The sequence below is a fragment of the Sturnira hondurensis genome, unplaced genomic scaffold (assembly GCF_014824575.4).
Source record: "Sturnira hondurensis isolate 20B ecotype Veracruz unplaced genomic scaffold, ASM1482457v3 Scaffold0005563, whole genome shotgun sequence".
Taxonomy (NCBI): Eukaryota; Metazoa; Chordata; class Mammalia; order Chiroptera; family Phyllostomidae; genus Sturnira; species Sturnira hondurensis.
The window spans coordinates 321,109-465,287 of NW_028078194.1; the positions used below are offsets into that span (position 1 = coordinate 321,109).

Below are 144,179 nucleotides of genomic sequence, written 5' to 3' on the forward strand. Positions count from 1 at the left end.
TTTGGATATCCTTTGCGTGTACTAACAATACAGTTTTGGAGTTAGGTGTTAGAAACTATAATTAAAGCTCATTTGTCATATTCTATATAGTCTCCCTGAAGCTTTATATAATTCCCTCTTTGTTATATACAAGCTTCTGTTTCTCCCTAGGGTGTTCTGAATCCCAACGGGTAAAGAACTGAAGTGTTTGGAAACCAGTATGTATTGTGTTATCTGTACTGTCAAGCAAATATTTACCGTTGAATTTTAAAAATTATTTTTAAAACTTTCTATTCATTAGATAGGGTCCGCTATTTAGGGGTTTCAGTTCTACCACTTAGGTAAGGAGATTTTTGGGTAGAAGTAAAAAGTGAAGAAAAACAAAATTGAAAAAGGATACATCTCTATTTCCTTCAGGAATCTGCTTAACAGTGGAAAGAGGAGATTTTTATTCAGCAATTTCTAATAACTGTCTGATACTGTCTAATAACTGCCAAATATCTGCCTACTGATGATCCTTTCCTTCGTCACTAGAGAAAAGTGCAGGGACCTGATGTTTAGAGAAGCAGCAAAACTATTTCCCACTTTCTCCCTTTAGGTGATGGAAGTGCTTGTGGGCCAGCCTCATATTCCCACACTTTAGTGCTGGTGATGCATACTCTCTCTGCTCCACAGTAACTCTGTGTCATGGGAATTGAAAAGAATTCTCTCTCCTCATGCCTAACTCCAGCAGGGCAGAAATGAACGAATACATGTTTTTCCCAGGAGTGGATTTCAGAACTCAGATGCTGTAAGAGTAATTCTTACACAGGGTAGCCTTCAGGGACACTGGGACAAGCTCAGCAACCTGAGAAACAAACACGGGACATTTTACCCCTCTCCAATCTACTTCCCCTCTTTTAATTTCATCTTCACTTTGCCTTGCCCACTTCAAGCAATAGTTGATAATCATCCGAGCACAGCTCAGGTTCTTACCATGCAATCTAGTGGAACACCTAGAAATCAGCGACTCTTTGTCCTTTGTTATTTGTAGAATAAAGAAATCTCTAGCTCCCACTAGGCTGTGTGGACAGAACTTTCATCTTTGGAAACCAAAGTAGGAGCAGGCTTTTCTCCTACCCTTTCCAAGGTTACTCTTCATCGCCCTTTCCACATTGGCTCCTGTCTCCCCCAAGTTGGCCAGGACCATGTGCAAAATCACCTTCCAGTGATTTTCAGCAGGATGCTAACTCTTGTAGACCCATCTTAAAAGGGTGTTAAATATAAATGCAAGATTTATGCAGCATAAGAGATAGCTAAGAACACTGTAAGTATCCCTGGCTTAATTAGTAGTTTTGGAGTTAGGTAATGGGCCTGTGGCTTCCAAGCTAGGTCTCCTGGGCTATCTAGTCTTCAGGGGTTGCCTACAATTATAATGTGCTCACATACAATCTTCCTTTTCATATACAAAATAAGTCTTCTTTAGACCTGCCTAGGCAACTACTCCCAATTACTGCAATACTCATGCAAATTGATCTCTATTCTTCCAGTGCCTAACTCGATACAGTGCCTCTCAGCCTAGGTCTCAACACAGTCTACTTTTGGATTCCAATTGTCTCCTTGAGTCTTACTTCCCAGGGGAAAGAAAAGAAAGAAATTTCTAGATTGGTGTTGATTGATGCCTATTTTCTCCAAGCAGAAGGTGGATAACTCGCTTTGTAGCTGATCAACGTCCAGGTAAATGTGTTCCAGTTCTCAGCATTTCTGAACCAGCTGCCTCACAGGGATGGGTCAACTAATGGGGCTGTAAGCAGACTTGACAGGTTTGTTCTGGGCTGACGGCCATTGATTAGGTTCTCGGACCAGATAAGTCACTCGGCGGAGTTTACAGTAGGTGGGGCGCGCTCACCAGCTCAGGGTTAGTGATTTTGTGACTGCAAGTTTGTTGCAACATCGGTGTATTCAAGCAGCGGGCTGCGGCAAGAGATACCCTCTAGCTCCCAGAGCACAGCACCAGAAAGTTTTGCCCTCGGCAGTAGCGAGGGAGACACAGACCTCCATGGCACAGCCCCTTCTGCTGTAGGGAATACGCAGTGTTAGATGATCCAGGGGTAGGAGTCTCAAGTCTCGGCCATTTGGCTCACTCTGTGGATAGCAGGCGAAGGGTGGGACCAGCTTGGGAACTCTCGTTCCTAGGTCTGCAAGAAACAGCGGCGGCAGCAAACGGTGCGGAGAGGCAGAGGCACGTGCTTGGATGTGGGTGCTTGTGTAACCAGCTCCCAAGGCATCAGCCCCGACAGCACTCCGGTGGGTGCCTCTTCTGAGGCACCGTGTTTCCGCCGTGAACTGGAAGACTCTGGGGTCCCGCTGCGTGCATAAGGTAGGAGCACCCCGGGCGAAGGAAGCGAACCACTCGCCTCTCCAGCTATCATTGGCGAGTGGGAATTTGGAAAGTTCCCCAACTAGGAACACACGTGACCTCCTCCTGAAAGTAGTTCCGACTGTGGCCCGTGTATCCCTCCACCTCCTTTGAACCCTCCTAGGTCTTTTCGGCCCCGCCCACTCGAAGGGGTTGCAGCTTCCTACCGTCGCGTACTTTACTCACTGGCCCAGCAACCCCGGCCTTCCTCGTGCCCTTCCCTGCTAGGGGAGCGCGGAACCTGGCCCGAGGGCGATCCACCCGTCCGGGTTTTCGTAAGGGCCCAAAAGGGGCGGGGCGATATAGCCTCTGAGGACCGAGCTTGAGTTCGACCCCTTGAACCGAACCAGATCCCCAACTCGGGGAAACGCTCGGTCCTCCAGGGGGCAATGCAGGTGAAAGCATCCACCAGGGGGTCCCGCTTTCAGTCCACCTAGACAGTTGTCTTTTGGGTCTGAGAAATGCAGGAATGATGTTATCACGCTCAGCGTGTTTGACTTTCATTTTTACGGCAAAAGGGCCGAATTGCCGGGGATGCGGGAGGTGGGGCGGTGAAAAGGGGCCGAATGAAGTGATACACAATGGAGACAAATAGTGGGGGTGTTATTTGTGCTGAGACCGATACGTTGAGGACACGGGGGTAGGGGTGGGGGTGAGGTGAAATTTCCTGGCAAAGGCTGCTGCAGTCAAATCTCTGAGAATGATTGTGATCCGACAGTGATGTAAAAGACTGAGGCTGCAAGCCTTGGCTAGGGAAACTTAGAGCGGTGCAGAGGGCGGCATGTCCTCGCTGTAGGGCCCGTACTTGCATTTCCCTTTACACTGACCAACACGGTCACCTGGTCCTTTGCACCTGTGCACAGGTAGCCTCAGACCCGCGTCAGTGACATCACTCAACGCACACGCCTCAGCTTTCACTATTAGCACCCCGCAACAGCCTGCCCTACATCCGGCTGCGTTTCTGGGCACAGGCTGAGGCTTAGCTCGTACTCCCCGCCCTGCGTTGCTGCAGAAACAGCCGCGGCAAGTGCAGTTAGCTACTGGCCAGCGTCTCAGAACAAGCCCGAGCGAGCCTGGACGGCCACACTGGGCATGCTCAGTGGCGCTGGCAGGTTGGGACTCGGCGTTCGCACCTGGAGCTACCCCGCCCCTCCTACCACCCCTGCCCTACCCCGTCCTTCCCTCCTCCAGCGCACCCTCGAACACCTCCCGCCCTTCCTAGGACTCCCGAAGCTCTCGGGTTCCCGGCCGGGCGGCGGAGGGGGCGGGACGACCGGCGGACGGTGATGTGGCGGAACTCTTTGTGCACTGCGGCAGGGTACACGTTCGGGCACTGGGACGCGGCTGTGCTGCGGCTGCGCTTAGTTCTCTCCTCTCGGAAGCTGCAGCCATGATGGAAGTTTGAGAGTTGAGCCGCTGAGAGGCGAGGCCGGGCTCAGGCGAGGGAGATGAGACACGGCGGCGGCCGCGGCCCAGAGCCCCTCTCAGCGCCTGTGAGCAGCCGCGGGGGCAGCGCCCTCGGGGAGCCGGCCGACCAGCGGCGGCGGCGGCAGCGGCGGCGTTCCTCGCCTCCTCTTTTCTAACCGTGCAGCAGCAGCCTTGTCCTCGGCTTCTGAAAGGGAAGGTGGAAGCCTTGGGCTCGGGCCGGAGCCGGCTGAGGCGCGGCGGCGGTACCTCCCGCTCCTGGAGCGGGGGGGAGAAGCGGCGGCAGCCGCAGCGGCTACAGCTCCGAGAAGGGGGTCGGAGCCGCCTGTCACCATTTCCAGGGCTGGGAACGCCGGAGAGTTGGTCTCTCCCCTCCTACTGCCTCCAACACGGCGGCGGCGGCGGCGGCACGTCCAGGGACCCGGGCCGGTTTTAAACCTCCCCTCCGCCGCCGCCGCACCCCCTTTGGCCCGGACTCCGGAGGCCGCCGGAGGAGGCAGTGGTTCCGAGGATTATTCGTCTTTTCCCCATTCCGCTGCCGCCGCTTCCAGGCCTCTGGTTGCTGAGGAGAAGCAGGCCCAGTCGTTGCAACCTTCCAGCAGCCGCCGCAGCAGCCATTACCCGGCTGCGGTCCAGAGCCCAGCGGCAGCAGAGCGGGGGGCATCAGCGACCGCCAAGTCCAAAGCCATTTCCATCCTGCAGAAGAAGCCCCGCCACCAGCAGCTTCTGCCATCTCTCTCCTCCTTTTTCTTCAGCCACAGGCTCCCAGACATGACAGCCATCATCAAAGAGATCGTTAGCAGAAACAAAAGGAGATATCAAGAGGATGGATTCGACTTAGACTTGACCTGTATCCATTTCTGCGGCTGCTCTTCGTTGCCTTTTTCTGTCACTTTCTCTTAGAACGTGGGAGTAGACGGATGCGAAAAATTTCCATAGTTTGGGTGACTATAACATTTAACCCTGGTCGCATTTCTGGAGTGTGTGTGTGTGTGTCTCTTGAATTCATTCAGCCTAGGTAGGGTGTGTTCAGCTAGACGGAACTCTTGGCCTGGTTGCAAGTGTCAAGGCACCGATTGGTTTCTTAGTCTATCTATGGGGTTTCTTCCTGAAGGCTATTGTCCGTTAATACAGAATACAGTGCGCTATTAGAGATTAGTGAGTTTGGTAATCTGGTCTAGTAAAGGAACAGAAAAGTAGACGCTTTGAGGTTGAGCATATTTTGATTAAATCTTGGCTTTAGGCCCTAGATCAAGGGTATAGATCAGATTAAAATGAAAATTAGTGCTGCACGTACGCATATTGCATCAGAAATCTTGCAGTGATTGTTCTTAGTTTCCTGGGTTGCATCGATAGTCTTTTAAAATGTGAATTATGTGCTGGTTTGCATAATTTTAGAAGCACAGTCGTTTTCAGTATATATATAGGATGCTTATTTGAGGGCAAAAGTGAGGTTGGTATATTTAAGCTTAAGTTAATTACAACTTTGACTGGCATTTAGAAGTTTTGTCATTTGAGATCAATAGTGCCGTAATGTGCCTCATACGGCACTCTTACTACTAGATCTTTGTTAAATTTGCCTTTTTCTCTGCTGGTGGGGTGGCGTAGGATAGGGCATGAAATTTGCAGTTCCAGTAGCATTTAATATTCAGTGCTCTTGTTACACCTAATAGAATGGAGATGGAGTGGTTTTTGATCCCAGATAATAATGTTGTGTCGGTTCAGGGGATTGTGTGCAGCAAATGGTGATTGCAAAGATTAAACCTAAGTTCTCACTTGAAATTTAAGTATTGTGATGCTAGAGCTACTGAACCTTATTTAGGTTTCAGGACCTCTGACACCTCTAGGCATCCTTTAAATTCACTCTGGCTCGTGTAGCATGTCAAGTATAATTGACCAGCTAATAGCCAGAAATGCTGGTGAGAGTGGATTACTCCAGCTTCAGATGGTAGGTATGTTCGCTTTTTCATACAGAGTTAAATTTACTGAGTCAGCTTGTTGAATAAGACAGAAACCCAGAAAATTTTGTCGGTGCATAGTTTTGGTTGTCTAAAAGTTAGGCCTCTGTACTTCAAGAGATAGTGCTTATCAAAAGACATTAATCTTTGCAGTTTCAGATATAAGAAACTGGTTTTGATCGAGGATGGGGATAGAGCCCCTCCTTTTGCAGAATGGAAAGTATCACAGGAATTGCGAGTTATTGGTAGGCCAGTGTATAAAACATGAAAAACAGAATTAAATTACTGTTCCCAGGTGACTGCCCTAGTCTATTAAGGCCAAAAATGTGGTGGTGTGAATTGTAGCAGTGGGCAATATTTAGTTAAAATTATGTAATTGCAATAAGTGTTAATAGAGTATTCTTAGTAAAAATTATTCTGGCAAACATTAGTAAACATTTTGCTTAAAGGTAGAGTGACACTAATATGTATAGGTCCTGCTAAATATTGTGGGAAGGTTTTTTTTTTAAATAAAACATTTTCTATCTGAAGAGGTTATATTCCTTTGGATACGTAGCTTCACATAAATGTGCACAGCTAATTTTGTTTAAGTTTTGTTTTGAAATGATAGAAGTTCTTGCAGAAATAGCTTTACACCACACAAAATGTTAACAGTTTTTTAAGTTAAAAATAGTATTGAAGAAAAAGAATTGGAAAATTTGGAGATTGCATTAATTGAAAAATTTCAGTAGGCTGAACTTGACCTCCTTGCCTAGGAGATGATTAATTATGAAGAAAGTCTTCTGATTTGTAACATTTCAAAAGTAGTTGATAGTTGTCTAGGTATACAAGAACAAATTAAATGTTTATTTAACTCTTTTTTAAAAAGCCCCCATTCAAAAAAATTTTTAGAGTGACATTTGGTAAGCAGGTTACTCTCAGTAATCAAAATTTGTTTATGCTATTTTTACTTTACCTATTGAATTAAAATAATCAAAGTTAAAAAACTAAAATTATTCTGCCAATTGCTTATATATGAGAAATGAGGTGGGTGGACATTTCTTTTTTCATTTCAGAGTATGTGTGCCTTTATATGTGAAATGTGACTTAGAACTTTCTCTAAAACTCTTTTTAGTTATGGTATGCATAGAAAGCAGTGTCAAATATTGCATCAAATGACTAACAACACTTAATTTCTAGAGTTGTGGTTTTGTTGAGCCAAATATTGATATGAAAAAAATTAGGGAAAAGTCCGTGAAGAGCTTACTTTTTAATGATAGTTACACTTCCAATAATTTTGATATACTAAAGCACTTTGATTTGCTTGGTTTCACTTTAGTGTTTTGTTAGTGGTTTGTATTTATTGTGAGGGGGGTATTAAAATGGCCATTGAAGACTTTTCTCTGGCAGGTTGTATGAACTCTTTCAACAGTTAGCCTGTTGAAAGTTAAATTATTTTATGAAAGTAGTGACTGGAGTTTTCTGTATGATAAGGAAAGATTAATAATGAAGTGATTTCTCAAAGGAAAATTGAGGACCATAATCCAGTTGTAAAAGATTTTTGTAAAATTGAATTACTCTAAAAAGTAATTTGTTGGTAGTGCTGAACCTGAGTCTAAAATATTTAGTGTCTTTAGAGTTCATGGAAACTTTAGGCTTCTGTTGTATTTTTATTGTTTGATAAGTTTGTATCTTTTCAAATATTAATTCTTGTAGGGATTATTTTTAACTTTTACAGAGTACAGTGGTTATTGAAATCTCTTAAAATTAGTGATTACTGAAATGACCATATTGTGAGGTGTTTTTTTTAAGAGTTTAGTCTATTCATGGTTTTAATTTTACACTGTTATGTATCTGCTAAGTTATATTTCTTTCCTAAACAACATAACTAGGCCACCTAATTGCTATAAAATAATTTACAAACTTCATTTTCATAAAACTTATTCAAGAATAAAGCACATCTGAATGGAGAGTAATTTACAGGTTAGGACTCAATATAAGGAAAAAGGAATTTTATTGCTGTCCATTGTAAATGTTTGGACAGTAGTACAGTCATCAGTGCAGATTTACATTGCTTATAATATACTAAGATACAAAATTTATAAATGTCATGAAACATGGTGAGATATAATCACCTTGATTTTAAATTTAGTTTTAGAAAAATGGTAGGAAAAGATGCATTTGTATGTATTACCTTTTAGAATTTTATTTCAATGTCAGAATCATAGCTTGCAATATTATTTTAATTTTTGTGTGGAACAGTTTCTCTGCTTTTCCCTAATAACCATATATAACCCTCTTAATGTTACAAAACTTCTTACATGAAAGTGAAGCCTTAAATTCTTATTTTTAAGAGTTCTCATTTAGAGATTTGCCTCATTTGCTACTTGTTCATTTGATGATAGCTTAATACTTTTTTATAATTTTTAAGGCATTTAAGTAGTCACTTAAGGGACTTTAGATGGAGGAGTATTATGGGGAAATCAGTTCACAATGTTTCAACATTAATTGATACTCAGTAAACGTTCTGTTTTAAAATTTTCACCTCAGCCTTTTTAGTAAGACGAAAGTATAAGAAATAGTTTTATATTAGTATCATACTGGTGAAACAAAAGCATAGGAAATGTTTTTTATGTTAATATTGTATGTGAAATCAGAGTTTGTAAAAACAGAAGTGTGCATGCATATAACAGTTTTTGACTTACTTGAAATGTTAGGCCTCGGCTGTACTATATGTAAGGATTTACCTTCCAGAATATATGTTATTAAGGTAGTATAAGTAGTTTTAGTATCAGATTTTTACCTATAGAGGCCATTAGCTCTGAATTTTAATCCTCGGAGCTTGTTTGTATGTGTTAGATAAACTTAATTTTAAGTATTGTCAGTATTGGGGAGTTCTTTTTGTGGCCTGAATTCATTAAGAAAAGATATTAGGATTTGTTCTAAGGATAGTGATTTAAGGTGTTTGTATCAACTTGTGAGATTGGGGTCAGTAATGATTTCAATAATTATCCAGTTCTGTTTTACAGTTGCATCCTATCTGGTAGCTTAGAAATTAGTCCAGCTGCTATCAGAGGTATCAGCAATGTTACAGTTAAACTGAATAATCTTAGGTTGGTAAAGGTTTATTGAGCAAACTGATACCCTAATTCTTTTATATGGGCCATATGCTTCACAGGCATTCTTTGTTAGGTGGTCAGAAGTGTTTTGGTCTGTGAATAATGAGTCTCTTTGGAAGTATTGAGTATATGCACTTACTAATGTAAAATACTTTCATTTGTCAAGAAAGGTGAAATCCGTATATTGAGTTTGACTGTTCACCTATCCCCTAGTTTTTTGAATATTTTTCATTGGTTACAGATATTAGCAATTTGGTTCTTTTAATATAAGTTTCACTGGAATAAAAAATGGCTGTTGGAAAATATTAATGTAGAAAGAATAAACAATTTAGTGTTAAAATAATTTTGGATGGGAAATTTTAATTTAGTTCAAGTATAGTTAAAGCAGATAGTCTTCATTTTCTACTTTTGGCATTTAAGAGATGGGTGGATATCTTCAGATTATTAGTTCTGCACTTGGTGGTGGTGGTGGTGAGAATATTGACAGGTGGATATGTGGCTTAAACCTGTCAGCAAAAGAATATTCTTAACCTCTACATAGTGTGGAAAAGACAAGTGTAAATACGGAGTGTTCACACACTTACAAGTTAGATTCACTGTCCATAAGAATGAACAAAGAATCTGAATGGACAGTGAGTCTTATAAGTGTGTGAATGTTCCGTGTATCCAGGTAAAATGAATATAGTTAGAAAACTACCATAATTCTTAAAAGAGAACTTATTTTCTCTTTAAAGAAGAGATTGCCTTGGTGGATATTGTTTTAGAATTTTCAAACTAGGTTAAATCTGTTTTAAATTGCATCAAAATACTGAGTATTAGCTTTATTTATACGTTGTGTATGCATTGTGTCATTTGAGATTTTAGGGTGGCAGTGTACACTCTGGAGCCAGCCTGCCTTACGTTGGAATGAATCCTGGCTCTGCCCCTTAGTAGCCGGATGACTTGGAGTAGGTTACTTAACCCTCTTAACCGGTTTCGTCTGTAAAATGAGGATAATAGTAGCTTCCCACATAAGGTTTTTCTTGAAGAATAAATGAGATAATACAAATAATTCACTTAGCATAGTACCTGACACATTGTAAATACTTAAATGGTAGCTGCTTCTCTTAAAATCATAATTTCAGATTATTGATGTGTGAGAAGTTACTTGTCTTTTCATTTATGGAAGAAGCAGTGACTATGACTGAATTTCCTCAGTTTTGGATATGTTAGAATGTTAATTGTTTAAGCTCTGAGAACTTTTTAAAATATGAGATATTTCTTTTTTAAAAAATATTTTATTTATTTATCTTTAGAGAGGAAGGGAAGGAGAGAAATATCAATGTATGGTTGCTTCCCATGAGTCCCCTGCTGGGAACAGGCCCACAACCCAGGCATGTGCCCTGACTGGGAATCTAACCGTGATACTCTGGTTCGCAGGCCCGCACTCAATCCACTGAGCTATACCAGCCAGGGCGAGATATTTCTTTATGAGATATTTTATTTAGGAGCTCTGAGTATGTATGTAACATGTCTGTGATTTTGCTATTTCATCACAAATAGAATGTGAAGCCCTGCTTTGACCAAACATGTTAATTATTACATTAATCAAAAAGTATTTGCTTTGAAATATGAAGGTAAGATAAAAAGTTCCTATTATTATGGCATACTAAATAAAGTAGAAGTTTTAGGAAAAAGCTTGTTACATTAAATTTTCTTTAGTGTTAAAGATAGGTCAGCTTAAGTATATATATATTTTTTAAGTATATTTTTATTTATGAAGAGTAACTCTGCCTCAAATGAAAGAAAAGTTTTAATGTATGATACAAGAGTTGTGTAAACTGTTTATCAAAAAAGGCATTTTTCTTAGCATTTTGTGTGTGTGTGTGTGTATTAAGATTTTGGGTGAGTCTTGCAACTTTGCATGCCAGTTACATTTATCACAGTATAATTTATACTTAATCTGGCAGTACATAAATATAATATAGGATTTAAATTTAGTGCTAAACCATTGTGTTATTGTTCCCCATTTTCACATTTACTCAAGATTGTCAATGTAATTTTAGGCCCTAGAAGTGGGAAGAAAGAGCTGAAGGATTTTTTTCTTCATTTTTTTTTATCAGGTATGGAGAAGTATGGAGTCAGCTTGAGACCTGCATAGTAAAGACTGTTTTGTGTACATAGGGATCTTTTTTTGTCCCTTTGCCTATTCTGGTCTCCCATTGTACCCTCAGTATGAAGCACTTGATTTTCAGGTTTTTTTGCTAGCTTTTTTAGCATTGTAGAATGGTTTCCTGTTTAATGAAATATGTGACTATCTGATTATGTGATTTAAAAAAAAATCTTACTATATTCCAGAGAGTGGGGAAAGAAGGGAGAGGAACATTGATGTAGGAGATCAGTTGATTGCCTTTCACATGCCCCCAAATGGGCACGTGATCCACAACCCAGGCGGATGCCCTGACTAGGAATCGAACCAGCAACCTCTTGATTTGTAGGCAGGCACTCACCAGCCAGGGCTCATTATGTGATTTTAAACATATTTTAGGTGTTGTAAAACTGGCTATATTGTGGTCCAAATGTAGGTTGTAGAATGGAACTGTGCATTTTGACATCTGGAAAAATTGAGTTGTCTAAAGCACTTCCTTGCTTTCTCTCTCATGCTACGTGGATCTGTGGTTTGCTTTAATCTCTACCCAAAACTTAGTTGATTAACTATTATTGAATCCCTTTGGAATAGTTCTGAGTTTTATTTTCTTTGATTTTTATAGATTATCAGACTAAAATAAAATAGCAATAAAAATTGCTATTTTATATGTTTAATATTTCCAATCTTTTAAAGAGGATGTAATTATATAAGGTATTATAAAATGCATTGTGATTTGAATGAGGTACTCTTCCAATCAGATGTATTCTTTTTTTTTTTTTAAAGATTTTCTTTATTTATCTTAGGGGAAGGGAAGGAGAGAGAGAGAAATATCAATGTATGGTTGCCTTTCATGCGTCCCCTGCCAGGAACCGGGAACCGGGAACCGGCCTGCAACCCAGGCATGTGCCCTGACTGGGAATGGAACTGCGATCATGTGATTCGCAGGCCCACGCTCAATCCACTGAGCTACACCAGCCAGGGCTTCTTTTTTTTTTTTTTTTTTTTTTTTAAAGATTAATCAGATGTATTCTTAAAGTTATTCTTAAAGTAAATAAGCGTACATGTTCAAAGTTGCAAACAACTACTTTAAAATGTATGTCTTTTTTTTCCACTTATAATTTTGTTGCTCTCATGAATAAATGGAACTCTTCCTTTAGAGTGTTCTAATTACTATGAAATGATTAAAGATTTTAGAGAGTAAATAAGTAGAAATGAAAACTTTCTACTTTTAAAATGAAATTTGGGGGAGATATTACTAAGGTTAATTGTTAATGTATTTTTAAAAATGTATGTTTATGAGTTACATTATTCTGAGTCAGAAACACAGTGGATGCCTGGGCTTTTATTTTTTTCATAATGTGAAAACAGTACTTTGTCAAGCTTAATTTAGCCATGTTGTGAAATGCGTTTAACATTTTTATATAATATTTATGAAACATGAAAAAATGAAGACTTGAGTCAGAAGGGTTTTTTTTTAAAATTAATGTAGTAGAATTAGCTAGTATGTACCCTGACAGTCTTATATTTGTTTAGTATATATATTTTTTATTATTAACAAGGCCTTTTCTTAACCATTAGCTTTTTGATTTGGCAAGGAAAGGATTTACCTAAGATGTAGGGCCGCTTCGTGTCTTGGCGGTTATAAATAAGGTGGCAGTGAGCATGGGGGTGTTTATGTTCTTTTGAATTAGTATTTTGGGCAGACAACTGTGGGATATTTACACAATGGAATACTACTCAGATGTAAAAAAGATGACAATTTTACTCTTTGTAACAGTATGGATGGACCTGGACAATGTTATGCTAAGTGAAATAAGCTAATCAGAAAGACAAATCCCTTTTGATTTCACTCATAATGTGGAATCTGTGAACAAACAGAACTAACAAGCAAAATGCAGACAGATTTGATAGAGAGCAAGTTGGCATCTAAGGAGGGGTGGAGGGACTGAGCAAAAAGAAAGGAGGACTCATGGGCATGGAAAATAGTGTGGTGATTGCTGGTGGTGGGGAGGAGGTATAAGGGGACTAAATGGTAATGGACAAAAAATACAATAAAAAGTTTTAAAGAGATTTAAAAAACAGGGCCAGCATTACTTTCCTTTTTTTCTTCTGTAGTACAGGAATCATGGCTCCAGTAAAATCAGTAACTTCTTAAAAGTTGGTAGATTGCGTCCATAGAAGGACGCAGGGTTTTGGGGCATCTGGTGCAGTATTTTTCTGATTCTATTATATCACTGGTTCTCAAACTTTAAGGATATCAGGGTACTTGATACCCACAGACTCTTGCACCACCTCCAGAGTTTGTGATTCATTAGGTCTGGGTTGGGATCTGAGAATTTGTTTCTAACGAGTTCCTAAGTGATGCTGATGCTGGTGGTGTGGGGATCGAACTTTGTGAACCACTTTATTACATGATCTCCCATCAAGCAAATCCTTATACTGTGTTAATCTTCTGTAGGTTAATAGCATTTACACATACATTGTCTCATTAAATCTCTAAACCCAAATAATTCAGCATGGCAAATATCCTGTTTCGTAGATGAGGCAGTGAGTTTAAGAACAGCACTATAGTGTAATGGAAGAAAAATAGGTTTGGAAATCAGCTGCACTAAAATTTAGTTTAAACCCTTAGTTAGCCACTTCATCAGTTGTGTAATAACAGATACACTAAACCTTACTGAACCCTGGTTCCCACATCTCTAATGTGTTAGTAAAAATCCTTAGCGTGTGGGGTGGGTTTTTAGGTTTGTTGAAAGTGTAGTTTAGATGTGTTCAGAATATTGGTTGCCAAGTAGGGGTGATTCCTCCTGCCTTGTTTGGGCATTTGGCAATGTCCAGACATTTGTGGTGGTCATAGCTGAGGTGGGGTGAGGTGCCAGGGATGCAATTAGCATCTAATGAGTGGAGAGCGGGCATATTGCCTCAATGCATAGGACAGCCCCTCCCCCAACAAAGAATTATCTGGCCCCAAGTTGCTAGTACTGCTGTGGTTGAGAAACTCTGGTTTAAAGGTATAAAATGTCTGGTCTGTAATAAGTATAAGATTTAATAAAAGTGTGTACCCTTGCCTTAGATTGTGGTCTTTAAGGTCAAATTGCTAATAAATGATGAAGCCAGGCTTTCAATGTTGAGGTGTTCTTATGCCGCTACGCCAGTGTTCTTTATAATAACTTTATCCATATAAGATCCCGGCTAATATGTCTCTTAGGCTGATTGTGAATTTGTTACATTCAGATTGTTAGAAAAGGCTGACAGTGTTTTCAGTAAATGTGTAAGTATAATACACTGCATGAGGATTTTCTATAGAACTCCAATAGGATGGATATGCTTTATTAAAATAAAGCATTCAAATTTGTTTATATTGCCAGTAATTTTTAAAGTAATCTTAACTGTTTCCTTTAATTATGTATTTGTTGGGAGCTATTTTGCTCCCAATATACTTGTTTTTTGTTGTTTAATGCATTCTTTAATCTTAAACTTTTTTATTCTAAAATTGCTTTTGTTATAGACAGGTATGGTGAAGTTAAATGCATTGATGCAAAATGGCAAATTTCGATATGTTATAAAAACTTTTGAAATTTTTTTGAGTAAAGAAAGTAAGATGGGTTCTAAGGCTTTCTGATGCATGTATTACATTCTTTTGTAGATCCTAAATTGTAGTCTCAGCCTGTTGAATTTAAAGTGCTTTATCTAAATTAAGAACTTGAATTAATGTGAAGTTTTTGGAAAAGTTTAGAACAGAATCTTAGATTAGTTCAGATATGAGAAGATGCCAAGGGAGTAGCTTAGTGGGTTCAGAATTGTTTTGTTTTTAGGGTAGAAAAACAATTATGAAAGTGTTCTAGGAATAGATTGTTTCCTATGATTTTTTGTTTGCTTGATTTTACAATTTATTTTGCCTCTCACTTCACAAGCAGAGTAAAATGTTGAGGCATATTTTTAAAACTTTTTTGAAATTTAACTTTTAACCGAGTTATGATTCTTTTTGAAAGTATGAGATTTAGAGGTACTGATCAGTGTTTTATTTTTCAATTTCTATGATACTTAATGGTATATTGCATTATGTGTTCACCACTCAAAGTCATATCATCTTTCCTGACCACATATTTGTTCTCCTTTACCTTCTACTACCCTCTCTACCCCTTTTCCCTCCGGTAAGCACTGTAACTGTTGTCTGTGTCTATGAGTTTCAGTTTTATATCCCATATATGAGTGAAATTATATGGTTCTTAGCTTTTTCGGACTGACTTAAATTTAACTTTTATTAGCATAATATTCTCCAGGTCCACCCATGTTGTTGCAAATGGCAATGTTTTATCTCTTCATATGGCTGAGTAGTATTCCACTGTATATATGTATCATGTCATCTTTAATATTTTAAATATTAAACAATTTAAAAATATAAATATTTTAGAACCAGGACTGCTAATTATAGATAACTTTCAAAAGTCTTAGGAAAACGGCGCCCTGACTGGTGTGGCTCAGGTGAGTCCTGCAAAGTGAAAGGTTGTCATTTGCATCTCCATCAGGGCACATTGCTACCTTGCAAGTAGAGTCCCCAGTCACAGTACATGGAAGAGGAAACCTGTTGATGTTTCTGTCCCTCTCTTCCCCTCTCTTTAAAAATAAATAAACATCTTTTAAAAAATGTACCTAGTATAAATGAAAAACTAAGGAAAAAGAAGAAAACAGCATTTATTGCTATAATTTAATTTAATAAAGCTTATGGTGTTTTATTTCAGTATGTGAGTTAACTCCATTTGCTTTACTGTACTTTAAAACATTTCTTTAATAAAAATGTGACTATAAAGAATTAAAAAATTTACTTATTGTCCTACTTGTCTGAAAATTCTTGTTTCCATATTAGCTTCTTGTTTTGTTCATATGCATCTGTTTTTAAATGTAATTTATCGTCCTGGCTGGTGTAGCTTAGTGGGTGGAGCGCAGGCCTGTGAACCAGAGGATTGCGGTTCGATTCCCAGTCAGAGCACATGCCTGGGTTGCAGGCCAGTTCCCAGCAGGGGACACAGAAGAGGCAGCCATACATTGATATTTCTCTCCCTCTCTCCTTCCCTTCCCCTCTAAAGATAAATAAATAAAATCTTTAAAAAATGTAATTTATCATAGTGAACTTAAAGGGGTGTATGTGTGTTTGAACAATTTCCAAAGTACCTCATAATTGCCTAAAGTAATTATTTTTAAATACTGAAGTTATCAAAAATATTTATTTCCCTGTAGTTACACATTGTATCCAGTATTTGGTGCGTACACACACACACACACAATTCTCTGATTTTTTCTTGAGAGTGGATTTAAGATGGCCTAAATATAGGAAAGATTTTCATAATTTTAATTCACAAAATCATAATCTGTTAAAAAGTAGCCAAAGCATTTGAGTCTTGAAGCTTTCTTATTCTTATTTACTTACAGGGAAGCTATTGCATAGTAAGCATATTTTACTTAAGTGAGATGAAGTAAAATTTACTTACACGCTTTTGGTCTGTCAGATTTCTTTTTCCTGTTGTAGAATTACTGTGTTGAAATTAGAATGGATATAGAAGTGATTTGAATAAACTATCACGTCATTTTATACTAAAGTAGTATACTAAAATTCTGTTGCTTTCCTGTCTTTAATGAGAAAGGTATGGCTGGTCATGATGTTACTGTTCCCTGAGGCATCATATTTAGAGGGATATAATTTATATTTGCATAGTTGCCTCAGTAATTGGTGATGTTGTTGAAGATCTACTGTATATTTGTATTTGTGATCAGTATTAATTTTTGTGGTCAAAATTGCGTGTTAGTTTATGTCAGGTACTATTTTTAAGTGTCAGATACGAAAAAAGGGCAGTAATTTTAACCTTTTAGTTGAGTGATAATTCTCAATGAGTTAATTTATTTATGTAATTAGAATAAAAAATACTGACAAAAGAACAAATTCTCCTCTTTTTTCAACATAATTACTTGTTAAAGTAACACTTTTCCAAATGAGGAAAAGTTGTTCAATTCTTAGACAAGGAAATTTTGGTCAAAGTGTCGTACATACCTTCTTGGGTGCTAATGAAAACATTGTGAAGGCAAAAATATTTTATTGATGCATGTATATGCATGTATGTTTTTTTAAAACTGGAGAAGCAATCTAACATCTGAATAGTTTTCATAGATTAGTTATAGGAAATCTATATAAAAGGAATGATTACTACACTGAAAGTGTATAATTTTCCGTATCTAGGTTTTGTCCAAGATGATCAAGTTATATATAATACTGTAAAATAGCTAAGGTGTTCATTATTAAGGTACTTTGGATTCTTTTTAATACTGAAAAGATCACACAGATTGTGATTATTGTGTAGTATCTAAGGATTAAGGCTTGCCATCTGTTACTTAAATATAGGAAAAAGTTAAGAAAATTTAGGATATAATTGGTTTTGACCCTTATGTTTTGGGAATTGTCTATTAATTATGACTTTTAAAGCCAATTTCAACATTTTAAACTTTTACAAAAATGAAACTTAATAGTTATGCTGCTGTTTATATTGTGCAAAGATACCGATTGAGGACTAATGATCATGTAATGAAAGTCTGGCCTTTGTTCATTTACTTTTACAAGATTGTTTAGATATTTAAGTAGAAACATCATTTTTTTAACCTGATTATAAGTTATTCAAGATTTGGCTAGCTTTAAAATTTAGTTTTCTTAACTTGATATTTTAGGAATTCATTATAGTAAAACTTAATCAGGCAACTTACTTAAGAATTCCTTAAAAGATTTGCTTTAAATATTTTTCAGATTCTCTTTGTTCTCCTACAACTCAGTTCTTGTCCGCATGCTAGCAAATGAGTTTCCCCATTGAAAATTTTACTGTTGCATTTTGAGCCACTACAAAACTTGTTTCTTGCCAAGTTTCGTGAAATCTTTAAAATTGCATAATTTTAATAAGTCTTGATTAATTTTAATCTACTTTGTTATGTTAACATTTTTTTTATTGAGAAGTTTGTTTTCATGCCAAATGCTTACTATAATGAGATATAATATTTCAGTTTAGATATGGTTTTGAATTTATGGTCTCAAATGCAACTTTGTGTCTGGGGCCTCTTTTTTTAATAAGAGACACCTTGCCAATTTCAAATTAATGTCTGATGAAAGTAGATTGTTTTACTAACACCAGTTTATAGAATTTATTCAGGTCTGAATTGTAGGCTGGGAAAAGAATGATACCTTTTTGGACAGGCAGATAATGTGTACCTCTTAAATTAAGTGGGGCACACACATATAGCTGAGATTTTTATTTAAATATTAAAAGTTTAAAAGCCTTTACTTTTTTAAAACTTAATAGCACTTAAAGGGTGTGGTGTTAAAGATCTACTTTTCCTTGTTTTCATTTATGTCCCTCCCACCTACCTATTGGTATTGTTGTCTTTCTGTATGTTAAAGTTTGTTTTTCAAGTTTCTTTAGAGGTTGAGAAAGTTAACTCCTGAATTATTATTTTCTTTTACATTTCAGCTTAATTATTTTCCAAGACTTTTAGTATGTTCTTTGAATATGAAGATTCCACAACTACCTGTGATTAGTAATTATGGTTTTTCTCCCAGTTGCAATAATTGAATTGATACTAAAATGGTGTCTCTGCAGAAACAAGCATTTATAGGAGACTGACTAAAATTAAGAGTGTTCTCTCTTCAAACCAAGCAATGCAGAGACTTACTCTCATATATGTTAGTGTATTTTAATACTGCATATTATAATGTTTTTAATTAGGCATTTTAACTAGTATTTAGTATATAATTTTAAATATTTTTAAAAGAGTTTATTTATTTATTGTTTTCGAGAGTGTGGAAGGGAGGGAGAGAGGGAGAGAAACTTCCGATTGGTTGCCTCTTGCTCACTCCAGCCGGGGACCTGGCCTGCAATCCCTGCATGTGCCCTGTTTGGGAATTGAACCAGTGACCACTGCAGGGATGATGCCCAACCCACTGAGGCACACCGGTTAGGACTGATTTCGGATATTTTGATAAACCACTTATTCAAGTTACTGTAAAGTTGATACAGTGGTTACAACAGTTTCAGTGGGAATATGAATCATTTTTTGCAATATTTGAACAAGAGAGTTACAAAATCATTAATTTGATTTTACCAGCTTAGTGGTGGCATAATGCCATTGTGTGTGCATCACATGTATTTCTAGTTCATACTGTTCTTACACAGATTAAAATCATGCATTTAGGCAAGACTCTTTTCGCCAATTGGAAAAAAAAGTCCTTTCCAAATAATTTCCTGGCTTAAGATACAGAATAAAGAGACTTTATTTTATTTTATTAAAGCCATATATTAAAGGAGGTTGTGTAATACACACATATTTGGAAGTTTTCTCCTTTAAAATGATTCAAATTCACAGAGCTTTCTTTGAAACATAAATCTGATTGTTAGAATTAAATTAAAATTTTTTGCAGTTTTGGCTTACTAAGGAAAAGCAACTTGCCACAGACACACTTGTATTAGAACCTTGTTTTCTTAGTATCTCATGTGTATCATATTTTTTGAATATTAGGAAATTAGTTCATGATTGCATGTAAAAGATCAGTACAGTTGGAAGGAAGTCTTACAATTATTTTTTCCACAGAGCAGTTTGTTAATACTGACTGATTTGGCATTAAGTATTACTAGGCTTTTGTTGTTAAATTACTGACACATCCCTTAGCATCTTCTGCACCTTAACTGTTTGAATATCTTTTTTCTGTAAAAGTTAATTCTTTTGCATTTTGCATCACTATAAACTACGTAAGTGTTTTAGGTAGCCTCTTATGGTAAAATAAATCACAAGAGCATGGCTTTCATAATATAGTGATATTACAGAAGTAACAAATTTAATATTGAATATAAAGATTAGAATATGAAGATACATTACTGCATAGTAATGCTGGATCAATGTTATAATTTTAACTTATATTTCATATGCTTTATTCTGATTTTGCTGTAGAAAATTAGAATTAGCATTTAGCTTGGTTCAAGTACATAATGTTGAGAAGTATGTCTAATGCATGTTGTTGAACTGATAATCTTTTGGAAGTTGTTACGTAAGTTACAGCTATATTTTTGATTTGTTATTTGAAGTCATTCTTAGATGTTTTTTAGTGGGAGCGAAAGGGTAGAGAGGAATGTGTGTGTGTATTTTAACAGCGGCAGAGTTCTGAAACAGGAAATCAGTCTTATCGTATTCATCCAGAGACCTAGGAAGAAGGTGATTGTTTGGTATACTCGTTAAAACCAGTTAGTTGGGCAACCTAAATTTTTAGAGGTTCTCAGAGGAAGGCTTAACGAGTTCTGGATATACTTGCATTATTTCAGAATAAACAACTACTCTCAGGAAAAACTGATTAAATTAGTGGAGGTAGCTAATAGTGCCTCAGCTAATGCACTAAAAAATTGTACTTTTTTCAGTGGAAATTATTTTTTCCTGCTTGTTATTGTACACATATGCACATAATTACATTTGTAATCAGTGTTTTCATACTGTCTGAGCTCTTTTTTCACAAATTTTCATCTGTCCATGGGTATTTGTCATTTTTAAAGCTATGGGTAATAATACTTCATCAGGCTAATTACTATCCTTACTTAGGGCACTGTGTTAGGATTCTTTTCATTTTTTGTTTTGTGCATATCTTTGTCTAATTTTCTTTTTTCCATTGTTGTTTTAGATACTATTAGAGTGAGATTGGTAGGATAAAAGGTACAACATTTTTAAAGATCTTCGTTACTTGTTAACTGGTTGTAGGTTTCTTGCCTAATGAACCAATTTATAGTATTGCTAAATAGAATTACTAGAAATTCTTGATGTTACCTTTGATAAATGTGATGTTTTCATTAGAAAGTGAGATACAAACTTCTATTTCAAAGCAAAAGCATGTAAACTTTTTAGTGTTGGTACATAAAAATATGAAAGCCATGAGGTTCGAATTGTTTGGAGAAGTAGACAACTTCAGTAGAGTTCATAAATTATTTGACAGTCAGTTTTCCTTTCTGGTTTGGCACTGCTAGCAAATAATAAAAAGTGTTAAAAAGAAACTAAAATTTATGCTGAAGTGATTTTAAGTGAATATATTAGAATTCTTTTATAATTTGTTTATATGAATGCCGTATTGCATTGCCTTGTAATGAGACATTTAAAATAACAGGACATTTCTTACTCATGCAACCTCAAATAATAAGCCCTTATTTACAGTTTCAAATTTGAGCCTTTTCAAGTTTGTAGATTTAAACCTATTTCCAGATATCTCATTTGATTGATGAAACAGCCAGTGAAGCAGCAGGTGTTACTATCATTATTTTACACAAAACAAAAATATTTGAGGCCCGGAGATACTGAATTATTTAACCTGAAGTCATGGGCTTTTAAGTTACAAAGCTGAGAATGAAATTCTAGTTTTCTGTTTTGTTTTGTTTTTTTAACTTAAAAACTTAAAAAAAGTTTATTGATTTAAAACAGGAGAGAGTGAGGTGGGTGCAGGGAGAGAGACATCTATTTTGTTGTTCCACTTATTTATGCATTCATTGGTTGCTTCTTGTACTTGTCCTGACCAGAGATGGAACCTGCAACCTTGGTATAGTGGATGACATTCTAACCAATGAAGCTACCTGGCCAGGGCTCAAGTCTTCTTTTTTAATGACAATATGCATTAAGTGCTTAGTATAGGATCTGACACCTAGTAAATATTTAAATGTTCCTGTGTCATATTTGGGTATTCCTTTATTCTTAAAATCCCCATTTTTTGAAACATTCTTTCTCTTAATATTTTTGTAGTTAAAACTTTCAATTAGAAAATAAGATTTTAGGTTGCATTAATTTGGTATGTACAGGAGTGATTGTATGCCTTATATATTAGGATAAATTGTTCTTAAGTAATGAACAATTAGCGCTTTATTAACTGGGAAGTTAAAGGAACTCCTATTTCTGCTGTTCTCCTTATATGAATCTTCAAGTTAGAAATCAGATTCCAACATTTAGCACACTTAATAGGGAAAAATAAAATCTAGTAAGAAATAAAGTCTTTCATTAAATGAGAAAATTGTACAAGTCCCTGAGAGTAGCTAGTATTTAAAACATAATTTTAAAAAAGATTTTATTTATTTATCTTTAGAGGGGAAGGGAAGGAGAGAGGGAGAGAAATATCAAGTGCATCCCCTGCTGGGAACTGGCCTGCAACCCAGGCGTGTGCCCTGACTGGGAATCGAACTGCGATCCTTTAGTTTGGCAGGCCCACACTCAATCCACTGAGCTACACCAGCCAGGGCTTAAAGCATAATTTGATTAGAAGAGATAATATGGATGTAACTGTGACAGACTTGGAAAGTATTTGTTAAATTTAAACTTAGTAAAATTTTTTGAGAGAAATGTAAACCTGATGCAGCATATGAATTGGTGATTTTACTCCATTTCCTTTCACCTGACCTTCCGTCTCTGTTGGTTGAAAGCACTGACAGAAAGCAGGGGGGGAAGCTCCAGAAACTCCTAGAAAGTAGAATTAAATGGCAACGTTTGATATTTGCTAACTTACTTCAATTCCTGTTTTCTATTGGTACTCTGACTTTATTTCTTCACTCTTGTTACTGTTTTAGTTCAGTGTTCCTCTTGTGAACCAGGAAACTTCAAATTTGCTCTTGTTGCTTTTTGATTACTGCCTCTCTAAATCTGTTTATCACTTTCTATGTGGTCAGTCACATTCCATATATGTTATGGCTTCATGTTGTTACTATACCTTTCAGTTAACTAGAATTTTAGAAATAGCTTGTTACATGATCTGTGTGAATAATTTTCTTCAAAAAATTATGGCAGGGAAGAAAGTAGTTACTTGTTTGTATACTGGCATGGATTTTAGTTTACAACTTGTTTAGGGATAAGATATCCATATATAGAGTACGAAAACTTCAGAACTGCTTTCAGTAATCATACTTAAAATAAGATTCAGTCAGGAACTTATGTCAGGAACACATTAGTATAAAATAAGGTTAGGGAGCTATTTTTGGTTGTTATCCTCTATTTAAAAATTCTATTTAAATTTATATTATAAGTGCCCTTAATTTAAGCTCAAGTAACATTTTGAGATTAAACTCATTATACATCAACTCAAGTTTTTTTTCTCCCATCCAACTGGTTGGGAGAAAACAACTAACCAGGCCTGACCCTGCTTAGCTTCCAAGATCAGACAAGATCGAATGCATTCAGGGTGGTATGTTCGTTCATGGACTCAGGTGGTTTCCTAAAACATGTTTTGTTAATTAAATGTAATTTGGAACATATATTTAGTGCTTTATTTTATGATTAGTTGCTTAGAACAGCCAATAAAAATGAATTTAGCTCATGTGGTAGCCATGTTTTTTTATTTCTTTTTTAAGATTTTATTTTTTAGCAAGTGGGGAAGGTAGGGAGAGAGGGAGAGAAATACTGATGTGAGAGAGAAACGTACCTCTGGTACGTGCCCTGACCAGAGACCCAGCCTGCAATCCAGGCATGTGCCCTGAGCAGGAATCAAATTAGTGACCTTTCGCTTTGTGTATGATGCCCACCCAGCTGAGCCACACCAGACAGGGTGCCATGTTACTTTTTATCAGCCAGTTATTTTATGAGTTACATTGACTTCTCTTAGAAAAGTCTATATAACTACAGAATTTAAATATCATTTATTAATTTTTTTAGAGGGCCATGTTCAGGGATATGAGAAAGGATTTTGTGGCACTTGAATCCAGACCATCCAAATGATACATCACGAACAAAGCTCATCAACTAATCACTTAAGATCTGTGTATATTATTGTATATAAATTATACCTCAATTAAAACAAAACACATTGAATATTCTACTTTAAGCAAGATAGAAGATACCATGTATGCATTTCTTTCACCTCTCTTCTTGAATGTATAATAATCACTGAGATGAGGAAAGGTTGCCTTCCTCCCCACCTTTTGGAGTAATATTTTATATATGTTCTTAGGTTAAATACTTAAAATGCAAATTAAAATAGTAAAGATTTTAAAGAACTAAAGTTTCTATTAGGCTTTGATGCTGTTTAGGCAGATTAGGTTATTTAACAAGTCATTGTCATTGGAAAAAAGCTGAATAGTTATGGTAGACTCCTATGATCCAGGGCTGTACCATTTGTTCAATTGATAAACAGCTGTCACTATGTTCTAGGCATTGTTTATACATTAACATGTTTAATCCTTATAACAACTCTATATGGTAGGTACTTTTATTAGCCACATTTTACATAGAACACTGAAGCACAGAGTGCATAACTTACCCAAGGTTAAACAGTAAGTGAAGTTGGGGTTCAAGTACAGGCAGCTTGGCTCTATAGTATATGTTCTTTTTTTTTTTAATTTTTATTTATTTATTTATCTTTAGAGGGGAAGGGGAGAGGGAGAGAAACATCAATGTATGGTTGCCTTTTGTGTGTCCCCTGCTGGTAGTTAGCATGCAAGGAACTGGCCTGCAACCCAGGCATGTGCCCTGACTGGGAATCGAACTGCGATCGTCTGGTTCGCAGGCCCGCGCTCAATCCACTGAGCTATGCCAGCCAGGGCCTCTTTTTTTATTCTTAATCTTCACCCAAGAATTATTGAATTTAGAGAGAAAATGGGGTGGGTGGAGACAGAAGCATTAATGTGAAAGAGAGACATTGATCAGCTGCCTCCCATTTGTGCTCTGATGGGGGATGGAACCTGCAGCCTAGGTGTGTGCCTTGACTGGAAATCAAACCTGCAGACTTGGTTCATGGGATGATGCTCCAGCCAGCTGAGCTATCTGGCCAGGGCTAGACCATATGTTCTTAACCGTGGTGCCACATAGTCTACAAGTAGTTATTCAGCTTCCTTCAGTGACTTAGTATAATTAAGCTTAGTACTTATAAGTCATTAGATGAAAATTTCATGTTAAACATTCTACTTACTCAAAAGTATACCCAGTAAGTGCAAGTTAAGAGTGTTCTGTATTAGAAATTGTATATGTGTGTGTGTGTGTTTTCTCTCAGTCTTACTTGGTTTAAAATGTAAAAGTTTTAATGAGTGAGGAAGCAAAACAGTTATATTATAGATTTTATTTATTAGTATAATACTTGGTATAAGAAATATTCACCTCAAAAATTTTGATTCAAATTAATACTAAATTAAAAAAAGAAATATTCGCCTCAAAATTTAGCACTCTTTAGTTGCTGATATTAGTTTTAGAAATACTGGTAGATTTTTGTATTGCTTTTAAAGATTTTAAGTTTTAACATTTGATTAGTAGATCACTCTCATTTGGACCTGCTTTCTTGAAAATTTTATTTTTTCATTAATGACTTGGAGATATAAAAAATAATCTTTTGTGAGGCAGCATGGCCTAAAAAGTTTGGGCTTTGGAGTTACATGCATGCTGCATTTGATCATAACTTACTACTTACTGGCTTTGGGACTCTGGGCAAATTACCCAGTCTTTTTGACCCTCAGTTTTGCCATCTCTAAAATGGTAATATTACTTTGTAGGATTGTTAGAATTAAAAGAGAATGTATTTTCCATAGTCTCTGGCGCATGGTCTTTTTAATATGTGATGGATGCCAAAGTCTTGAGTAAAATCTTAAACTGGAAATAAGGAAGGTGAGAATCTGAGGGAAATGAAACCTTAATTAAGAAGCCTGAATTCCTAGATTCTATTTAAAGGAAAGATTTCATAGTTGCTCTGCAAGAGGTTATAGAGCAATGGATTGCTTCTCTGCAAGAGATTCCCATGTTGGTCCCAGCCTTTGACTCCTTATTTGCCTGATTAAATTGAACTCTGCCATGGCATCCTTAAAACTAGACCTAATGTTCTGCCAGTCCTACTGCGTTCTCCATAAAACTTTGTGTGTGAGCTGCATTAGACTGCTCTCTCTTTTTTTTCTTTTTTGAGAATTTTACGCATTTCCATGTCTGCACTAAGCTCTGCTTGGAATGTTGTGATTGCTCTTGTTTCTTTTGTCTACTTAATATCTGTCTTCTTAAGGATTATTTAAAATGTTACCTACTTTGTGAAGTTTTGTCTCTGCCCTACAGAATTAATTCTTTTTTTAAAAATATATTTTACTGATTATACCATTACAGTTGTTCTATTTCCCCCTTCATTCCCCTCCACCCTGCACACCCACTCCCCCACCATTCCCCCCTTTAGTTTATGACCACATGTCTCAAGTTCTTTAGATTCTATATTTCCCCTACTATTCCTGCCCTCCCCCCTATCTATTTTCTACCTACTGTCTATGCTACTTATTTTCTGTACCTTCTCCCCCCTTCTCTTCCCAATCCCCTGTTGCTAACCCTGCATGTGATCTTCATTTCTATGATTCCGCTCCTGATCTAGCTGTCCTCTTGGTTTGCTTTTGTTTTAGGTGTGGTTGTTGATAACTGTGAGTTTGCTGTCCTTTCACTGTTCATATTTTTATCTTTTTCTTAGATTAGTCCCTTTCACATTTCATATAATAAGGGCTTGGTGATGATGAACTTGAATTTGACCTTATCTGAGAAGCACTTTATCTCTCCTTCCATTCTAAATGAAAGCTTTGCTGGATAAAGCAATCTTGGATATAGGTCCTTGCCTTTCATGACTTGGAATACTTCTTTCCAGCCCCTTCTTGCCTGTAAGGTCTCTTGAGAAATCCGCTGACAGTCTTATGGGAACTACTTTGTAGGTGACTGTCCCCTTATCCCTTGCTGCTTCTAGGATTCTCTCCTTCATTTTAGTCTTGGTTAATGTAATTATGATGTGCCTTGGTGTGTTCCTTCTTGGGTCCAACTTTGGGACTCTCTGAGCTTCCTGGATTTCCTGGAAGTCTATTTCCTTTGCCAGACTGGGGAAATTTTCCTTTATTATTTGTTCAAATACGTTTTCCACTCGTGGCTGTTCCTTTTCCCCTTCTGGTACCCCTATAATTCGGATGTTGGGATGTTTAAAGATGTCCTGGGTATTCCTAAGCCTCTCCTCATTTTTTTGAATTCTTGTTTCTTCATTGTTTTTTGTTTGGTCATTTCTTCCTTCCTTCTGGTCCACTCCCTTGATTTGAGTCCCAGTTTCCTTTCCATCACTATTGGTTTCCTGTGCATTTCCGTTCATTTTCAATTAGTTTAGCCTTCATTTGTTCCTCTAATTTGTGACTAAAAGCAACCAGTTTTGTGAGCATCCTGATCACCAGTGTTTTGAACTGTGCATCTGGGAGGTTCGCTATTTCTTTGTCGCTTAGAGTTATTGGCTCTGGGGCTTTTAGTTCTTCTTGAGCCATGTTTTGGACTGTTGATGCCTATTATGTATGAGGAGCGGAGGCCTAGGTGTTCACCAGGGCGGGGCAACTCAGTGGCTGGGTTGTGATGCTGTATGTGGGGGTGGGGTCAAAGGGGAGCAATGGCAGTCCCCTCTGCTGCTTCCCACTGCTAGGGCCTGTGCGGTCTGTCTCACTGGGTGCGAATGTGTGACCGCAGTCAGCCTGCCACCTTGTGCCCTCACTGGGTCCGCCCAATGTTACCCTGGCTGCCTGGGGTCAGGGGATCCTTCCTGCCCAACCCCGCTCCTCTGCTGGCTCCACCCCTCTTACCGGTCCGGTTGAAGGGTTCGTTGTTGTCGGACTTCTGTATAGTTCGATTTTCTGTTCTTTGGCTGCGTCTTTGTTTACTAAACCTTTGTTGTGTTCAGACTTGGTTGTGGAAGAAGGCACAGTGTTTCCACCTATGCCTCCATCTTGGCAGAAGTCCTAATTCTTTTTTCTCTAGCTCTTAAAACATCTTGATATATTCTCAGTAGAGCCTTTGGCGCAGTTGTAGGTCTGTGTGTCTGTCTTCCCTGATAGAATAAGTAATTCCTTGAGTGCTCAAACTTACTTTATTAGTGTTCCTAATGCAACAATAGGTTTGAGTTTCGTCTTGGTTTAAATTATTTCATTTAAAGGGGTTTTATACAGTACTTCTGCACTTTTTTATAAAGCTAAAAATCTTACTAGTATTCTCACTGAAATTAAAGATTATGTTAGGTGAGTTTGTTAGTGGTAATAATTATTATTTAATAAAAAGTATTTTTCTTGCATTGCTCAGGAAAAGTTGGATGATTTGAATAGTACTTTTCACTAAAATGTATTTACAGCTTTTTAGCTAGGAATTCCAGACTGGTGGTAGCTGCCACTGCTTTGTGTTCTCTAGTGCTGCCTCATTTTTTCCTCACTGTTGATACCACATTTTCTTATGCTTGTGTTGCAAGACAGAGTTAAAAAGTAAACATTATTAATTTTCAGGAATTGTACTGCTGGAGGTTTGATTTAAACCTCTGTTGCCTTCTTTTTTTTTTTTTTTAATCCTCACCCAAGGACATGTTTATTGATTTTTAGAGGGGAAGAGGAGAAGGAGAGAGAGAGAGAAAGAGAAACATTAACATGACAGAAAGGTAGCAACCCCTTGCCTTCTGTACGCACCCTGACTGGGGATTGAACCCTTGGCCTGGGTATGTGTCCTGACCTGGGATTGATCCCGCAACGTTCCAACCAATTGAGCCACCCAGCCAGTGCTATTCTACTTTTTCCCCCCTCATGAATGGACATAATACCCTAAAACATTTCAATAATTGACCAAGAGCTACATTTTTTGGTGGGCCTACTTTCTTATAGATGATAGCTGATACTTGTGATGTTTGCTAATAATAGATGATAGCTAATATTTGTGATCTTAAAAACGATCATCCTAATAGTTTTCTTTTGGAATCTTTATAGTAAAAGAACCCTTTGAGATTTGGGTGAATTTATGCATCTTAAAGTGACAAAAACTGTTCCTGGCACATAGTAAATGCTACTTATTTATGCCTTAGACACTGTTATAATGATTTTGAGTGGCATAAATTCAGCATTTTAAAAAACTCACATAGAGTAGATTCCGAGTGTTCGGAACAGGACAGGGCACTATTTTCTCATGATCCTTGGTAAATAGACTTGGAGATAATTAGAAAACAAACATAATTTTAAAAATCTGTTGTAGAAACAGTACAGGTGCATTGTGCCCAAAACAAAAGACAAAATGAGAAAAAATGTTTCTACCACGTAGAGATTATTACTTAGTTTGTACCTTAGTTTGTAATCTTTTTATCTGCATGTGACTCTTTGGAGATACATATATATTTTTTTTCTTTTACCAGAATGGTATCATACTGTACATTCTCTTTTGCAGCCTTCTTTATTCATCAATTTCAGTACTTTTTCATTTTGTCCAATACCCAGATCATATTAAAATTTATTTAGTTGGCTCAAAAATGTCCTTAATGGCTGGTTTGTCTAAAACAGTATTCAGAACAGTATTTGTGCCTGTGAACTTTGCTGCTAGACTCCTTAAGTCTTTTTTAGATATGTATGTAGATATTATTTCTTTTATCCAAAATAAAGTGTTATTTTTTAATGAAATACTTCTTTTATCCAAAAAGTAGCATGATGTATGTACACTATTGTGCCTATCTTTTTTCTTAAAATATCCTGTAAATCTGTCCAATCAGTACATAGTAATCTTATGAATAGATTATACAATAGCCCTTTCTTAAATTATCAAAATAAAAGCTTTCAGTAATTTAATTATTTTTAGATTGAAAATAATAGTGAAGTTAGCTCACTAATGTGAATATAGCAGAAAGTAAAGAAAAAGATCTAGGAAAGGGCACTAGGTTTGGTGAATTTTGAATTGTATTTTGGAAAATGAATATGTCCAGAAGTAGTGGGTGGGTAACTTTAGAGATGATCTTGAGGGGAGGTTTTAGGCAGATTAGCTTGGCTCATCTGAAAGATTCCAGTAAGAAAACCATGAGATTAGAGAAGATTGATGGAGCTCAAGAAGAAATGAGAGCTGGTATGATGGACCTAATACACTGAAATGTAGATTATTGGTTAATTTGATATGGATTCTTATAAACGTAGAAGTTTGTTTTTATGCCAACTGTAGCATGTAACAAGGGAATAGAATCGGTATGTTAAGTATTGACTACCTTGATAAGAAATGAAAGTAAGTTTCTGCCCTAGTTTGTTATTATCAAGTCATAAATACTAAGGATTAGTAGAGATCTTAATGGTTGTATCAATGTAGTAATTATGTGGAATAGGAAATTAAAATCTAAGTGTCTTGTCCAAATTGGTACAGGTGGTTAGAGGCACATCCAGCCCTTAAATTTGATATCCTAATTTTTAATGTATCTACTTTTCTCTATCCCATGGTGCCTTCTATAATCAGGAAAATTAGAAGATACAAAGCTTTTGTTTTTAGTTTGATTTTTGGTTTTTGTCCTAAGATACTTAGTATTTGTGATTTATAAAGTCTGAGGTTTTTATTTGTCATATATACCTAAATACTATAAATATGGAAGCTACTTTTTACCTTAGGTACATTTTTAATGTACTTAGTAGAGGGATTTTAAAATCATTTTGCCAAGTAATCATTTTGTGAATTTTTTATAAAAGAATGAATGTGTTCGCCTGTATTTCCTAATTACACATGATGGTTTATAAGTAAATTTAACAGTTTTTAGTAGCATAGCTGTAGTGGGGAAAGCTTTTTAAAAATAATGTTTTAAAATGTTTGTATGTAGTTTGCATTGTTGCATATTTCAGATGTTTTCTTAACTTAGATACTCAGATATTTATCCCAACATTATTGCTATGGGGTTTCCAGCAGAAAGACTTGAAGGTGTATACAGGAACAATATTGATGATGTAGTAAGGTAAGAACTCTTAATTTTCTTTTTTGAGTATTGATATAATAATGCTGTATTTTAATTCAGAAAAGATTTCTAAACCACTGAAAAAGATGTATTTTGTCATGTAAATTTGATTTTTTTAATTGGTGCTCTATAACTGCTTTTTTTCTGTCTGGTGTTCCTAATGGGCCTCAATAGGATACAACTCATTTGATAAAAACAAACTTTTTACATAATTAGGTGTGTGCGATGTGCTTTCATGGGCTCCGTGATCCTCAGTAGGTTAATGCCTAGTTTTTGTTACAGTATGAGTTTTGTTTTTTATTTCACAATTGGGGATTAGGCATAAATCCTTGAGTGCATTTATTCACTTATATGTATTTATCCTATGATATAGATAACTGATACCATGTATTTTTACATAGAGAAATTTAGAATAGGTCATAAATGTACCAAGCACCTAAGAAAGTAGTTGGTACAAGGGATCTAGAAAGACATTGCTGGGCATGCCAAAGCCTAATTTTGTGCATTTTATACTTTTGCATAATTTTTAATAGTAATTATTCATGTCTGAAGAAGACCCATTGAAAAGGCCCATTTCAATAATTGTTAATGTATTTATGACCCAACTGTACATGATATATGTTTTGAGATAAGGAATTTGTGTTTGCTGTGTAATAGTCTTAATATATTTTATTATTTCAGAGCAAAAATATATATGTAGGATTAAATTAACTGTAAAATATCATTAGGAACTTTAATGGCTTTTAAAACTTACAATTTTGGATAATTTTTTCTTGAAGAGTTTCAGTTTAAGTGTTTCCTGGTTATGAGAATTAAATGTTATAATGAGTGGTAAAGCTTTTAAAGCATTATGCAATGTATAATATTTTTATAATAGTTATCTAACTATATAAACCTATATATACCCTTATATGAGCTAGCCATAAGTTGTTAATATTTAGCAATTTGCTTCGAACCAAAGTATATTTACAGTTTTGTAGCACTGAATTGTGTCCAATTGGATTTTTGTAGCATTCATGTTGTATTCAGAATTAAATTTCAGTTTCTGCAAAAACTACAAAAGAACCCCAAACTACTTCTTTATGGTCTCTAGTATAGGTAGTACACATGAGGCAGTACTATTTAAGAAACTGAAAACAGGGAAATGGATTTTCCCTTGTCATAGGCAGAACACGGTGGAAGGAAGCTTAACATTGAAGATCCATGGGAGTAACAGTTTGTTATGGCTTAATCAGTGAGAATATCAACAGGAAATGCAATGGGTGGTAGAAAAGAGAGAGATGAGCAAAGTTGTCTTTGAAGGGAAAGATGAAGAATCTGGGAAATGAGCAGTGCAGTCACCAGACATGTATTCTTCTATGTGGTACAGGAGCATTTCTCAGGCCTCTTATGGCCTAAGTGAACTATCTCATAAGATGATTTCCTTCACATCACTGTAATTCTGTATTCAACCAAGTACTGATTTAACCAAGTCAGATTAATACTCATACTGAGAAAGAGTAAGGATAAATTTCATGATCACTGTAATTATATTTACTGCTAAATTAATCTGGTGTGCTAGTTTTTTCATTGTTCTCTTCTGAGTGCAAATTAATCTCTTGACTGTGAGTTAGTCACTGAGGCTGAATGATCATCTTTTAGGTTACTGATGAGGTCCAGTTTCTGGAGTTACACATTTGATTATCAGATCTTAAATTGTAATAACTTCACCAAAAAAGTACTTTGCTGGGAAGTATTATTTTTATGTGTCATCTTCTGACTTCATAACCACTGCTTTTATGCTTCTGAATTGATTCACACATTTAGTTTGTAATCAGTAACCGAAGTTGAAGTTAGTCTGTCTGCTTTAATGTATGTAGTATATTTTATCTAGCTTTTAAGTTTTCCAAATCTGTTATTCCTAAAAATGTTTTATGTGTATGATTTGTTCTGTAGCTAGTTGCTTTAGCTGACTCATCTTGTCACCTTATAGTAATGGTAACGGTAATAGCATATAAAAATGTATTATCAGCTGACTATAATAGCTTTGCTTGTTTTTGTTTATCCTCTTTCATGAGTGGTCAGTAAAGCTTTATTGGCTTCAGTTGCTTACTTCATTCCCCCACCTTTTTAGAAAAATATGTATTTTATTGATTATGCCATTGCAGTTGTCCCATTTCCCTCTCTTTCATTCCCTTCCACCTTGCACACTCCCTCCCCCACCATTCCCCCCCTTTAGTTTATGACCACGTGTCTCAAGTTCTTTAGATTCTATATTTCCCCTACTATTCTTGCCCTCCCCCCTATCTATTTTCTACCTACCGTCTATGCTACTTATTTTCTGTACCTTCTCTCCCTTCTCCTCTTCCCACTCCCCTGTTGCTAACCCTCCATGTGATCTCTACAGCTCCTGATCTAGCTTGTCCTCTTGGTTTGCTTTTGTTTTAGGTGTGGTTGTTAATAACTGTGAGTTTGCTGTCCAGAACTGTTCATATTATTTATCTTCTTTTTCTTAGATAAGTCCCTTTAACATTTCATATAGTGAGGGCTTGGTGATGATGAACTCCTTGAACTTGACCTTATCTGAGAAGCACTTTATCTGTCCTTCCATTCTAAATGAAAGCTTTGCTGGATAAAGCAATCTTGGATATAGGTCCTTGCCTCTCATGATTTGGAATAGTTCTTTCCAGCCTCTTCTTGCCTGTAAGGTCTCTTTTGAGAAATCAGCTGACAGTCTGATGGGAACTCCTTTGTAGGTGACTGACTATCCCCTTATCTCTTGCTGCTTCTAGAATTCTCTTCTTCATTTTAATCTTGGCTAATGTAATGATGATGTGCTTTGGTGTGTTCCTCCTTGGGCCCACCATCTTTGGGGCTCTCTGAGCTTCCTGGACTTCCTGGAAGTCTATTTCCTTTGCCAAATTGGTGAAGTTCTCTTTTATTATTTGTTCAAATAAGTTTTCCACTTGTGGCTGTTTCTTTTCCCCTTCTGGTACCCCTATAATTCGGATGTTGGAACATTTAAAGATGTCTTGGAGGTTCTTCTTATTTTTTTGAATTCTTGTTTCTTCATTGTTTTCTGTTTGGTTGTTTCTTTCTTCCTTCTGGTCCACTCCATTGATTTGAGTCCCGGTTTTCTTTCCATCACTATTGGTTCCTTTTGCATTTTTCTTCATTTCACTTAGTGTAGCCTTTATTTTTTAATCTAATTTGCAACTAAAATCAGCCAGTTCTGTGAGAATCCAGATCACCAGTGTTTTGAACTGTGCATCTGATAGGTTAGCTATCTCTTGGTTGCTTAAAAGTGTTGGCTCTGGGGCTTGGATCTGTTCTGTTTGAGCCATAATCTTTTGGTGTGTTTGCGACTGTTACGTATAAGGGACAGAGCCTTAGGTGTTCGCCAGGGTAGGGTGACCCAGTTGCTGGGTTGTGATGCTATATGTAGGGGCGGGGTCAGAGAGGGAACAATGGCACTTGCTCTGCTCTTTCCTTGATTTCAGTTCCTTCTGCCACTTCCCAGAAGCAAATTGGGCCCTTCTGGTGCCGGTTCCTCAGGTGGGTGGGTTTGTGTACATTCTGGGACCCTGTGGGTCTCTCCAACAAACTCCTGTGAGGCTGGGAGCCTCTCCCGGCACCTCAACCCCCAAAAGTTTTTCCAGTCAGTGCTTTTAGGCTTTATTTCCTGTTGCTGGGGCCCTGGGTTGCACAGTCTGTCTCACTGCCCGTTATTTGCCTGGTTTATCTGCACGTGAATGTGTGTCTGTGGTCAGCCAGCCTCCTTGCTCGTCTCACTGGGTTTGCTTGCTTGCCGGGACCCCTTTCTTCTGGCCATCGACTTTGCCCCTCTTTCTGGTCTGGATGAATGGTTCCTTGTTTTCACACTTTGGTACAGTTCAATTTTCTGTCTGTTTTGGTTGTGTTTTTGTTTCTAAATCTTTGTTTTTAAATTTGGTTGTGTGAGGAGGTACAGTGTTTCCACCTACACCTCCATCTTGGCCGGAAGTCCTTTTTTTTTTTTTTGAGAAAGACTGAACAGAGACAGGGAATGGAGATACAGTTTTTCCTGTGAGCTAAAATGAAAATAAATAATTCCTAATTGTCTTTGGGATTTACCTTGATTAGTTCACACTATATTGGAGTCAGTAGTTATAATCGGTAGTGGGTTTTTTTGTTCCAAAGATAACATCTCAATAAAAAATGTCTTTATTTTCTCATTACCTTTTCTGTTAATGAAACTATTTTCAGTTGGGGATTGTCCTTAACCCTCTGCATTGGGATGTCTAAAGAATATTATCTTTTTTCAAAATCCATATTTTTCCTATTATTTTTCTCCAAACAGGAAATATGCAGAGTTCAGACTTTGTTGTTGTATATCAGTGCCTTGGGTAAAAGAAGGTATGGTTGTGAATACCTTCATGCTTAAATTATCCAGTATTTAACTGTTTTGGAATATGATGTAGCAATGTGAATTTTATACTTAAGACATTCAGAGTACATTTGTGACAAATATTTAACTTCCTTTGTTAGGTTACCTCCTATGATCAGTAATAAATGTAAAAAAGTAAAAGGGAGAGAATGGGAAAAATGAACCAAAGTTAAATTTTTTTACTATCCTAATTGCAAATGTTTTGTTAATAAGCAATCAGAATTGACAGGGCAGAAAAAGGGCCCCTCATAGAAATAATAATGTTGAAGAGCTAACTAACCAGATTGTCTTTCATCTTTTTGTCTTATCCTTTTTCTCCTCCTTCTTTCTTATCACTACACTCTTGCTCTTACTAGCTGGTAATGAAACAATGTTTTATTGGGATAATTGATTATTGATTATTTTTTGATATGTGTGTTAGTCTTATTCCTCAGGCTAATATTTAAGTTATCTAATGTACATATTATCTGGTATAAATCTAAGCAGTCTTTAACAAATTGATACTTCATGAGTTTAACAGACATAGCCTGAGAACTGTTTGTACCTAATAAATCAGGACAATGTTGGTTTAATAGGGGTGAACTGGCTTTCTTACTGCTGCTATGCCCTGAAATCTCCCAAGAGTAAAATTATAATATGCTGCTTTTTCTTTTAACCCCTTTCTCTTTCCCTCTCTTGCTTTTCTTTTGTATGTTAAATAACATGTTTCTAAACAGTGTTTTATGGAGCACAATTGGGAAATGTTGAAAATGAAAAAAGATGCATGTAACAGTATTTTCCCGTAGTCTGAATTAGTGGGACATAATTTACTTCTTCCTCTTCCACTGGAAAGATTTCAGATGTGGGAAGAGTCCCATATTTTTTGTAAGGATATGCTTAGAGTTTACTCTTCTGATAAATAGTGATTTTTTTAAAAAAGATAGTATACATTATCTTGTATACTATCACTTTTTTACCCATATATAAGCAGCTATATTACATATTAAAGAGTCCTTTTTTTCTGTTTTGTGAATTTTCTTATTGAAGAAATTTTCCAGATATTTTTCTTAATTATATGTTGATCTTTTAGTCAACTATTAAATTATATGTTAATTTTCAGTAAAAAAGAAGTGTTATTCTAACATTATTGTAATTGGCTATTCAGTTAAAAAGAATTGAAAGGGGATTATTTATTTAGAAGTTTTAATGTCTAGAGATTATTCAAAATAATTTTGAGGCTAGTATCAGTTCCAGTCTCCATTTCCAAAAGTTTTTGACCTCTTTCTTCATATTGCCTGTTTCCTGCTTTTTTTCTTTATTGAGGTGGAAATCACATAACACAAATTAAGTATTAAAAAAAATTTTTTTCTCTGGCAAATACCGCAGCTGGCAACTAATAAATTTGAGGGTTGAGACCAGGTCTGTCAGATTCCAAAGCTCATTTTCCTAATAACCATATAATCCTGTGTATTAGAGGACAAAAATGGAAACAATTAGGCTAACCTAGCCTGTTGTCATCCTTTGTTTGCCCCAACACAGCATTGGTCCACACAGCGTGGGAAGTCATCAAGGAAGGTCTTTGGTGGTATTATACCAGACAACTTCTTTATGATTTGAGTCTCCAGATTGAAAAGACCTATGTAGTGCAGAGCATAATAAATGCAAAAATGCCAATACCAGGCAAATTATTATGAAATTTCTCTGAGAACACCAGAAATAATGATAGTATTTCAAAAGTTTTCAGGATCAATTAGGAAGAATTAGGAATATAAACAGAATCTCAATTTTCAGCAGTACAATTACAGATAGAAGATGGAGAAAAGGCGTGTCAAAAGTTGTATGTTCAGTCTAGAATTCTGTATCTACCCAAACTGTCAATTAAGTACAAAAGTAGGAAAAAAGGTACTTGGACTAAAAAAATATGTCCATGTAATATTCCTTAGGAATAAAAACAAAGGAATAAACCATGAAAGAAAAGCGCTTCAGTAAAGAGAATGCACTTCAAGTGGAAAAGCAGCCCCAGGACCACAACAGCGGTGCTACAAGCTGAAGAGCAACGGTTCTGAGTGGAGCAGTAGGACAGAAGGGTCAGAGCACAGAAACAAAAACTGATAGGTGTATGTTGAAAAATTTGGGGGGAAAGATGCAATACAGTCTTAGAAAAATAGGTGAATTAGAAACAGGAAGCAATTATTATCTGGTGATGGATTTAACCCAGTATTGTGATATAATGTTTAAGGAGAATAAGGGACGTGAAACAGTGTGTGAGTGTACTACTGGTTTTGTAAGCCTCCTCTACCATAGCAGAAACTGTGTAGGTAATTAATAAATCTATGAGGAGCCATATTATAGTATATTATATAGAAATGCTGAATTAAATAACAGGAAAAATAATCCAAGTAGGGGAGTGCAGTTGCTTTTAGGAGAGAAGCAGAAATGTGGGTTTGAGGATGAATAGAGCTGGTGATGAGTATTTTTTATTGTGTTTATATATACATATCAAAATTTACCATTTTAGCCCTGGCTGGTGTAGCTCAGTGGATTGAGCGCGGGCCTGCAAACCACACGATCGCGGTTCGATTCCCAGTCAGGGCACATGCCTGGGTTGCAGGCCAGTTCCCGGTTCCTGGCGGGGGACACACAAGAGGCAATCATACATTGATATTTCTCTCTCTCTCTCTCTCTCTCAATCTCTCTCTCTCTCTCTCCTTCCCTTCCGCTCTAAGATAAATAAATAAAATCTTTAAAAAAATTTTTTAAAAAATTTACCATTTTAATCATTTTTGACACTTCAGTGCTGTAAGCATATTCATACTGTTGTACAACCATCACCACTATCCCATCTATAAAACTTTTTTTATCATTTTGTACTGAAATGTTGTATTCATTAAATGTTTGTATTCATAAAGTTATTGTTTAGTAACTTCCCTTTCCCCTAGTCCCAGCCCCTAGTAACCACTGTTCTGTTTTCTGTCACTATGTATTTGACTATTTTAGGTACTGTATATAAGTAGAATCATACATATTTCTCTTTTTGAGACTGACTTACTTTACTTGATATATGTCTTAAAGGTTTTTAAGTGCTGTTGTATGTGTCAGAATTTCCTTCCACTTTATGTGTATACCACATTCTGTTTATACATTCATATGTCAATGGACACTTGGATTGCTTCCATTTTTAAGACTGTCATAAGTGATGCTGGTATGAACATGGGTGTAGCAGTATCTGTTCGAGTCCCTGCTTTCAATTTCTTTCAGTGTACCTGTAGCAGTGGGTTTGCTGGATCAACTCTGTTTAGTTTTTTGAGGAACTACCATATTGTTTTCTGTAGTGGCTATACCATTCCTGCCAGCAATACACAAGTGTTATAGTTTCTCCACATGCTCATCAATACTTGTTACTATCTGAGCTTTTTGTTTTTTTAGTAGCTTTCCTAATTAGTATGAAATGGTACCTCATTATGGTTTTGATTTACATTTCCTTAATGATAAATAATATTGAGCATCTTTTTCATGTGCTTGACCGTTTGTATATCTTTGAAGAAATGTTTGTTGAAGTCCCTTGCTTCTTTAAGAACTGGATGGGTTTTTTTGTTCTTGTTGAATTTTAGTTCTTTCTGTATTTTGGATATAAATACTTTTTCAGATATGCAATTTGCGAATATTTTTTTCATTTTTATAGGTTGCCTTTATACTTTATTGGTAGTATAGTTTGGTGCAAAAAAGCTTTAAATTTTGATGCCGTCCAATTTATCTGTTTTCCCACTTCCTGTGCCTTTGCTGTCACATCATTGCTAAATGCAGTGTCATGAAGCTTTCCCTCTGTATTTCCTTTTAAAAGTTTTATAATTTTAGGTCTTTGAGCCACTTTGAGTTAATTTTTGTATGTGGTATAAAGTGAGGGTTCAACTTAATGCTTTGTGTGTGGATATCCACTTTTCCCAGCATCATTAAAGACTGTCCTTTTCCCATTGAATGGTTTTGGCTCATTGGTCAAAAATGATTTGACTGTGTATATAAGGGTTTATTTCTGGGCTCTCTATTCTGTTCTATTGGTCTATATCTGTCTGTATGCCAGTACCACACTTTGTAGCTGTGTAGCATATTTTGAAATCAGGAATTGTGAGCTCTGCAACTTTGTTCTTCTATTTCAAGATTTTTTTGACATTTAGGGTCCTTTGAGAGTTCATATTAATTTTAAGATGGAATTTTTATTTCTGCCAAAAACTTTTGGGGGGATTTTTATTGTATTAATCTGAGTGGTATTGAAATCTTAACAATAGCAAGTTTTCCAGTCTATGAACCTGGAATGTTTCCATTTATTTAGGTCTTCTTTAATTTTTTTTCCCCAACAGTGTTTTGTAGTTTTCTGTGTACAAGTATTTCACCTCCTTGGTTAACTCCTAGATATTTTATTCTTTTTGATGCTATTCTAAATATAATTGTTTTCTTAAAATTTTTTGGTTGTTCTTTGTTAGTGTATAAAAAGGTGATTTTGCATGTTAGTGATTTTGCATGTTAATATTGTATGTTGGTATGTTGTTTATTCTGACACATTTTTGTGTGCATGTAAGCTTTAAAAATAGATTATTTTAAAAGCCATTTTGCAATCACAACTATATTAAGCAGAAGGTACAGAGATTTCCCATATACCTCCTGCCCCACCCCATGCATAGCCTCCCGCTATTACCAGTGTACTCCACCTGAATAGTATATTTGTTATACACCTGGGTTCACATTATACATTCTGTGGGTTTTGGACAAATTTATAATCACATGTATCCACCATTATAGTATCATACACAGTTGTTTCTCTGCCCTAAAAGTGCTGTAAGCTTCATCTATTCATCTTTCTCTCTAGCCTCTGGCAGCTACTGACACTTTCCCTACCTCTATAATTTTGACTTTTGTAAAGAGTGCCATATAGGTGGAATCATCCACTGTATAGCATACAGAAATTCTCCTCCTATATATTATATCAGTACATAAAAAAACCATAGTATGTAAAATGTTATAGCCACCTTGGTAGATAGTTGGTGGTTTCTTACAAAACTAAACAGACTTCATACAGTCAAGAAATTGCATCCCTTTGGCTACTTACCCAAAGGAGTTGAAAACTTATGTTCTAACAAACACCTGTATGTGGACATTATACTTCTTACGGTAAGTGTCTATCTCCCGAAAGGAGAAGGAAAAGGGTTAAGAAAAAAATAGGCTATGGATCTAAAATCCACTGGAAGCTGTTTTAGTCCATGGGGATTGCCATAATGATAGTCTGCTTCTGTGTGTGCACTTCTTTAATCAGAAGCAGAAGGTCAAGGATAGGAACGCATATTCCTGGTATTTGGGGAACAAGGTTCCACAAGCTGGTACAAGCCGCTCTAGGAATATGGTATGGTTACCTGCCAGGTGGGGGAGATGGTTAGAAGGGGGTGTTCTGGTGGGGAGCTGCTACCATACTAAGATTTGAAATTGATCAAAATGAACTGATTTACTGTCCAAGCTTTCCCTTGGAAGCTGCAAGCTTTGAAATAGACTTCAGAGTTCTAAAATAGTTAATCAGCTACATTATGCCAGAACAGTTTTTGTCTAGGTGAGAAGATGGATTCCTAGTGCTTCCTCCTATGTCATTTCCCTTGACTAATTTTCTATTGCAGACTTTTTATATCTTTTGAAATATGTTTATGTATTATTTTGACAATAGGCAGCTTCTTTAGAACTGTATCATAAAAATTCTTTGAGGAAAGTAAAGGCTAGAAAATAGGAAAGCAGTGTTTATTCTCACAACTGTCCTTTTTTCCCCCCAATTTTTTTATTTAATTATTTTTCAAGTACAGTTTTCTGTCTATTACTCCCATCCCATCCCACCCCCCATCCTCCCCCACAACTGTCCTTAATGAATCAGGATTTTACTACGTTGAATTTTGTAAGGTATAGTTGTATTAGAAAGATTTGTATTCTTGATTTTCCAAGTTTTGTGGAAATTAACCTATCTGCTCTTATCTAAGTTTTTGTCTACTTTCCAAATATCTACAGTGAATTTTCCCATTTCCCTTTGGAAATGCGGTTTTCTTGCTTTTTTCCGCCTTTCTATTGTATCATACTTCTAAGGCAGTGAGCCAGATGTGAGCATGAAATCCTTGGGAGGAGAAAGGAGGAAGTGGGAGGGGCAGCCATAGTGAATGTTTTCCTAAGCAATGTTCAAGTTCTTTGAGAGAACTTACCCCTCCTTCCTTTTTTAAAATGCTGTGATATTTTCTTTTAAATAGATTGTTCTTCTGCTAGTCTCACTGTTGCCGAAAGTGCTAGATAAGAAATCATAAAGTTTAAATATTAAAGGGAGCAGACGAAAAAGTATGATTTCACCAACACTCACTTAAAAAAACCTGTAGGAAAATACTGTAAAAGAAGTCAGAGTTCTTGTTTGCATAAGACTGAAAGTAATTCTAAATCAGAAAAAAATCTTTTGAAAAATATTAGATAGCTTATAGCCTGTAATTAGCGAACCAGACTTTGAAGGCTGCAGAAGCTAAGGGAAGCAAGACATAGTCAGGAGGTTACAGTAAGAGTAGTTTCTGCTTAGGACATTACTGCTTGGATTCTTGCTGTCCCTGGTACTGCTGTCATGACTGGATATTGGCGATAGCTATAAAGTTTCAGCTCCTCTGGAGAACTCTGAGTTATCTCTGACTCCTCTGCACCTCATTCTCAGTACCTAAAATTCAGTGTCTAGAATAGGAAGACCTAATTGTTCTAAGCCTCTACACTTGAAAGATGGGGAAAAGAGTATTTGCTTCTCACTTCTTTAAATTAGAATTGTTTGGAATGCTTAGCAGCCCAAAGATGACAGTATCCCTTACAAATTTCTCATACTTTACTCTTCCTATCCTGAGACCCTCTTCCCAAAGATGTCTGTAGTTAAAAGCTTCATATATTCCTTATTTTTTAAAAAAGATTTTATTTATTTATTTTTAGAGAGGGGAAGGAAGGGAGAAAGAGAGGGAAAGAAACACCAGTCAGTGTGTGGTTGCCTTTCACGTGCCCCCAATTGGGGACCCAGCCTGCAACCCAGGCACTTGCCCTAAACTGGGACTTGACCTGATCCCTCTTAGGTTTGCAGGCTGGCACTCAGTTCACTGAGCCCCAGCAGCCAGGGCTTGTATATTCTTTAAAAAGTTGTTTTCATCGTATACCCACTCTTTAAGAAAAACAAATGGGAATGAACATACTGCATACTCTTCTGCATCTTGCTTTTTTTTTTTTTTCATTTAACATACTTAGGAAAGGAGATATAATTGATTCTTTTATTGGCTGTTTTTTATTCCATTTTATGATGATACTATAATAAACAGTTCTCTTTGATATATTTAAGTTGTTTCCAGTTTATGGCTATTAAAAGCAGTGATTTAATAAACATTTTACCTGTGCATCTTGGTGTCCTTTTTGCAAATTTACCTTTAAGGTAAATGCTTAGCGGTGGAGTTGCTGGGACCAGTGGATCCAGGGTTTAAACTTTTGCCCTAAAAAAAATGTTACTATTTTATATTCTCACCAGCATATAACAGTATATTGTTCCCCTCTTACAACCTGGGAAAACTGAATTCTTAGACTTAAACTTTGCAGTTTGTTGTACTTCGATTTTTGATTACATTTCTTTAATTGAGGGATAAGCAACTTTGTGATGTTTATTGGTGTGACCTATTTTTTTCCTTTGGTTTGTAGGTGTGTCCTGACCCTGTCTTCAATGATTTATTTAAGGTTTTTTTTCTTTAATTATTTTTATGAACTCTTTGAAAAATAATTAGTGGTACTCTTTCTTCAAACAATTTTATATTGCCTTGCCTCTCTTGCCATTTTCATTTTATGAGATTTCAGATGAAGCAGAGATACAGAATGTGGAGGATTATCTCTGTTTTGAGTTATTGACTGCTTACTATATGCCTACAAATAAGTAAAATCATGGAATATCAAAGATTTTTCCGTTGATAAATATTTTTAAGAAATAATGTTGCTGAAGTAGCAAATTAGAAAATACTTTTAACCTACAGAAATGTTGTGCACTCACCGCTCTTCAGTAACTGAACAGCATTATCCTGGACTGTGAAGATGGAAGTGAAAGGGAATTTAGGAGTTCCTGCTTTTTTCCCCCCACCTCTAGCATTATACAGCTGTTTAACTTGTGGAATTCTGCCTTATTTATTGTTCTTTTATTTGTTACAAACATTTACCCCACTCTAAGCCCTTTCTTTTGTATTTACAATTTTTATGTGATTATTTACACCTGGTTGTTATATATGCCTTTTAAAATCTGAACTTAAAGGCTAAGTTCTTATTTTAGATAATTTTTGTTTTGCCTCCTTTGTGGATCATTTTGTAATTGTTTACATAGTCTTAGTCTTTCCTTTTTGTTTTTTGAGTTATGAATTCATAGCCTGTTATTTAAATGAAGCTTTTGAAATTTGTTTTACTGATCTGTATCATATCTAACTACTCCAGTATTTCCTCCTTGTTCTGACGTGAACTCTAAAATTATATGAGCACTTTCTCTGTTTCCTGGCATTTCCACTCAAACTTGTTCTTTATTCTTAGTTAGCAAAAGAGTTGTAGTTGGACAGCACAGATATACAACATTTTTATTATTGTGGAAGGTTATATTGGACAGTGGTATTCTAGATAATACTGTTTTTCTTTTCATTCTAAAAAGTTAATAATTTCCAAAGATGATGTGCTCTTTCTGCTGTGCCTGGTATTAATCAAAAGAAATTTGAGGTGTTTTTGAGGTGTTTTTGAGTTGCATTTTACACATTGATAGTTATAATCAAATTGTTCTTAAACTTGACTGAGTTATAATTTATATGCAATAAAGTGGACCCATTTCAAATGTACAGTTCAGGGAGTTTTATCATACAGAGGGTCCAGTATAACAAATAACACCCTTTTTTTATTACAGAATCTGTTATTACAAAATCGGAAGCATGTAATTCTGTAACATAACAATATCACACTTAAGTACACTTTAGGTGAAATGTTCAAATTAAAACTAAAAGTTATTAAACCCATGTTATTACCCCACTAACCACACTCTAGCAGGCCTTACTTCTGCCAGACCCTGTATGTTCACCCCATGTGAACATTACCGCAATCAAGATTTTGAAAACTTCTGTTATGGTAAAAAGTTTCCTCTTGTCCCTTTGTTATTAGACACCGACTCTAGTTCCAGGCAATATCTACATTTTTTTCTCTCTCACTGTAGATAAGTTTTTCCTATAGTAGAATTCTTATGTAAATGCAATTATACAGTGTGGACTCTTTTGTGTCTGGCTTCTTTCTCTTGGCATAATAATTTTGTAATTCATCCCTATTGTTTGTATCAATAATTTTTTTTATTGCTGAGGTGTATTCCATTGCATGGATATGATATAATTTATTCATTCACCTCTGATGGACATTTGGGCTGTTTTCAGTTTGGATCTTTTTGGAACAAAGCTGTTATAAGCATACACATACAAGATTTTTGTGGACATACATTTTTATTTCTGTAGGCTAAATACCTATGAGTAGAATTGCTGGATCATATGATACAGATTAGTGGAACAGAATAGAGGTTCTAGAAAAGCTCACATATATAGTTTTTGATGAGGGTGATAATTTACTGGGGAAGGAATATTCTTATTAACACATTATGCTGACACAACTGGATGTCACTATGAAAAATTAAACGAACCTTCTCATAATAGACAAAAACTAACTTAAAATAGATAATATAAATATATAAATAAAATGTAAAACCAAAAAATTTTTGGATAAAAACAGGAAAATCTTCATGACCTTTGATTTAGTAAAAGATTTCTTAGGCAATCCATACAAAATTTAGCATATAAGAAAAAATAGACAAATTAGACTTCATCAACATATAGAACTTTTCTTTGAGGGACGCCATTAGTAAAATAAAAAGGTAATTCACAATGCATTTGGCAAAGGACTTGAATTTCATACAGTATAAAGATGCTCTTACAGATTTGTGGGAACAATCCAATAAAGCAGAGGTGTCCAACCTTTGAGCATCTCTGGGCAACACTGGAAGAAGAAGAGTTGTCTTGGGTCACATTAAATATATTGTGACACATAATTAGAAAAAAAGTCTCATACCGTTTTAAGTAAATTTACAATTTTATGTTGGCTAACATTCATAGCCATCCTAGGACAGGCCGCAGGTTGAACACTACTGCAGAGAAAAGGGCAAAATGTGAACAGAAGTGTTAAAAAGAAGATCTCTGAATGATCGATAAGCATATGAAAATATATTCAAAATGCGTCATCAAAGAAACTAAAATTAAAACTGTCTTAATGAGATGAGATGCTGTCTTCATGATGACTAAATGTCTGGTGGATTGGCAAAAATGAGGATCAATTGGAACTCTCATTTACATTGGTAAAAGTCCAAAATGATAAAACTTCTTTGGAGAAATGTTTGGCAATTTCATATTCATACTATTTTTAATAGCCTTCTCATTTTTTCAGTGAGTCATAGGTCACTTACTTTACTGTTTATTTCTTTTCCCTCTAGTTTTATGCCTCTTTAAAGGGAGTAGATTTTCTTTAGGACTGAGGATCATTATCTTTGAGCAGAATTTAATACACAACTCTTAGTTTTGCTTTTCTGTTTAACTCAGGGTAGTGTAGGAGAAAGCAAGCAACACCGTGTAGGCAAGAGTTAAAAGTCATTTTTTAAGCAATATAGTTACTTTCCTTGTATTTAATATATAATTAATTTTAATTTTTAAATTAAATTAATTTATCTTTAGAGGGGAAGGGAAGAAGAAAGGGAGAGAAATATCAATGTATGTTTGCCTCTCGTGCATCCCCTGCTGGTAATTGGCCTGCAACCTGAGCATGTGCCCTGACTGGGAATCAAACCACAGACCTTTGGTTTGCAGGCCCGTGCTCAATCCACTGAGCTACACCAGCCAGGGCTAATTAATTTTAATTTTGAAACCTGAAGATAACTGAGAAAAAATAGTTAAGGTCTAGAATGTTTGGAGTTTATCTGTATTAATGGGATTAAGGTAGAGATTATTTGAGTTTTGAAAAGAAAAATAACAATTCAATTTTATGTTTTAGTAGTAGCAGTAGTAACTATAGGTATATTAGGGTTCTGAGAGCAAATGCTGATTTAACATGAATACACCCGAGGAAATAAATATGGTTACTAAATAGTGAGTTAGCTATAGAAAAAGGTAGCGAATAAGTAACTATTCTGCTTTTTTTTTTTTCAGATGCTTATTTTCCTTTAAATTTATTTTTGGATTTGTGGGAGCTGTCCAATGTTCGTAGGCTGTTTTCTGAACTGGATTCCTTGAAAAGGGGGCTTTGCACCAGGGTTTCTCTCTAGCTGCTAGGAGTATTTGTTGATAGGATGTGGTTGTCAGCGCTTGGATTTTTGTTACCACTGTGTTTACAGTAGTGCTTGTCACATAGCAGGTACTCAATAAATTTTTGTTAGATGAATTTTGTACTAGTTACTCCTGTACTTGAAAATTATATATTGCTCTAATTATGTAAAGTTTAATATCAATGTGTATTGTTGCCAAACAAAGATAAACCAATCGACTTTTAAGAAACAGAGTAACTCTTGGGCCTTACGGAAACACTTGAATTTAATCCAGTGAAATATATCTAGTTTGTCTACTAAAGCCTTTTGTTGGAAAGAAGGATTGATTAGCTATTATTGAGCATGAGAAAAGCATGGCCAAGGGAAAGGAAGCCTTGGCCAGTGAATTTCAGATATTTTTGGCAAGAGCATTACTGTTGTGGGTATGGAAACATCAGAATGTCTCAGTCTGTTAAAAATTGCTTCATTTAACTAACTACTCTTATTTGAATCCACATTTATAACTACCATTGTGATTTCATTTCTCAAAGGTGAAAGGTAATGAGATATTGGGCTGGTCATAAAGATAGGAATAATTTAGTTCTTTTGGAAGTTGGGTTTTTAAATTAATATATTTCCCTTATAGTCATATGATACTAATAAATCAGTCATAGCATGAGCTTGAATTTGCCCCAGATAAAAAGTGCCACTCTGTATGCGATGACAGGGTTAGATCTGAGAGGTGGATCAGACCCGGAACAACCAGAGTAACTTCACTAAAGTAATAACTGAATTTCTGAAGCCTTTTCAGAGTCAGTATAAAGCTTATCTTTGCAACCCAGACTCCTTTCTTTCTATCAGTGTGAATTCAGAAGTGTGGTATTACAGAAAGCCAGCATTTGATTTATGTAATCTTCTCAGTTGAATACTGCATAGTATATTAACTTGCCTGGAGCATGCTCCAACTTATATAGCGCGTAATGTAAACATATGTAGTACATTTCATAAAGAAGTATTATGAAGATCAATTTTTAAGTTGTTCCATAATCACTGACTTTCTTAATTGGAGTGTGTGGTCCATTTATATTTTAATATAATTATTGATATGTTTTGTTTACATCTACCATCTTTCTATTTGTGTTTAGTTTGTTTGATATTCACTCTCATTCTCTCACATTTCTCTTTTCTTTTCCTCTTCGTAGTTAATAGCGTAATTTTAGGTATTGCATTTTAACTCTTCTGTTGAATTTTTAGCTGTACCTCTTTGTATGTGTGTATTTTATTTTATTTTTTTAAGTATATTTTATTCATTATGCTACTACAGTTGTCCCATTTTTTTTCTCCCCTTTACCCCCTCCACCCTGCATACACTCTGCCTCCAGCATCTCCCCTGCCATAGTTAGTTCATCTCCATGGGTTGTAGTTTGGCTTCTCCATTTCCCATACTGTTCTTAACTTATCCCTGTCTATGTTGTATCTACCAGTTATGTTTCTTATTCCATGTACCTTTTCCTCCATTCTTCCCCTTCCCCCTCCCCACTGATAACCCTCTATGTGATCTCCATATCTATGATTTTGTTCCTGTCCTAGTTGTTTGCTTAGTTTGTTTAGTTTGTTTTTGTTTTCTAGGTTCAGTTGTTGATAGTTGTGAATTTGTTGTCATTGTACTGTTCATAGTTTTTGATTTTCTTCTTTTTCCTAGATAAGTCCCTTTAATATTTCATGCAATAAGGGCTTGGAGATGATGAACTCCTTGAACTTGATCTTATCTGGGAAGCATTTTATCTGCACTTCCATTCTAAATGATAGCTTTGCTGGATGGAGTAATATTGAATGTAGGTTCTTGCCTTTCATGACTTCAAATATTTCTATCCAGCCTCTTCTAGCCTGAAAAGTTTCTTTTGAGAATCAGCTTATACTCTTATGGGCACTCCTTTTTAGGTAACTGTCTCCTTTCCTCTTGCTGCTTTCATGATTCTCTCCTTATCTTTAAACTTGGGTAACTTAACTATGATGTGTCTTGGTGTATTTCTTCTTGGATCCAACTTTGAAACACTCCGAACATTCAGGAGAGAGCTGCATGTCTTGTTCCTTCACAAGATTGGGGAAGTTTTTCTTCATTTATGTGTTCAAATAAGTTTTCAGTTTCTTGCTCTTTCTCTCTTCCTTCTGGCACCCCTGTGATTTGGTTTTTGGAGGTTGTTCTGGAGGTTCCTAAGCCTCTCCTCATGAATTCTTTTATGAATTCTTGTTTTCTTCATTCTGTTCTGGTTGAATGTTTATTTCTTCCTTCTGGTCCAAATTATTGATTTGAGTCCCTGTTTCCTTCCCTTCATTGTTGGTCTCCTGTATATTTTTTTTTTTATTTCACTTTGTATAGCTTTCACTTTTTTCTTCATTTTGTGACCTGAGCTCAATCATTTCTTTGAGCATCCTGATTACTGGTGTTTAGAACTCTGCACCTGATAGGTTGGCTATCTCCTTGTCACTTACCCGTATTTTTCGGGCCATAAGACTTACCTAGGTTTTAGAGGAGGAAAATAGGAAAAATAGTTTTGAAATAAAAGATGTAAAATATTTAGTAACATAAAAAACATAATATTTCACCAATGTAAATGTAAACAGAACTCAACAGCAGCATTAACAATCATTATTCCTCCCAAATTTGCTGGGGTTTGAGGGGGGTAGAAAAGTGTGTCTTATAGTTCAAAAAATACAATATATGAAATTCAAGACCAGATTAATCTATGGTAATATTGGTAGCTGCCTGGGAGCTTAGTGCAGTTTGAGTGCAAGTGGTCATGAAGGAAGTTTTCTTGGGTTCTGAAAGTGTACTTTATCTTAATTGAGGTGGTGGTAAACAAAACTCATAGAATTGTACACTTTACATATGTGTATTTACTGTATGTAAATTTTGCCTTAGTTTAAAGAAAAATTCAAAAGTACAATTTGGAAAGCTACAGGAATGTAGAAAATAGGGTAAAAGAGACTGAAAGGATGTGTAACATACCATTTTCACTATAGTATATTATAGTTCAGTATAAGTCTTCTTAACATAATCTAGCATCAGTGCTTCCTTGGTTGTGGTTGAAGTAGTGGGTTAAAACAAAGAATTATAACTTTTAGTCAAGATGGAGGAGTAGGTAAACGCTGTGTGCTCTTCCTCCCACGACCACATCAAAATCACAACTAAACTGTAGAACGACCATCATTGAGAACCTCCCAAAGACTGGCTGAACAGAAGTTCTATAGCTAAGGATATATAGTAGATGCCGTGTTGGACTGGTAGGAGGAATAGAGATATGGACTGGAGAGGTGTGGTGGTTAAAGAAACAGGAGGGATGTCTCATCTGGGGATGTCCCCCCGGAGGAGTTAGGAGTCGTAACCCCACACTGGGCTCCTCAGCCCAGGGTTTCAGTGCCAGGAAGAGGAATTTCCATAATTTCTGGCTGTGAAAACCAAAGGTGATTGTTGCTGAGTGAGCTGGAGGCCTGTTTGAATCCCATGCATTGCTCTGTATTTTTCCTTTTTTAATTTTATTTATTTATTTAGTTTTAGAGAGAGGGGAAGGGAAGGAGAAAGAGAGAGAGAGAGAGAGAGGGAAAAAAAACATCAATGTGTAGTTGCTCTCACTTGGCCCCCACTTGGGACCTGGCCTGCAACCCAGGCATGTGCCCTGACTGGGAATTGAACCTGTGACCCTTTTGTTTGCAGCCCATGCTCAATCCACTGTGCTAGGCCAGCCAGGGCTATATTTTTCCTTTAAAAAAGAATTTATGTATTTATTTTTAGAGAGAGGGGAAGGGAGAAAGAAAGGGAGAGAGACAGCAATGTGTGGGTGTCTCTTGTGTGCCCTGTACTGGGGACCTGGCCCATAACCCAGGCATGTGCCCTGTTTGGAAATCAAACCATCATCCCTTTGGTTTGCAGGCTGACACTCAATCCACTGAACCACATCATGCATTGCTTTTAAAGTGCCAGAACCCATATTTACTTGTTTCCAGACTCACTCGCTCTGAACTCCACTGCTGGGGCAGCACCCAGAGGCACATGAAGAGGAACCTACTTATATTCAGCTTTCGGGCCAGGACTGGAGGGACAGCTTTTTTTCCAGGCAGAAATGCTGGTAGACACAGTTCCCTTATTGAGCCTTTCTTCTAGTCTTGCGTATAGGCACTGGATGCACCAAGTCTGAATCTCCATTACCCTGGCTAACAACCTGGCCTCACACTGCTGTTTCCTTGGAACCTCACCTTAACAAACTTGCACGCCCACCCAAGCCACTTCACGCAGCTTTTCTGTAAAAATGGCCTGTCTCAGCTCTTGCTTAGGGACTTTCCTAAAGTCTCTCAAAGGTTCACAATCCCCAAACAAGCAGTAGCTGTCCTTGGCATGCCGAGTTCTCTTGCTTAGCAGTCCCAAAACTTGCACTAGTGGCATCTGGCCTTGGTTCACAGTTTAGTCTCTTCCAGTTACCTCCAAGCCCAGCACAAGTGGCAAGCATCTGCAGATTATTTTTTTAGCTCATACCAGGCGGCCCTAGACCAGGCACAGGCAGCAAGGGATGTTGCCCTGAACCAGAGGCATTTCTAAGAGGCCCCAGAACTAGCATGTATTGGCCAGCTTCCGACCACACCAGAGCACCACCCAAACACATGCACAGAAGATACACCCAAAGGGCGAACTCAGCAGACACTAGAGCACTGCTAAAGCAAATTCTGCTTCATGGGGTCAGCCCCTTCACAACAGCTCCTCTGATGTAATCATGTCCATTCTTCACAGCCAGTCAGTCTGAGGGTCAGTCCCTCCCATTGAAATGCCAGCAGCAATCAATGCTCAACTACCACAGGAAGACACACAAAACCAACACAAGGGACACACCTGAAGCACTTGGCTCAGGTGACCAGGGAGATTTCATCACTAGGTCCCCATATGACTCCTACTGCATAGGGCCACTGTACCAAGACCAGGAGATGTAGTGCCTCAACCTAATACATAGAAACAAACACAGGGAAACAGCCAACATGAGGAGACAAGGAAACGTCCCAAATGAAAGAACAGAAAAAACTTTCAGAAAAAGAATCAACAGTATGGTGATTGTGGTGAGGCAGGGGATATACAGGGGATAAATGGTAATGGGAAAAAAATACAGTAAGTCTGTATTATCAAACACAAAAAAGAAATAAAAAATAATTTTTTTATTTCTTTTTGAAACAAGTTTCAAAAAGACAAGATGGAGACAAGCAATCTGTTAGATGCAGAGTTTAAAACACTGATTATAAGGATGCTTAATTAGGGGAATAGTAGATGAGCTCAGTGAGAACTTGAAGAAAGGGATAGGAAACATAAAAATGAAGATAGAAAACATAAAGAACCAGTCAGAAATGAATAGTATAATTGAAATGAAGAATACATTTAGAGGGAAGCAAGAGATTAGATGAAGCATTGGATTGAATTAGCAAATTAGAAGACAAGGTAGCAGAAAACATCCAATCAGAAGAGCATAAAGAAAAGATTTCTAAAATTTATGCTAGTTCAAGGGGTCTCTGGGACACCATTAAATGTACTAACCTTCACATCACAGGGGAACCAGGAGAAGAGAGAGAGCAAAGAATTGAAAACCCATTTGAAAAAAATAATGAAAGAAAACTTCCCTAACCTGGTGAAGGAAATAGACATACAAGCCCAGGAAGTGCAGAGAGTCCCAAACAAGATGAATCCACAGAGGCCCACACCAAAACACAGCATAATTAAAATGGCAAAGGTCAAAGACAGAGAATCTTAAAAGCAGCAATAGAAAATTACCTGCAAGGGAACTCTCATCAAACTATATAAAGGCTGATTTCTCAACAGAAACTTGCAGGCCAGAAGGGATTGACATAAAATATTCAAAGTGGTAAAAAAAATAGGGACCTACAACCAAGAATACTTTACCCAGTAAGGCTATCATTTAGAATCAAAGGACAGATAAAGAGCTTCCCAGACAAAAAAGTAGCTAGAGTTTATCACCACCAAACTAGTATTCTGAGACATGTTGAAGGGTCTCCCTTTTGAAGAAGAAGTAAGATAAACATATGAATAGCCCTGGCTGGTGTGGCTCAGTTGGTTGGAGCATCATCCTGTGAACCAAAGGGTTCTGGGTTCAATTCCCAGATGGGGTACATGCCTAGGTTGCAGACTTGGTCTCCAGTCAAGGTGCAAACAAGAGGCAGTCAGTGTTTCTCTATTGCATGGATGTTTCTCTCCTTCCTGCTCCCTTCCACCCTCTCTAAAATCAGTAAGTATGGCATCCCGTGAGGATTTTTAAAAAGCACAAATAATAAAATGGCAATAACTATGTCCCTAGCAGCAGTTAATTTAAATGTAAATGAAGTAAATTCTTTAATTAAAAGACAGGTTCACATGGGTCTTATTTCTACAAGAGACCCACTTCAGAATGAAAGACACAAAGAGACTAAGAGTAGAGGGTGGAAGAAGATATTTAATGCAAATGGAAACAAAAGAAAGTTTGGTTAGCAGTATGTACATCAGACAAAATAGACTTTAAAAACAAAGGCTATAGCAAGAGACAAAGGACCCAGCAATTTTACTTCTGAGTAGTTATCTGAAGAAACTCAAAACACTAATTCAAAAAGACATAATTTGTTTTTATGTTCACTGTAGCGTTATTTATAGTAGCCAAGACAGGGAAGTAACCTAAGTGTTCATCTGAGGGGGTGACTTTTCCCACACATTCCACCACCACCACCACCACCACCACAGATGAAAGGAGAGGTGATGTGATCTGCTTGGGGAGGAGAGGTAGCCAGTTTCCCAGAGGAAAAAGGCCGTGAGCAGTGGCCAGTTTCTCAGGGGGAAAAGGCATTGAGCCTCTTTCTCCAAGGGTTTTTATTAGGTTGTAATACACTGGAATACAGGGCAGCAAGCATCAAAGAAATCTAAGAGCTTAGTCTGAGTCAGAGTCTGGCAGGAACAGAGTTTTAGGGTTTCCTCTTAGAACCCTTAACATATGAATGAAAGCTCTCCTAGCAGAGCAGATTTCACAGGTTTAACAGGATGTCTTTGTGATGCCAGATTTTTCCCCAGGGCAAGACAAGGAGCTGCACCTCTCCCCATTAGGTACTCAGGCTTAAGGGGATTAGAGCCAGGAAGCGCTTCTCCCAGAAGACCTGGGGACTCGGACTATCTCAAAGACAGGGCAGGGGTGGGTGTGTGAACATCCATTGCTCTTTGTTGCAGCCTCCCCCCCCCCACCCCACCCCCGCCGCCGCCCCAAATCCTTCCATGATGGCCTCTCAAGTGGTCGCGTCTGGCCTAGGTTGCCCCTCCTCTGAGGGGTCCTTACTCGTCAAGGACTTCCAACCATGCTTTGGGGGCAGGGAGGAAACTGAGGCTGCATTTGCTGCCAGAGACAAGCTTTATCTCCTGCAGCTCACATTCCTGGGTCATAGCTCGCCCTTAGCCACAGGGGGTTGAGTTACAATTCCTAGAACCAGGCAGAGTGGTCCACAACATTCATCGATAGATGAATGGATAAAGTGGTATGTATATATAATGGAATATTACTTGGCCATAAAAAAGAATGAAATCTTGCCATTTGTGACAACATGGAGGGACCCAGAGCACATTATGCTAAGTGAAATAAGTCATACAGGAAAGACAAATACCATATAATTTTACTTATATGTGGGATCTAAAAAACAAAGGAATAAAACTCATGAGTACAGAGGACATTTTGATGGTTGCCAGATGGAAGGGGAGCTTGGGGAGATGGGTGAAAAATGGGAGGTGATTAAGATGTGCAAATTGGCCCTGGGTGGATAGCTCAGTCGGTGAGAGTGTTCTCCCAACATGCCAAGGTCATGAGTTCCATTTCTGGTCTGGGCACATATAATAATCAACCAATGAAAGCGTCAATAAGTGGAACAACAAATCTCAATCTCTCTCTCTGTCTCTCTTTCAAATCAGTAAGTTAAAAAAAAATACTCAAATTCCTAGTTACAAAAATAGGGGGATGTATAGTGTAATATAGGGAACAAAGTCAGTAGTGTAGTAACTATATATGGTGTCAGATGTGCACTAGATTTATTTGGGTGATCACTTTGAAAGTTACGAATGCAGAATCACTATGTTGTACACCTGAAACTAATACTGTATGCCAACTATAACTGAAAATAAATATTATTTTAAAAAATAATCACAAAAAGTGACACATACCTGAAATATTTACCTTAAAAGAGAGTTGTATACATGAAGTATTAGAACCAAATATTTTTACAGGGTTTATTAACAATCACCGCCACAGCCAAGAAAATGGTTACTTGTCTTTGTTTCTTCTTACCCTTTGATATCTTTTTGGCAGTCTGGTAAGGCTTATGGACCCCTTCTTAGAGTCACTTTAAATTCATAAAATTCACGGTGTTGCAAATAACAATTATTAGTTTGGATTATAGTAGTTATGAAAATATTTAAAAGCCAATTATCTGATATAATTATTAATGCATTAAGCGACTTTACTGCTGGGATTATACCCTAAGAGTTCTGAAACACCACCTCAAAAGAATTTATGCACTATGTTCATAGTGCAATGTTACTTACAATGGCCACGTTCAGCAAACAGCTTAAGTGCCTGTCAGTAAATGAGTAGATCAAAAAACTGTGGTACATTTACACAATGGAACATTACACAGTAGAAAGAAAAATGGAGCCCTTAACCTTTTGCTATAGCATGGATAGAACTGGAGAATATTACACTAAGTGAAATAAGACAGATAGTGAAAGGCAAATACCATATAATCTCACCTATAAGAGGAACCTAATGAACAAAACAAATGAGCAAAATAGAAACAAGGAACAGACTGACAGTGACCATAGAGGAGGCGAGACGGGGATAAGGGTGGAAAGAAGGGGAAGGGTCTACTTAAGGAACATGTATGGACAACAGGGTAGGGGCTGACTTTGGGGGCAGGGCTGGGTGGAGGAGAGAGAGAGAGCAAAGGGGGAAAATTGGGATAACTATACTAGAACAACAATAAAATATTAAAAATAAAAATATTGGCATGTCTAGTGACTGTTAATTTTGAATTGTTGATTGTAGATATTTTGATACCTGCAACAACTAGTGTGACATGAAAAATAGCATTTCAATTCCTGACAAAGTAATACTGCTTTTATTACTGCTGTAGCATAATTGTTCACATCCAAGTTTATGGTCACTTTTTTTCCCTCCTATAACAACAGCACACATATTTTCAGACTTTCTCTCCATTCTCCTTCCTTCCAATAGTTATATTGTAATTTTTTTGTTACATCAGTTTTTGGTTTTTCGATGTGAATATGACCAAATACCAGCCACAATAAGTGATATAATAGTCTATTATAACCATTTTTTCCCGCATATTTGTTTTTCCCTGGAATTAAAACTAATTTTCCTCCTTCCCTCTTTTTTAACTTTAATTTCTGTGTTCTTAACTTTAATTCACCCTAAATTTGCCCTTCCCCCACGTTGTGTAAATTTCACAGTGTGTTTGAGCACATTTGGTATTATATTGCTTTTATTTTTTCTAAGAGTCTTTTGGTCTGCCCTACCTAATCTGAATTAGTTGTTCTCAAGGCTTGTTGTAGTGCTGTGTGCTTGGAATGTTCTGTCACTGTCATTCTTTTTTCTTCTCATGAGTTTGACTCTTCAGGTCCTGGAACATCATCTTTTATGGTTTCCTACCCATTTTGGTGGAATGCATCCTCTAGTAACTACCTGAAAGAGAATATATGGGAAGCAAAATTATTTTACTTTGCTTATTTAAAAATGCCCTTTTAATATATTCACACTTGATTTATAGTCTCTCTTTTCAGACTTTCAGATTCTGAAAGTTTTACCTTATTTTTTTCTAGCTGCTAATGTTGACATTAAAAAGGGTGATGTCATTGTGATTCCACATTCTTTTTATGAAATCTGTTTCCTCTTAGGCGGCTTCTAGGGTCTGTTTATCTCTTCAATACTCAGAAATTTAACTGAGATATGCATGCCTTTATTTGGGTATATTTTCATGATATTTTGCTGGGTACTCTGTTTTTCAGTAGGAAACTCGTATCCTTAAGCTTTGTCTATTTTTCTTGAATTTTCTTCTGTGTTTTCTATTCTTTGGAACTCTTATTCCTGTGTTGAACCTCTTGGACTCTCAATCTTCCCTTCTGTTTTCTATTTTTTTCTTCCCTTTATTCTGATATTTCTCTAGCCTTATACTTTGGTAATTCCTCATAGGATTAAATGAATTTATATACATAAAGTACTTAATTTACCTAGTGTCTGGCATATATATAGTAAGTTATTGTGTTTGGTGTAATTGTTGTTAGTTTCTTAAGTAATTGTTTAGAGGGAGGGGGATCTTTGGTCTTAATTTTTTTGACTTATTAGCTGTATGACCTTGGGTGAGTCCTGCAATTTCTTTGATAACCTACTTCCCTCGTTGGTAAAATGCGAATAAGCGTTGTTTTGCCTGTGAAAATCAAATGAGAATATATATGTGAAAGTTCTTAATAAAGTTTGTACAGAGTTAATAGTTACTACTTACATCTTTTAGATATCAGAAGTTTTTAGTTAGAAAAAAAATTATGGCTTTTAGGGTCATTTTTAAGATTTGATTTGATTGCATGTGACTATTTCTCCCAAATCTACATGAGCTAGGTAATGTAAGTTAAATGTTAGTGCTACCCTTTAAAGAAATTATTTCATAATACTCAACCTATGTTAGGTTGAAGAGAGAAGATTATGAAAATATCCTATGAAAAGTTCTAACTTTACTTCAGATTGTATAAATTTGTGTAATGTAATAATTATTTTAAGAATGCTCTGGTTACTAGTTTTAACCCATGTTGGAATATTTATTGGAGTTTATTTATTTATTTTTCTATAATGGTATTTGAGATTAGGGAAAGAGAAAAAATACAATCTGTCTTGGTTTTTCTAACAGTAATGTAATTTCAAATGTTAGCTCATTTTTGTTAATGGTGGCATTTTGTTTGTTTTGTTTTAAGGTTTTTGGATTCAAAGCATAAAAACCATTACAAGATATACAATCTGTAAGTATATTTTCATATTCGTATGCTTCCAAATACTTCTAAAATAACTGTTAAATGAAAGTTATTTCCTTGTTAGAATAAGGTCAAGTGAAAGATATATTTGAATAGAACTGTATTCCTAAAACACTTAGTTCAAGAAGTCTGTTTGAGAGCATTGTCAGGTCATTTAGAAAGTGTAGTGATGAGGTAAAACAGTGTTGGCACAGATTTATGTTACTTGATCTGCTGTAAACAACTTGGCGTCTAGCCCATCTTTGAGCCCATAACCATGTAGTAACTTGAAGTGTAAAATATAGCAGAGCTTCTGTTAAAGCATTAGTGACATCTTCCATCAAAGTGTGCTCCACAGTGAATATAATTTTGCTTATTCAAGTGTCTCTAGGTCACTCGGTTGAGGCAGCTCTTTGGGTATTCTCTAACTGCGTTTACCATTGAAGTTACCTAAAATTGTTGTTTTCTTTGTTTGGGGCAGGGATGGAAGGATTGCCCAATTGATATGGCTAGCTGACCTTATCTTTGACCTTTTTTTTCCCCTCTTGATTTTGTAACTGAGATGTAAAAAGGAAAGAAGAAACAGAAGTGGGCATGGGATAAAAGGGGGACTAAATGATAATGGAAAAAAACACAATTAAAATAATATAAAATAAAATTCACCTGGAAAAAAGAAATGTCATTAATATTAAAAAGAAGAAGAAAGAAACAAAAGTAGATGTTTAGCCGTTTCTGCTCTGGAAAACTATTTTTCTTTCCCAAAATAGTGAACATTTTTTATTTTTTAAACAAGGGTATATAAAAATAAAATACTTTTCTCCCTGGATTTTATTTTTCCTGTGAGATGTGTATATATATCACCAGGACATTTTTTATCTAAATTTATTTATACTAATTCACTGTTTTTGTAGTTTATTTGTCAAATGTAAGAACAAGATTCTTTTCTATATTCAATGGACATTTGTATCTTCACCAACAAGTATCTTCTGTGTCTTACTGGCTTTCGAAACACTGCTTTCTTATCTTTAATTTAGTGATTGTTCTGATAAGAGTTGAGAGTGAAATAGACTCCCATATTGTTTCTTTAGTGAGTTTTCACTAATTTCCTCAGATTCACAAAAAAGCAAACATTGTAGACTGCCATTATGAAATGGCATTATAAAATAGATTGATAGACATCATTAAATATGTTGTCGGTCCAGAGGTAAGATGTAGTTCTAGTCCTCAGGTAATTTGTAATATAATGTGAAAGGTAAATAAAGTATTATAGAAGAGATAACTTTTGTATGGAAGAAAACCAAAAGAAAAGATGTTTGAGTGGGGATGAAGAGCATCAGTAGAGATGGACCCACAGGCCTAGTAGGAGGGGAAGTGGCACTGTAGGCAGAGAGAATTGCACGTAAGAAACCTGTTGGCATACTGTGGCAGATAATTCATTCTGGTCAGATTATGGTGCGTGTAGTGGGGAGCTGGCTATGGTAGAAATAGATGACAAGGTAAAAGAAAGTAAAAGGCACTATAGAAACAAGTTTAGGGTGGGCCCCAGCTTACAAATGGTCTGTGTGGGTGTTACCCTCTTTTCCTGATTACCTTCTACAAAGCCTTGTTTCAGATGCTAGAGAGTTTCTGTGGAGGAATATAAAAACCATGAAGCTTTGCACTTTTTGAACAACTGGATTTAGAAGTTAAGTGAAAAAAGAAAGAAAAAACAAGACAACTGTCAAAAGTTGGAGTCTATTAAATAAGTTACTTTAGGCTTAGATTCTCAGGATTGTGCATTTAGAGTCCCAGAAGGAAGGTAGAGAGATACTAAAGAAAGATTCTGCCTTTTTCAAAATTTTATTCAAGTTTAGCATTATATTCAAGGATAGGGAAGGAAATTCTTTTCATTCCTGTATGCAGTGGCTTCCTGCTTCCAGAATTTAGGACCTAGGCTTGAACTGTCAGCATCGTGGGTTACTTACGTTATTATGATTAAAGTTGGCAATGGGATCTCCCTGGGAACTGGACTGCCTGTTTGTTTTTGTATTTCCAAACTGTGGACTCCCAAATTAATGAAATGTCTTGTTAGTTGAGAATAGTTTTTGGTGCTTATATTTTAACTCCTTTTCTCCACTCCATTTAATGGAATCACAGACTTTCAGAACTGGAAAGTACCTGAAAGAGATCATTTAGTCCAACCTTCTCATTTTACAGATGGGGATTCTGAGGCCTAGAGAAGTTAAGTGAGTTGAACAAGGTCACACAGGTACACGTGGTAGCAGACCATCCACTGTTTATGCCATACTCCCTTCCTGGGATTTTTTGTTTGTTTATTCCTTTTTTAACCTCCCCAGATTTTACTTACTTGAGAAGTTTTTAGAACCACTAGTTATAGCATGTTTTGATTTCTGATGTCAGTGTTCAATCTTCTTCACTTTCCTCTTACCCGTTTATATTTCTGGCTCTGGGTAAGTGAGTCTGGCAAGTAGCAGATGTTTCTAATTTATTTCTTTTATATTTAGGGTATTGATTATATGTGATGTATATCTTTGCAAACAAATAGAAATATTGAAATATTTGTATTAGACATATCTGCACTTATTAGTATATTGAACTTCATGGCACTTACAACATACATGGATGAAAGAGAGTTCTTAATGTAGAATTGAGTTCTTAATATATAAACAGACTTTATATCTCTTAGGCATTCATTAAGTTATTCTAAGAAAGGACAAAATTAACCTGTCATTAACAAAGTTGGGTATACTAATACTTAGTAAATTAGCTTTTTTTTGTGCAAGTGTTTTTTATTTTTGTGTGTTCCTCTGTATAACCTGTACTCTGGTGGGAGTAAGGGGAGCAGTAGGAGAGATAGGTAATAAAGGCATAATATAGTTCTTACCTTTGAGGAACCTAAATATTCACTGGATACTGTGTTTTATCATATTGGGTTGGCCCAAAAATCTGTTTAGCTTTTTCTGTAAAATAGGCACGTTTTTCATTTTCAACAAAACTTTATTGATTTGGGTATTTTGAGTATGTCAGCTGTATCTTACATGGTAGAATATTGATTATTCTCAGTGTCTCGATTTGATTTTTATCAACCTCAACTGGTCTTCCTGAACATGGAACATTGTCCAGTGAGAAATCTCCAACATGAAACTTTGCAAGCCACTTTAATTTTTTAAGCTTTTATTTATTTATTTTTAGAGAGGGTGGAGGGGAGAGAAACATCCCCCAGCTGGGAACCTGTCCCACAACCCAGGCATATGTCCTGACCCAGAACTGAACCAGCAACCTTTCAGTCTGTAGGCTGGTGCTTAATCCACTGAGCCACACCAACAAGGGCTGCAAACCACTTTTAACACATTCAGTCAGTGACAGCACCTTCTTCATACACTGCACAAATTATTTTTGCATTTCAGTTGCATTTTTTACTTTCTTGAAGTAATAAAGCGTGATATGCCAGAAATGTTATTTATTTTCTTCCATCTTCAGTATTAAAATGGGTACATAAAAATTCACCAATTTTAATAAGATTTTTTAAATGTATGCTGATAAAACAGATGTCATAATACAGTCTAACAAAATTGCTTTTAATGAAGTTAAAGAGAACTAAGTGCTACTAGAGCCATCTTATGGGAAAAAAAACAAATGAATTTTTCAGCCATCTCAATATATTTGACATTGAACTGTGTATTATTTTGTTGAAAACATTTAGCTTTTATTAATGTTTATCAATTTTCTTCTGTAAGATAGGGATAACTTCATTAAAGGGAGGAAAGAAGACGCCCTAACTTGTGGCTCAGTGGATTGAGTAATGGCCAGTGAACCAAAAGGTCACCAGTTCGATTCCCAGTGTGGGCACATTCTGGGATTGCAGGCGAGATCCCCAGTTGAGGGTGTGTGAGAGGCAGCTGATCCATGAATCTCTCACACACATCAATACGTCAGTGTTTCTTTCCCTCTCTTTCTCTCTCCCTTTCCATCTTTCTAAAAATAAATAATGTATTTTTCTGGACACATTCCCCAAATTTGGGAGGAAAGGAGGGGTACGGTATGTCTTATATTCCGAATGTAGCTTACCTGGCTTGCTGTGTGTGAGAGGGGTGTAAGGGGTGGTGGTGGAGTGGGGTCACAGGTTATTAAATATTTTACCACATTTTTTGCTTCAAAAATTTTTTCCCTATTTTCCTCCTTTAAGATCTAGGTGTGTCTTATGGTCTGGTACGTCTTCTAGTCCTAAAAATACGGTAAATGAAATCTTAAAAAAAGAATTAAGAGGAGATGTACATGCCTAGCTGATTCCATGGCAAATCTCACTTCATGGAAGCTTTTCCTATTAATTAATCTTATCACCTTTTTTACTTTTTGTCTACTACTTCATAAAAACTCTTTCTTCTTCAATGCCCCTTTGTTTTTCTTGTCTCATGTAAGTCAATATGAGGTGATGATAAGAAAATGTCTTTTGAATTTTGATTATAAAGAAGTACAAATGATTAATTCTAACAGTCAAATTCTATTTGCTTTATTGCTTTATTTATGTATCTTCAATTTAAGTTTGTTGAGAGACTTAATAACATTAAAAAATTTTACAAGAAACTTTGAGTTTTTGTGTAAGTGTGCATGAAGTTATGACAGAAGGTTTTAATTAAGAAGAAAGTCTCTATTCTTCTCCTAGCAACTTCTCCACAGATAACTTTAATCACGCCCAGTCCTGGTATGCATTCTTACACACTCCCTGTCCTTACCTATAGAGATTTTCGTAGTGTTTTCGTTATCACTGTTTGTTGGTTCTTTTGTTCCAAATACGGCTCTTGTTGGAAGATTGTCTTTGACAAAATTTTGTTACTGCATTTTTTTTAAAACCTGTTTTCATTTTTTTAAATTATAAGTAGTAGTATGGAGCAGAACTGGAAAAAGTTTGGTTTTTATACTCAGAGGTACTGAGCTTGAGTCCTGCCTCTTCCATTTACATAGTGTGGTTTGAGGCAAGTTTTTTTAGTATGCTCTAAATCTTACCTTTTTCATGTATAAAATGGAGATAATATTAACTGTTATCATATGGTTGGGAGGATTAATAAAAGAACATGGAAACTCCTTTGTAGGTTTTGTGTATCTAGTAGACATTTAGTAGCTCAGTATTTCCACTTTCTCTTCATTGCTTCCTCTTAATAGTAATATTTGAGAGTCAGTTTATGAAGTTAGTTTTATATACTGTTTGTCAAAGCAAATATTTTGAGTTCTTGAGAAAGCATGGGAATTTTAGAGAACTGAATCTGCACGAAACTCAAAATGTTTATTTTTTGTCGTGCTGCCATGAGACCAACTTCTTAGAGTTGTTTTCTAGCTTATACCTCCCACCTTACTTCCCAAGCCCTGTGATTTTTCACTGTTGGCCAGGTGACTGTTTTCAGGGTCAGTCCTCTTCTTTCTACCTGTCATGTTTTTTAATGTGTGTGAGTATGAAATTATTTAACAAGGATGCATATGTGTGCACATGCCATCACTGAATTAATTTTCTTTCTAGCAAAACTCAACATACTAAATTATAATATGCTAAAATGGAAAAGCTTTGTTTTGAGTAGTACTATGACAGTTTATTTCTGGTCTGATCAGTTAGAAATTTGTGAATTGTAGTTTCTTCTAATCAGTTCAACCGTCGTGTGGATTTAGGTTTAAAGCTGTTTAAAGTAGAGGGAACTGCACAGATACTTTAAGGATTTCTAAATGTAAAATATAGGTCTACAATTGCTTATTTGAAACTCTTAGGGCCAAAAACTCTTGTGTTTCAGTATTCAAACTTTTTTCAATTTTCAGAAATGTAATAGACTTGGAAACATACAGTTTCTTGTATCACCCCCAGTGGGATTTGAAATGATACCTAGAATGAAAATGTTTGCCTCTTCACTATAATTATATTAAGGACTACATACAGCCTCATAAATTAATATTAGGTACTATAGCATTTGAGTTTGTCATAAAATTTTTAAAAAGCTAGGTATTTCAAACTTTGGAGACTTTGAAATTGTGGATTAAAGGTGTATGGACCTTTATTTGTTTTAAAATGCTGTTTTTATTTTAAATAATTTTTAAAAAATCTTATTTGGTTAGTAGTTGAAGTTACCAGGATGCTGCTGACCAAAAACTAATATATGGAATCCCTTTCTGAGCCTATTGACCTATAAATATGTCTTATTAATCACAAGTAAGCCAGTGCATGATAAACATGTCACTACTATTGAGAAGACAAATTTTAGCATGCTCCAAGGTAGTGCTAAGTCAACATTTTACTATTCTGTATTGATTTTACTTATTACTATAAGACTTTAATTAAAATTTGTAACTTCAGAGGGTTATTAAAAAGATGATGGATTATCTAAAGAGAGAAAGGTCTGGTTTAGTAACTTGTGTCTGAGTAGATCAGCATCATTTAGTTTCTTTACTTACTTTTCCTTTGCAAAGTAACAAAGGAAAAGTTTGTTACTTACAGTTACAGTTTCACTGTTTAACATATATTTTTTAAAAGTTTTACAAAACTGTGCTCAACTGTGAAGTAAAGATGTTATGAAACTAGTTATTTAAAAAACTCCATTAGCACAAAATTTTCATAGGAAATTTGAAGGTATAGATGCAGCTGAATTTACATTGTTGTTTATTAGTGACATAACAGGTTTTATAAGCAGATGTATAAGCTCTAATTGCATATATTTAATATTTGAGTCTTGGTTTCCCTAATTATAAAATGGGGATAATAACAGAACCTACTTCAGGATTAAAAGAAATAGTTAATATAAAATATTTATCATACCCTGGTTGGTGCGGCTCAATGGATTGAATGCCAGCCTGGGAATCAAGGGGTTGCTGGTTCCACTCCCAGTCTAGGACATATGCCTGGGTTGTGAGCCAGGTCCCCAGTGCGGGGCATGGGACAGGTAACCACACACTGATGTTTTTCTCCCTTGTTCTCCCTCCCTTCCCCTATCTAAAAATAAATAAGTCTTTTAAAAAATACCTAATATAATGCCTGGTACCTTATAAAAGTTCAGAAAATGTTTGTTTTACTTTTTTCTTAATTGTAAAAGATAACTTTATATCACATTTAAACTTCTCTTTTAGATGTGCTGAAAGACATTATGATACCGCCAAATTTAACTGCAGAGGTAAGTATAAATGTACTTTATTATGTTAAATAACTTAAAACCAATAGACTAAGTCTTACTGTCATAGCAATAATAAATAATCTCAATTATTAAGTGAGATAAATACTTGCCTTAAAAATGGTCTTAGAAAATTTGAAAATTATAATTTTGCTGTTGTGTTTTAGGAAACAAATACCATATAAATATGCCAGAAATATTAGAAAACCGAATTACAGAATGGACTACAAATTAGAAGAAATTTCTAGACTAATAATAAAATAAGGAGGAGGTTATATCTGCTTTGTGAGGCGTTTGGTGTCATAGTAAGATGTTATGTGGAGAAAGTGGAACAACTTAACCTCTGTCAAGGAGCATGGCCTAAAAGGTGGAAAAGGGTACTAACGAATATGGGTAAGGTGGAGGGTTGAGAAGCTTGGCAGATACTGTTAAGAGAAAGTGAGTACGGTGAGCTACAAATTGATGTATTTGCCATTGATGCCTCCTGAAAATCTAGAATGGTATTGCAAACAGTTGGTTTGAGGATTCAAAAGCACTAATGGTGAGAGTCAGTATAATCACTAAGAATGTTTCTTTTTTGGTGAATTTAGGTTACTGCTTAGTAGGCATAGCCTGTTCTGGTTGAGGTTTATCTGCCTTTAAATAGATGTTTAACAGGTTTTCCTCGATGTTTTTGTTTGCTGCAGGGGAAATGAAGATAGAATGATAGTAGTTTAGGCAGATGACTAAGTGAAAGCTCTCCCGATAACTCCCTGTAATGGTAGTTGCCGTCTACCAGAGAGCTGCCCCTCACAACAAAGAACTTAATTGATTTTATCCTGTGCCACACTATGCCTTGGTTGACAATATAAGACATACTTTTCTAAAGAGTATATTTTATTGATTATGCCATTACGGTTGTTCTATTTCCCCCTTCATTCCCTTCCACCCTGCGCAACCCCCCCCACACCATTCCCCCCCTTTAGTTTATGTCCATGTGTCTCAAGTTCTTTAGATTCTACATTTCCCATACTATTCTTGCCCTCCCCACTATCTATTTTCTACCTACCGTCTATGCTACTTATTCTCTGTACCTTCTCCCCCCTTCTCCTCCTCTCAGTCCCCTGTTGCTAACCCTCCATGTGATCTCCATTTCTATGGTTCTGCTCCTGATCTAGCTGTCCTCTTAGTTTGCTTTTGTTTTAGGTGTGGTTGTTGATAACTGTGAGTTTGCTGTCCTTTCACTGTTCATATTTTTCATCTTCTTTTTCTTAGATAAGTCCCTTTAACATTTCATATAATAAGGGCTTGGTGATGATGGACTCCTTGAATTTGATCTTATCTGAGAAGCACTTTATCTGTCCTTCCATTCTAAATGAAAGCTTTGCTGGATAGAGCACTCTTGGATATAGGTCTTTGGATTTCATGACTTGGAATACTTCTTCCCAGCCCCTTCTTGCCTGCAAGGTCTCTTTTGAGAAATCTGCTGACAATCTGATGGGCACTCCTTTGTAGGTGACTGTCCCCTTATCTCTTGCTGCTTCTAGAATTTTCTCCTTCATTTTCATCTTGGCTAATGTAATTACGATGTGCCTTGGTGTGTTCCTCCTTGGGTCTAACTTCTTTGGGACTCTCTGAGCTTCTTGGACTTCCTGGAAGTCTATTTCCTTTGCCAGATTGGGGAAGTTCTTCTTTATTATTTGGTCGAATAAGTTTTCCACTTGTTGCTCTTCCTCTTCCCCTTCTGGTACCCCTATAATTCGGATGTTGAAACGTTTAAAGGTGTCCCGAAGGTTCCTAAGCCTCTCCTCATTTTTTTGAATTCTTGTTTCTTCATTGTTTTCTGTTTGGTTGTTTCTTTCTTCCTTCTGGTCTGCTCCCTTGATTTGAGTCCCAGTTTCCTTTCCATCACCATTGGTTTCCTGTGCATTTCCGTTCATTTCAATTAGTTTAACCTTCATTTGTTCCTCTAATTTGTGACTAAAATCAACTAGTTCTGTGAGCATCCTGATTACCAGTGTTTTGAACTGTGCATCTGATAGGTTGGCTATTTCTTGGTGGCTTACAGTTATTGGCTGTGGGGCTTTGAGTTCTTCTTGAGCCATAATGTTTTTGTGTGTTCACACCTGTTATGTATGAGGGGTGGAGCCCTAGGTGTTCACCAGGGCGGGGCAACTCTGTGGCTGGGTTGTGATGCTGTATGTGGGGGCAGGCTCCAAGAGGGGCAGTGGCATTCTCCTCTGCTGCTTCCTGCCTCTGGGGCCTGGGAGGTCCGTCTCATGGCTCACTCCTTCCTCTGGTTTATCTGCTAGCAAATATGTGACCTTGGTCAGCCTGCTACCTTGTGCCCTCACTGGGTCTGCCTGTTGCAACCCCATGCCTGGCATCTGCCAACTGTGACCCATGCCCCTGGGTCAGTCTGGCTGAGTTTTCCTGCGGAGCACCGCCCTGCAACCAGTCTGGCTGAATGGTTCGTTGTTGTCAGACTTCCATATAGTTCAGTTTTCCGTGTTTTGGTCGCATTTTTATTACTAAAACTTTGTTTAAACTAAGTCTTTAAACTTAGCTGTGTGAGGAGGCACAATGTTTCCACCTATGCCTCCATCTTGGCCTGGAGTATAAGACATACTTTTGACATATTTAGATGACACAGGATAATTAGGTACATTAGATGTCAGAATTTTTAAGAGTCTTTTAAGGGGAGCCAAGACAGATAACAAAGTAAGATGAAATTTAGTAGTGATATATTTAAAATCCTATTTGTAGACAAATTTAAAAAACACTCTACTCTGTAGGGTACAGAGAGTTTTGGGTTCTTCATAAGCTGTGTGAAAAGACTCTGAAACTATTTTATAAAGCTTACTACAACTGTATAATTTTTATAAGTACAGTTTTCATTTTCTTTTGTAAATGCCTTTGAAGTCAGTGTATATAACTAACATTTGCAAGAAATAACACACTTAACATTTTTATTATGAAGTTTAAAATGTACTCCTTTATGCAGTCCTTTCTATTATTGATTTATTAATAGTTTTTCTTTTGAATATGTTTTGTGGTGATGCAATATTACAAATATTACTACTCTTTTTATTAGAAAATTTATTCAGAGTGTGGACAAGATGCTTAGGTGACACTTTATTTTGAGTTTACCTCCACCTCTGATAATGTTGTGACCTGTGTTACCTTTTCATAGCAAAATTTCCTTCTTCATCAAATGGGGAAAATAATGTTTGGCCTCCCTGTCTATAGTGGATAAGTTTAATAGTTAACACGAGACTATTTCTATTCAAAAATTAGAAAATTATCAGACAATAAATTCTTGTTCTTTGGAGTTAAATTTTTATTTTAAACATCTCTCGAGCTTATATGCAGCATTTCTAAACTTAACGTACTTTTAATAAACAATTCAGAAGAGATTTTTCTCTCAGTCTGAGGTTGTCTTTCTTTTTATCACAGTTGCACAATATCCCTTTGAAGACCATAACCCACCACAGCTAGAACTTATCAAACCCTTTTGTGAAGATCTTGACCAATGGCTAAGTGAAGATGACAATCATGTTGCAGCAATTCACTGTAAAGCTGGAAAGGGACGAACTGGTGTAATGATTTGTGCATATTTGTTACATCGGGGCAAATTTTTAAAGGCACAAGAGGCCCTAGATTTCTATGGGGAAGTAAGGACCAGAGACAAAAAGGTAAGTTATTTTCATGTTTTTCTTTCCTCTTCTTAGATATAAAAATTTATTTGAAAACAGATTTTTAAAAGGAAAGTTGGTAACCTCATGTTTTTCTCCTAAACATTTCAATCAGTTAGTACCTTAAGGTTTTTTTTAATCCTCACCTGAGGATATGTCCATTAATTCATTAATTTGAGATAGAAAGAAACAGAGACAGGGGGAGAGAGAGAAAGACAGAGAAACACCCGACTGTGGTTGCCTCCCATACACACGCCTTGACTGAGGATCAAGTCTGCAACCTTTTGGTGCACAGGACAACACTAACCGACTGAGCCACCCAGCCAGGGCCTACCTTAACTTTTATATGAGCAAATGACTGACTTCAATTTCCTGTGTATGCTAGCATTTTTGTGTCATGCTAGCAAATCTTAACCATCAACTGTAGTGCATATTTAGTCTCGCAGTACTTAAGAAGCATTTTAAAGAGCAGCATCATGATAAAAAATAAGCTTGATATTTCTGAAGCTTGATTCAGAATAAAATGTGTTTGGATAATAGCTTGAATGCCATTACCTAGTAAAGTATGATCTTTACTCTTAAAATATGTAAAGATTTTTCTTTAAATACATATTAATGTAAGTAGTTAAGAATACTCAAAAGTTCTTCTCTTATTCAGAAGAATAAAGTGTGTACCTTGGGTTGATAACACTGGAATTAATTCCAGAGCAGACAGCCTAAGTTGTTTACCTCAGTTTATCCTTTCGTCTAGCAGGGGTGTCCAGCCTGTGCCCCAGGATGGCTGTGAATGTGGCCCAACACAAAATCATAAATTTACTTAAAACATTATGAGACTTTTTTGGTGATTATGTGTCGCAGTGTATTTGAAATGTGCCCCAAGACAACTCCTCTTCTTCCAGTGTGGCGCAGAGACACCAAAAGTTTAGACACGCCTGAGAGAGAAACAGTTGCTTTTGCCGATTAAAACTATAGAAGGTAAATTGTTTTTACTGAAGTAAATAAATTCAGGACTCAGGAAAGAGACTAAATTGGAAGAAAACCATATAGAAATGGATCAAATTAAAATAACAGTTACAGAAGCAATGGTAGAAATTTAAAACAGGGTTGATGAGCAGCAAACATTTTGGTAGTTGAAAAGAAATCAGGTAAAAATGTTTTAAAATAAAAAATAGAAAAGTTGTATTATGTGGAACCAGAGCATCAGATTTAAGCCAAGGGCTCTTAAACTACTTACGTATGTTATATATCTTTTTTAAAAGATTTTATTTATTTATGTATTTTTAGAGGGGAAGGGAAGGAGAGAGGGAGAGAAGTATCAATGTATGGCTGCCTCTCATGCGTCCCCCGCTGGGAACTGGCCCGCAACCCAGGCATGTGCCCTGACTGGGAATCGAACTGCGATACTCTGGTTTGCCAGCCCATGCTCAGTTCACTGAGCTACACCAGCCAGGGCTATATATCTTTTAAAAATATGGTAAAGCTATAAATGGTCTTTCCAAAAATGTACATGGTGTACGTGAACATAAAATTGTTCCTAGCAGTTTTTAATTGCACTGAACAACACTATTTTTAAACAAAGAATTTAAAAGAAATCTTCATAACAATTATGTCTCTTTTTTGTCATGCAAAAATCAGTGGCCACTTTTTGAGAATGACTAAATATAAGTGGAGCAAATGAACCAAAATTAAGCTTTAGTTCTGCTCAATAGTAAATTTTAATGAAAAGGCTTCTATTACATAGCTTTTAAATAACACATTCAAACTATTCCATTGTCTTTGACTTTCTTTTTGGTCAAAATGAGTGCTGAAAATCCTATCTCATGAAAGAATGAGAGAGCAAGTGGAGGCAGTAGGTTCTTTTGCCAGATGAGAAAGTAGTATTGTGTCAAGAAATAAGAATTCACCCTGAATTCTTAGTTAGGGAATTATTTAGTCAGTTGGGCATTGTCCCTTAAAGGGAAAGGTCTTTGGTTCGTTTTTCGGTCAGGGTAAGTGCCTGGGTTGTGGGCCCCATCCCAGGTAGGTTAGGGCCTGTGCAAGAGTCAACCAGTCGATATTTCTCTTTTCTCCCTGCCTTCTCCACTCTCTAAGAATAAATAAATAAAATCTAAAAAGTAAAAATTAAAAAGAAAAAGAATTTTCTAAGGTTCTTCAGATAAATTCATATCAAATCATTTTCTTTGTCTTCTAGTTAATAAGATCATTTTTGACAGACCCTGACATAATGCTGTGTTGGAACTGTAAATGAGTTCATACTGTATTTTACCCAGTTAATGGCAGTTAAAATTCTGGCTGTAGATTTGTCTTCTGAAAGCCAGTGTTATGGGTAGCAGAGAATTTCATACTTGCTCCCACTTCTTGACAAACCTCTTGAGAATCCCTTGATTGAAAGTCTTGGCTTTATGACTTTGGCAACTTTCACAACAGTAGATTTTTCATGACAAATCCTCTTGCATAGACTAGGCTATGATTCAAAGCTTGGCATTCATGAGGCAGTGGAATACTTTGACAGCAATAGATAAGATTTCTCTTAGAATTGATGGTGAACTCTTTTACCCCAGTGCATAGTGATGAACAAAGTGGTGAGCGAGTCACAGTGACATGCAGAACCCCTCTACCAAAGCAGCAAAACCAGGTTTTTTGCCAGGTGTTAAGGTGTACTGTCTATCTAAAGAATACTGAGATTTCTTCAGGAGAAAGTATTTTTTTGTTTCTGTTTTTGTTTGTTTAGCAAAGAAACTTCACCATTTTGAAATTGTTTATGTCCCTTGAAGTTTCCAAAAAGGAAATTAGCCAACTTAGCCAACTCTAAAATAAGAATTATTCTTTGTGTTACCATGAATTTATTTGATGAAAATTGGTAGCTGGCTAAGCTGAGAAATCATATGGTGAGGGAAAGTGATATTTCCAATCCTTTCATGACCTGCTTAATAGTTTTAGGGGAAAAATGTTTTTTGTTTTGAAATGGACGAAAATTGTTTAATACAGAAACTGCAACAGTCTTAGTGTTCTATTGCAAGATACAAATATTTTTGACCATTTCTGAGATATTTGTCTGCACCGCATCAGATGTGTGACTTTTTTTGTTTGTTTGGTATTGTAGCTAACAGCCTGGTAGAGGATGCTCAAGGATTTTGAGTTGGGAGCAAATAAAAATTTTTGTAATGGTCTGGCCTTTTCTAACTGAGCTGTGCTCTCACATTTTCAGTCTTTATTGCTCTCTTCCCTTCCTCTTACTCTGCCCACCCCCCAACACACATATGAGTATACATGCTTTCCCATGTAGGTGCTTCAAGTAGATGACTGCATGCTTCTAATAGTGAGAGATAACCATAGAAAAGGCACGTGGAGTATTCCATTCATGTCCATGAATAAAAGTAAACCTCAAGTATACTTCAACTTTATTATACTTTATTTTCTCGGAATCCAGTGTAACTTGGATCTAAGAGAAGTCTCCATAATGAAAAAATGAGGACATATTTTAATTTGTCGGTTGGAAGATATTTTAGTTATCCCAATATGGTAATATTGGCAATTCTGTTACTCCATAGAGGTCAGGAGAGACTTGATATGGCAAGCCCTGTGGGACATTGTTATGAAGTTAGGGGCAAAAGTGAAAAAAGATAGTAGAGAAATATTTATGAAAAGAAAATGTAAAGTTTTTGTAGTATTATGTGGAAAAATGTAATGGTACCTACATCAGTAGCAGAACTGCTGTAGGTATAGCATATTCTTATAGGTTGTACTTTCCCTATAGTGTAAGGTGTTACACTTAGAAATGAGGTTTGTACACACTGTTAAGAATATATGCAATAAAATTGTTATGTTTAGCTATTATGTGATATTAGGACTCAGTTGAGTAATTTAGCCAAAATTAATCAGTTTTAGCATCTTGTAATCAAATCATCAAGATCTGCTGTGCTTTGCTCGTGGTTAATTAATATACCTAGACCATTTTTTAAATGAATTATTCATGTGCTCTAAAGGAATATCCTAATGTGCTCCTACCTTTATCCCTGTGTATATTATAAAAGGTGAAGTGAAATGTATAAGTAGACATTGTTTTCAAAGCTATATTTTTCTAAAGAGTGCCCTTTGCATTTTAGGTTGAAACAGCATTAGAAAATTAGTTATAGTGGATAAAAGTCATAGGTTTTGTGGGGAGTGGTTTGTGTGTTGTTTTTTGGGGGGGGGTTGCAGGAATGTTTCTTATTGTATAGATGATAAAACTGAGGTCCAGGAAGATGAAGTGCTTTAAGATTATCCAGTTAAAGATAGCATTTAGAGTGAAATTTGAGTTCCCTGGCACACTGTTGATCCTCTTTCCACACTATTAAGTCCACAAATCCTGGAACTGCAAAAGGATATTGAGACTGTTCAGAATTAATCTCTGTACAGGGTCAAGCTCTCCTGAGAGGTCGTGTAATGCTGATGAAATTGTCCAGTTTTGAAAGGTTTCTCAGTTTATACATTTCTTTTTTAGATGCTAGGGCATTTAATCCATTATTTAAGTAATTATAGTTAAAAACATTTAGATATATTACATGTTTACCTAATGGTTGGAATACTAATGAAATACTATATTTTTAAACTTTGAAGACTAACTAATTTCATTGTAAGAAAACTTAGCTGAGCATAAACTGTTATACAACTGTGGAGTTACTCCAGAGAAGTGTCTTATAATTAATATAATTGATTATCCCAAGTCCTTTTATTCTCGAAACATCTGCTAGTAGATGTATCCTCTTGCCAGTATTTCCTTTTAGGTTGAGTCTTTAAGTTTGCATTTTTGTAATAGTGAACCACGGTTACAGGAGACACATACATTTTACAAATTTTTAGTTTATGTTTGATTAGTTTTATTAGAACTGTTTTTGAAGTTGTTTTGCTTATATCCTTAATTTTAATTATAGAGAAACATTAGGAAGCTGGAATGATTGTGTTCTGACATTTATATAGGAGCACAGTGTTTCTTCTTCTCTTCCTCCTCCTCTCCCTCCTGCCTCTACTCTGTCCCCCCACCATCTCTATTTTCTCTCTTCCCCATCTTCCCTCTTCCTCTCCCCCTCCCCCTTGTTTTAAGGAAAGAGAATTCAGTTTTCATGTTTTGGTGAAGGATTTGTAGACTGCTCAGAGACTTTCCCCAAAATAATGTGGTGCAGAGTTTTAACATTTCCTCAGCACACAGAATGCAAATTAGATGGCGGAGTGGTAGGTGCCAGGTTACCTACTATAAAATGTGTCGTGTTGGTAATGCCCAAATAATATTTCAGGTTTTGAATGTTTGGTAGAAGTAAAAGTACAACTGATACCTCCTATAAAAAATGTTTTCTGAAAGTAGGATAACTTCTCGAGGAAAGGAAGACTCATCTTTCATTCAATACTTTAGATAAAGACAGTTATATTATACTTCCATAAGGTAATTCCTATGGTTGTTTCCAATCTAATCCTAAGCCTCACACTGCCTGCATTTGCACTAATGTTTCAGAATTGTAATCAGTAACTCACAATATTTGTTGTAAGCTATGAATAGAGTTAAGACATCCTACAAGTAGTGGTTAAGTATGTATTTTGGAAGATTTCCAAATTTTCTGAATTTAAAGAGATAAACTTGTAAACTATGACAGATGACCCAGAATCTCTGCTACACTCTTTTCCCCTTGCCTTCTGCCTTTCGGATGGTAGAAGTATTGGAGCTTTTGATGTTTCCCCAAAGCAATTATTAGAATAGAATTCCTATGTGTTATGATCTCTGTAAGAGAGCTTGTTGACTTATCGGTGATGAAGGCTTAAATATTCTATTAATAATAAATGCTAACTTTATTCTAAGTGATACCAAGAAGATGGTATTTTCTCATTTCTCTGAAGAATGAATTTTTATGTCCTATGACATTTAATCGTTACTTTTTTCTAGTCTATTTATTAAATTTCCCCATATAATAACTTAATGAAATTTTTATTTTCATTTAAAACAAAATAAGCTATAATTATCCTCTTTTTTGGCTCTTGAAAAACTCACTATAACATTTTTATTTTTTCTAATATGTTTTTCTGGGCTAAAGTGTGTTCTTATGATACACACTGTATAAACCTGTTATCTATTCTGTATATTCATAAAATTGTAAGGTTTAAAAAAATTAAAACAAAATTTCTCACCTAAGGACATGCTCAATGATTTTTAGAGAGAGGGGTAGGGAGGAAGAGAGAGGGAGAGAAACATTGATGTAAGAGAAAAACATGGATCAGTTGCTTTTCTTACGTGCCCTTAGTGAGGACTGAACCCTAAACTTAGGCATGTGCCCTGACTAGGAATTAAATCTGTAACCCTTTGGTTTATGAGATGGCACTCCAACCAACTGAGCCACACTGGCCAGGGCTAAAATTGTAAGATTTTTATACCTTGAAGAACCTCAGTAATTATTTAATTCAGTCTTATTCTAATGTAATTGATAAAACAGATCTGCAAATATCAATCTGTCTTGGGTTGTTTAATCTCTCTGCATAATAATTCAAAACCACACCTACCTTCTAAACTCAAATCCAGTATTTTTCTACTGAACTATGTTCTCTTGTTTAAATTATTTTTCTTTATTATTTTGATTCCAAAAAAGACATACAGACTGAAAAAGGGGGGGAAAGCAGTTGTATTGTGATGTGTTAAAACTCTTATCAATTTCAAGTCAACTAAAAATAGCTTAAATAAAAGGAGATGCTTATTGGCTTGTATTACCCTAAAAATACTTTGGCCGGGATCTAGGTGCTTAACAGAGGTCAGGAATCTCTCTCACTTCTCTCCTTTCCTCTCTATATACTTTCTTTTTAGGCAGGCTCTCTGTAATATAATGGCAGGGTATGGCTCCCAGTGGCTCCAGCTTTACAATCTGCCTGCTTTAGCAACTACAATGGGAAGAGAGCTACAATTTGAGTAGAAATTCATAGATCAGGTTCTAATTCAACTGGAATAGGGCATGCATCAGTTCCTTCCCCAAACATTTTGCCCACAGGCCTGGAACATATATATGAAGCTGAAGAATAGTGTTCACCTCTGATGCCCCCAGATCACAGGGAGAATGATAGCTTCCCAAAGGGGAAAGGATGCTGTGCAGAGAGGAAAATGACAGTTGTCTGCTTCATATTAATCTCAAGGATTCTGTGGTTCATGCACCACTATTTAATACATTATACTTAAATCAGTTGCATACAATTGAAGCACTATGATACTCTAAACTTTGGATGTTCTTCATAGATAGGAAAAATAAGAGCTCAAAGAGGGTGCTCCTTTTTATCACATAGTTAGTAGGCATACTGTCAGTAAAACCCAGGACACAGGAATAAAAAGTTTGAGAATCAGATTCACATTTAGGTTCAGATGCAGGTTTTGAACCAGACCATTAATGTGTGCTGGGAAACAAGAGGTGATAGAATCTCTCTTACAAATTTGTAGTAGGATTAGAGATACATGTAAGATATTTGACATGAAGTTTAATATATAGTAAGTACTATTCTACATTGTCACATTTCTTTGTTGAATTACTTTCCTATAATAGTCTTATTGTGATCATTCTGAGCTACAAGCAAATACTATATATTAAATATCTACATTATTTTTGAATTTAGAAGTACCAGTGAAAAGTTTACTGAAGTAGAAAATTACTTTTTTAACTGAGGAATGTAGATTGTGAATTCATCATAGAAAAGATGATCTGAGAGTATTGATACACAGAATATAAACAAAACATACATCTTGTGATGTCTGGGTGGTATTCTGGTCTGGTAGTATTCTAGGTTTGAAAGATATATATAACCTGTACTTTTAAGTTTCTGTTTCTTAGGAGATTAATCATACATAGATTTACATAAAACAACTCAGGTTAAAAATAGTTTGTTAAAGATAAATCAAGCAAATGTAAATTTTAAACGCAGATGATAGAATATCAGTATCAGTGCATTTACACCTAAAATGCATAAAACTGGATCAAGAATGTCATTTTATATCAACACAGGGTACACTCCACAATGAAGACTTAGAAGTTAAAGACTCATGTTAAACATAACATCAAAATATATTAAGTAAAAGCTAGAAGAAGAAAAGAAAAAAATTATAGAAAAGCAACTATAGTAGGAATCTTCAATATACTTCAAGATCAAGAAGGTACAAAGCAAGATATGTAAATAGGTTGATTATGTTAATCAACCTACCCCATAAAATGTGTTTTTGTGATCTTTTAAACAGTTACCAAGATTAATAATTTATTATGCCAACTACAAAGAAAATCTCACCTCCAAGTAGAAATACATAAATCCCAGTCCTTGATTACAGTTCAGTAGGATTAGAGATTTATTAAAAAGTTTAATCCAACTAAATCAATCACTGGAAATTTAAAACCACTTAAATAATTTTTAGTCAGTGAGGAAATACAAATTCATATTAGAGATTACTATAACAGGTAGGAAAGAGGAATTAATACATATGAAAGTATAAATGTGTGAGTTAGTAAACAAACCAAGTCAACCCTCTCAAATAATAAATCTAAACTCATATGAAAATGCCATAAATAACTATATTTTTTATAGTTAAAGGAAAAAGTAAAGAGGAAGAAAACAAAAATTAGATGTTAAATTTGAGAAAGGAAATATTACTACAATGTAAAGGTGAAAATGAAAATTTATATTAAAGCCTATGCAAATGAATTTGAAGTTTTCCATGGAAAACAAGCAATTTTTAGTGAAAACATTAATCACAAATCCTTCATGATAAAATACAAAAAGTCTAAACAGATCAATGAAAGTGTCCAGGAGCCTTCAAGTCTGAATTGCATTTCAGGTGCCTGCTATCTAACCTGGAAGCTTCAAATAATTACTTGGTCAAGGGTATTAGAAAATATATAAAAATTCCCAGTGACTGCTTGCGTAGTCCTTAATCTGATAGAGTTAGCATATTACAAAGTCCAGAAAGTACAATATGAGGACATTAAATATTTTGCCCAAAAGTAAGAGTACATGCACGAGGGTGGCGAGAGGTATTCTCTTTTTTTAAAAGATTTTTTATTTATTTATCTTTAGAGGGGAAGGGAAGGAGAGAAGGAGAGAAACATCAATGTATGGTTGCCTCTCGTGCATCCCCTACTGGGAACTGGCCTGCAACCCAGGCATGTGCCCTGACTGGGAATCGAACTGCGATCATGTGGTTTGCAGGTCTGCCCTCAATCCACTAAGCTACACCAGCCAGGGCGGCGAGAGGTATTCTTACTGAATAGTTTCCTCTTGCTCTCATCACTTTCTACACAACTGTACCTAAAATACAGCTAAAGCCTCCAGTAGTGTTAGTGACACCCTGGTAATTTGTTTTGTTTTTTTTTAAGTCACATTGTGTAATAGGAAAGGAAACAACATAAAAGCTGTAATATCATTTATTCAGCAGCATTAGTGAATGCATTGCTGCGCACATAAGATATTTTATAACACAAATTATATATTTTTTAGCCTTTGTAATACTTAAATTTCCTAAAACATTACATATTTTCTGGTTTCTTCAACAAAGAGAGAGATGTAGATCAGGAACATCTCTACGTACCTGTGTTACCAGATTATTGTACACATGTGTCAGTTACACACTCCTATTTTTTGAGGGGCTTTAAGGCCAGCATCACTTTTTGCTGCTGCTATTTTTGCCACCTAAAGGCTGTCTGCCTGCATGTAGTTTGTTGATTCTGATATGGTTTTGCTTGGAAAATAAGTAACCAAGTTGGTGAGGAATTTCGTGTTTTAATAAGAGTCCATAAATTCTTGTGGGGGAGCCCTGTGTATAAAGAGCACAGCTGTATGCAGAGGCCTTTGACAGTTATTTTGGATATTTAGTTACCTTCACTTACTGAGCTCACAGGTCAGAGCATTGTTGTGACCATTGAGTAAATGGGGGTGTTGTGGTGTTACGGTAATTGTCCTTTAAGGGAGAAAAGTATTCTGATACATTCTTTTGTATGGATGTTGCCCTGATTTACTCTATTATTGGCTGGGATTTAAATATTAATCAGGTCAAATTTCTAATGTATATATGTTCTTCAGTGGGTACAACCCAGTTACCACAACAACTTAAATGAAATAACTATAATGGAACTTTTCTTTTGAATTTGGCTTTTTTCTTTTTCTGTCCACAGGGAGTAACTATTCCCAGTCAAAGGCGCTATGTGTATTATTATAGCTACCTGTTAAAGAATCACCTGGATTATAGACCAGTGGCACTGTTATTTCACAAGATGATGTTTGAAACTATTCCAATGTTCAGTGGTGGAACTTGCAGTAAGTGCTTTAGATTTTCATTCTTCCATGTATTGAAATAGTTTTCTTAACATTTATAGAAGTTAATATAAAAATCTAGAAAGAAATTTATCATACTGAAAATTTTTGCAGTAGTGTATATATTTTTAAGTATCCAAACTTACTAATTTGTTCAGTTGTTTAGTGCCTGGGGCTAAGGAAAACAAGTGCAATGTGTTTTAGTGTCTTTGAAGCTGAATTGTATTTATGAAAGAAGTATTCTGAGATGCAACTACCAAATGCAGCCTAAATTCTGATTAGATGGTTAAAAAATCTGTCCCATCACATCAGCATGAGAGTCATAGTTTATTGGGGTTGAAGCAGGGACTGATCTCTTTATGTCTTAGGGAAGACTAGATATTGATAGTAATGGTGACAGGGACAATAAAGAGGAAAAGAAAAAGTGGTAAGACATGAAAAGTATATTGACTGAGTAGGGTTGAATCAGAGTGTGTGGAATATTAGAGAAAACCTGGATTTAGAATGCATTTTATAGTTTCTAGATAAAATACTACCACATTATTTCTTTTAATACTTCTAATTTCAGTGATGTTTTGCAGTTCATTAGTGGTTTTAGATTTCAGCTTTAAGTTTTGCTTGTTGAAAATATTTATGTAATTTAAAACAATTTCTATCTCAAAATTAATTTATATCTAGAAAATTAATTTCTTGATGTTATTTATTTTTGTCATTAGGTATGATCAGATATTTTCTTATTCTTAGAGCAAGGCAACTCTACCAAAGACTACAGGTTTGGTAATATAGCATGTTAAGGTTTCTAAGGGACCCCTCTCATGCTTTTGTCATCTCAGTACAATTTTTAAAAACTACTGAGTGCAAAGCACTGAACTGTCAGGTGATTGAAATAGGAACTTAACATAGAGTAGAAAGAAAAACGAAGAAAAAAAATCTCATGATTTTCCTATAGTATAAATATCAGTAAAAGAGCCAACAGAAAAGGATAAACTGTTAGAAAAATAATAAGGGAAAGAGAACATTCAGTTCAGTAATCTTACCTTGTGTATATTTTCACATTGGCCTTTCTTAAAAATCTCATCAGTTCTGTTCTGCTTGCCTATGTTCAAATACTGTTTTGTGTTGTTTTATTTTTTGTTTTGGTCTCAGTATTACATTTATACTGATTCCTGAAATCTTTTTAATCTTTATTAATTTTGTATGCACTTTGATTTAATACTATGTGGTAAAGCTGTATATAAATAATATGTAGTTAAATAGGAGGTTGTATGTATAAATTACAAATGGCATATTGACAAAAAGAAAATGTTTTGGGGGGCTTGTCAGATAGTTTGGTGAAGGAAGTCCAGCTCCTCATTGAGCACTGTTGGCAAGTGAACAGTTCAGATTGGCATTAAAACTGAAGGAAATGATATAGGCAATAGGAAATAGCTTGAATTGAAGCACAGCAGAAGGAAAGGAACTGGACAAGAAATGTAGAGACAGAAAATAAAATAGAAACGGAATGTGTAACTGATTGTTAGAGGTCCCTGAATGGGGATATGGGACTTGGTTTGGCAAATGCTACAGTGTCAGTGATAATACTGGAGGCTTAAACTGTGTTTTAAGTACACTTGCATAGAAAATGATCATAGCAAGAGGGAAAAAAATGGTGGAAAGGAAACCAGTTATGTGACTTGCCGTAAACCAGATGTGCTTTGCTAGGGAAATCAAGTGGAATTAATTTTTTTTAATCGTTAACCCGAGAATATGTTTCTATTGACTTCAGAGAGAGAGGAAGGGAAAGAGAGACATTGATGTGAGAAAGAAACATCAATAGATTGCCTCCTGTCCATGCCCTGACCAGGGATCAAACCCACAACCTTTTGATACACAGGATGATGCTCCAACCAACTGAGCCACTCTGGCAAGGCAGATTAGTTTTTCTTTTTGCCATTTATATTTGGAGATTTTGTCAGAGTTTTGATCCTGATCAGGTGAATAGTTCACTTAGGAGAAGTGAATCTGAGACTTGGAGACATGAATGCTGATATGGTTTTAAACATGTTTTAATTCAGGTGAAGGTGAGCTGTTTACAGGAAGGTAGATACTCAGTGAGTACTTGAAAGTATTGCTTTGAATCTTTACATGAGAGAGTTGTCAGATGTTTTGGGAAGCATCAGGAAAGTTGAGCATTTCATGTAGAGGTGGCGTGGGGCTATGGAAGATGGGAATGGTTAGGGGAGTGGTGAGGACTGACAGAAACGAGGGGAGTTGCAACGATTTGTTTTCAAGAGGAATCAGTGAAGAAAACACAACTTGTGAAAATGAAGTGTCTTCTGCAAAATTGTCAGGGATTAACAACTTTTTAAAAATTTTATTTTTGTCTTAATGTTTCTAAATAAAGGAAAATTTACTATATTCTGTGTATCTTAAATGGTTAAAATGTTAATGAAATATCATCACTCTGATTTTTCTCTCAATCCTGTTCTCACTGTGTATATATCTGAGAAAATTAAATTCTGGAGTTTTTTACTAGGTACCAATCTTTAGAACACAGTCATACAAAGGATATATCTGAACTGTGTCTTAGAAGTCAACAGAACCATACTAATGTTGGACTTGTATTTAAAATGTGAAATTTGTATTATAAAGAAAATTCGTTTCTTTAGTGATTTGAACAAATACTTTCTACTTTTATTACAACATTTTCGCTTAGGTTTTGAGGAAATTTCTTTTTAAAAAATATATTTTATTGATTGTGCTATTACAGTTGTCTCATTTTTTCCCTCTCTTTTATTCTCCTCCACCCTGTACCTCCCTTCCCACTAGCATTCCCTCGCCTAGTTCATGTCCATGGGTGGGGCATATAAGTTCTTTAGCTTCTCCATTTCCTATGTTATTCTTAATGTCCCCTTTTCTATTTTGTACCTACCATTTATGCTTCTTATTTCCTGTACCTTTTCCCCCATTCTTCCCCTCGCCCCCTCCCTCCTGATAACCCTTCATGTGATCTCCATTTCTGTGATTCTGTTCCTCTTCTAATTAAAGGAGTTCATCATCACCAAGCCCTTATTATATGAAATGTTAAAGGGACTTATCTAAGAAAAAGAAGGTGATAAAAAATATGAACAGTAAAATGACGGCAAACTCATCAAAAACTGAACCTAAAAAACAAACAAACAAGCAAACAAAAAAGCAAACTAAGCAAACAATTAGATGAGGGAATTTCTAAGTAACACATTTTAGATGCAATATGACTTAAATAGTTAATTTGCTTTTTAAAGTTCTGAAATCGGGATTATTAAATTCTGAATTACTGGAGTTTGAATTAATATTGAATTAATAAGGTTACAAGGCATTTTCAGTCTTGCTGCTTTTCATTCACAGCTTTGAAATCTTACTTGGTTGGTTGTTTCTTCAAGCTAGACTTCCCAGTAAAACTTATCATGTAAAATGGCTTATTGTACTTTGAATTGTTAGTCAAGGAAGTGAAAATTATTAACTATTTGTGTAATGTTTCTCCTTTTTAGAGATCCTTTTTCTCATGATAAATATCTTACAAATATGCATATATCTGGGAAAATTTAATCCACAATCCAAATTAGAATAACCCCATACGCTTTGATCAATCCTGTTTATTATGTGATTGCCTATATTGCTTTAGATACTGTATAGATGAGCTTGTAGATATTTATTAAATGGGAACATTCATTTAGTTGGGATAAGGTTTTTACCTTGTTCTTAGTTGTTGGGCACATTGATAAAGAATGTGATACTTTTTTTTTCATCTTTGAGTGTAATGCCTTTTGGTGCTGAGAATTTTGTGTCTCTGTATGTATATACATACATATATTTCTCATGTACTGTATACAGGCTTTATTTTGTTTCTTGATCATCTTGCCATGTTTCCTTCCAAACCGATTTCTAATCCTTGTAAGGTTAATCACTTTCTTTTTAACGGGCTTGTTTTTGAACTTGGTGTACTACAAATTAATTATATGCTTTGTCAAATTACTTAGATAATTTAAAATTTTTATAAAGTCCTAGGATTTTAACATTCATATCTTTATAATTTCCATCATTAATGTCATTAGGTATATTTATGAGATTTAAAAATATAAAACATGATTCTTCACTTTTTGACACCTTAATTCCCTTTTTGTTGCATTGCTAATACATAAGCATGATACATTTTGAGAGGCCATGTTTTATCATTTTTTTTAAAAACAGATGTAGGCCAAAACCAAAATAATTGTTACCGAATCTCGTGTGTGTTTAAGAGGGAGGGGGATGCCCTAAAATTTGTACTTGGTGTCTGTTACAGTTTTTTGCAGACATTTCAAATCCTTTCTGTTTCTCATCATGGTTGCTTTATATACCTTTAAAAATAAAATGTGGCTTGTAGGTAAAATTAATGATGTTTAATATTTTCATAAGTACTGAGAATTGTCTTTACAGAATTTAGTATACACTTTTTATAGATTATACTTTGTGGATTTTGTTACATGGTAGAGACTTTAAAATAATTTTTAAAAGCTACCTTTTATGCAGTTCATAGATGTGCCAGAAAATTATTTTAGCATTTTTAGTGCTCCGAATCATTTATATTATATTTTAACATCATTTTAATATTAAAGTTCTTATGTTACTATAGTGCTAGAAATCTAATGTTTGGATTTGAAATTTATTAAATAAATTAACTTTCATGCCAATAATAGAACCTTATATTGAAGGTCGAGATTAGGGAAAATCTTGTATTGATTATATTTTTTTACCTAATTTATTTTCATTGATTTGTTTTAGATCAAGTTATAAAAGCCACGTTACTATGATTGCTAATATTAATCATTAAGATAGTTTTTGACAATTTGATAGTTAAAGTTAAAGGCATTTTCTGTGAAATGATACTTATATGTATTTAACCGTGCAGATCCTCATTTTGTGGTCTGCCAGCTAAAGGTGAAGATATATTCCTCCAATTCAGGACCCACACGGCGGGAAGACAAGTTCATGTATTTTGAGTTCCCTCAGCCATTGCCCGTGTGTGGTGACATCAAAGTAGAGTTCTTCCACAAACAGAACAAGCTAAAAAAGGTTTGTACTTTACTTTTCTTGGGGAAAATATTCAAAATAACCGTATCTTAAATAGCAACCTTAGATCTTTTGCTTAAACTATTTGCTTAGGCAGAAGTCAGTCTGTGGCCCTGACTGGTGTGGCTCATTTGGTTAGGTGTTCTCCCACACAGCAAAGGGCCACCAGTTCAATTCCCGATCAGGGCACTTGCCTTGGTTGCAGTTTGGTCCCACAAATGGGAGGCAACCCAATCCATGTTTCACATCAATGTGTCTCTCCCTGTCATTTTCCCTCCCTTTCCCTCTGCCTAAAAATAGATAAACAAAGTCTTACCAAAAAAGAAACCTGTAAGAGATTAAAAGATGTATTTTATTTTCTGACTAATATCTAATGAATTATAATACGTTTTCTATTAGGTTCGTATATGTATTGCTTACTATGGTATTGATTAGCCATTATAATGGCAAATAATCCTGTTAGAAGTAAAAGGCCATGTGGTCTTTTAAGACTTAAGTACTTTGAGATTAATTTTCTTTAATTTGGGTTATATAAAGAAATTTTTAAAAATATTAAAAATTGTATATATACCCCATGAAATCCATTATAATTTTATTAGACTTGAGAAGTTAGCATATGATCATGAATTTCAAAAAATTTTGCATATATATATAAATAAGATCTGTTTCATGGTCTTGTGTAATGACACAAACCACATTTCCCAGTTTGTGTTTCTTACAGTTAGATCATTGTATCTTTAGCTTCTTCAGATTTACTGAATATTTCGATTTGTAGCTGGGAGAGAAATAGGTATGAAGAGGAAGTAATAAAGAATGAAAAATGAGGCATTATTTAAATACACGGTTTTAGAACAGCAAGGTTTGTATCTTATTGAGCTATATTTAGAAAATATGAGTGTCTATTTTAAAACAATTTATCTTGTTTTAAAATAGTATAAGTGAATATTTAAAATGAAGATAAGATACAAAATTTTCAGGTGGTAATGAACAAAAATTCTAGCTTTGTATATTATTAATACTTCATTAGACACATACTAGGTAACATATAGCCAATTTTTAGATATTCTCAGTAATAGGATTGATTTAGCTTTCCTGATCTTTAGCTTTTTTTTTTTAAAGAAAATAAGAGGAAGTTGTATTTACTACCAAAATTTTAAACTCTACTTTGACTTACTAGAATAAATATAATTTCCTTTACTTAGAATCCAACTAGTTAGAAAAATCACAAAATGCTAAACTGATTCTTTTCATCAGAAACTCATTTCTTGCTTGTTCTGTATAAATATACCTCAGTAACTTTGAATAATTGTTTTTTAATAATCCAAGGTGTGATAGTAAATGTTCTAAAATTAAGGTAGTTTTTTTCTGTTATGTTCATTGTAATACAAGTACACTTAGAAGTTTATATTTTGCTTTAAAAAACAGGCACTTAAATCACTATTTTTCATTTCTTAATCATTTCAGTTATTACCACCTATGGGTTATATTAACACATGTAAAATGTGTGAAGATTGAACATTTATAATATATTTGTATCTTGGATTATCTTACATGTATTTACATTTTATATGATTTACCCTTCCTGTTATAAATGCTTGCAGTAATTTAAACAAAAATGAGTATAGTATAATAATGTGTATATATATAGAATCCACATTTCTGAAAATTTATTATTTTTTTTTTTAATTTTCTTTTTTATTTAAATTTTTATTTATTTATCTTTAGAGGGGAAGGGAAGGAGAGAGAAGGAGAGAAATATCAATGTATGGTTGCCTCTCGTGAGTCCCCTGCTGGGAACTGGCCTGCAACCCAGGCATGTGCCCTGACTGGGAATCGAACTGCGATTGTGTGGTTCGCAGGCCTGCGTTCAATCCACTGAGCTATACCATCCAGAGCTGAAAATTTAATTATTACTAGCTTATTTTCTTCTGACTTTAAGTAAAATTATATGTGTACTTTCTAATTCAGAGACTTTGCAAAAATAATTAAAATTAACAAATATTTTTTAAAAGACATAATATTGCTTTGCTAGATACTGTTAAAAGATACAAAGACCTTTAAGATATAAGATACTTAAGGGCATAACATTTTCCTGGTGGGAAGAATAACTTGAAGATAAATTAGGGGGGGAAATGTAAATGTTATCAGATAAGGTGTCATAAGGCCATTCATCATTGTCAGATGATCCATGCAGACCAAATTTTAGTAATTAGGAAAGAGAGCATTCGAGAAAGGTTTGAAGTGATGAGCTTCTGATGTTGTTTTTGATTAACAAGGCCTCAGGTTATTAGTAAGAAGTGATTCCTTAAAAATAGGCATTTTAGAGATCATCCGGTACCCTCAGCCAGGGAGTGTGGATCAGGGCACTGCTTCAGGACACCATGCCTTTCTTTGATATACAGAAAAGGCTCAGCATTGACTTAAATCACTGGGTGACAACCCAGAGTGCTGAGCAGCCTCACACAATTCCATCTTGGTGCCATCCTTTTGAAAAAGAAGGGTTAGAATGTGCACATGGAATTGTCAGTATTTGTGCAAAGAAAGAGTGCAAGGTAGAATAAGATGATTTCATAGAATATCTGATTCGGCAGAAGAGAAGTGACTTAGTACCATCATAAGACAGCAGGATAAGCTAGTAAAGGAGAGGAAGTACACACCTCCACCCCATCACTTGGGTAAAGACGATCCTAGGCCTTGAGGAGAGCAGCTGCCCATGGCTGGAGGCTGATTTTCGTGTTTGTTCTCTACTGGAAAGTAGAACTGACAACCTCTTTATAAAAGTGTCTAAAAAGAAAAGATCACTCCATTAAAAAACAAAACAAAATGTGTTTTATAACATAAAAAATTCAAAAGTACTTAACCTCTTTTCCCCCACTCCAATTTTATTATGAATTTTTTCAAACATTTGTTGTCAGTTAAGAAACTAGAGCCACTTAATGTTTGTATTGTTGTATCAGTAAAAATATATCTGCCTTGCTTCTCTGGGAGGTTATACTGGCATTTCAAGAAACTTTTGTTAAAATAAATTTTGTAAAAGATAACTTGTTGAAACAATATTAAATCCATTTCTGAATTTTTAAATGCATGCATATAAGCTCAAAATAGTTATAAAGCTAATATTAGACTAGAAAGGAGATATTTTACTTAAGGTTTTAAAGTAAAAGTAAGTTATCTTAGAACTTGTGGACTACATTGGCAATTTAAAATTTGAGTAAAAGAAAAAAAAATCTTAGGTGAATTAGATGCAACAGATAACCCACAGGTTGCCAAGGATTAATATTTGTGTTTACCATTATTCAAAATATCAAATGACAAATGGCTTATTTTTTTTAATTTCTTGTGGCAAAGACTGAAAATGAATATAGGTAACATTTTCTTTTTAAAAGTATTAAAAATGACATATTTTTATTTTTTAGGACAAAATGTTTCATTTTTGGGTAAATACATTCTTCATACCAGGACCAGAGGAAACCTCAGAAAAAGTAGAAAATGGAAGTCTATGTGATCAAGAAATTGATAGTATTTGCAGTATAGAGCGGGCAGATAATGACAAGGAATATTTAGTACTCACTTTAACAAAAAATGATCTCGACAAAGCAAATAAAGACAAGGCCAACCGATACTTTTCTCCAAATTTTAAGGTTAGTTAAAATCATTTTGAGTTGATGGGTGGCTTTGTGTGTGTGTTTGTTTCATTCTAGGTGTATAGCTAGTGAAGAACTTGTTTGACTGATTTTTAATTTAATTATGATTTAGAAGTAATATTTATGGAGAAGCAGTCTGAAATCCAGGATGTGTAAAGAGCCATGAGTGCTGCCCTCCCCTTCCTTTATTGTTTGGTGAAATTTGGGCCAGACTTTGGGGAGGGGAGTTAAGTAAGTAGGATATGAAGGAGAAATGGGGAAAGAAAGGTAGGAGAGAACTCGAAATCATTTGAGAATGATTTGTATGGATTGTTCTCACTGGTTTGATTCTTATACCCCTCCAATTTATTTTCAGTGCCCTCAGAGTAATCTTAAAAATAATAGACTCGATTGTGTCACTCTTATTTACACTTCTTGAAGATACTGTGGTTTTTGACTACCTCCTGCATCAAGTCGAGACACATTCTTGTTCCCTGAGATTCACCCATACTGGTCTGTCTTCATTTCTTCAAAATGCGAAGCTCTTTTGCTTCTGGTCTTTCCAGTTCTTTTCTTTCTCCCTGTACCTCTCCACTGTCAGCCTTTCCCTTACCCTTCACATGAGTGCCTTTCTCATATTGTAGTCCTAGCCTCAATTTCATGTGGCCTGAAAGTTACACTCTTTATCCTTTCCTGTTTTTGCCTTTCTAAAACGGTTTTCTATTTTTATGGAATTGTTTGGTTTGTTTTAATTTCATGTGGCATGTGTATGCGTTTCTGTTTCCATTTCTACATATAGGTAAGTATTCTCCAGGTTCCCAGATGGAGATTTGCCATTTTTCTCTTTCCTTTTCCCACTTTGGACTCTACTTGACTTCTTCCCCTTGCTTTCACCATACCCTCCCTCCTCCTTTTTCTTTTTAAAAATTCTCTTTTTTGCTTCGTTCCATTTTATAATATAACAAAACCAACCAAAGCTTTGTAATTATAAGAATATTGCTAGTACTATAAAAAGGAAGGGTAACTACATGTTTTAAATGAAAATAGATCCAATATTAGTTTTCTTTAGATCTTTATTTCTTTTAAGTGTTTAGAAGTGCCTTTTAGAATCAACAGGTTTCCGTTTTCTTTCTTTTCTTGAATTCTGTGTTTTCCTCAATCACTAGCTTTTAAAGTATGATCTCCTCCAGTTTTATTATTTTCTGTTTTAATATTATAAGATATTTTATATTTATGATTATGCATAAAATTATTTTAATTATCAGTAAACAAATATATAATGGTAAGTGCTCTGAAAAAAATGAAGCAGAGATGGGCTAGAGAATGATGTTGGTGTGTTTTTGAGCAGGACGGTAGAGAAGGCCTCCCCAAGCAGGTGACATTTAATTAGAGGCCTGCATGAAATGAGTGAGCCATCTAAGTATCTGAGAAAAGAGGAAAATGCAGGTGCAGAAGCCCTGTCACAGGAGTGAGCTTGGTGTATTTGAGGATGGATTGATAAATAATTTTCACTAAATCACGCTAGTCCAAGTGTGAAGACATTAGAGTGTTTTCAGCACAAGAAAGATGAGTGTCTTCTTTAAAAGGTCACTCTGTCCACTTATTCAATGTATAGACTGGAGAGAAGAGTAGAGAGTGGAGATAAGAATGGAAGCTGAGAGATTAGTTAAAGGCTGTTGCAGTGCTTTAGTTCAGATGAGAAACGGCGGTTGCTTGGACTGGAGTAGTGGCAGAAGGGGAAGCTTCTGATGAGAAGCTGTCAGATATGGCCTACAGTTGATTCCTCAGTTCTATGGGTTTGAACTGTGTGGGTCCATTTATATTCAGATCTTTTTCAGTAAATACACATTTGGCTCTCCATGTCTCTGGGTTTTGCATCCGCAGATTCAACCAACAGAGGGCCACTGTATACCTGATTCTGTGCCATTCTGTATAAGGTACTAGAGCATCCACGAATTTTGCTGTCCTGGAGCCAGTTCCTCATGGATAGTGGGGGACAGCTGTAGTCAAGTTTCTGAGGAGTCAGAAGTTGCACTTGGATTTTCTACTGGACGGGGGTTGGTGTTCCTAACCCTTGCATTGGTTGTTCCAGGACGAACTGTTCATAGTATTTTGAAGGTAGAACTGAAAAGATTACTGGTGGAGTGATTGTTGGGTGTAAGAGAAGAAAGAGAACTGATAGGGACTCTTGGACAGTGGGGGGAGAGGCTGTAGATATAATGGAAGGAGCAAAGGATTTTAAGTCAAATCTAATTTAAGTCCTGCATCCACTGTCTAGGAGATATGTGGTCTTCAGCAGGTTACCTAACCCTTTTGAGCCTTAGCATCCTCTCCTTTAAAATGGAACTGCCTGCCTTGTAGAGCAATTTTGACAATTATTTTAGCTTAAGTCTGTAAGTTCCCTTAGTTATCTATTTAGACCACTGTATAATATTAACATTCTTCTCCTTCCTTCAGATTTTAGGGCTGTTGGGATCCTAAACAACATTGTCAATCAATATTTTATATACTGTAATATTTGTGTTTGTTTAATATTGTTTGTATCAAAAAATACATTGAGTTTCAGATAGGTAGGTAGTGAAACATTCTTTTGGAACTCAACTATTAGTGAATTGAATTTTGTGATTGAAAATGTGTTATGTGAACTATTGATGAACTTCAGTCTCTGTATTTCTTTTGTATATTTAGTTAACACTTGCACTTATGCTTATTAAAAATATATTTAGTAAATAAAATCTTTATAAAACATGTGTATATTAACATCCCACTTTATCTTTTCAGCATATAACAAGAAAGACAATGTAGGAAATTTTAAGATAGTCATTTAAAAGGCAGCTCTGCATTTTAAAAATCATGTTTGTCATGGTACTTAAAAATGAATCTGCTAAAAATATATACTAAGTAATTTAAGATTAGTCACATTTAAGGATTTTTCATTTAAACTTTCTCTCTTTTTCTCTAGGTGAAGCTGTACTTCACAAAAACAGTAGAGGAGCCATCAAATCCAGAGGCTAGCAGTTCAACTTCTGTAACACCAGATGTTAGTGACAATGAACCTGATCATTATAGGTATTCTGACACCACTGACTCTGATCCAGAGAATGAACCTTTTGATGAAGATCAGCATACACAAATTACAAAAGTCTGAATTTTTTTTTATCAAGAGGGATAAAACACCATGAAAACAAACTTGAATAAACTGAAAATGGACCTTTTTTTTTTAATGGCAATAGGACATTGTGTCAGATTACCAGTTGTAGGAACAATTCTCTTTTCCTGACCAATCTTGTTTTACCCTATACATCCACAGGGTTTTGACACTTGTTGTCCAGTTGGAAAAAGGTTGTGTAGCTGTGTCATGTATATATACCTTTTTGTGTCAAAAGGACATTTAAAATTCAATTAGGATAAATAAAGATGGCACTTTCCCATTTTATTCCAGTTTTATAAAAAGTGGAGACAGACTGATGCGTATACGTAGGAATTTCTCATTTTGTGTTCTGTCACCAACTGAAGTGGCTAAAGAGCTTTGTGATGATATACAGGTTCACATCCTACCCCTTTGCACTTGTGGCAACAGATAAGTTTGCAGTTGGCTGGAGGAGTTTCTAAAGGGTTGTGCTACATTCTAATGCATGTATTTGGGTTAGGGGAATGGAAGGAATGCTCAGAAAGGAATATATTTTGTGCTGGACTCTGAACCATCTACCATCTTCAGCTATTGACATGCACCTTTCTTTGGCATGCTACAGTTACTAATCTGGGTATTTGAGGAATTGGCCGCTGTCACTGCTTGTTGTTTGTGCATTTTATTTTATTTTTTTTAAGCATATTGGTGCTAGAAAAGGCAGCTAGAGGGAGTGAATGTGTATTGGGGTAGAGGAATGAACCTTCCATAACATCTTGAGAATCCACAAATGAAGGGATAATAAAATAATGTGGTTGTAGTAGAAACACAGCAACAATGACTTAACCATATAAATGTGGAGGCTATCAACAAAGAATGGGCTTGAAACATTATAAAAATTGACAATGATTTATTAAATATGTTTTCTCAATTGTAATGACTGCTCCATCTCCTGTGTAATCAAGGCCAGTGCTAAAAGTCAGATGCTATTATTACCTACATCAGTCAACAACTTACACATATTTTATCAGTTTTCAATCATATACCTGCTGTGGATGCTTCATGTGCTGCCTGCAAGCTTGTTTTCTCATTAGATATAAACTATTTTGTAATGCTGCACAGGAAATTTCAATTTGAGAGTCTACAGTTTTAAGCAGATTTTTTTTTTTCCTTTGAGGATTTACGATGCACTTACTCGATCCGATAGCTGTCAGCCGTTCCACCCTTTTGACCTTACACATTCTATTACAATGAGTTTTGCAGTTTTGCACATATTTTAAATGTCATTAACTGTTAGGGAATTTTACTTGAATACTGAATACATATAATGTTTATATTTAAAAGGACATTATTTGTGTTAAAAAGGAAATTAGAGTTGCAGTAAAATTTCAGCACTGTACAAGTAATAAGGCATTTACTTTTTCAGTAGAAATTGTCCCACATAATGCTTTTAACGATTTGCTATTGAAAGAATAGATTTTTTTTTAATGTGCAGTGTTGAATTATTTCTTCATAGTGCTAGAGTTAGGACTAGGGCTTCATTTTCACTTCTTAAATATCATATATTTGATATGCCCAGACTGCATACGGTTTTAAGCAGAGTACAACTACTATTGTAAAGCTAATGTGAAGATATTATTAAAAGAATTTTTTCCCAGAAATTTGGTGTCTTTCAAATTATACCTTGATTTTGAAACATTTGACTATCCAGGCAATTTATTTCTTAATGGTGTAAAATCTCATTTTCAATAACTTATTGGTGCTGAAATTGTTCGTTAGCTGTGGTCTGACGTAGTTAATTTACAAACACCAATTGCATAGGACCTATTAAAGCAGCATTTATAGAGTTTGATGGTAAGTAGATTAGGCAAAACTTCATCTAAAATATTCTTAGTAAATAACATTGACATATGTTTTCCATACCTAGTCATTCATTCAACAAATAAAATTTTTAAATTTTTAACAAAGCTCTTAGGATTTACCCATTTATATTTAAACATTGATATATAAAAAATTGATTGATTTCTCATAAGTTAAATTGCTAAGATCAGAGAGAACTATTCCTAAGGCCTCACCATTGAAATTTATGCCATCGTGTCTTTCATAAAAGCTGAAAATTGTTGACTAAGTTGAAAATCAACCATTGATGTTTTAAAGATAGTTGTTAATACTGTTATTTGTTACAGTTTTGGGCACAGTATATTAAAGCATAACTTGTATTGTTCCAATATGTAACATGGAAGGCCAGGTCATAAATAATGACATTATAATGGGCTTTTGCACTGTTATTATTTTTCCTTTGGAATGTGAAGGTCTGAATGAGGGTTTTGATTTTGAATGTTTCAATGTTTTTGAGAAGCCTTGCTTACATTTTATGGTGTAGTCATTGGAAATGGAAAAATGGCATTTTATATATATTATATATAAATATATATTATACATATTACTCTCCTTTATTTCAGTTACCATCCCCATAGAATTTGACAAGAATTGCTATGACTGAAAGTTTTCGAGTCCTTATTAAAACTTTATTTATGACAGTATTCATAATTAGCCTGAAATGCATTCTGTAGGTAATCTCTGAGTTTCTGGAATGTTTTCATAGACATTTTGGATGTGCAGCCGCTTACATGTCTGAAGTTACTTGAAGGCATCACTTTTAAGAAAGCTTACAATTGGGCCATGTACCATCACAAGTCCTCTGTAGCTCCTCTTGGACATTTTTTGCCATAATTATTAAAGGTAGTTGAGTAAATAGCATCACCATTCTTTGCTGTGGCACAGGTTATAAACTTAAGTGGAGTTTACTGGCAGCATCAAATGTTTCAGCTTTAAAAAATAAAAGGGTACAAGTTAAATGTTTAGTTCTAGAAAATTTGTGCAATATGTTTATAACGATGGCTGTGGTTGCCACAAAGTGCCTCGTTTACCTTTAAATACTGTTAAATGTGTCATGCATGCAGATGGAAGGGGTGGAACTGTGCACTAAAGTGGGGGCTTTAACTGCGGTATTTGGCAAAGTTGCCTTCTACCCTGCCAGTTCAAAAGTTCAATCAGTTTTCACATAGAATATATATACTAAAAAATTTCAGTCTGTTAAACAGCCTTACTCTGATTCAGCCTCTTCAGATACTCTTGTGCTGTGCAGCAGTGGCTCTGTGTGTAAATGCTATGCACTGAGGATACACAAAAAAACGTGTGTACAGGATAATGCCTCATACCAATCAGATGTCCATTTGTTATTGTGTTGTTAACAACCCTTTATCTCTTAGTGTTATAAACTCCACTTAAAACTGATTAAAGTCTCATTCTTGTCATTGTGTGGGTGTTTTATTAAATCAGAGTATAATTAAAAATGGCTTAAATTTGTTGACACTTTAAATGATGGGCAGCCAAATGTAATTAATAAGTTTTCTGTCAGTTTTTTTCCTGCTGTCCTCCACAGTCTGCAGTAATTAAAACACGGGCTTTGTCAGCTTGGGAGTGGAGTATCAGTCTACTCATGTTTGAGAAAGGCACTTTTAAGGGCTTTGGTCAAGGCCTAAATTGTTCGGAGCACAGTATATAACATTCTAATCTTGAAAACCCAAGCTTCTTGAAAAAGTGTGCTTTTTCGGGCAGGGGGGAACTAAGCCAGAGGTCTGCAGGTAACTGTCCAGAACAGATTTGATGCTTCAGGTTTCAATTTGTGGCCTTTTCATTCTCTGATTCTGGTCTGCCATCAACCTATGGAAAGCTTCATCTACTCATTGTGACTAGTGTTGTTTAAAAATGGATATTCCAGAAGAGTTTAAAGAACTTGGTATACTTGAATTCAGTCTTGTATTTCTAATATTCTTAAAAGCCTAAAGACTAAGGCATATTCTTTCACCAAAGCATAGTAAGGTAATAAGGGAAAGTGTGGCTATACAAATGTTTTGAAAATAAAGCAGACCATTTATGTAACAGTGGAATTTAATGTTACTTCAAGTTTACATTTTCTTCATGTGACTTTTTAAAAGTAAATGAATGATGTATAATATAAAGAAGTATGAAAAGTATGTGTATACACACTTCTTTTAAATATGGTTGAAAAGTATACTGCAGTTAAAAATGATTTATAGGATCATAGTGATTTCTGAAAAATAGGAAGTTACTGGCAATTTTGTCTTTATTCGTGCTCTTACCACACTAATTTGAGCTAGCTTAGTAAAGTGAATGCCATCACCATTTCCATTGAGAATTTAAAAATCACCAGTGTTTAACATGCAGGCTTCCAAAGGCTTCCAAAAAATCAAGACCCTTAAATCTAGTCGATTTGCTGCTAACATGAAACATGTTGTGTTCTTTTGTTGTTGCCAGGCAATTAACCACACATCTGAAACTTAAATAGCTTGAGTAACATTTTGATTAGGAGTGCCGTTACTAGTACAGAGAGAAATGCTCATGAATGGAAATAATAATAAATATTCTGTCTGAACTGGTATAAGTACAGTACTTAAAAAGTAGTAAAAAAGATAAAAGGAAAATATTTTAAAACTTTTAAAGATGCAATGTTAGAGACTGATTTTCCTATAATTATGTAGCTATAGGAAGTCTAATGGTTTGCTTGTCAGTTGTTTTCAATTTTAGAGAAAATGTGTTCTTTTATGGCCATGATGTTGCTATTTTTCCATCTTTCAAGAGATCTTACAACTATGTCAGAATGTAGTAGATGTTCTGACAAATTCATGTTGGTTAGTAGCTTTAAAAGTTTGTTATGTGAAAACAGGTAAGGACAAAATTTTATTGATGGTAAAAGCTTTGATTCTTAAATTATTTTGAGAAGACTTTACTATAACAAAATAATCACTCATAATCCCACCACCTGGAGATAAAGGCATTGTTAATGCTTTAGTGACTACAATCACTTTTTTGTATATTCATGTATATTTTCTTTAGAAATGAAATCTGTACTCTGCACACTCTCAGAGCCTTTCAGCTTAGTATTTCTGTCACGGATCTGTAGTGTGTTCACTAACATCAGGAAATGAACGGGGGCTTGAGTCTTTCTAATGCTTCAGGTGCAGGTTATATGCAATTGTTGAGAGCCCTTCCCGATAAAGCAAGTTAGTCGTGAGTGTTTAAATACTGTTGGCATCAGGATGATATATGTCTAAGTAAGTAAAACAGTCATATTTATTTAGCATACACAAGATTGACATTGTAGTATTTCTCTTCAAACACCATTTTAAATACTTGCATTTTGGAATTACGTGTTAAATAGATCAACAAGAATATGTGAAACACTATTAGTAATCTTCATCTTTTCTATTTCCCTTATGGGTGTAAAAAGGATGAGATTTTCAGTTTTGGGGATTCCCGAGCAGTTGTTTAATTTAGAGTGAGTTATTTTAACACCTTAAAAAAGGCAAATCTGGTTTATCACTTCGTTGTCTTTAAATCTGTGTGCCCATGTGATTTCTGTCACATCAAAAGCAGTATTTCATAAATGTTTCACCTTTGGCTCTAGAACTTACCTTGTTTGGTTCAGTGGTGGGCTTATCCCAGAACATAAAAGTATTGACAGTTATTTGAGAATTTAGCTGGAGGGCAGTACTTAACTTACAAGCCAATGTATTGATATTTTAAGAACATTTTTACACACGTGAGTGAAGTCAGCTGCCATCTTTGAGCATTACCACATTTTAAAATAAAGCTGCATATTTTCTAATGAAGTGTTTAACAAGGTTATATATTTTTCTTTTTTTAAAATTAAAAGTAATTTATATCTCTTTTATTGCATATGGATTTTCATTTGTCCTTAAAATGGTCAGAGATTCTGTTTGTGTGGATGGAGCAAGGCTTGTGGCCATGGTGCAGTGTTTCACTTTGTGAAGTCTGTTTACTGTAGTGAAATTCTTAAAATGATTACTTGTGGCTCTCGGTAGCATATCATTTATTGGTTTTAATTTACGTGCACATTTAAGATTTTCTACCTATTCTATATAATTGTCCAGATGATATCTCACGTTCATATATCCCCCTTTTAGTGTTCTCCCTTCCTCCCTTCTTTCCTCTCTTCCTTATTTATATTGTTCTAATGCCCTAATGGGCTGTGTGTGTGTGTGTGTGTGAGAGAGAGAGCGAGAGAGAGAGCGTGCGCATGCGTGAGCATGCTGGACTCCAACTTTAGAAATTAAAGTAGTTTGAGTCAGGCAAAACAGTTCTTACTGAAAGTTCATGTTCGTTTTAATGAAAGTGTTAATCCTGGATGACTTTTGTCATACTTTAATGAATCTTGAATATTAATGGGTTTGTTAGTAGCATGTTGATGTGTGCATTAATGAGTTATTTTCAAAGTTTGCATTTAACCAAAGTTGGTGTATTGGAAATGTTTATATCAATTTCCATTTGGCTACTGATGGATATAAGAAATAGAAATGCTTTCCTGTGGTTTCCTACGGAGAGTATTTTTTCTCTAACAAATTAAAAGGATAAATATTTTTGAATAGTTGGTTTTAAACTTTTTATTCAGCAAGTATCAAGTCACTGCTATATATAACAGATGCTTGGAATATATTAGTGATCAAAACAGACACCCTCTGTTCCTCTTAAGGAGTTTCCACTCTAGTAGAGAAAATAAACGTTATTAAAATAATTATAAATTGTGATACACGCTGTGAAATATGAGACGCATATGTTACAGTAATTATCACCAAACATTCCACATGCTTTCTTAAATCTCTACCCCTTGAGGTTAGATGGGACCATTATAATTATTTTATTGCAATGAAATAGCACTGAAAGTTATGTGACATTTTTGAGGAAAGACATTAAAAATAAAATCTCTTGTACAATCCTCTAGCTTCTCTCTTTCCTTAATGTGCTGACCAGAAATGACATATTCCTGGTCAGTGTTGAGTGACCATTTGGAAAAGAATTTACTCAAATCTTTTCTCTACATTGAACGTGTTAGATTTTAGCATGAGCTTTAATAATTAGTTTATGCTGGTATGGAATAATTTGTTACCATAGCATAATTAATTATGGTGTAACTAATATTTTGGAAGGATCCGAGATAAATTTCTTGAGCAACCAACTGGAAGGTAAAAATGAAGCAAAACGAGTGACATCTGTAAACAAACAACATGATGCAGTAAGAAACGAAATTACAAGTCACTCCACGGTTGGCATGCTTGGGATATGAGTGGATGAGCAGCAGATCCCTGTCCTTCTGGAGCTTGCAGTCTCACAAGGGATAGTAGGTGATGACATACCATATGTATGGCACTACGTGCTCTGGGGGAGGAAATGTGGAAGGGCATTTGCAGCGGGGGGAGATCGCAGTGTTGGATAGGGCAGTCTGGAGTAGGCCTCCCTGGAAAGGTGAGAACTGAACAGACCCATTCAACCATGGTGGCCGATTTTCTCATCCTTTCAAACTGCAGGAAGTGCTCATTATCCTCTGTAAGATTTATCCTCACCTTTTACAACTTTATATTACTTCGTGATTTAAGATTATTATTGGTATATCTATGGAGAATTTTTAAGAGTTATCACCCAAGATAGTCAGTGTTTTAAATAATTTTTTCTAAATCAGTTGGGAAAACCTATAAAAATCTGTATTTCCTCATTCTCAGAGTAAGTTCATTAAAACAATTTTTTTTACAGTGCTGAATGTATGTGGTTATATTTGAAAATATTTGATACTGCTTCAGTAGAAGTTCAGGTTCTGTTATGGCCTTAAACATTTCTGTAAAGCTGAAAGGAATGTCATTTATGATTTACTGATGGGAAACAAGTTATAAATTTTGAGTTGGAAACAAGAGGGGTGAAGTTTATGGCCCAGGCCTGTATGTTTTAATTCTTAGCTCACAAGCAGAAACCTTTGGAAAAGTATGAATATCTAAATAGTAAAAGAAATATTTTTTCCACAAAGAGAGAAACCTCCCTTTTTCTACTCTATTTTAAGATCCAAGAAGTTTAACTTTATGGTCAAGGGGAAAATAGTATAACTGGATTAATTTGATACAAAAAAAATTACAACTTTATCAGAGCATTGTTTTTATTTTTAATTTTTTAAAGACTTATTTTTTAGAGAGATGGAGAGGGAGAGAGGGAGAGAAACATCACTGTAGTTGCCTCTTGCAGGCCCGCTCCTGGGGATCTGGCCCACAGTCCAGGCATGTGCCTTTACTGGGAATTGACCTGTGACCTTTGGGTTCAATCCACTGAGCCATACTAGTCAGGGCTGTCAGAGAATTATTAACTGATATTTATTAGTAATCAGCTTCTTCCTCTCATCAGGGCAGGTACATATAATTAGGCATGATATTTTGAAAGAAAATGTTAACTCTTAGCTTTTAATTTTTAATCTTTAGGATTCCAAATGATTTTAAAGATGTTTTTCTTGGCAATTTTGCATCTTGTTTTTACTCTAATGAAGTTTTTTTGTTTGTTTTTTTTGTTTGTTTTTTTTCTGTTTAGGAAAAATTTAAGGTATAGCTCAGTGCGTTTCCTTAATGTGAGAAAACTTGTTTTGTAAATTTACTTTAAGATTTTATTTATTCATTTTAGAGAGGAGAGGGAGAGAAACATCAGTGTGTGGTTGCCTCTCGCACTCCCCCACGGGGAGCCAGCCTGCAGCCCATGCATCTGCCCTAGACTGGGAATCAAACCAAAGACCCTTTGGTCCAAAGGACAGTGGCACTCAATCAATCCATTGAGCCATACCAACTAGGGCTTGTCACGTAAATTTAGAAAAAAAAATGTTACGTTATTCTTTGGTCTTAGCGTAAGGGTTAAATTTCACTTACTAGGAATGTCTCCTGAACCTGCCTCATTGAATTTGAGAGTACTTTCCAATAGTATTGTGATTGCTCCTTTAAACATTAAATCTTTAAACTTTTAAACATTGATAAATAAGCCCCAAAACCAGTTTATAAGGAAGTATGCCATGTTTTTACAGTAGTGTTTATGCTTCTTGAAATAACTTTTTTTCCTGAGACTTGGGAAAATGTAGTTATGTTTTTCCGTTTAATAATATTCTCTAAGTATGACAATACTATCTATGTAGTGAGACAGAGAACTGAAGTGGTTGAATTAACTTCATGACATGCAAATTTGGAACAATCAGCAAATTAGAGTCATGTTTATGTTTCTCTTTTCAATTTTAATCATGGTTTTGAAGTATAAAATTTTAATTTTCCAATTCTTATTCTCTGTAAGGAAAAGAAATGTATTTAAATTCCAGAAGTAGATGTGAAAATTAGGAAACTTTCTAATTTCAATATTTCCATGAAGATGTCATTGTTAAGAAAGCCCAACATTTTACATCATTAATTCTTAACAAGGGAACTCTGTTTTATAGGTAATTAATGAGCTAATACTTTGTTTACTGTCCAATCAGCACAAAGCATACGAATAACGCATGAGCTTCTTTGACTTCTTAGTACTGTATATTGTATAAATGTTTGAAAGGGTACATTATAATTTTTAGTCTCTAGTAAGAAAGTAGGCATAAGGTAAAAACTTCCCTTTGCTAGACTCAGCAGACACCACTCACTGTGTTTGGCTCTCCTTGGAAAAGACTGAACCATTGTTTTTATTAAAAAATCCAATAGGTTAAAGTAAAAATACCACTCGAACATGATTTACTGAAGTGACATCTTGATTAGGAGTTGCTTGAAAAGCTCAAGGCAGTTGACTACTTCTGAAACAGAATCAGATTTACAAACCAAACAAAAACAAAGGCCTAAATAATTACTGGGTCACGGAGTCCTGCCAATATTCTTTATTACTGATGGAAGAAAAACTTGAGTGCAAGGTGTGAGTCCTGCAAAATCAGTATTTAGCAACTGTTTGAGCCATGAAAGAGAATAACTCTGTCTTGCAAAGTTCTTGACAGGTAAGATGTTGGCACATTTTGATATCAAGGCAGCTTGAGAGCTCTTTTAAGTCCCTTGAATAAACTTGTACTTTATTTTTGCTCGAACTAGAATACCCAGTTTTAAATCATTGGTTCTCAGTTAAGCGGGCCAACCAGCCACCCAACAAGTATGCCGCTACTTGCCTACTGTGTCCAATTGGAATCAGTAGTGTACAAGGCAGAAAAAGTCATATATAGTGCTTATACTTTAGAGTGGGGAGCCAGATTTTACACAGGAGAAAACAAGTGCAAATGCTTGGTGTAGGAACAAACATGCCATTTAGGGAACCAGAAGGAGAGAGGCCAGCCATGGCTGGTGTAGCTCAGTGGATTGAGCACCGGCCTGTGAAGCAAAGGGTTGCCGCTTCAATTGCCAGTCAGGGACCCTGCCTGGCTTGCAGGCCAGGTCCCTAGTAGGGGACACATGAGAGGCAATGACACATTGATGTTTCTCTCCCACTCTTTTCTCCTTCCTTTCTCCTCTCGCTAAAAATAAATATTAAAAAGAGAGAGAGAGAGAGGCTAGAACAGAATAAGTGACAGGGGAGAGTGGTGGAAGATAAAATTTGGAGGAGTAGGGAGAGGAACTTGGTTCCCAGCCAATATGGAATAAAACTACTCAAGCCCATCTCTTTTTCTGATACAATTAAAAATCTTTGGACCAAGAACAGAAAGCAAGTACTGAAGAACTGAAAAGTAAACAGAAGCAGAGTCAAGAGTTGGGGAGAAAAACCTATATGCGGATGTTCCTCATCTTTTTCTCTTTTTTGGCTTTTCCCCAAGAGTGGCCTCACTGGTGGAGCTACACAGCAGTGGAGAGCATGAGCAGCTGACAACTCAGAGAAACCCAGCTTTCTGTCCAAGAAGAACCAGAGAGTTTCCTTTGGGCCAGAGCACAGGGTGTTAGGGTTTGGGGGGGATCCTGAAGAGGAGAGAGCTGGAGAGTGGATCTTCTAATTCTTGTGTGTGAACTTCCACAAGTCCTGGGCCGGATCCTGAGCAGGCATACACAGAGCAGACCTAGGAAACCACAGCAGAGTCCTGGAAGATGAAACAGATCAGAACCACCACTCACAGAAGATGAGACAGGACTTGCAGTCTAATCCTAGCTGGGTTGATTAAACAAATAAACCTTAATAAGATAATCCAAGTACATTCATGTGGCTCCCTCAGATACATTTGAAGAAGTTTCTGCAGTTTGTCAATTACAGTGAGTGAAAATTAGCATTATCATAGGGCCAACCATGATTAGGGAGTTTTCTATTATAGTGTTTTATACAGGCTTGATACATAAAAACATGTTTCAAATGCTCCATGGCTTGCAATGTTCAAAGTGAAATATACATTCACAAAGAAAAGTTTTCTGATTGAGTCCATTAAATTGTGTATCTGTAATAAAAGTAATTTTGAAACATAACAGACTTATTACTGGATAGTTCCCAAGCTTATCCTGAGTCGGTATCTGGTAATTGCTTTGCTTGCCTGCTTATGTTAACTTTTTGATTCAGCCTTGGCAATCGGGCCCAAATATAAATGTTCTTCAAAAATGCCACAGGAAAGTCAACCTATCATGTAAACACAATATGTGCTTTTCAATTTCATGACAGAAAAAAATGCAATGTTTAATGCTGCTAGTACCTAGAAATCTGTTATGAGAAATCATTGAGGTGAGTTTGGAGAAAAACTGAACTGTTTGGAGAAATGACTTTCTGATGAAAGAAGAGAAATTCAGAACTTTGGAATGCCTCCCCCATTGGGATGCTAGCACCATATGACTTCTAAAATGTAATACAAATCCTTGTAATGACAATGATAATTCTGGATTTAAGAGTTTAACAGAGTTGCTATTTAATTCTCATAATGTAGGAAGTAACAATTACATCCATCCAATACATGAGGACTGAGGCACAGAAAGGTTCAAGAACTTGCTGAACACAGTAAAACTAGAAAATGATAGAGCCAGAGCTTAAATCCAAGTCAGTCTGCTTGGATTGACTTGGCCTTAATGACTTGGCATAGTCATGCCTAGGCCATGGACTCTTGTATTATATGTTACCTCCTTCAACAAGTTGATAAGACCTTATTTTCTTTAAAGAGCATTATCTTCAAACTGGACAGGGTAAAACAGGGTAAGAAGCAGTTCTCAAGCTTTTTGGTCTCAGGATTTCTTTACACTCTTAAAATTTATTGAGGACCTCAAAGAGCTATTACTTGTGTTGGTTATACCATATCAGAAATAGTAGCAGACATTTCTTATTACCTGACAGATACTTATTAATTAAAAATAGTAATAATAAACTTATTACATAGTAACATAAATAACATTTTAATAAAATAACTATACTTTCCAAATCAATTTTAGTGCGAAGGATGCCTTTTTAAAAAATCTTTTTTCTTATCTATTACTTGGCTTAGTATAAAATGGTTTTCATATATGCTTCTGCATTTAATTTGTTGTGACATATTGTTTTGGTTGTAGCATATGGAGAAAATGTGGCCTTGCACAGATATGTAGTTAGAAAAGGGAGAAGTATTTTAATAGCCCTTTCAGATAATTGTAAAGAATTGTGTCTGATACTACCAAACTCCACAAGTTACAATTTCTTAAAGGTTAGTTGCAATATGGAATTGGAAATCTTCAATGAACTTTTTGTACTTGGTTTAATTCAAACCCATAGGTTTTATTGTTGTTCTGTGAATGGATTTTTTTTGCCTATGCATGATTTTGTAACATCAAGCATGGGTTATTTGGAAAACATTGGTCCATGGACTTGTCCAGTGGACAAAACATTGGTCCAGATGTTGACATACTTCATTATACAATGCAAAAAAAGATCACATTTGTTATTGTCATCCTGAGCACAGCAGAAAAGTCTTTAAATACCTAGAAGCTATCTGGTTCATGGTGGCAGATAACAAGTTTTTAAAAATATTAATGTTTTACTTAAAAGCTAGAATGTTATTACTACTAACAAATACTGCTAGTTGTTTTCCTGAAAGGGTCTTGCTGTGCCACCAGGGCTGCGGGGGCCACACTGTGAGGGTCACTGGTGTAAGAATTTCGATGGGGAAGAAGCAAGTAGAACATTGACCTAAAAGGCTCAAGCAAGTGCATTTTTAGGGCGCAGAAGGAACTTAAGAATGAGGTCTGAGAATCACTAGCAGCAATCTATGATAAATTAGGGGAAATGAGAGAGAGTTCAGACACAGAAATGAGAAAAGATTGCCTTAATTCTCCAGAGGGATGTATTCTGGGTAACAAAGGCCAGTGTGTTTAACACTGATTCCCAGAAAAAAGACTATATTTGTTCTGTAGCAGGTAGTTAAGAGCATTAGAAAATAATTCAGCAATTACCAGATGTCATGAGGGCTAGGCAGGTTCTCTCAAAGTTCGTTTTTCCTTCGTGATTATGTGACTCAGCATTTTCCATGGTATACATACCAAAATGCTTAAGAAACTACAGAAGAACAATCGAACAACACATTGTATAGGTACTGTTTTTACAAACTGCACAAATCTCATTTGATTAAAAGCCATTTATAGAGTGCCTGCCATACGCAAAATGCTGTGACAGGCAAAGGGCGGGTCTGGGAGGCATATGTGAGAACAACTAAAAGGATTTGCCTTGAAAAACAGGAGCCCAAGAATATTTTCAAGTCTAAGAAGTCTGCCTTGTGACAGAAAGTATCATGGCATTTGGGGAAGAGCATAGCCAGCACAGGAGTTAGAACGTTTGCAATCTCATCCCGGCTTTAACACCAGCTCAGTAGATGGCCTAGGGCTTTTAATTCCAGACCTGTGTTCCATACCTGTAGCATTGAGAGAGGCAAAGGCCCCTCAGAGGGATGGAGTGATGCTTTCTCACTCCACAAAACGTAACCAGAGCTGTGAGTGNCCTTGAAAACAGGAGCCCAAGAATATTTTCAAGTCTAAGAAGTCTGCCTTGTGACAGAAAGTATCATGGCATTCGGGGAAGAGCATAGCTAGCACAGGAGTTAGAACGTTTGCAATCTCATCCCGGCTTTAACACCAGCTCAGTAGATGGCCTAGGGCTTTTAATTCCAGACCTGTGTTCCATACCTGTAGCATTGAGAGAGGCAAAGGCCCCTCAGAGGGATGGAGTGATGCTTTCTCACTCCACAAAACGTAACCAGAGCTGTGAGTGGAATTTTAGCAAGACCAAGTTTGCCTTGCAACAAGGAGCTTCCTAACTCTGAGCTGTCCAATACTAGCCCCATGAGGCTCCTCCTGAGTGCCAGAAATGTGACCAGTCCAAATCGAGATCTGCTGAAAGCATAAACTACATACCACATTTCAAATATATAATCAATAAGTTTTTAATATTGATTACATGTTAAAATAATTTGGGGATATATTGGGTTAAATTACTAAACTAATTTCTGTGTCCTTGTACTTTTAAAACATGGTTACTGGATAATTTAAAATCATATATATATATATATATATATATATGACTTGCATTACATTTCTACTGGACAGTGCTACTCTAGCTAACAGGTTCCAAAAAAAGAATAACTTGAGTTATTTTCTGATTTTCTAAAATCAGAAAATCTAATTTTATTTTTTGATGTACATCAGTCACAGTTCTGATAAGAGAGCCTCACAGAAGCTCTGTTTGCTACACGTTTGGTCTTTATCGTGTGCTCAGTCTGTGTTCAGATGAATGTTAGGGCTCCACCAGCTCGGCTCCCAGGGTTTGTCAGTGGTGGGTATGGGAAAGCACCATGAAGGACACCTAACATGGGGTTCGGGGGGCTTTCTCTCCTCTCTTTACTCAAGCAGAAAATTGTTCAAGATGTATTAAGCGAGTGAATGAGTGTGCCAAATGTATGTGCGTGTTTCAGGAAAAATGGATGATGGTTTAAGGTTCAGGCTTTGGACCAGGTCAGGCACCAGTTTGATTCTCAGTGCTCCTGTGTACTAGCTCTGTGACCTTACTTCCCCACTCTATGCCTCCCTCCGTTTCTCCATCTGCAAAACGTGGGGTGTGTGGGCAGTTTGAATAGAGTACAGTAGTAGACTTCCCTAGAAGCCTGGCATGCTACTAAACACATTTGGCAATGCTACTGCATGAATCACATCTTGCAAGAGAAAACTACACACAACAACAAAAAACCTTTGAAAGGCACCTTGCCTGTAAACAAGTTGTTAAACGTGTTCTCACTTCCTTGCCTCTGTCACCACCTGGGCAGCACATTTTGAAGCAGTTCCACACTGTGGGATGAAAGCACGTTTGTGCAGTGCCTGGACACCCTTAGGAACTTGATCTTCTGGTGGGAGGGCCGTCTGTGGGGAAGTGGAAACTTCATGTTCAGTAAAGGCCTATTGGTTGCGAAGCGATCCGAGGTACTCTCTCTCTGTTTCTGCTTTTCCCATCCAAACCTGACCCTGACCATCCTGGCTACATGGAAAGGGGAAGTGACTCTTTATCTCATGTGCCTACTATCTGATTTTTAGGATTCTAAAACTTAGGACTGGGTTATCTTTTGTAATTCAGAACTTCTTGGCATTCCTATTATACTCCTCTGTCCAGCTCTCTCCCATTCCCCAGAACTGTACTGCGCTGTTGGGTGCATCCCTCCCACCTCCTCTATTCTCTCTCTCTCAGAACCTACCCCGGCCTTCAACTAAACAGAGAAAATAAAGGTTATCCATGAGGCATGGATTGCCTCAACTTCCTGTCCCTCTCGTCTCTATCATCAACGAAGCCTCCATCTCCTTCAATCTACCTGTCTCCAATATTGAATAAACAAATTACCCTCTTGTACAAGGCTGACTGCTCTACTAATTCCTCTCTTTTCTAGGACCAAGACCATATTTATTTGCATTTTAGTCTCTGTTAGATCATTTCTTCAAGTCTATAAATATTCCAAATCCTTTTTTTTTTTAGTAAAGGGAGGGGAAAAAAGGAAGTCTTCTCTATCTTGTATTCTATTTAGTTATTTCACTCTCCTTTCTCTTTTCAAAATCAAGTTGAAAAAGAAGATCTACACTTGTCTCTACTGCCTCATATCTCATTCACTCATTTTTCTATGAATATTTACTATGTTAATTTAGTTACAAATGTGCATTCAAATATCACATATGTAAAATATCAATTTAGAAATATTCTAGACTTCCTCAAATTACCAATCAAGCATAAAGGTAGAATATACAAACTTTCAGATATTTAGGGATGCCGAAACTTGATCTCCTACACAACCTTTTTGGGAAGGTATGGGAGAATACGTTCCAGTAAAATGCAGAAGTAAACTAAGAAAGAGGAAGACATGGGATCTGGGAAAGGGGAGGGAGCACAGCAAAGGGAAGTCCTAAAAATAAAAGCTATCAGCAGGCCTAAGAAAAACCAGTCCAGATTGAAGCAGAAACATGAAGTCATCAGGGAGAAAGGTATCTAGGAGGGAAAATGGAACCGGTGTGTTTGAGTGTGTGCAAAAAGTTACCAACAGGCAGGTGACAGGTGTAAGAGTGTTTTAGAAAACAATGTAACAGATTAGAGGTATATTGAGAATCGAATGAAAAGATGGGGTAATTGTCAACTCTGTGAAAAATGAAGGGTTGAACAAGACAGGATGTGTGGTTCCAAAGGACAATTGGGAGTCCTCAGAAGCATTATTCCATTCCATTACAACATTAATATAATGTACACTCTGATCAATGATTTTACCAAAAACCGTTGAACTTTTGGTTGGGGTGGGTGGTGGGGTTTGGAGGAAGAGCTAAGACCTCATCCATCAGAGTAGGAAGTCAGTAGCTAACACCCAAAACCTAAAATTGATGAATAAAAAGACAAAAGTGTAATGTTCAGTTAAATATAAAAAGGCAAATACCAAGGAAAATGAGAATAGTTGAGAATGGATTTCAGACTTTGCCTTTGGAGTTATTTTTTTGGCCAGAGCATGGAGGTGGATATATTATATGCCTTTTAGTATTATTTGAAGTGTAAAATTAGGTACATGTATTGTTTTGACATCAAAATTGTAAATTAGGCATAAGATTTTGATGTCAGCTTTCTTTAGGATTCTAAGCTTCTCTCCCTTCCCTTCTTCTATACCAACAGCCTTCTGGGGTGATGCCTTCTACTTGATGGTAGTCTATTATTAGTACTCTATAATGGATAGCTGGCTGTCCCCAGAATTCACAGCTTCCCCTGTAACCCTCTCTGGTGGAAGCTGATCTTACATTATGCTTCAGGTAACTCAAGATTTGGTAGAGATGGGGTGATGGGATAGATACAAATCTTGCTTCTCGTTGTTACCTCTTTTGTCCAACAAACAGAAGTAAAACACACACACACACACACACACACACAAATACTGCATCTCCATCTCTGATGTTTATGCCCTTAGACTTGACAGTCCAAGACTCCTCTTGTTGCAGTTTCCTCTGCACTTCATTGATGACTTCAGTGTCTAGCTCACGGTTTTCCTACCCACCTTTTAATTCTGCTGGAACCCCTGAATTAATACAGGACCAAGTGGTGTGATCTAGTGTACGTTAAAACATAAATCCTTGCCCAGGCTGTGTACGGCTCAGTGGATTGAACGACGGCCTGTGAGCCAGGGGGTCGCTCTTTCGATTCCCAGTGTAGGGCACATGCCTGGGCTGTGGGCCAGGGCACGCAGGAGGCGCCTATGCATTGATGTTTCTCTCTCTCTCTTTCTCCCTTCTTCTCTCACTAAAAATAAATAAATAAAATATTTTTAAAAACATGCAAAAAAGCACATAAATCCTTTTCAGGTTGTGAATTTGAAAAGGTCTATTTTAGATACATTTTACAAGAATATTTCTATTATTTATAAATATAAATTATTATAACTTATTTATATTAAGCACATTTAGGAGAATCAAGAAATTTTACCAATTGCCACAGACTTCTGGGAAAAATGGTAACTTCTGTGCAAGTTTCTGAAGTTTTTCTCAGAAATGGAAATGGTCAAGAGACATTAAAGAAACAAAAACAAAACACCCCCCACTCATTTGTTTTTAAACCAGGGAATGATGCCAACCACATTCCAGAAAATTCAAAGAATTTCTGTTAAGAATGGTGCAATGGGGTCAGACTGAAGTGACAGAAAAAAAGAAGCCCTGGAAGCCCTATTGGCACCTTAAGTTAAAGGGATCAAGCTTAAGAGTGAGGAAGGAGATGTAGCTAAAATGAGAATGCGACACTCAATTTATAGGAAGGAAAAGCAAGTTGGGGATTTTCCTGGATCTATGCCCTCAGTAACGTAGGCAGGTAAGGACTTTCCCGAACAGGACTGGTATCCATGCCCACTTTCCAAACGATGTACCGAGGGTGGCCATCAAGCCAAATAGTGAGCTAGACATGAAAAATGGCCTTTCTATGACAGAGAATATAATACGGAGGTCAAACAACAAAGAACTCCCCACTCCCATCCCCCAGCGCAGGCTCAGGCCTCAGTTCTCTCCAGCCTTCTGTACACTTGTGTTGGAATGGCTGTGAGGACATGTACCATCAGCCTTCCAGGCAGATCTAACAGGAAGTACGAGGGGTGCCCAGGATCAGAGAGGGGACTCAGGGAGAACGCAGGTACACTGTTCGGTGCTGAATCTGATCTGACATTGACCTCTCCATGTTTCTGAATAGTATGTCAATACTCAATCTCTTGGGGGCTTTTATTTTTGTAATTTTTTCTTTATTTTTTTCTTTTTTATTGTTTTCATTTACAGTTGTCCCAATTTCCCCCCTGTTGCTGTCCCTCACCCGACCCACCCCTTAATCTCTTTATTTTTTAATTTTAGAGATGATATTGACTTTCTATTTTGGTAGATGCCATTTAGTTCACATTTCTCCCAACCCCCAATTCTTATCCTTTTCCAATCCTCCTGGTACAATGACATCACAGTTTGTGGTTAAATTACTGTTAAGTATTTGCGTCACTGGATTAAATAAACATTGCTTTCTGCTTTACCGAGCTGTGTACTAATTGTTTCTTACAGGACTTTTGGGTTTTCCTGATGTTCGTAAGTGCATGATTTGTTTTCATTTGTTCATTTCCTTGTACCTCGTATCCTTTGGTGACGTTTCTCCTTCCTTTCCGTACAGTGTTCTGCGTGGCCAAATCTGGCTGTAAACTGCCCACTCCGTGTACTTCCCTGGAGACCCTCCCTTGATCTTCGCTGCTTGCCCGCTAGGCCCGCGGCACTGCTTTGATCTTGGAGCTTTTCTCCTGTGTTAGATTCCCTGTTTCCTGGATACTGCATTTTCCTCTTTCTTGCTTTAATTCCTGTTTTAGTGATGCTTATCAATTTGGAGCTTCCTAAGAAAAAGGTGCCAAGGAAGTAACAGTTTTTGAGATTTTGTGTGTCTGAAAAGATTTTTTTTTTCTAATTCTCATACTCGTTCAAGAGTTTTAGTTAGGTGTATGTTCACTTCTAGGTTTCAACTGGTTTTCCCTTAAGTTTTTGTGGTCTTGTTTACTTTGTCCTGTTTAAATTTATTTAGAGGATACTGAAGTAGAAAATATTAGGTGCCAGACACTATTCTGAGCTTTTACAAACATTAACTTATTGAAATCCTCATCACAACCGGATGAGGTGGCTAGTGTTATTCACGCCATTTTCAGATGAGGAAACTGAGGCATAGAGAAATTAACTGTGCAAAATCACGTTGCCGGGAGAGAGTAGGTAGAGTCAGGACTCAAGCCCAGCCATCAGGTTCCCAACTTTTATATTCTGCCGTGGCCTCTGATGTGACTGTTATCAAGTCCAATAGCATTTGGATTTCTACTCCTTTTTGGGGATCTATTTTTTTCTCTTTGGAAGCTTCTAGGGACTTTTTATTTTGGTGTTCTAAAATTTCATGATTATGTGTCCTAGGAATCTGTTTTATTTGTTTTGTGCAGTAGTAGCTCTTTTGATTTACAGTGTTGGTCTTTTAATCCTCAGAATTTTGTGTGTGTGCATGTATGCGTATTTGATCATTTCCCTCTCACTGTTCTCTCTGTTCTCCTTTCTGGACCTCCTCTTAGTCATATGTGAATTCTTAGGTTAATACTTTAATTTTTAAAAATCTTTTCTCTCCTTATTCTACTTTTGGGGGGTATTTTCTTGACTTTACCTTCTAATCCTTCCGTTAATTTTTAAAAAGAATTTCAGTTATACACTTCCAGGACCTCTCTCTCATTCTCCCAACTCTTCTTTTTGTGTGACTTCCTAATGTGGATGTACAAACACACATTTTCATCACTCTGAGGAAAATAATTACAGTCAAGACCATTTTAAGGTTTCTTCTGCTCTTTGCATTGTGTTATTCTTCTTCAGGTTCCTTCTTACAGTGTGTTGGTTTGGATATCTTTTTCACATTAGTGGGGACATCTTTCTGGATATTGCTTGGTTGCCCATTCATATGGAGGAGAAGCAGAACCCAGACCCCCAAGCTCTGTTTTCACCTTTGCCCCCACCTCTTCTATAGCCCCAGATAACTAACTCTGCTTCTGACAGCTTTTCAGGGTCCAGCGGAATAAGTTCACTGTCTTCTCACCCGTGTTTCGGACTGTAAGCAGGTGAGTTTCACTTTCTGCTGTCCTGATAGGTGATCACTTTTACCAACATTAACTCATTGAAATCCTCATCACAACCGGATGAGGTGGCTAGTGTTATTCACGCCATTTTTCAGATGAGGAAACTGAGGCATAGAGAAATTAACTGTGCAAAATCATGTTACCGGGAGAGAGGAGAGTCAGGACTCAAGCCCAGCCATCAGGTTCCCAACTTCTCTATCTCTTCCATTCTTCTCTATCTCTATCCATTCTTCTTGTTTTTGCGGTTTACAAATGGCTCCAGGACTCATTCAAGTTGGAATTTGTGTTTTTGCTCTCCTTCTCCTTGTTGTTTGGAGGAGATTTCTGAGAAAAAGTACACAGAAGTATCTTTACCATGTTCAGTGGAAGTCAACCACTCCTCGAAAAAAACATCTCCCTTTCTTGGCTTCTGTGACTCCACAGTCTTCGGGTTCTCCTCTCGGCTCCTTCTTCTCTGTAACGTGTCTAACTTTTGGCGTTCCCTCAGGCTGTAGGTGTTTGACTCCCTCCTCACCTCTTCTCTACACTTTTGCCCAAGGTGCTCTGATCCACTCACATGAGGTTAAATATCTTCTGTACAACTTGCAGTTCACATTTCCTTCCTAGATGTCTCTTTAGAGTGTCAATCTTGTCTAGTTTCTCAAATGCATCTCACACCTAGCATTTATTTAAATATATAATAAATTTTATCCTTTGCAGAAAACTCTCTTTTTAATGTCTGTGGAACAAAAATCCCAGTCAGGGCACATGCCTGGGTTGTTGGCCAGGTCCCCAGTGGGGGTCATGTGAGAGGCAACCATACATGGGTGTTTCTCTCCCTCTCTTTCTTCCTCCCTTCTCCTGTCTCTCAACAAATAAATAGTCTTTTAAAAAAAGAATAATACAAGAGTAAAATCTGATTCATGTACTCACAACTAAACCCACTTTTGTCCCACCCTGTTTATACACACACATATATGTTTATGAATGTATGTATATCACACATATTTAGGTAACATCAGACATGAATGAATCTGGTCTTGGTTAGAAAAAAGCCTTTGAAAGAAGTTGAGCTGGACCTTGAAGAGTTAATTTGGTAAGTGTGTACTGAACAGCAGGTAAGTGTGTACCAGGCACAGGGCACAGAGGGCCACAGCAGACCTGTCTCTGCCTTCATGCGGCTCATTCTCATAAAGACTGAGAGTTTTCTGGGCAGACAGGTGACTCTCTGAGCAAAAGAATAGTGGATCTTAGATTACATTACACACATCAAATACCATTCAAATAATTATGAAAACCTTGTCCCAAATTTCTCTTAATTATTCATGAAAATCTCTACTGCAACAATTTGCCTATGATAGCAATTTATATTCAAGAAAAATGCATTCATTCAACAAACTCTGTAAATTCAATACTCGGGTAAGTCCTGTAAAGATAACATAGTAAGAACATGTGTATTTTCTTTCTTAAGGACCTCGTAATGCAGTAGGAGAGTTAAGACCTGCACAGTAATATCTACACACGCAGGGTAAGGTAGCAGAGAAGGGACTGCACTGAAGGCAGATAGATTACACTGGGCAGCAGGGTGCCACGGGAGTTTCGCAGAGGAGGTGTGGGCATGAGAACTGGACCTCACAGGAAAGCTAGAGTCTGGACCTACCAACCCCTGGGCAGGAGGGAGTGTGATGAAGGGATAAGAGAAAGGATGACAAAAGGCCAGAGAAGAAAAATAACAAGTTGTCTGATTAGATTTGATTAGATCAACAGTAATTGCAGCATCATTTTTTTCTGTATAATTTAAGAGATCGGGTGCTTGGGATGACAATACAGGCTTGTAGAATTAGCAGGTTCATTATGGGAAGTTGGTAGGAATAAAATTCTCAAATATTTAGTTCTGTTTGCCTGTGACTAGTATTTTCTCAAAATGAGTGAGGAATGAGTACCCACATGCTGAGGAAGATGTTCATGAGAATGTCCGAGAGCTGGTTTGTCAACCTTAATCGACAACTGATGTTTAAAAGACAATAGAGTAATTCTCATAATGTAATGGGAGCATCTTGCTATTTAATGCCAGGAGAAGAACTAATATATGCAAAAGCCTGTAGAAATGAGAAATATGGACAAAATAATCCCCTTTTTGTTTCATGAAAATGTAAAGTAGTGCCCCAGGGATTGTTGGCAAATTTTATCCTCTTTGAAAGCTACTACTTAACACAGATTCTGGGAAACTGGAGGCTTCTGGGTAATGTGAATCACGAGAAAAGAATGCCCCACTTTGTGGCTGAAACTTTTTAACGGAATACTGGTTGATTTTAACGAAGAAGGCCAGAGGTCAGGGTCAGTCTGGAAGAATTTTCTGCCTTTCCTGTAGAGGAAGGCTCCCACTAGGGCCCTTCTTTCTTATGGCTTGTCTCATAGGAGTGTTTCATATGGTCACCTACCTGCGGGAACCACTCACATCTTTGGGGATTTTGTTCTTTCTTTTTCTCTAATATATATGTGTATGGATACTGCTTAACTTAAGACAGAACTTTACAGGGCTCTACTCATCCTTTAAATGAACATTTTTTATGCGCTGGTTGAATACATGATTCCTGCTTATAAGGATCCTGATTTAAAGGTGGTAAATATGAGTCAAGATCTGCTCTATAAACCAGAATCACTCTACGTGTTAAACCAAATGGAATTTAATATAGGAAACTGGTTACATGGTGAGAGAATGACAGTTGCCAAAGAGGATGGTGAGGCAACCCAGGGGTTTCTACGAGCAGGATACGGCTGCTGCCCTAGAACAAGGCCCAGGAGCCAGGGCGGTGTGGTAGGGGATGGAAGCATGGCCAAGCCGGTCCTGCTGAGAAGTGGGGCCAAGTTCATTGCTAGGACCATCACAGGAAGCTGAAGGGGAGGGCAGAGAGAGAATCTCACTCCTACCAGTCTCCAGCTTTCTAAGCTTTCACCCGTGTCTTCTGGTGGTCAGCCCTACCCAGAACTAGACGAAAAGAATAAAGTTCCGGGCAAAAGAATAAAGTTGCGGGCAACATGGGGCAGAGCAGGGATAAAGTGAGGCCACTGATGGGTATTGGAGGAGAGATGCATGAACAATGGTTACAATGTGTTCAGTGCTGAAGTAGCTCTTTATAGTAAATCCTATAGGAGTAGATGGTGTGAACCTCTGTGTGCAAGGGCTGGCTTCAGAAAAGATATTACTTAAGCCACTTTATGATAAATAGTTTTTTAAAAATATTTTATTCATTTATCTTTAGAGGGGAAGGGAAGGAGAGAGGACGAGAAACATCAATGTATGGTTGCTTCTTGTGCATCCCCTGCTGGGAACTGGCCCCTGCCGGGAACTTGCCTGCAACCCAGCAGTGTGCCCTGACTGGGAATCGAAACTCGATCATCTGGTTTGCAGGCCTGCGCTCAATCCACTGAGCTACACCAGCCAGGGCTTATGATAAATAGTTTTATCATAGGGAAGTGCAGGGAGTGGGAGGAAGGACACTTTGAAAGAGAGGGTAAAAGACTTAGAAGAGGGTAAAAGACTTAGAAGACTCTTATATTAGAATCAAGGAATTGTACCAGCTCTGTGGTGTTAGAGCATCTGTGGATGGGAATCGTGCAGGGAATGAGGCTGGAAAGAATTTGGGATCTGACCAAGACCTGCTAATGCTTAGGATGAGGAGTTAGCAACCAGCTACGACTGGGAGTATGGCTGAAAATTCCTGCCCAGACAGGGACCTGGGTGAAAATGTGTAGAGCAAAGGAGAGGGAGGGCAGTGAGGTGGGAGGGGGGTGGAGAGAAGAGCTGAACTTGCCAGTTCTGAGCACACAGAAAGGCAGGGTACCTAGCAACTTCAAGGATGTAGAATTCTCAGGATTTAGGGATTAATTGTAAATGATGAGGGGAGATAAGGAAATCCCCATTGTATTGTGTGTGTATACAGGTCTGTCCAGAAGGTATCCGGCATATAATATAAAAAATAGAAACATTTATTGAAGAAGTTACAAGATATAAGAAACATTGTGCATAGGACAATGACACCTCAGTCCCCTTCAAAGTAGGCACCTTGGGACCTCACACAGTTCTCCCAATTGCCATCGGCTGCCCCATCATATTTTCCTGAATCTCACTGATGGCCTTTCTCTTCCCTTTCAAAGGTGATACTAGTTTTGGGAAAAGCCAGAGTCTCAGGCCACCAAATCTGGACTGCAGGAAGTCACCCACCTGGGTGACTTGGTGTTTTGCTATAAAACTCTGCTTAAGATCTGATGAGTGACTGGGTGTGTTGTCGTGATGGAGCTGCCAATCACCAGTTGCCCATAGCTGTGGCCTTCTGATTCATTGAAATAGTTTCCATGGAGGAATGTTCAAGCTGAATGCAAAATTTCATGCAGATTTGTTGTTCTACTCACTCAGTCATTTTGAATGTGAAGGCCACACAGTACACATGCTCACTCAACAGCATCTGTGGTCCCCACTGACTAGTACAGTGAAGTCATCACTGCACATGCATGTGCATCCCAGTCCACGCTCCTTGCCTGCCTGGTCACATTGATGTCACTCAAACTGTCATTGTTATATTAACAATGGCTGGACTTTTTCCAGACAGACTAAAATACATATTTACATATATTAATATTGATACATATATGTGGCTGGGGTAATGGAGGTGATGGTGGTGGTGCCATTTGTCCGACTGGAGGAGGAAACTTGTATTTACCTTTCTGAAGTTTTCTCCCTGTGCTGATTTTTATTTTTGGCTATAGTGCTACGAACTAGAGGCATATGAAATAGAGAAGGCTAAAGCTGCCTCAATGGCCGTTTCCCCATTCGTAACAGGGAGAGAAGAGCTGACCTGTGAATAGGGTTACATTTATTTGATAAAGAAAATAGGTTATTTGTTTTGTCCCCCAGTCTGCTTTTTGAGTATTGCAGTGTTACTTAACATTTCTTTTTCTTCCCTTTATTTCTCAAAGAGACATCAATATTTAAAGAGTCATCAGAGAAGGAGGGCTTATAAATAGAGAGTTTTGTGGAATGGTCTAGTGTTATAATCAGTATTGGACCAAAACTAACCATACACTGTCACAGAATGAAATTGTGGTGTATAAAAATGAATTCTTATTTTTAAATGGAATTATTTTTAACATTTGGTTACTTAGAAATTGAGTCATCAAATTTGGAAACTGTGATGTCACAGCACAGAAACCGTTCTTCCTTGGTGCTGTTTCTTCCGACACGTCTCCTGTGCTCCAGCAACTGCCCATTTACATCGAACTGCTATTTGCTTTCAGTTGAGGTCAGTGGAGAAGCAGGATGTTTTTGGATACCTCATTGTTTTCTAATACTTCATTTTTTATATTCTTTATTGTGTTTGTGACAAAGATAACTGATTGTTGTATCCAGATTTGTGTTTTTAAAGATTTTATTTATTTATTTTTAGAGAGAGGGAAGGAGAAGGAGAGAAACATCAATGTGTGTGTGGTTGCCTCTCATGCGGCCCCACTGGGAACCTGGCCTGCAACCCAGGCCTGTGCCCTGACTGGGAATTGAACTGGCAACACTTTGATTTGCAGGCTGGCACTCAATCCACTGAGCTACACCAGCCAGGACTGTTGTGTCCAGATTTTGAAGAATCTCATATTTATGAAAGTTGGAGGTAGCAAAAGTGACATTTTCCTTTTAGTTTCTCCTCACTAGGTGTGAAAAGATACCCAAATAGTACTTTATCTCGAAAGACATGTGGCCTAATGCAATTAAATAGTTGAACATTAAATATAATTATTAGATTCATAAACAGAGATCAGGCTGACAGCTGTCGGGTGAGGGGGCTGTCAGAAGGGGCTGACGGGATAGAGCAAAAAAAAAGACTCATGGACATGAACAACGGTGTGGGGACTGCTGAGAGGAGGGGGTGGAAAAGGTGAGGGAGGGTATAGGGGGGATAAATGGTGATGGATGGAGACTTGACTTGGGGTGAACACACAATATAATGTACAGATGGTGTTTTGAAGGACTGTGCACCTGCAGCCTGTCTAATTTTGTTAACCAGTGTTGCCCCAATAAATTCAACAAAAACCCCCAAATGTATCTATGATTAATAAGTAATTTCATTTACTTTCATAAATGCTAGTATACCTGGAAATGCCACAAAGACTAAAGTCATGTTATCTTCTCTTTACTATTTTGACCTGTAGTGCCATTATTAAAAATTTATGAACACTGATTGATTCAAAGGATGTCATGTTATTGCTAAAGATACTGAGCAAATGTACTGTATGTTTATATCATAAATTTCTGTTTAACTATTTGAAAGCCTTTAATTGTTTTTGTTCATAAAGTAGACATCTTTAACAATTATGGCTAATTATTTCAGCATTTAATTCTTGTAGATATTTATATGTTTTAAGTAACTAGTAGAGTTTTTGCATATACAGCACTCAAGATTTTCACTCCAAATTATATCCAGAATGTTTATTTCTATTTGAAAGTATTTCAATATTAACAATAAATCTGAACAACATCCTTTTTCTGTGTTACAGTGGTACGTGGTCAGGTACAATGGATACCTGTGCTGTCATGATTTCTGGTAGGCTCAAGTTCAGGGATGCCAGAAATAATAAAGACATTGGCATTCAGTTATTTAGTCTTTCAAAGCTGAAGCTGAATATTGAGGTGGAAGGACATTGAGAACATCCAGATAAGCTGGAGGAGAACCAGGAAAGAACAATTAATTCAACAAGTATTTACTTAGAGTTTATTATAGGCCACACCTTGTCCTAGGCATTTGAAACCCTTAATTGAAAAACAGACCCATGTCTTTATGAGTTGAAGTCAAGGAAACAGCAGTTTCAAGGATCAACAGTTTGTCTAGGCCAATAAAAATAAGGGCTAAAAAATATCCATTGGGTTTGGCAATTAAAGAGTTAAGCAGGCATCATGCTGAGAACAGCTCTGGAGGAACTGTTGGGTTGGTGGCGGGATTAGGCTGGCCCAGTGGTGAAGGGGTAGAGACTATTGTGTAGGATGCCTTTAGAAGCTTAGCTGTCAAAGGAAAGAGAAAAGGCAGGAGCTAGGGGGGAGGCTGAGCGGAAGAAAGGATTTGCCTTTTAAGCTAGGGAAAGCTTGGGCATGTTCTGCTCATGGTGCAGATGAGTGTCAACATTTGGGAGAATAAGGAGTTAGTGAGAGGTCCTTGGTCAGGGACAAGTGAGGTAGAGATTGAGAGTTCTCTGAACATGCCACCACAGCAGGAAGTCTCCTTAGACTCCATAGAAATAACCTCGGCACTATGCTTTCCCTTCTCAGTAAAGGGACACAGGGATACACGTACAAGAGCCATACAGGAGATGCCGTCCAACTGCTGGATTCTTGTTAGTCCGCAACCCACTTAAGTGCAGGCCTTCCTTACAAACCACAGAAGAGACAACCAGAAGTGGTGGGGCCAACCTCAAACCTAAAGCCACCGTGTGCGAAGCTTAGGCCGTAGAAATGGGGAAATGGCCGCAGGGTTCCTCTCCCTTCATTCTGTTTTTCAGAGACTCAGGTGTTCTCTATAGGAACTGGGAGTGACCAACTCAGGGCAGTAGGATAAAGGCAAACAGGTTTACTGTTTACTGGGCTAGGGAGAGACTGGAGAACCGAGCTCTGTTTGAGCCCCATGCCTGGGACAAGGGAGGGCCACCCCAAGAAAAGAAATTTTTTCCTCCTCATTCACACAGACCCCATATGGGCTAGCAGCAGCCCTGGAAAAACTCAAAAAGTTTTCGAGTTTTGTAGAAGCTTTACCACAGGCTCAGGTGAGGGATTTCTTATCTTATAGATGCTTAATTCCACATTCTCGCAAGCTTGGAACATATCCAGAACACGATTCTGTTTACAGAATCTAGTAGGAACTTCTTGAGTATTTTCTAAAGTGCTATCTTTGAAAACCAAGAAATCACCCACAGATGAGTCACACAAGAAGCAATGTGAGTATTAAAGAAACACATGGGAAAATTGGACCATCTCATTAGAAAACAAAGGAAGTAGAATGGAACAGCCTAGGGGCAACATTTTAAACACATAAAAATGGAATGATTATGCCCTGTGTGGGGAAGTTGATGATGACACTTACTTTCACAGGACAGCTGGCATCATTGGAGGACAAATCCATCTGGCAAGCAGCATGGCAACATGCATCCAGAGCTATAAAGATGTTTCTATTTTTTATTCCCCATCCAGTTATTCTGTGCTTGGAAATCTATCCTATGGATTTAATTCAGAGGGATGAAAGCTATCTGCATGAACTTGTTCATTGCAATGTCACAGTGTCAGATCGATACTAGGAGCTCAGGAAACAATCAGGCATCCATCTAGCAGTGAAGGAACATGCTTTTGCTACAGGAACGTTCCATATAGGACAACTCTCTGATGGTGGGATGTTTCCAAAAGTCATATGTGCAAAATGTGTCCCACCACTTTATAATCAAAGAGCACATACAAATCATACAGTGGCTTCATTTGTATTTATCAGTCATCTTAAGCAAAAATTTTACAAGAAAAATAATGTAGGCTTTGTTTAATGGTTAGTACGGAGTAGTGAGTGATGGTTTTCCAACTTCAGTGTAGATCAGAATTACATGAGGAACCTCACACCCAGAGAGTCTGATTCAGTAAGTTTGGAGTGGGGCCTGAGAATGTGCATTTTTGGTAAGTTTCTAGGAGATATTGATGCTGCTGCTCCCAGGACCTCACAGGGGGAGCCACTAATTTAGAGTAACTAGCCTTTACTGTGGGATCATACTTATCACTAAGTATTTGGAGTAGAAAACAAAAACCAAGATCTAAACTCCTAGAGGACACAAACTGTGTCTTACTCATTCATGCGACCCCATGTAGGGGCCAGGTAAAGGCTTGTTAAATTGAGTTGCATCCAGAGCAGCAATTTCAGTAAACCGTGAAGATCTTCGCTACACTTTCCAGTTTCTTGCCATCCCCCGGGAGCAGATTGACAAGACGGCCCAGTCACAGTAGTGTTGATTTGAGGCCACCTGGTTGGTACAGACCCTCTGATCTGACCATTGGAATATTTAAACTGCTGCTAGATTTGGGCAGTGGAGGGGGTGATGAGTTCTGCTTTTCCCCCTTTTCTGTGCTTCTTAGATCCTGGGCTGTCAGCAATGGAAGCTGAAAAATTGACTCCCTGGGCTGGGCTGAACGCCATCCATTTCCAAGAGTGAAGAATGGGAAGGAGCAGTGCCCATGAAGTCAAGAGGCTGGAGCCTATTGAGTGGATGAACTACCATTGAAACAAATACTTCAATTAATTAATATATTTAAGCTTCTTTGTGTTTTCACAAATTGTGGAAATGCTACCCACGTGTTTCCAAAGTGCTCTGCAAAAGGGTTTTGTCATGGTTTTAAAATTTTTACTTGCTGTCATAAGGTTTCTTTACAGCTTTGCTGGTGGTATTGGATGCTATTAATCTTTTTAGTGCTTGCTAACTTGGACAAAGTATATCCGTTGTTTTAAGTTGCATTGTGTTGTCTCCTAGTGTGGTTGAACAAATCTCATGAATTTTTGTCCATTGGTATTTTTTCTTACGCATGTGCTTATTCTAATATTTTACTTATTTTCTAGTGAGTTGTCCATCTTTCCCCTACTTATTGGTAACTGGTTTTTTTCTGAATTAAGAATAGTAATTTAATTTTGGTTGTATATTCTCTATCTTTTGGATGTCTTTTAACATTTTTGTGTTGTCTATGAGTACTCTCATGTGTTTAAAATTTCTTAAAGTAGATTTTATTGATTATGCTATTACATTTGCCCCAATTTTTCCCCCTTTGACCCTCTCCACCTGGTTTCCTCCTTCCCTCCTGTGATCCACCCCTCTTAGTTCATGTCCATGGGTTGTGCATGTAAGTTTTTTGGCTTCTTCATTGCCTATAGTATTCTTAACATCCACCTGTTTATTCTGTACCTACCAAATGATGCTTCTAAATTCCTGTACCTTTTCCCCCTTTCTCCCCTTTCCTCTTACAAGCTGGTAACCCTCCAAATGATCTCCATATCTATGATTCTATTCCTGTTCTAGTTGTTCACTTAGTGAGTTTTAGCTTTTGTTTTTAGATTCAGTTGTTGATAGCTGTGAGTTTGTTGTGATTTTAATGTTCATAGTTTTGATCTTCTTTTTCCTACATAAGTGCCTTTAACATTTCATGTAATAAGAGCTTGGTGATGATGAACTCCTTCAGCTTTATCTTGTCTGGGAAGCACTTACCTGTGCTTCAATTCTAATTGATAGCTGTACTGGATAGAGTAATCTTGGTTGTAGGACCTTGCTTTTCATCATTGTGACTATTTTTTGCCAATCCCTCCTAGCCTGCAAAGTTTCCTTTGAGAAGTCAACTGATGGTCGTATGGGAACCCCTTTGTAAGTAACTCTCTGCCTTTCTCTTACTGCTCTTAAGATTCTCTCCTTATCCCTAACCTTTGGCATTTCAATTATGAAGCGTTTTGGTGTGGACCCTTTTGGATCCAACTTGTTTGGGACTCTCTGTGCCTCCTGGACTTACATGTCTATTTTCTTTGCCAAGTTAGGACATTTTTCTTTCATTATTTTTTCAAATAAGTTTTCAATTTCTTGCTCTTCCTCTTCTCCTTCTGGCATCCCTTCGATTGGCATGTTTGGAGATGTCTCAGAGTCTTCTTAAACTCTCCCCATTTTTTTAAATTCCTGTTTCTTCTTTTTGTTCTGGTTGAATGTTTATTTCTTCCTTATGTTCCAAATCATTGATTTGAATCCCGACTTTCTTCCCTTCACTGTTGGTTTCCTGTAGACTTTTCTTTATTTCCCTTAGTAGAACCTTCATTGCTTCCCTTGTGCTTTTGCTGTATTTAATGAGATCTTTGAGCGTTCTGACCATCAGTGTTTTGAACTCTGTGTCTTATAGGTTAACTATTTCCGCCTTGCTTTGTTCTTTTTCTGGGATTCTGTTCTGTTCCTTCCTTTGGGCCATATTTCTTTGTCTCCTGATTTTGTGTCTGTTCACTAGGTAGAGCCTCTTTGATTCCATTTTAGCGCACCTGTTAAGCCCTGTGGGGCAGAGCCTTAGTCGTTCGCAGGGGCTCGGCAATCAGGGCTCTGGGGGTAGGGGTCAAAGACAGGACAATGCTGCTGCCGGCTGACTTCTGGGAGCCTTCCTGGCCCTCATCCCATTTCCAGTCACTTCACCCACTTCCTGTTCGTGACTGGTGCCCCTGGGGCTGCTGTCCTGGCTGTGTTTTCCAGGGTGAGTGGGTTTGTGCGCAATCCCTGTTCTCCAGAAAACCCGGCAGCTTTCTCCACTGCCCCAGCCCCCACTGGGTCTACAGCCAGAGTTAGGAGGCTTTCTTTTTCCTGGCACTGGAGCCCTGGGTTGCGTGTTCTCGCCTGGGGCTGGGCCGCTGGCTCGCAAGGTATCTCCCTGATCCTTATTCACCACCCGTGAATGCGGGGCTGCCTGTTCTGCCGGCCGCCACCGCCTCTGCCTCGAGGCCCCTCTGCTTCCGGCCGCCAGCCGCTGCCACACCAAGTTCCCTCCACCCCGACTCCTCGTCTCCGACCCTTCTACCCGTATGGGTGAATAAAGCTTCTTTGAATGCTTGGTTATCGGACTTTTGTACAGTTCTGGGTTTGTTCTTAAGTTAGTTGCGTTCCTTCTTATGGTTGTGCAATGAGCTGTGGCGTGTGTACCTACACCCCGATCTTGACCAGAAGCCTTCATATTCTTAAAATTTTTATACAGTCAAAAGTATTGCTTTTGTTTTCAGCTGCTTTTTCTGTCCTATCCTGAACATTCATAGATTATATAAAGATACTTTGTTTTCTAACCTTAATTTTTATTTTTATATATGCTATTCTTCAATCTATCTGCTATGTATTTTTGTATGGTATAAGGTAGTAATGTAATGAATACCCATTTTCCACAATATCATGACTATTCCCATTGATCTGAAATGCTACTTTTCAGATCATTTCAGAATATTTTAAATTCCAATATACACATAGCATTTTTGAATATTTCATTTTAGTGAGCCATATCTGTATTCATCAGCTTATACTAGCATATTTTTCCCTTAGCTTGTTGGCATTTATCAAGTCACCCCTTACTGCTATTTTAAAAAAAATGTTTTGGCTTCTTTCACATGAAGTTTAGAGTTATTCTGTCATGGTCCAGAAAAGTTTTTGTTAGAATTTTGATTAACTTAAATAATATTGTATACTTGCACTTAAAATGATGGTATATCTTCCTTTAACTAGGTTTTCTTTATTTTATTCATATAGTTCTTTCAGTGTTTCTTGTTGGATTTTTCACTGTTTGGTGCTATTATAAACAGTGTCTTTTTTTACTTTCTAAATGATTATTACAGATGATTAGAGATAAAGTTAAATTTCAAGTGTTGATCTTATATTAGACATAGCTACTCTCATATGATTTCAGAAGTATCTTAGTTTATTCCCCTAGGTTTTATGTAAACAATTATATTATCTGAAAAATGATAATTATATATCTTTTCCTTTCCCATATATATGTTTCTTTATTTTTTTCTTATTTGTTAGTACTACTAGTACAATATTTAATAACTGCAGCGATGGAATGTTTTCTGGTCTTTTCTGATTTAATAGGAATTGTTTTAGTATTTTCACATCAATATGGTACTTTCTATAGGTTTCTACTATATATCCTTACAACCTTTGTTAAATGAAGGAAATTTCTGAGGGAAGAGTGAGTTTTTGGAAGGCAAGTTAGGCATGAGGGGGACTCTGGGTAGCCAGAGGTCAGCAAGAAGGTACTGGGCGTTTAAACTCCAAGGCAGTTGTCTCAAATCTGGCTGCAGATTAGAATTATGGTACCTGGGGCTCTTTTAAAGTCACCATTGCCAAGGGTCTACTACACATCTTTTAGTCAGAATACCTGAGGGGTAGAGCTTGGGCATAAATACTGTTCATAAAGCTCCCGAAATGACTCTCATGTGCCATCAGAGTTGAGTACCTTACCAGGTACGGGAGAAGGAGTGCCATGGAATGAGAAAACAGTGCAGGCCCATGTGGAATATTTGGCCCCAGCACGCTGTGTGTGATAAGCGCACACGTCGGAGAGTGGGGGTCGAAGATCAGAGTCTCGGGCTTAAGGAAGGGCGCGGTTCTTGTGAGTGGGGTGTTGCCTAGAGAAGGTAAAATGTATAAGCTGGCAAAAAATGGAAAGCCCATGAGTGGCAAGTGTGGTGGAGTAGTGTGTGAAAGTGCAGATCGTCGTGGTCTTAAAAAAAAAAAGAAATTTCCTCTTATTCCTTTCCTAAGGTTTTTTCCTTTTTAACTTGGAATACATATTGAAATGTACTAAATCCTTTTAAAAGTCTATTAAGACTCATATTTTTCCTTTGATCAGTTTTTGTTAGAGAATTTCATGAATATGTTCTACATAGAATATAGAATGAATTCTACTTGCTCATAACATTATTCTCCTAATATTTGGCTGGATTCAATTTTCAGATACTCTTTATATCATTTCATAAGTGAAATTGGCCTGTGAACTATTTGTCACACGTTGATTGGTCCAAGCCCCCTCTGCAATTTGTGGTCATTCAGTCTGTGTAGAGGTTCTTGTGTTCTGTTCTTCTCTTTACAGTTTTTTTCCTCTTACTTTCAAAGGATTACTCACCATTTCTAGTCACTAATAGACTTCCCTCTATTTTGCAGGGCTCATTGGGTTTATCCTCATTATATTAAAAAATGGGGGTGGGAGCTTCTGTAGTCATCTATGTTCAGCCTATCGTCTTGACCCAGTTCCAATGTACTGTATTTTGCTGTGTATAATGGGCTCCCATGTGTAGTGCACACCCATGTTTTGGGTCCAAACTTTCAGAAAAAAATCTTTTGTTTTAATTTTTAATTCAGTGATTTATTTATTTATATTTAGAAACAAAGCTGATGATCATATAACAGGGTATTATTTTGCACATGAATATCATTATTGCTTTCTAGAGTTACACTTTTAATGCATAAATGTAAAAGAAAGTATAAAGATATAGATAGATAGATAGATAGATAGATAGATACAGAATTACTATTACCCTTGTATAATGCACATCCTTGTTTTTCCCTCAGTTTGGGCAAAACTGTGAGCATTATACATGGCAAAATATGGTAGTTGCTGCTGTAAGCATAAAAAAGTTGAATGCCTATTTTGTAACTTCCTGCTGTATTAAATTCTCTTTTTCAGACTAATAGACTTTTACTAATTGTTTAAAGTTTTTTTAGATGAACAATGACATTATATGCAAACAAGAATTTTACCTCCTTAGCAAAAGCTACATGTTACTTCTCTTTTCTTTGTCTTCTTTCATTGACTAGCAATTCCAGACTACGTCAGATGCTCATGGTAAGAGAGGACATTTGTATCTAATTTCTGTTGTTACTAACACTCCTATTTTCACTGTGCACATAAATATTTGCTGTTGGTTTCATATAGACATTCTTGATCTTATGTGGGTTATATAGCTTGGTTTCTTCTATTTCTAGATTACTAAGCTATTTTTTAAACATTAAACATTGATGTTCAATGTTAATCAAATTCCTTTTGGCCATTATTCAGAAGGTCAATGCGTTCCCCCTTGAGTTGATGAAATAAATACATTTCCCAGTTGAGAGCAGTCGCTGTCATTCTTTCCTCCCGGGTGTTCTGGCGTTGCAGAGCAGGCTGACCATCCAGACCCCGACAAGTGATAGGTTGGATGTCTCCTTTCGGAGAAAAAGGCAAGATGGATGGACTGAAGTGGGCTTTTCTAGTGGTGCGTCTGTGTGTGTTTTTTTGTCATGGCAATAAATTATCATCACTCTCCCAAAACCTAACCCATCCCAAAGAGAACAAGAGAACAAGGGCCTGCAGAGTCAGCTCCCTGGCCAGGGCGCGGGTACATGCTGTAGCCATTGAGCAAGATGAAGCCAGCAGGCTAGAAAAGTCTGAACCTGGCCGTTTACCAACTAAGTAACCAGGTGCAGACATCACAGGTTTTCTCCTTGCCAGTTCAACATGCCAAAAGGGCAAGCAAGGGCTGAGTTCATTAAGAGTCTCTCTAATGCAGCTTCTGTTTTCCCCTCCTCATTTTGTTTGTTTTTGATTAGGGGATTTAATTTTGGAATGCTTCATATTCAGCAGTTTTCTATAATGCCAAACTTTTAGAACTAAGTCTTGGGATTTCTAACGGCTAGGGGCAAATGCTATTCTTGTGAACCATGTTCAGCAACTGTGCCCAATTATCTCCTAGGCTCACAATTACCGCAAGGTACACCCTGAACCTCTCTAAATACAAAGCTAATGAATTATGTGTGTGTGTGGGGGGGGAATTTTTTAAGTATTCCATAAAGTCATGAAAAGTGAGCCATCTTTCCATGAGAATGTGATTGTAAAGACCTTTCTTTGTGTTTAATTATAGGGTAAGAAGACAGGCGAAACATTTTAAGGTCTTAATGACGAACCTGTAGGCTAGATTCCCAAATTGTGAGAGTATTCAAGGTGCTCTCACTACCCAAAAGGATGCTCAGTGACAGGAGATCTAGGCAACTCTAAGGTGCCCCCTAGGCCGCAGCACCTGTGCTCAGCGAACCAGTGAAGAGTCTCGTTGCCTGCTCTGCCACAGCCCCTTTCTCGGAGGAGAAGCTTTGCATAGGCAGTGGTCACAGCTATTATGTTATTTGTCCTCATTGCCATGGCCTTGTCACACATACACATGACAGGCTGGACGGGCACCTAAGGTAACCTTTGCTGGAAGGATTTTTGGATGAATCACATTGCCCTCTCAGTAAGGCAGAATTGGCTGCACAGGGAGACTGGGCCGTTGGGGACTGGATGTGAAGATTGCAGGTCAAGTTAGGGCAAGGGAGGTCTTAAGAAGCCAAGTACAAGTTGAAATTATGAGGGAGGAAAGACTTTGAGGAGACAGAGGACAATGAATGGCAAAAGGAGAAGGAGAGAACAGTGGTGCTAAGGAAAGCAGATACGTCCTAAGAAATGAAGTGACCTTGGTTCCTGGTAGTTTTTTAGCTCTAGTTCTCAACAAGGCACCAGTATATAGTACAATTTCCTGTTCTTAGGTTTTTGTAGGATCCTTATGAATTCTCATCAAACCTGACCTTTCTGTGTATTATTAGCTTGAGAGTTCTTGCTATCGAAGGACCTGGCCCCAAACACTGATGATATGGGAAGTCCATCTTTAGGTGGACAGTGGAATCTAATTTGCCTACCACACAGAAAATCTGTAGGATTGGAGAATGAACTTTTTGGTGCAGGCTGGGAATGCCCAGGGCTTGAGGGCTTAAGGTTTCCTGGCAGGTCTGAGATCTCATCGCCCTCCAACTCACAAGGCCTAGTGGTCTGTCCCTGCAAGGAGGGCTCATCTGATGCTTTCAAGTCATGAGGAAGTATTTGCAAATGATGCTGGATGGACTGTTGACTCTCTTTCAAGCAATTCACAGAGCAGCATTGCTTGAAGTTGGAGCTTGAAGGACGATTAGGGTTTGGATGTGCTGACTTGAGAGGAATGGCAATCCCTTGTGGAGAAAATAGTGTAATGGAGGATGTGGACAGGGTCAGCTATGCTGTATATACAGGAAACTAAGGACAACTCATTCCCACTCTGCTGAGGAAGGTAACTAGAGACTAAATCCTACAATGCCCCCTGCACAGGCAAAGCGAAAATCAGAGTTTCATTAACGAGAGAGTGAGTCATCAGCCGTACTTAGGAATATTAACTTGGAAGCAATGTGTTGTGAAAATTGGAGTAAGGGAAGAGCAAAAGTCAGGAGAACTGGTGAAAGATAATAAGGGACAGTGTCATTTTTAAAAAAGGTGAACAAGAAGAGAGCAAATGAGAAAGAAGTTACAGATGAATGGCTCAGATGGTCCCTGAAACGAAGCAGTCTGAGTTACTCTCAGGATGCTGCTTGCTCGCGTTTTTGTAAGGATGCAGAGCCTCTTAGGCAAGCGGGGAATGCTAGAGGAGGGGGAGGGGGGAGGGAAGAGGGGAAAATCATGGGGGAGGGGAGGCCATTCTTGAATCACTCTAAGAAGCTTCAAAGACTCAACTGATGAGTTAACACAGCGTGTCTCACTCAGGGAAAGACTCAGAAAGACACACGTATGTCATGACTGAACGTTTCATGTATGCACTGGGGGAAGTGTGTCGGTCTGTGTCTGCAATGTATATGTCACTAAATTCTTCAATGTGTTTGTAATTTGTTGAAAATGTAAAAAAAAAACCCCAAACCCAGTCTTCCCCCCACCCCCAAGAGAATTAAGCTTCACTATGGTCTATAGCCTTAGATTTTTATTTTATTGTGATAATTTTCAAATCTCTTAAAAGTTTCCCATGTCTAACCAATTTATGATTCCAAATGAGAAAAATAGACCTTCTGACTTAGCACATTGCATCTCTGATAAGACATTTTTTCCACAATGACATTTGAAGGATCTCTGGAGGTGACCAGTGGGACAGTAATATTGAGTGAATGTAGAGTTTTAATTATAGTGTTATTTCATTGCAAGTGGGTAATGCGGGGGGGGGGGGAAAGCCATCAACAAAGGAAACGATTGTTCTGAAGAATTACATCTGCACTGCATTCTCTGTTCAAAATTTCTTATTAAAAATGTGTTTCTTTAAAAGTAACTCAAAGCAGCTGATGAAATAAAGAGCATGGAAAGTTTCAAATCCCAGTGCAAATTTCGATTCATCAAGGGTCATTTGCCAGAGACTTGACTCAATGGCAAAAGAGCTTTTCACCATTTCTCACATCCCTTAACCAGGCTTCATACTTAAGTCCTGATGCCTGCAGTTTTATTTCCAATGCTGGGTATTTTCCACTTAAACACTTCCTTTTCATAATACTTCTAGTGTCTCTAGAGTATTATTACTGTTTGATTTTTCCGTTTAATAATGACTCTGACTGTTGTGTTTCTTTATTTTAAGAGCGTGGATAAAGAAAGGTTAAGCCATAGACAGTGTTCCTAAAAAGGAGACCGTCCTTTTTAGGAAAAAAGGACGAAAACCATCCTTGGGATGTTTTAGCCGCCATCGAAGACTAGTGTGCGAGAAATGGTAGTTATTGAGATTATTCCCAAACATCCCCTGGCTTGGTTGAAACCATGAAGATCAGACCTGCTGAGAGGCCGCTGGGGCAAATCTTACATAAGAGCATTGAAAAATGTGCCCATATCCTTGAAGCTGATGCTGCTGGTGAAAGGGGAAGAAATGAATAGTCAGAAGAAAGGTCAAAACTCAGAATCAGGCTCGTGCTCACTAGAAGAGGAAAAGGCTCATCAACGAATTTAATGAGCACCTATTATGCATGAGGACATTGCGAAATACTATGGGAATTCTGCCATCTCCCAGGCACTCATAGTCTATTGAAGAGACCAAGCAAATATCATCTCCCTATAATCTCTCCAAATGGAGTCTCTCTTGTTCTTTCCCACTAGGGAACATCATGGTTTCCTTTCTTTTCTTTCTTTTTTTTCACTTTTAGAACACCTTCTACATATGTAATTGTACATTTTTTTGTTCACCTGTTTCCTTCTATTCCTGCGCATGCCCCACCCCCTGCACTGAGCTGTAAGAACAGTAAGTGCAGGGCGGTAGTAGTTTTGCTATTGTGCTGTATGCAGTAGCTAACATGGTACCTGGCAGAGCAGGTACGCAATAAATATTTATTGAGTAAATGAGTACATGGATGAATGAATGAGTAAAAAAATTGACAAGACGGACTGGGGAAAGTGTCAAATGCTAGCAGAATGAAACCACGCGGAAACCACACACAGCTAGAAAGAGCTTGTCAGAGGCACGTTTGACAAGGAGGAGCCCCTTTATTTACCGGAATCGACTCCAAATTGCAGGTGGGGTGTGTTCCCATGGCAGTGTCCCGAAAGGTCTCCTAATTGAGCAGCTCAGAGACAGTAAAGGAATCAAGGAGGGTGACTGACATGTTATTAAAAAAGAACTTCCTATATGTTAGTGTACATTAACCTTACCATTATATATTCAGAGGCTAGAATTTCAATGATGGAGACCACTTCCTCCTCTCTGAGGAATCGCCGAGAAGTGTCATCCAGTGAGTTTCCTCCAGATTCCTCTGCTTTTGGCTTCTGCCGACCTCCTCTGAGTCTGACACTGGTCCCTCACGTACTCTTCCTGCCTGGGAACCTGTCACTTCCCTGTTTCAGGGTCTTTATTACTATTTGCAGATTATTCTCAGTCTCTGAAAATGTGTTTGCTCAAATTCCACTTTAAATACAGCCTGTATCATTTGGTATTTATAGAAATTTTACTTCCCTCTACTATCCATTGCAAAAAACTTCCTGCCTGTTAGAATTCAATATCTGCATTTGTGGCCTCAGCCATGTTAAGAATAACATTAACAATAAGAATAACATGGCCATTACTTATTTAGTACTTCATGTGTGGCGAGCTAATTGTGCTAATTTGTGTAAGTGACTCATTTAATCTTTGCCATTGACAAGGAAGCTCAGGCATACAGAATGTACTCAATAAAGTGGCACTAAAATGTACTAAATAAAGTGGCATAAGTGCTGCAATATGCAGAGCCTTCTTTTTTGCTCATGTTATTGTCCATGTAGTTTGGTGGTCAAGGGTGTTGACTGCAGACAGTTGCTTAGGGATTCAGGCTCCTTCCTCTAGGGTGTCAGAATTCTAGCTTAGGGCCTCTGAATCTGGTAGCAACTGATAAGAGAAAGGAGAGAGGGTGTGGAGGATCAAACAGAAGGGTTTAGAGTCCATATCTGGAACCGGTAGACCCCTTCCACTCAAATTCCATGGGCTAGAAATCAATGACATGGCCCCATCTAAATGCAAAGGGGCCGGGAAATGTGGTCTTGTCACAGACCTAAGAAGAAGAGAAAATGGTTTGAGCAAGTATCTTGCTAGTTTCTGGCGCGTGGAGCTTAAGTGACTTATTGTCTTAAGTAACTTATAAGACAATAAATAAGTGCAGATCTGGGACTCAAAAGCCACATCAGTTGGACATGATGGCCAAGCTGTTAACCATAGGTCTCTATTTTATCCTCTTTACCCATCAATTTTTGTTTCTGTTTATGTATATAGCCACACCATGAAGGGAAGGTGATTACCTGCTCTTTGTCAGGAAGACTCAAACACCTGATTAAGGACGAGGCTGATGATCAACTATTTGAAGAGGCAGGAAAATGGATGCTAAGTCACTTTCTCCGTAAGGGCTAAAACCTCCCTGTTTACATCAGTAGCTCAGGGGTGCTGTTCTTGCTCAACCAATCCCTGACAGATCTCATGAGGCCACATTAGACTAAGGTCTTGGGAGCTTGCCTGGTGGCCAGCCTGCTTATGCACTTGGCTGAAGCACAGGTATAGTCTCCTCTTGCTGCGGGGAGGGACTTACACCTGTGCGATGGGTATAACTTTACTTTCCAAGCTCGTGTGTGCAACATATCTACTTTAAAGTATTTCTTTAGCTCTGGCTGGTCTAACTCAGTGGATTGAGGGGCAGACTGAGAATTGAAGGGTTACGGGTTCGATTCCTGGTCAGGGCACATGCCTGGGTCGAGGGCTAGGTCTCTAGTTGGGAGGATGTAAGAGGCAACCAGTTTATATTTCTCTCACACATCAATGTTTCTCTCCCTCTTTTTCTTCCTCCCTTCTCTCTCTCTAGAAATTAAAAAATAAAATCTTTAAAAAATTAAATAATAAAATAATTCTTTAACTTGAATCACTGTACTTCATAATCCTAACATACACCTTTTTGTACATTAACATGTCTGAAATTGAGATTTATAATAAATGGCCTCTTGGAATTGCTATTGGCCAGGAGACAGAGCTGATACATTTGGTGTTGCTTGTGTATGTTCTGACGTGGTCACAGGTATTTACATGTCTGTCCCTTCAGTTGAATTGTATGCATTTGTTGGCCTCACCCAAGTCAAGTTGAGTGGCTGTTTGAAATATTTTCAAAAAGATCATCCTGAATTTCAGTATTGAAATGAAACAAAAAGTTAACACAAAAGTTAGAAACAGAACAGTGGGATGTAAATAGGATATTTGTAAAGCAAATATATTTTTTGAGAAGTGACCGCAAAGTCACTACCTCATATAGGGTCATAGAGGTTGATTACCAACATATGAAAATGATACATTTTGTTACTCAATTGTGTAGAAAGATGTTGCCTGTTAGTATAAACCAAGGAAGAATGAACCCACATTAAACCCTTTAGAATGGGTGGCAATATCTTGGAAGAGAACCTAGAGCCATTAGTGGGGACTCTTCTACAAAATGTTTCATCATCAGTACAGTTACAAACCTGTACAGAAAATTTGAACATCGATTCAGAAGAGTTAGACTCTGAAAAGCGAAGATAATTTCAGGGCTTTCTTAACCAGTTCATTTCCCTTTTGCACATACACAAGAGTGGTGTATAAAAGTCTAGAAGAGCTTTTTCAGCAAGTATAAAATAAAAATTCTAAGTGATGAGAAAGCATTGTTTCATAGACTAATTCACATTTTTCTTTCTTAGTGGCTGAGAAGTTGATGCATTTTACAAGTGATGGCTTCTTAGTATCGATGAAATAGATATTTCTCATCCGAGCTCCCATTTCTTTGGGTGATAACATCCCACTCCCGGCCCTGTCCCCATGATTACATTGCATTTCCAGGGACTTACCTGTGGTCAGCATTTAGACTGTGGGCAGTGAGTGCATTTGTTGAACATCATTTCCTATCTGTGCTGGCAGCCACTGAGATGTCCATTCTATTGGATCCTTGTCATCGGGCCACACGGATCATGGCTGTGTCCTTTTTGTTTTCATTTTATAGCTCTCTCAGAGCTGGATGGCTCTTTGTGCTACTTCAAGAGGGCTTGGGGTGCACCATGCTTTCCTGGGTATAAAAGCTCTTGGAGGCTGGTAAGGCCCTGGGCTATTCAGTGGCCTCTCTGGAGTGAACGGTATCTACCCTCACACCTTCTGTGGTGGCTGGATACTGGGTGGAATTCACTCCTCCTGAGCTAGTCTTAGGCATGAAGGAACCCAAAGTGTCTTCCGTTACCTCCCTGGGAGATCCAGGAGCTGCTTTAAGCTGGTTGCACCTGCAGTGCACTTTATTTGCCCTGCCTCCGCTTGGGAAAGGGGCACATATACCCTGAAATCTGTGTAGGGCCTGTGGCCTTTCCCTTCTCATTCCTTCAGAGTCAGGGCTGGTGGCCAGGCTGCAGGACCCACTGTTGGGGAGCCACCAACACCCAAGCTCTCCTAACTTCCTCTCCAACTCTCCCCTTCACCCTAGTCTGGGCAACACTTTCTAATTCTGACAGCCAGCAAGCCTCTCTCTTACTTCATGCTCCCAATTCTCTCAGCTCTTCAGAAGCTCTGGGCTCTAAAACGGAGGCCAAGAACATTACTCTACTTTCCGAGCAAGTGCCTCAGAGCACACAGCTGACTGAATGGTAGGAAGGTTTGGTGAATGCAAAGACAAGAAAAATCTCATTGGCCGGCATTTCAAAATATTATCCTAATGCAAGTTCTCACTGCGGTTACACTTTCACCCTTATTTCAGTGCATTCTTGGAGATGCATTCCTCACTTTTCTGGGTTTCTTCCTGTCATTGCAGTAACCTGGTGCCTGATCCGTATGGTCCCTCGGCTTCATTTTTCTCAATCACCTCCAGAACCAGGGTGGAGTGATAGTCAACCTCCTCCTCCTTCTATATTTATAATAAAAATCTATAATTTTTGTTGCATTCTAGAAAGTCAGTGACATGCAGGCAAATTAGAAGGAAAAAAGAGCATATAATCTCATTACTTTGAGATTGCCGTTGGTTGGTGACAGAGTTGTTTTCCTTCTTCTGGTTGATTTGTACTGCTTACTTAGCACGTGTGTGTTTTGGGTAGTTAACACTGCGTCAGAGAATAGGACCATATATCTTGCTTTGTTCACTCCGCACTATGACTAGTGTTTTCCCCTCTTATTATAAAGTCTTTAGAAACATTAGTTAAATGTGATAGAGTACATAGCCATCTCCCTAGTGTTTAGCACTTAGCTTATTCCCATTGCTATTATAAATAAATAATAGCATGGTATCTTTATACATGAAGATTTTCCTACATTTCTGATTGTTTTCTTGAGATAGACTCCCAGAATTGGAATCACAAGAAAGACCCCCATTTAAAAAACAAGCTATTTCCTTAGACCTCACATGCTATCTTCTCTCCAAAGATAGAAAATCTTTTTTACCTGAATGTCCTATATTATATCAGGCTGCACTTGAGGTTTCTGGTAGAAAAAAAATCAGATTGCTACTGTTGCAAGAACATTGTGTATCTTCATGATAGTCAAATGGATGGTAGGAAAAATGTAAAGCCAAAAGCTTTGTCTGTTCTCCCTCCATGTATCAGCCCTTACATGAATGCTTAGCTGTGGCAGTATATCCTGTCTGGCCGGGAGTTTTCCGAGCTGTTTTCTTTCCTCTCCAGCTTCTATGGATCTTGATGGCTTTTTCTGGCCTCGTTACAACAACTTGGCATTTACATGTAGGAGGAGATGTACTGTGCCTACAAGTGCAAAGTCTGACTTAGTTACTTCTGAAGTTTTATTATTTTTGTTCCCCTAAGCTGTTGATAGACAACCCATGGCATTAGAACCAGAGGATTATGTTGAACATAAAAGTGACACTAGAAGCTATGTGGTAGATTGAGTTTTAAACAAACGCCCAAAGCTGATATATTCAGCGCACGGTCCTCTCCAGGGAACTACTGCAGGCGGCAGGGCACTTGCTCCAAGGATGTATCATCACCTTCTGATGCTTCAAGATGCCTCCTCTTCCGAAACTGCTGTCAGAGTCTCTGGCACATCCTTGTGGATGTCCTCAATGAAGAAAAAAATCTTAGCCCTCTGAGGAAGAATTGGATCTTTTGAGCTTTTCAGTGGTTTTCAGAATCATGCTTGAGCAGACAGAGGGGTGAGTGGGCAAAATGGACAAGATTAATACAAATAAAACACCAATGTCCTATTATAAAGCAATGAGGCTTGCTTTATAATAGGACACCGATTTTTTTCCCTGTGACTAGTCAACAGCACAGTATGTGAAGACAGTTCTTCAAGAGAAAGGAGATACATTTTAAGCCTCAGCGGCATCCTTGGGACACGTGAATAAACTGTGTCGATGGCCAGGCTGAGGAGGCACAACGTACGTGAATGTGCACACATGTGGTTTTTTTTTTAACCGAGGCTCATTTTTACTAGTGATATTATTTCAAAATATTTACATATTTTTTAAGAAAAGTCAAGTCTGAGATAAAGAAGAAAAATAAAATCTATTCATTGAAAAATCCTAAGATTAATTTCAACACTCTAGGAAGGATTCTGCCCCTTTTAAAACAATGGCATCTTATTCACTTAAAATAAGTGGTGCGGACTCATTAAAGAGAATTTGGAAAATCCAGGAATTTCATTGCTTGGAGATATTCCCTCCTATTTTGATGTAAAATATCTTAGGTTGGGTTCCTAGAAACAGACTCTGAGAGCAGAGCTGCAGGCTGCATGTTCGTGGGGTGAGTTCTGTGTGGAGAGACCCTTTAGGACAGCGAGGGTGACGTGCAAGGGAGAATCCGGCTGTAAATACGGTTGCCACTGAAACTTGGCTGATGGCTGGGAAAGCAGGAGTGGGGGTGGCTTTTCACAGTGGTTCCAAATGAAAGTAAGTGGCTAGGCCTTTGTATTCCTTCATCAGCAAGTCATTGGCTCCCTGGAGGGGCCTAATTTTGGATGAGTCTGTTTCCTAGGGCCGAAAACAATTCCCAGTGAGGGGTGCAGCTGTGAGCTATCAGCGGCGATATTCACAGCAGCTGGGGGAGGGATACGCGTTCCAAAGGCGGGATTTGGGTAAAGACTGCGTTATCCATTACAATGTCGTGTCAAAATTGGGATCACACACACCAATTCACAGCCTATCTTTTCACCTAACATTATTTGCTGAATTTTCCCCACTTCATTAACTCCTTTTAGAAAACATTTTAAATAGCTCCCTATTTAATCGTATGGAAATATCGCTTGTTTAACCATTCTTATCATTGAACATTTAACTTTCGACAAATTTTCACCATCATAAATAGTATTGTGATGAACATCTTTGTTTTTCATCATGTATGTGGTATAATGAGAAAGCCTACAACTGAGTGCTTATTATTGATGAGATCAGGCTAATATTTTTCTTGCCATCCTTACGGAGTTTTTATGAGGAATGAATGAGAAAGTGTCTGTAAAGAATGGTTCGTTTAATAGCTCATTCAATCCTCTTAACAACTCCATGATCCAGAGACAATCATTGTCCCTGTTTTGCAGATGAAAAACCCCATGACCCAGAGAAGTGGCTCATGTTCCACAACTGGTGAGCACTGGAACCCGGGTCTATAAATCCAGAGGTTGAGCAATATGTTACAGTCCTTCCCTCAGCCTGTTTTTCTGGTGATTTAGGAAAACTCAGAGGTCGAAGGGCTGGACTTACTCTAAAGCTCCTGGTAAGAACTGCCAGATTATTTCACAGAAGCCGTGAGCATTTCTACCAGCAGAGAATGAGGTTTTCACTTCACCACAGCCAACTATGAAGAACCCATATGCTTCATTAGAACCATGATAAAGAACAAGTCATCTATTTCCTTGTCTTCCATTAGGCATTATGAACACTGATTGTTCTTAAGCCGAGGGTTCTTCTTTTGTTTTTTAGCATGCTCCATTCTTTCAAGATTATCTTTTGTGGTGACTCAAATGTACCACCTGCATTTCAGAGAAGGGTTATTTTTGTTTTGTTTAGGGAATGAATGCATGACTGAGGGCAGGGAAAGGGCAGGGACCAGCAGTCTTGTACTGACTGCTTTGGGAGCTGTGTAAAGCAGGTCAGTAAAAACCTTGCAGAACGAAGTCCTCCAAGAAACAGGAAAGTGATGATTGATTGATTGATTGATTGATTTTTAGAGACAGAGAGGAAAGGAGAGAGAAAAATGGATTTGTTGTTCCACTTATTTATGTATTCATTTGTCAATTCTTGCATGTTCTCTGACAAGGGATTGAACCCATAACCTTGGCATATCAAGATGATGCTCTAACCATCTGAGTTATGGCCAGGGCTGGGAAGCAATTTTTTACAATTGGAAGGTTTTTCAAAAATTCTTTAGCAGGGTCTTTCTTAGCCTCAGTTAAATTGCATATTTAATAAACAATTACTGAACAACTGCCTTACCTGCCAGACTCTATAATCTGCTTGGAAACTTCAATTTTCAATGCTGGAATGAACCTTCCAGTCCTCTGGGCCGGTGGTGTATTTCAGGGAGGAGGAGGAGTTTGAAGCCACTGTGCGCTGGTTCAAGGGCATTTCTGGCTTCTGGAGGTGGGGCTGCTGCAGCTGGAGTTTCTGTTATTCTTCACTCCTAGTCAGAAGAGCCCTTCAGAAATGTGTTTGGAGACACCCAAAGTTATTTTGAATTATTTTAGCATTAATTTAGAGTGTCCTTACCTTCAAATTGCTCAACGTATAATTTATTTCTGAATACTGAAGAACCTTTTTTGGAAAAAACAAGGTTTTCACTCAATTTTGACCTTTGGCACTGTGTTGAACCTCTCCAAGTTCATGTTCTTGCCATCCCCTCTTCCACATAATTTCTTGGGAGGTTTAAATGAGCCAAAGAATGTAACATTCTTAATTAAATACTTCCATGGAGTAAGCCATCAATAAATGTTGGCCTCGATATCTTCATCTAAAAAATACAGATTATTCTTTACTGCACACTCACTACATAGGGTTATAGTGGAGGTCAAATGGTTCATAGGGTTATAGTCGTCGGTGTGCAGCAACCAGCACAGCACCTGACACAGAGCTATGATTACCTTGGTGCCTAGTAATACGCTCAAGCCAGTTGTTTAATTGGCCTGGCTCTCTAGAGGAATGGATCCTACAGCAGGGAAGGACCTGCAGAGCACCCTGCTAAGTGAAATAAGCCAGTCAGAGGAAGACAAGTGCCATATGACTTCACTCATACATGGAATCTAATGAGCAAACTGAACCAACAAGCAAAGTACTGACAGATCAGAGATGGTGAGCAGGCTGATAGCTGTGTGTGTGGCGGGGGTAGGGGGTGGGCATGGTGGTGGTGGAGGGAACTAGGTGGGGAGGGTGGAAGGATCGAGCAAAAAATTAAAAAAAGAAAAAGCTCACAGATAGGGATAGTAGTGTGGTGACTGCTAAGGTGGGCAGTAGAGGAAGGTGGGGGAGAGTGTAGAGGGGGCAATGGTGATAGCTAGAGCCTTGGCTTGGGGTGGTGACCACACAGTACAGTGTACAGATGATGTGTTGTGTAATCATGCACCTGAAACCTACACAATTTTGCTAACCAGTGTCACTCCAATACATTTAATGAAAAAAGGGAATGGCTCCTACGCACTTGATTAACATCCAGTCCGTTTGAATGTAGATAAAGGGTAGACTATATAGAAAGAGTATACCATTTAGATTTATGGCTGAAGTATTCATTTCAGCCCAGTTATCTTTAATTTGATGTTTTTCTCAAGTCTTTTAAAAAAATTTCTCCTCCGTCTTTTTCACACTCTTCATTCTTTTCTCTTGACAATAACTAAAGTGTGCTCTTCTTAATCACTTAGTTTGAAGTATAATGCGTGCCAATGTTAAGGAGTTGAAATGACCGTCACTAGGCCACAAGGTCTTCTAGTGGTTAAATGGGACAGATCCACCCTCCTGGCAGCGTTCCCAGGGCCTCAGGGGAGACGCTGCTCCCTCTTTTTCTCCTGTTCTGCTTGTGCTCAAATCCTTCAGGGTCCCTTCCTCTTCCTTCTCCTACCGCCTAAGTTCTGACGTTCCCATGAGTTTCTTGTGCCATCATTTTCATCACTTCCCACTCTTTCCGAGTGGTCCTCTCTCCTCCTATGATGGTGTCATCGTTATTGTGTTGCGTCCCCCCCAATGTGTGCCTCTGACCTAGACTGCTCGTCAGTGTCCAGAGGCTGAACCCCTCCCCTTGGACAGGCCGCCGGTGAGTCAAACTAGGGTGCAGAGAACAGGACCGGCATCACTCTCCCCCACACCAGCTCCAACTAGCCCTTAACCACTGCGTGACCATTGTGCAAAAAGTAGCAATCAAGGCGGCACAGCGGAGTGAATAAATGAAGTATTTCGCCTTTTTGAAGTAAAATTTGTCTCACTTTTCAAATGCCACCTTCTCTGTGAAGACTTTTCAACCCATCCTTCCCTTTTCTGCACTATCTGTGCATTATTATAACATTTGTTTTATTCTATTGCTATGCTCATTTATGTTTCTTTTCTTCCAGACCAGGGGTCAGTACATTTTTGGTAAAAGGCTAGAAGGTAAATATTTTAGACTCTGCCGGCCATATGGTCTCTGTTATAACTATTCAACTCTGTGGTTATAGTGTGCAATCGGCCACAAGAGAAAACATCAGCAAGTGAGTGTGGCTGCATCCCAATAAAACTTTATTTACCAAAATGGACAGTGGACTCGATCTGTCCCATGAGCCATGGTTTGCTGCCCTCGCTATAGACTATGGATTCTTACAAAGGTTATGTAATAAGAGCTGAGAGTTTAGGGACCCCTTTACCTGCCATGTGCTGTAAGAGGCCTCAGGATCCGAAGTCAAAGGAGACTCAGTCCCCGACCGTAAGGAGCACCCACAGAAACTGAACACATGCTGCAGGGGAGGCGTGGGCTGGTCCCCTGGCGCTGCCATGACAAATGGGGAGATTTGTCGTTTTGCAGTTTTGGAGGCTAGAATTGAAGGATCAGCGTTTCAGCAGGACCGGTTTCCTCTGAGGGCAGTGAGGGAGAATCTGTTCCACGCCTCTCTCTGAGCTTCTGGGGATTTGCGGGCAACCTCTGGCATTCCCTGGCTTGTAGATGCAATCAGCTCAACGTTGGCTTTCTCCCTGTGTCTCTTCGTGTAATTTTCCTTCTCTGCATGTCTGTCTCTGTGCAAAAATGTCCCCCTTTAATCAGGACATCAGTAATATTGGTTAGAGCCAATAACTCGAGCACCTCTGTAAAGACGGTATTTCTAAATGAGGTTCGGTGGGTTAGGGTTTCAGCATACCGTCTTTAGGAAATACGATTCGACCCATAACAGAGTGTAGTGTTTCTTGGGTGCATGACCAGGGTGCTGGGGTGAGGGAGATTCGTCTTGTTGGACAGAGGGGTGAGCAGAGGGCACACCCCCGCCCCACAGCATTTGGCTTGGAAGAATGACTAGTGTCTTGCTAGACTGAAGAAAAAGGGAAAGAGAAGTCCAGACTGAGCAAACAGCTTGGGCAACGGCAAGGGGGCAGGACTGTAAGAAATGTATATTGAATCATTATCCTGGTGCAGCTGAAAATTAGTGAGGTTGGTGGAAGGGGTTCGTGTTGACATGTTTGAAAAATTAGCTGGGGCAAGGTAAAATGTGTGCAGGCCTAGAGAGTTACTTGGACAATGTTCGTTGAGTGAATGAACTAAGGAAGTCAAAAAGAACAGTTGTGACAAATTGGTAGCTACGAAACCCTTCTTTCTCGATGTCGTGAGGGGCCTCCCTCACGTTAGCGCCTGGGCTGTTGCCCTGCAGCTGCTCCCTCCACCCACACTTGCCTGGGCTCAGGTCTCCCTCATAATTTTTGTGCTCCTGTGTGTGCTAGAAGAATTCAAGGACAAGATAACTGGAGGTTTAACTCATAAGCAAATGTTCTCTGATGGAAATATACAACACGCTCATCTTTTGGCAATAAAAACAGACAACATTTGTGAAATATTTACTCAGCACCAGGTACTGTTGTAAGCATCGTATATCTTAACTCATTTAATCTGCATGTCTACATAAGATCCTATCGTCTCCATTTAATACATGAAGTAACTGAGACTCAGAGTGATGGCTGGCCCAAGGTAACCTAGCTGGGAAATGATTGACCTTTCACTACGTGGCAGTTCCGCTTCCCGCTGCCTTTCCCATCCTCTCTCTCTTGCCATGCTTGTCTCCCGGGTTTCCACTTGGATCAGTCAATCTGCTTCTATTCGCCTTCACCCACCATCAGTTAATGTTTGACGTTCTGATTCTTCTCTGTCTTCTACTTCCTCTTTTCCTCCTTATTCGTAGGCAGTTCCCCATTCCCTGGCCTCTCCTGTAGTCTCTCTATATTGACTTGCTGGTCTTTCCTACTTTGGGCGTCAGCAATAGATCATTTTTTAAAGGACTTTTCATTTTTCTCCACAGTGACCAAACGCTTCCCAGCTGCACGTGATAACGTAGCCCTAGCAGATGTTGTAGCTACCACACTCCCTGCTTAGGAGGGGCTGGAGGATGTACAATGGGTTGTATGTTCAAATGTAAACACAGGAAATGTTGTTGCAGCCATGTAAGCTCCCTTAAAGAGGATTATAGAAATGCTGAGGAAAACAAACTTTTAGAGAAACAGTCCCATATTTTGTGCTCCGAGCATAATTTTCTGGATTACTGTTATTCTGACATTTTACCTGTACACACAGCTCAGTAGGGAAGCTTGAGAAGATTTTCCTAATTTGCCATTCCTGGTCCTATTGTAGGAATAACTTTAGAGAGAGCTCCGGGCTAGTCATCCGACAGTGGCTCACTGGTGTAACGGCCGTGAACTTTGTACCGAGGGAAGCTTTGGAATTTCAGAGGAGTAAGTCTTGAGAGGAATTCTGGGATGGTGGTGGGCAGGAGGGGGGTGGACAATGGGGCCATTTTCAAACTCATTACACTAGATTGTTAGAGTTCTCTTACAAAACGCCCTTGAGGTGCCCTAGCGCTCTTTTCTGGTAACATTCTTGGATAGAAAATAAACAGAAGGCGCTTGGCTCTTGACCGACACTCTACCTACAGAAAGCAGCTTTTTAGAACTTGCAAGTGGCTCATGTGTGTACGTACGCGTGTGCGTGTCTGGCAGGAATTTTCTAGAGAGGCATGAAGGACTACTTTAATTCCCATGGACGCTGCTTGTTCCTCAGAACGGAAAAATGTTCTATTTTTGGCCACATGACTATTTCTAAGGAAAAAAGAGGTTGAACAAAGCACGGGTAACAAGTTCATGTGTGTAGTGTCCTGCGTTTGAAGAAATTTTAAGTTTAATGCGTATGTGGGAAGAAGAACAGCTTCTTGGAATGCACTGGCCTCAGAGTGATAAGAGGTACTATTCAATTTGGATTCTTGGGTGAGGACATGAGGGCTGTGGGCAGAGAAGCCGCCTGAGTGTGTGTGAGGGGTGGGGCAGAGGGCGGGTGGGGGTGGTTCCTGGTTGTGAAGGCTGCCACTTGGCCTTGGAGGACAGGCAGATGGGCTGGTATGGGGAAAAGGGCCTTCCCCACCCCCAACAAGAAAACCTTCAGAGGTAGGTGTTCTCTGCCCACCATAAACCTATCCCAGATTGTACCGTAACTCGCACTCCTGCCTCCGTTGTTCCGCTTGGCCACACTTGGCCTTTTAGGGGGACTTCCAGGGGCCAATTTTCAGAGTGTGATCACAAGGCAAATCCGTGGGGGCCATCTGCCTGGTGAACAAAATCTTTTCGGGCCCTTTCCCCACCTTTCCAGGAAACAGCATTTTGTTGCTGTGACCTGTTTTGCTGCTGTGTGATATCCTCGACATGAAAAATGAGAAAGGCACATGCTCACTCCCTCAACCAGCACCTCTTAAAGAGCATGGCCTGTCGAAGGTATCTTTCCTCAGGAGCCTGTGGGAGAATCTTGAAGGTGACCAGGGCATTCTGCTCAAGTCGTTGGAGTACCTGGGAAGAGCAATCACAGAATTTGTCAAACCCTAAACCCCAGGAAGTGGAGCTGTATCCTTAGGCTCTGAATAAGGAACACAGGCGAGTCTAGAGGGAGCCTTGTAATCTGATGCCCTGAAGCCAAGGGGGCGGGCAGTTTGTGCGGCCTCTGGGATTTTTCTCTCCCCGTGCTGTTGCAATATTCCTGAATTCCAATTGGTTGTTTCTTTCATCTGCTTCATACCTAGCCCTCGGGCACAGATGCAGTAGTGTTTCTGGGTAACATTTAGTTCTTGGAAGGAAGGAATGTTCTTCTCTTCTCCTGAAAAAATTCCCTATCTTTGGAGTTATGACACCAAGTGCCTGGTGAAGAGACCTCTTATTACTAGTTCCTGTGGCAAAGCATTTCTGGCGAGTGTTGTTCTGGAAAGCAGCTCTGAGTCAAGGCCTTGTGAGCTTGGACATTTTTCTTCTTAGCTACAGTCTTTTGAAACTTTTGATCACACTTTTGATCAAACTTTTGAGGGACTGCTACTGCATTTGTTCAGAAATGTATACAGATGGTGCTGGGCAGCTTTTACTTGGCACCAGCTACATTCTCCTGTCTTTACCTTCATTTATTCAATAAATAATGTACTGAGCACCTACTATGTGCCAGGCATGAGGGCAAACAAAAGAGACAGTCTCTGCTGAGGTAGTACTTATGATCTGGATAGGGAGCTGGACAATACATAAATACATTCATGTTCTGGAGTGAGCTGTAAAGGAACAGAACAAGGTACAGAAAGAGAGAAGAATGTTGGGTGCACTTTAGAAAGGGCAGGGGTGGTTTCTCTGGGAGGGTGAAATTTAAGTTAACACCAAGAGAAAAAGCCAGTTATGTAGAGAAAGTGGGGTGGGGATGGGAAGTTCCAGGCGGAAGAAACAGCAGGTACAAAGGCCCTGAGGTGAGAGAGCCACGCATGTCTGAGGAAGCTAACAACATGGAGGTGAGCTGGAGCAAAGTGAGTGAGGGTGAGAAAGTGATTGAAGGCGAGTTGGGCCTGGAAATTTTGCCACGGGGCCGGGTCACATAACACCGTGGAGTCCAAAATGCGGAGCTTACGTTTCATCCTAAGGGTGTTGGAAAGCCGCTGGAGAGCCTGGAGCAGGGGTGTGCCATGATCTCTCTTACAGCTTTGAAAGAACACCAGCTGCTGTGTGGAGAATGGATGGGGACAGATCAAAAGTGGGAGTTTGAGAAGGCTCTCTCTCAAGTTCGGGCGAGAGACGGGAGTGGCTTAATTTGGAGATGGCAACAGCTCCTTCCCATCTGCGTTCATTCCAGTCTCCTTCCGGGTCTTGCCTTCCCCATCACTGTTGTCTGGGACACTGGCTGGCCTGCCTTTATACAAGTGCTTCCTGGGGTAGGGGGTCAGGGAGACTGGTGCTTA

The 144,179-nt window shown here is 37.4% G+C and overlaps 2 protein-coding genes and 1 pseudogene across 2 annotated transcripts; 2 read left to right on the top strand and 1 right to left on the bottom strand.

Annotated features, from left to right (window-relative positions):
* Positions 1-519: 519 nt before the first annotated feature.
* KLLN (killin, p53 regulated DNA replication inhibitor) lies at positions 520-3,508 on the bottom strand. The gene is given in 4 exon segments (XM_037047281.1): positions 520-2,178; positions 2,180-2,281; positions 2,284-2,529; positions 2,531-3,508. Coding segments are annotated over 4 exon segments (957 nt in total). The 5' UTR covers positions 2,882-3,508; the 3' UTR covers positions 520-1,920.
* Positions 2,912-97,302, top strand: PTEN (phosphatase and tensin homolog). The gene is made up of 11 exons (XM_037047409.1): positions 2,912-2,920; positions 3,390-3,489; positions 3,879-4,652; positions 30,640-30,724; positions 57,515-57,559; positions 64,652-64,695; positions 68,128-68,366; positions 78,524-78,665; positions 83,572-83,735; positions 87,149-87,373; positions 90,318-97,302. Exons 1-11 carry the CDS (start codon positions 2,912-2,914, stop codon positions 90,501-90,503), a joined length of 2,013 nt encoding a protein of 670 aa, XP_036903304.1. The 3' UTR covers positions 90,504-97,302.
* LOC118987941 (NADH dehydrogenase [ubiquinone] iron-sulfur protein 5-like) lies at positions 85,698-86,545 on the top strand (annotated as a pseudogene).
* Positions 97,303-144,179: the final 46,877 nt, after the last annotated feature.

Bases quoted from the DNA above. Each gene is read 5' to 3' on its own strand.
- PTEN (XM_037047409.1), top strand. The intron at 64,696-68,127 runs GTAAGTATAAAT...TTTTTATCACAG, and splicing joins CGCCAAATTTAACTGCAGAG to TTGCACAATATCCCTTTGAA. The intron at 68,367-78,523 runs GTAAGTTATTTT...TTCTGTCCACAG, and splicing joins TAAGGACCAGAGACAAAAAG to GGAGTAACTATTCCCAGTCA.